Source organism: Epinephelus fuscoguttatus, linkage group LG8 (genome assembly GCF_011397635.1).
Source record: "Epinephelus fuscoguttatus linkage group LG8, E.fuscoguttatus.final_Chr_v1".
NCBI lineage: Eukaryota > Metazoa > Chordata > Actinopteri > Perciformes > Serranidae > Epinephelus > Epinephelus fuscoguttatus.
Window position 1 is genome coordinate 22,124,778 of NC_064759.1, and position 144,179 is coordinate 22,268,956.

A 144,179-nucleotide genomic window follows, 5' to 3' on the forward strand; every position below is an offset into this window, starting at 1 on the left:
GAATCACCATTCATCATGCTGCAGAACAGGTTTCTACTATTTGTTTTGTCTGTATGAGGTATGCTTCTCTCTGTGTCCTAATGGTATTTCCAAACTGGGATATCTATCATTTAAAAAAAAAGAAAAAGACACCTGCTTTAACAAAGGTACGGATGGTGTGCAACAAAACCTCAAAATGGATTAGCTCATATTTTACTGTACAGCTCATAACTCAGCCTTTGAAATTGTCCCTCCACTTTTTGCGAAGGCTACAGTTTGTATAAAGAATGAATACTTAAGAAAAATGCCCTTTTCTCACACCCTCTAAATCAATAGGACTTTATTGTGTCAGCACCAAGGTGATTGCTAATCTCCCGGTTGTGAATGTGAATTTATCAACACTTTGTTAGACTTGAATAAATTAAGGCCAATAAACACACACTCTAGTTACGACAGCTGAGTTGTAGCTCAGCCTTAAAGCCAAGGGAGTCAAAGAACACTGCTTGAGCTGTGCCCCCAGCACCACTTTAATGACACTGGGGTCACGGTTCCAGTTCACGTTCATGTGAGATGCACAAGGCTTTCCGCTAACTCCAGTGTATCCCATCTGTGTCATTATTAGACGCTTAGAGCAATGGAAGATGTTTGAAGAGCATGAAAGTCCAATGAGGGTAGATGTGAGTGAGGTGGATGGGTCCAACAAACACTGGGCTTTGACCCAGGAGAGTGGTGTTCAAGACCAACAAACAACCAGCTGCATTTGAGCAATTCAAAGCCAGGTGATTTAGCAAAATGCTGCTGCCTTCCCATGTGCGTTTGTGCCACCAAAAACAGGTGTGTATTAGCATCACAATGCTGCATTTCCAACTGCATTTGTGCTACTCAAAAGATAGGTGTTTTTTAGCAACCAGCACTGCCTTTCCAGTCGCATTTGTGCCACCAAAGCAAAGTGTTTTTTAGTGACACATTGCTAACTTTCCAACCGCATTTGTGCTATTCAAATGATGGGTGTTTTTTAGCGACACGCTTCTGCCTTTTCCTACCCTTATGCAAGTAGTCTTGTTGCCTAAACCTAACTGCCAACCCCTTCTGCATAAGGTCGCCCCTGGCATCATGTTACAGACACCTGGGCCTTCTGTCCAAGCAAAAGAATACAAGGAGTACAGATGTGATCATGCTATGTAGCTATGCTAACATGGCTACCACTTTGGTCCAGACTGAAATATCTCAACAACAACCCATTCAACATTGTATGTAGGGCCCATTTGGTCAGTAAATAAGCTGAAAAGTTGACCCTATATTGGATTGTCCATGGGTTCTTTAATGGCGCCATGCCAATTGCCCACATAGGTGGCTTTACTCAAGTGGGCCCAAGATAAGACCGCTCTTTTGGGCCCATACCCACTTGGTATCCAGGTAGCCGTAGCATAACCCATGTGGGTCCCACTTGGGTAAACCCACCAATGTGGACAACTGGCATGGGGCCATTATAGAACCCATGGACAATCCAATATAGGGTCAACTTTTCAGCTTATTTACCAACCAAATGGGGCCCAAATACACATGTTGACTGGGAATTAAATTGTTTGTCGACACTCATGGTCCCCAGGAAATGAATCCTACTTACTCTGGTGATCCCTTGACCTTTTCGTAGCAACATTGTCTGGTTAAAAATCTGGGTTTGTACAATATTTTGGTTTACAATATCATCCAAAAATCACATTCCCATCATCCTTTCCATGCTAACACACCAGATGCTAAACATAATACCTGCTAAACATAAGCATCATGTCATTGTGGGTATGTTCCAATGTTAGGATGAGAACAGCTAGCACGGATGTGAATCCTCAGTCATGTTGAGTCTTTTTCCATTGCCACATTTTGTAATTTTGCTGTCTTGGCAAGTGATGCAGCGATTCATGCTGTGAATAGAGGAAATCATAATTTCAAAGACAGCCTCATAAATGAGTCATATCAAGCTGAATGCCAGTTTGCAGTATATGTGTCAGCTTTATAAGAGGTCTAACAATCAACGCTTTGATATGTGATTTCTAAAGTCACCATAAGGCAACTTGAAACTCCCCACAAAGAAGCAAGATAATCACTGTCTGAGCTGCTGATGCATCATTGCACCACAACACCACAATGTTGCAAGAAGGAAGAGTCTAGTAAGAACATCATGATAGCCATCAGCCAACATATACATATATTCCTGAAGATAAAGTATTCATACATAGTGTAAATATGTGGGTACCATTTTGTTTCTATGTGCATTACTGCAGCTCAAAAGGAGCTCTCCTTTCCCTTTATATGCTCTTTCTTGGGAGATGTCTTAAGTACATGAGTAAAAGTCTATTCAGAGTATTTAAAATTTTAAAAGTATAACATTAAGCAATGTGTGTGCCACTCAGGATTTAAGAAGTCAATCTCTGGGTAATAAACATTGTGTGAACAAGGTCCCATGTCATACATATTGTACAAGGGGCAAATGGGTGTGCGACCGATATTTCTTGTGGCGTCAACCATTGATTTTAATCCACTCCACTTCAAAAAAAAAAAAAAGAAACACACATTATAAGCAACTGTTCTGCATTGTGAGATGTTTCAGATACTTTGTCCAACCTCCTGTCTGATCCTTTCTGGTGTAATTATTGAGAATGCCACAAGGTGGGACTGTTAGCAAAGACACTGAACAAGGATGTGGTTTGACTATTAGTCACACTAAGTGTAACTAATGACATCTTAGTTTCATAATATGAGTGGACATGATGGGATTCATGTGAAAAGTCAAGCCACTTGATTTCTCATTAGCTGGATAGTGCTATCTTAACAAATTGATTTCCTCCTCGGTTCCTCCTACCATCTGCATAGTGATGGGACTGGACAGCTGGAAGAAGACATTTACATAGTGGTCTCGAGACACTGAGACTTTACAGCCATACATCTTAATTCATACTAATTGAGATAGCTGCGGAGTGTGTGTATTTGTGTGTATCCGCAGTGTGAATGTGTGTATTCGAGTGCGCGTGCGTGCACATGCAGTAGGAGGGATGGTGATGTGATTTATAGAGAGAGCCCCTTTTAGAGGGACAGTACAGACATCGATCCATGCAGATATTACATCATTTATCTCTGCACATTGGCTATATCTGCTGTACTTATTGCTTGGCTCCCCTCCCTGTCAGCTGCGACATCCTTCCTTCGCTTCTCCTCTCCTCCCCATCACTTTCCCTCTGTCTCTCGTCCCCTCCCTGCCTTCCCTCCAATTTGTAATTTTCATTTTTTCCTTACCTGAAGCCCCTAATGAAAATCTTCCAACAGATCCCTTATAAAAAAGAAAGGAACACCAAATTCTTTCTGGGCCAGAAATAATTTTCCACTCCTGTCATGACTGAAGTGGATGTGGATTTATGGCAACAGAAATGTGAAATAACTCTAACTGGGGCTGTAAGTGCACTTCCTTGCATATAATTCCTCTTTAGCGGTCCCAAGAGGAAGGTGAGGACTTTTTAATAACTCCTTCCATTCACCTCCATCCTCATTAAGAGGTCTAGTTGAGTGAAAATGGGGGGGTGTTGAGAGGATTGATCTCAGCCGAGAGAAAGAAAAGTGAGGGGGCTGTACTTTTTCGAAGGAGTTGTTGGAAGCTCTCTCTCCAGAGCTCTGCTCCAGAATTTGACACATCAAGAAGCCTTTTATGGTGTCATTAGTGTAACTGTTCCACCGAGGACAAATGATTCTGCGGGTTAAGAGGAGTTAATCACCTGCCAATCAAACCTCATCAAGCCGCCTCTACGGATGAGGCTCTATACAAATCTCATCATATTTACGGAGCCTTCAATTAAGAAGAAACAGGCGAGGAGACGCATGCAGAGAGGAGCGAGCGACAGGGTGAGCAGAGGGCAAGCTGGGAGGGAAGGAAAGGAAGAAAGACAGAGATAGAGGAAGACAGAGACAGTAAGCAGAGCTGGACGACTCCTGTCTGACACTAAGCAGCAGAAACGTAATGTCTTAAAAGGCCATCGCAGTCAATAAAGTTCCTAATGTGCTTAAAGCAATTACTGTGTCCGGAGAGGAGCAGAGTGCATGCAGGATATTAACCTCAGTAACCCGCTCTATCTGGTCCATAATTAAATTATCCTCACATCCTCATTCTAATACAGACACACACACTTGAACACTCACACACACACTGATGCAAGCATACATTGATGCATGTTCACATTAAGTATTAGCTGAACCATATCCTGACCTGACAAGAGAAGAAAAACAAGAATAAAAGTGAATGTGAGAGATAGATGATGATGATGTGAGATGTCAGCGCTGATAACAGCACAAGTATTGTTTCAGCCTGAGGTTGATTGACATGTTATGATTTGGTCTTTTAGGTGGCATCTCAAACACACTGTAGATTTCCATGCACGCACTTGAGAACAAATGATCAACTCTCTGACTGTGTCAATGGTCTCTCCTTCTCTCTTTAAGAATTCTAGGGTGCAGTTTATTTCCAGAGTTCCATAGTTTTCTAAAATTTCCTAGAAAAGAACTGATGTGTAAGCATAAAGTCAAAGAGAGATTCCTGGAAAAGAATATGTCACTTAGTCCTACAAATACTGGGCAGACAGTGTTCAACTAGTCTCCAGAGAGTCGAGCAATTCAGTTAATCAATTCGACATGGATAGGTAAAATTACATTTCCAGTAGTAAATAAACAAGGAATGTATGTTTACTTAGGTTGAAACTGGGCATTTCTTTCAAGAAAATTCCTCTTAAATTTAGAAACTTGACACAAATCTAATGGGTGATTTTCTTAGAACTATGTGTCTCTGCAATGGACGAAGAGCAGCTGATGGGTGAAGCTGAAATGAAGAGTTATCTATATGATACCTCCTCATTTCACTACAAAAACCTAAATAATCTAGCAGCTGGCTGGGGGAACGTCGCCAGGGAGCTGAAAAGTTCTGATAATAAATAGAAACAGGGTGTCTGACAAAAGTTCAGCTCAAAAACCATAGTGCTGCATTCACTCACATCCTGTTAGGACATTTCAATAGAAAACAGTGCAATCAAACTGACTCCCTGCATTCATTTAGGACACGTGTCAGAGCAGAAAAAACAATACCAAATACAGTAATTCCTTCAAGTAACCTTTTTTTAAAGACAGTAACTGTATTCAGAATACCACTAATTCAAACTGTAACTGAATACAGCCACACATATTTTTTGTTTTAAATATGTAATCCCATTACTTACCCTGAGGACGAGCTGAATAGATGTTAATGGTTGAAGGTCAAAGGTCACTGTGACCGAACAAAACATATTTTGATTCAGTTTCATGTCTAATAGAATAAAATGATGAGGTAATGATTAAATTGTATATTATTATATTATTCCATATCCACAAGGTTAAAGGTCAACTTGACTGTGATGTCATAATGTTTTCTGGTCATTACTGAACACCACAACTGAGGAACAGAAAAGAAGACATTTGGTCCAAAACTGAATTTGTGACACTAATCCTGGGTGCCCATCTTGAGACTGTGCTGATAGCATAGATCCTCTGAGCTGTGAAGCATCCAGTAGCTCAGAGGTAGAGCGGGTCGTCCACCAATCAAAAGATCAGCGGTTCGATCCCGGGCTCCTCCAGGCTGCATGTCGAAGTATCCTTGAGCAAGATACTGAACCCCAAATTGCTCCTGATGGCTGTTCCATCGGTGTGTGAGTGTGTTAAAACTGAGCAGCAGGTGGCACCTTGTATGGTAGCCTTGGCCACCAGTGTATGAATGTGTGTGTGAATGGGTGAACGTGACTCGTAGTGTAAAAAGCGCTTTGAGTGGTCACTAGATGACTAGAAAGATGCTATACAAATGCAGGTCCATTTTAGAATTTGTAGCTTCTTTGCAACAGCATCCATATTTGAAGCCTTTCCTATCTATAGTCATGTCTACATGGCACTTTATGCTCTGTCCTGTTTCTCTAGTAGTCCTCCACAAGCCCATTGGTTTTGCTAATATTGAGCCTCAGGTGATTGTTGTTGTACCGTGTGATGGAGCGCTCTGAGTCCTCTGCACTCCACTGTCAAGATAGTCTCTAAGTAAAGCTTGTTTCTTGCTGTAAATTATTTAATGGAATCATAAATATCAATATAGCCCTTCTGGCCAATGTGACCTCCAGCATGCACTGGGGCAGTCTGCTGCTGAGTGTGAAGCGGTTGGGATGAGAGTCAGCGCCTCCAGATCAAAGGCCATTGTTCTCTGCTGGAATCCTGTGGGTTGCCCCCTCTGGTTTGGGAGAGAGTTAGTGCCCCAAGCGAGAGAGTTCAAGTATCTTGAAGACCAGTACGCTTGTTCATGAGTGAGGGTAGAATGGAGCGTGAGATGGATCGGCAGTTTGGTGCAGCGTCTGCAGTGATGCAGGCGTTGTGCCAGACCATCGTGGTGATGAGAGAGCTGAGCCAGAAGGCATAGCTTTTGATTTACTGGTCCATCTACGGCCCAGCTCTCACCTATGGTCAGGACCGAAAATCTGAGATCACAGATACAAGCAGCGGAAATGAGTTTCCTCTGTGGGGTGTCTGGGCTCAGCCTTAGAGATAGAGTGAGGAGCTCGGACTTCCGGAGAGAGCTTGGGGTAGAGCCGCTGCTCCTTCAAGTCGAAAGGGGTCATTTGAGGTGGTTCAGGCATCTGATCAGGATGCCTCCTCGGTGCCTCCGTTGAAGGTGTTCTGGGCACGTCCCACTGGTGGGAGGAAAGTGTTGCTGGGGAGAGGGACGTCTGGGGTGCTTTGCTCGGCCTGCTACCCCTGCAACTCGGCCTCAGATAAGCGGATGAAAATGGATGGATGGATGGACATATCAATATAGTGAAAACTTCAAAAGTCTGCACTACATACAGCATTTTATATCAGTAAAAACAGACATGGATTACATTGCAACTTGTCTGATTGGCCGAGGCGTACAGCTGCAAGGTGGTTAGTCTACTTATACTTCCCCGTGATTACAATTCCAGGAAAATAGCACGCAAATTAAATCATTCCATAATTTTTCTGCACTCTTCCACCTATTCATACCTCATTTTCATTTTCCTCTTTGCACTCATTGTTTACATAGGTCCTCTAATTGTGGCTGACATTTGGATCTGCTGCATGTTTCTTAAACTCCTCTACCTCTCTCCCTCTGCATTATGTGTATTCAAATTTAAATAGCTATGTCCAAGTAGTGTAACTAATAAGCTCTTCGAGTTGATTTAATGCTGTTTAATAGTTGTCATACAAAATGTTATTTGCAGAGCAAAAGAAAAATCTTGACACTGTGAATGCTTATTATTGCCACTAAAAATAAGTAACCACCCTTAAGCGTTATGCATGGGGCCCTGGTGAAGCTTTCCTCAGCATCTGGGGCGGCTTTTGTGGTTGGACTGGGCAGCGAGCTAATTTAGTATTTCTGGATGGTGCCTCTTTGGTTTGTTTTGCTATGTTTGTATTGTTAAAGGCCCAGGGTGTAGGATTTAGGGGGATATATTGGCAGAAATGAAATATAATAGGTATGTTTTCCTATATATCTTATAAGTATCTTTATTTTTTCGTTACCTCAGGACCTGTTTCCAACAAGCAGTATGGTACAGGTCGGTACGCTTTTTTCCCCGTTTCCACTGTGAATAGTTGTGGATGGTACCAATGGATCCGTTCCGTACCATCCCCGTTTTTGATCACCCCTCTGTTGGGGTACTTGGCACACTGATCTGGTACTACAAGGTCGGGCTGTGAACACTGCAGTCCGTTGACTGGTCAATAGAGGACGGTCAGTCTGCTCAGGGCTGAATTGCTGCCTGCAACATGCTAAACAGCATAAGAGTAAGATTGATTTGTAATGTGAAACTGCTTTCTTACATGTTTTTACCTTTTTGTATCACCCGGTACAGAAGATACCTCTGTAGTTAATGCAGCCCCTGGTAAAAAAAAACAAAAAAAAACACAAAAACATCCTGCACAAAAAACACTGAAGGAATTCTAACCTAGAGAAGTTAAAGCTCGTTGCAATCTTCAGTCCTCACTAATAAATCGCCCTCAAATCTTACACACTGTTCCTTTAAGTAATATTTTCTGACCTAGCCTTGGGAATTCTAAGCTGCTTCTTCAGATCAACGTAACACAGAGCTATCTGTTAAATAAGAATTGCGAGTCTGATGGTGCTTATGAATGTGTGTGGGTGTATGTGTGGGTGGGTATGGGTGCCTTTGTCTAGGTGTGCTTTGTTTACCATGCTGGGGAGGACACCATTGCTCTGGCAAGACGATACAGGAGGATAGGCTGTCTGGGAAAAAGGTGTAAGCCCATCAGCAGGCTGTCAACCACACTCTCACACACACATTTTCACACGTACACACACACACAAGAATAAAATACAGCCATCATACTAACTAATAGAGAGATGGAGATAGGGAAAATATTTTTGTCACTGGTCACTGCCAGTCTGCTGCATCCACCAGTATGAATTCATATTCAAGAAGCCATATACCCTTGTATACAGTATACAGTCACATGAACAGCAATTTGTCACTGTGTGGTGTTTAAGCTGTTGTGATGAACACTGTGTGAATATTATGAACTGGGTTAGTGCACTGAATTTAACCATATCAGCTGGTACAAACCCAGCAGGAACTACAGCTTAAACCATGTTACAGCAAGTAAGCACTTTTGGAAGATTCATACACATGTCCTTGAGGTATTTGAATAGCACATGTTAATGAATATTTAACGGTGAAAATAGTAACCTCTGAGCAGACTTGACTTTCACTGCATATTTAAGGACATATCTCACTGCGTTAACAGGAAGGAAATTATGATTTTTATCAGTAAATGCAAAACCGCATCTATGCTTCACTCTCTATAAGTGACAGCTCCTTCATGGCACTGATGAGAATTAAATAGGTGTTGAACGTTGTGGCATTAACAGCTTGTTGATGTCATTTACACAATGACTGCAATCGTCTCTGTGAGAATGTGATCTTTGGCACTATCAAGCCACCTCTCAACAGAAATAAAGACTTGTCTATCACAGAGGGCTCTCACTGATGATTGAAGTTGGTGACACCTGGCTATTGCAGCTTCATTCCTTTCTGCCTTATAAGGCCATTTTCAATAGAGATGTATTGTACATTTGACTCCAATGGAGTATCTCAGACTCATTCAGCCTAAGGATGCTTCATAGATGGATAAATGTGAAAATTGTGAGGTCTAAATAAAGAGCACAGGAAAGTCATGTGGCTCACAATATGCCCTTCAATAGAAGTGTGTATTTATAAGGACAATTAAAGCTGGAATGCAGGACTTCCTTTAACAAGGAGCTAATGAAATGCTGGTGAAGCCTTTTGCTGCCAGGTGAAGCTGTCTGTATTTTGCAGGAGTTTTGTCACAGTCTGTGGTGTCTTTCCTGCATTGCTGCACCAGACGTTATGCATTTTGCATCAACCTGAGGGGCTCGATGGAGCAGCAGTTAGGAGTGTGGGGGAAGCTATGTTGGAATATCCAAAAAGTTATAGAGTGGATATTACAGATAAAAAGGGGTTAAAGTGTCATGAATCAATTCAGGAAGGACCCAAATGCAGAAGACAAGGCAGGTTGAAGGTTAACCAAAACGTGAGCTTTAATGCTGATGGAAATTCCTCAAATTCCTCCTGATAGATCAAACTATGACGCCCTACCCCTCGAGCGTCAGATTTGGACGCTAAGGGACAGCCATTACATGTCTTGTGTCTTTTCAAAGTGAACGTCTGTTTTCATAGGAAATATACAGTTTCTGCCTGCAGACAATAAACTTACAATGTAGGTAAAAAATGACCACCACTTACTGTTCTTGTCTGGTATGCAAGCTGCTATTCAAATTGTTGAATATTTGCACATTTGATTTGATTGCAGTTACATCTTTGCACCACTTGATTGCACATATTTATTTTTATTTTGTATTATCGCTTTTATTCTATACTTCATCATGGGTCAGTTCAGAATTAAATGTTGTTTTGATTTGCTGTATGCCTGTGCATAACTGTAGAAATGACAAAAAAGCCTCTTGAATCTTGAATCTTGCATAAATTTAGGCAACAAAAGTATGGCTTAGAAAAACATCATGGTTCGGCTTAAAATAATTACAGTTGTCACTAATGCAGTGCAACTTCAGTGAAAGACCCAGTGCTACTAGTGTTGAATCCTACACACACTAAGACACTACATTGTTATTAGAATATTTTTTTAATTTATATGTTTATCGCTTTTTAAAGGCATAGGAAAAAACATAGGAAAAACAAAGCCAACAGGCACAGCACATCATATGTAACAGTGGCCTAGTCACAGTGATTAGTACAAGTAGTAATAGTAAAAATTAAGTATACAGAAAAGGAAACATGTACACAGCAATGTGCTTCATGTAAAAAATATTATTACATTAGCCTTCGCTCTGAAAGAATTTCAGTACAGGGTCCCAAATCATATCAAACACAGCACCTCTATCGTCATTATACAATCTCAGTCTCTCCAGATGTAATGAATTAAATTATATGTAGGAACACAGTCCATCTTCCACACTCATAAAATGAACTTCTCTGCAATCACCATTCCAAATAAAACAGACATTTTTTGATATTTGCCAGCAGAGGATAAGGAGCTGGTTGCTCCAATGATAGTACTGAATAACTTGATTGATTTTTGGTTTCACATGGGACATGAACAGCAGTCTCTCAGGTGAAAGTCCAGTGTTTGTTTCACCCATCCACCTCCCATCCCGCCCACCATATGCCGTCTTGCTGTTTATACTATGACAGTTGCTTTAGTGTCAAAATAATGCCACCGCCTGATGCGTCTCAAAACGCCACTAAAGGGTGTCGCTATTTGACAAGTTGGGAATGAGACTGTGTTGCACCTGCAGGCGTAAATCATAAGCACACGTTGACAGTGTTTATGTAGTTACTCTCACTGCCAGAGGGGGGAGACAAAAAGTCCCACACTCCATCTTTAAGTTAGACAGCAAACATGTATGTCCACAAGGATACTGAGCAAACACGAACGAGTAGAAATAAAATGATTTTTTTGTTTGTTTGTTTGCCCTGAGAAGTGCGTGTTAGTATTTCAGCGAAGGATAAAGCTACCGGACAGCTCAATACTGCATGTCTGTACTGCTAATATTCAATTTATTTGCTCTCACTGTGTGTTCACTCTCTATTTGTGGTCATGGATCATAGAAGGCCAGGGAGAACAAACAAAATTTTTTTAATATGAGGCGAAAATGCATGACCATAGCCTTCGGGTGGAGAAGGACAGCACGGTAGGGACCATTTGTATTTGTGTGTGTGTGTGTACATGTGTGCAAGACATAAAGAAAGGGACCATTTCTCTCAGAGCCAAAATGAGGTTGGGGAATTGGATAGAACACTTTCGTTCCCCCCAATGAAAGTGCCTCTCTCATATTTGCGGGAGGACATATGGGGTGTGAAGCAAAGCCATCGGATGGCGATGGGGGGAGAGGAATGCTCGCGAGCCTGAAGAGATGACAAGAAAAAAAAACCCCTGAAACCGAGTTAAGGGGGAATCAGTAGGGGAGATTGCCTGGGAAACCTCTGCTCTGGCACCACTGTAAACTTTAATGAAGAAACTTCCTGAGTCTCTCATATGGGGGACGGAGAGCCCCTGTTACAGCTTTCTAAACAAAATTCTGTCAAACGCTGATGGGCTGGAGTCTGGACAGCATGTTCTAACACCATGGAGCACAATATGTAGTGTCCACCTCACCTTACTCCATCACTGAGAATGTGCTGATACACTAGGCTCACACATGGGCAGAGGCACCCACAAAGCATGCACGCGCCTTTTACGCACGCACACACACAGCGAGAGATGCACACACAAGCAAGACAAGGTGGTAGACAGTCGGTGTGGAGATAGATGGGGGAGGTAAATAGGGGTGTCATGGCAGTGTGATGGAATGAGGCAGGGGAGAATTCATCCTGTGTTTCCTCTAGCCTCTGTCCCCCTGCTGACAGCATCCTGAAATAGGGCCCACTGTGTCTGTATATATATACCTATGTGTGTGTGTGTGTGTGTGTGTGTGTGTGTGTGAGAGAGAGAGAGAGAGAGAGAGAGAGAGAGAGAGAGAGCATTTCTTTTTTGTATGTGCTTCCTCCTTTTCTCTGTGTGAGTTTTTTTAACTTCTGTGTGTCTGTGTGTGTTTCTCCCTCTGTGTGTTGTGTACCTCCTCAGCTCTGGGAGCGGGATGAAAGCGGCGAATGTGGAGAAAGATAGAGATAACACCAGGGAATGTGCGAAAGAGGGAGAGAGAAAGAGCAAGAGAGAGAGAGAGAAATAGAGAGAAAGAGCCCTCTGGGGGAAAATGAAACATCCTTCCTGTTACGTTTTTTTTTTATGTTCAGGTCTGGTTTGAACTGGAATCCCACTGGGCCAGTGGTCAGTAAAGTGTTATTAGATCCCGCTGAGCATCTGTCTGTGTTCCGCACAGGTTGGCAATACCTGGGGGTAATCATTTAAAAACTGTTGCCACTAAAGGTACGAGAGACATAGCTGTAAACGTGTTAGGTATTTAATGTGTGTTTTCCCATTTCTGGCACCAGTGGGACAGGCTTGGGTCATTCAAATGGTTCCTCCGTGAAGAGACGAAAGGAAAAAAAACAAAACAAAGAAAACATCCTTTGGGTTTGGGAGAATGTTGCCACGGTGGCAATGCCACATATATGCAAATCTACCTTCTGCTACCTTTGAACAATGACTATGAAATATTGATTTAATTCTGCTCGGTTTTACCAATACTCATTAAAAATATAAATTTACAATCAGAGAAAAATTCACTTTCTCCTTCTTCTCCCTCCCACCTTTTTGGACCAAGATTAACCGTTGTGTTAAATTATTTCTGTTTGGCAGACATGACTCTGCCCTCTTGGGATATACCTACCAAAAAATGCCATCAATATGGCAGAAAAAGGCTTTAACAGTGCGGCTAAAAAATGCAAAAAGCACAAAAGCCTGCAGAAGAAAACTGGCTTGAAGCAACACTTTGGGAATGAATGAGAGATCATTTTGTTCCGCATATCTTAATACATATAAATATAGATTTCGGGTGCTTTGGCAACAGGTAGGTGCACATTAAAATAGCAGTTATGTGCATGGGTGGATTATAAGACAATGGGAACAGATATGCAAAAGGCACCATCACCTCTCCTACAGACAAGCAAAACACAGACTTGGTCATGGTTTTGCATCTCTTTGTTGTTGTTATCTTTCTGTGGTTCTGTGTCTCTCTGTGGCCATTTTGTGTCTCCTTGTGATCATGTTGTGTCTATCTGTGGTTGTTTGAGTGTATGTGTTGTTATTCTGTGTCTCTTTGAGGTCATTTTGTGTCTTTTTTTATGCGTTTATGCCTCTTTGTAGTTATTTTGTGCATCTCTTTGTGGTCTCTCTGTGTCTCTCTCTCTGTGGTAATTTTAAAGCTCCTCCTGGTCAGTGCGTGTTAATTTAAGGGTGTTTTCAGACCTAGAGTTGTCTTGCTTTGGTCTGAATCAGGGACTAATTTTGTTACAGAGTTGGTTTGTGTTCTCACAGCAGCAGATAAAATGCCTGTGTGACAAAGCTGCTCTTGATTGGTCGGAATTTCAATGCAGGAAAAATCCAGGAAGTAAACAAAACCTTACTAATGTCACAATGGAGGGATGACAACTCGAGTTGATTTTAGCGCTGCTCATCGTGGACTATATTGCTGTCATTGTTCATTTTAGTCAAACCATACAGTTTGAAAACGAGGCGCAGCTCCAACTAGAAAACAATGTTTTGATGCATTGGATGTGCTGAATGTGCATATTAAGGCAGTACAGGAGGAGGTGCACATTAATAATCCTCCAGGACTGTAACATGCTCATGTTTAACCCAAACAATGTGTCATGTGACTGCAGTTGGTTCAGATCGAGGTCGGAACACGTTCTCACCACAAACGAACAAACTTCTTTAAGAAGGTCTAGGTCCAGTTGTTTTGGTGCGCACCCGAGTCCAACTGCTGTGTACACATCTGCCCAAACCAACCACACTTAGAGGGCAAACAAACTTGAGTTTGATTGAACCCAACCAAACAGGACAGGTGTGAAAGCACCCCAAGTGACATTTTGCAGGCCTCCTGACCTTATATGCCACTGGGCCTCTGCCTGGTAAGCTCATTTGGTAATCCATCGAAGGTTATGTGTCCCAGCAGTACAGAGCAGTGCTGTTTAGCAAGTTTTTACACAGGCAACCTTTTGTTTAGTGCTTGCCCTCTTCAACCCATCTCGACCTGCCGGTTTTTGAGAGGCATGTTTGTCATTTTGCTGCTGTGTACTTTGTGAAGTAAAATGTGCCATTCACTCTGTTGTTGGAGCTGTGTGTACTTGTCTGCCCTTGTCACTAAGAAAAACAAAGCATTTTAAAGCTAGCCATCAGTGAAACAGTGCTAAGCAAGGCAGTGCTGTTATCCTTACTCGTTTAGTTCTACACTACCTTCCCTCTCTCTACTTTCAACTCTCTGTTTCTTACGTTTTTTCTTTCTTTTCCTCTTTTTCTGGCTCGGTCTGTCTGCCTTTGTCTCCTATAGTCTCTCCCTCTTTCTCTCCCAAGGGATAAGACCCTCCCAGTCTCCAGCTCACTGAAGCCTGTGTGGAGTAATTAGAATTAAAGTATTAGAGTTAAAAAGGAGGATTTGAGTCTGATTATGATGAAGGAAAAACTATAATCCAAATACTCCCTAGTGGGTTTTCTAAAATTTCAGTGCAATAGTCTTTCAAATACACAATATGCTTAACGGACAGACGAAACATTATTTGCTGCTAACCGTTTGAAGCCATGAAAATGTGTGTGTGTGTGTGTGTGTGTGTGTTTGCTTTAGCCGTGTGTGAACATGTATGGTGTCCACAGGTGTGTGTAAGGTGTGTGCGTATGTGAATGGGCCTCATCTATCTGCCTCACTCTTCGCGGTGAAGCTGACTTTTCCTCTCGATTAAAAATGAATGTCCCCCCTTCTGCTCTCTGTCTGTTTCCTCACTTCTGTCGCTTTTTCCCTGCTCCTGCTCCCTCTCTTTCTCACTGTTATCCGCTCTATATCCTCTCTATTTTCTTCAAACCATCTCTATATATCACCCCCCTCCCCACACCCACACACATGCACACATACCCTGACACTTTCTTTTCCCCCCTCGCTCCTCCTGGCTCTCTCCTCCCACCTCATTCTCTGCGACCCCCTCTCTTTCTGAACATATTTCATCAAAGGCCTCCTCACAGGTAACACTCACCCTGATCTCATTAACTGCTGCTAAGCGCAGAAGACTTGAAAGAACACACTGTCTCAAACACGCACACACACACAGAGGCACAGACACACACTGCTTGTATAACCCTAACGGTAGCATAGGACAAGAGAATCAAAGACAGGAACCTTCCAGAGGACTCATGTATAATTCTTAAACTGAGGATAGTTATAACGATCTGATGATTTCAGGCTACTGCACGGGCACCGAGATAGACTTTTTTATTGGCTCTGTGCGTGTGATTGTGTGTGTGTGTGTATGTGTTAAACCCCCTCACTCAGTCTCTGTCCTGTTAGTAGCTGTATTAACCTGGGGTCTCTCTGCTCTCCCGATCACTGTAACCCCATTAACTCCCATTAAGTCTCATTACTACCCTCGTGAGGATCGTTACCGCTTCCTTTATCTCATTTCCTAAACACCATGGTATGCATTCTGCGGATGTCTGCCTGGTGCAACACCGTTTTCTTGTCAGTAATTAGGAGCCGTTATGCGTTTCATTGGAGGCGGGACCAGGTGTGAATGGTGGTTTGCCAGTCAACGATTGACAGTAATTGAGCAATCCACTGCCTCCGAAACAGCAGCCCACACTGCCAAGGAAACTGTTTTTTTTGTGTGTGTTTTTAAAGGCCTGAAGGACTGTGTGAAAAACCTACCAGAGAGGGGGGCACTGGACTGACAGCCTGACATAGAGTCAACTATAATTATACATGACTGTCAGAGTGAAATATTCAGCAATGTGTGGTCACGGGGATGAATTATATATTCACTACCGTCAGGACTTCTGTTCCAGAGTGGGATTTGATGTTGTAAGGGCCAGGAGGGAGTGGGTCCTGGAGTAAAATGGAGAGAAGACAGAGAAAAGGGAGTAAGTGGAGTGATTAAAGACAAGAAGGGAGGGCAGATTAAATTAGACATGGAGGAAGTGAAGTTTTACTTCTACAGCTCACTGAAGTCTGTAATATCACCAGGTGCACGGGAGAGGATTGGGATTTGTCTATCACATATCACCATTTTTTAGGTGTAAATTTTCCGTATACATTCAATAGTTTTATTTTATTTCAGGTCATTTATAGTCACACATGGATGACTCAGTGAAATGTGATGATTTGTGCACATCCTCTGTGCAAACATGCTGAACAGGACATGCTACTTCCAGTTTATTTAGTTTTACTTCTTGTTTTAGTGTGTTTGGCAAGAGATGTTTTTTTTTATCTGAAATAAAAAAAGTGATTACAAGACTCGTGCAATTACAGAATAGCTCTGTTGTAATTGTTATCAGCAGTTGTGGTGTAATGCAAGGAGTACTACATCCTGAATGGCATATACAGAGCAAAGCCTGCAAAGCTAATTCGGGCAGACAATTCAAGGTGCGCTGCCACATTCGCATGTGACACACTCTACTAGCTGCAATATCCAACAGAGCCTTAGGAATAAGTCGGTGTATTCAAGCTGTCAAAAGCCGTGCTTACACTTGTGGTGTGCCGGTGCTGCTGCTTTATGGCTCAGTTTGCAACTGGTGCTGCCACAGTTACTGCTGCACTCCAGCATTTCATCAACAACTAGTGCCTGACCCACACATACCAGGTTTAACAAGGTAGAAATTCCTCTCAGGGGCTTTGAGATGTCTAGTAATAGTCATATGCTTACTGACACGTAGAGGATCCCATATAAAATACTGTAGCTGGTGTTTGGCTCTGTATCTAGTGTGGCTTTATGATTGTAAGCTAACTGTGAGCTTTAAAACCCTTGAAAACATGACTTATATCATATTATTTCACCATAACACCATCTTTTTTCACTTTAGTTATGATTTATTGAGCGCCAACACATACTCCAATCTGTTTTAGCAATACAGTATGTGTGTGTTTGATCATATTTGACTGACAGTGACTTAAAACGCCCAACAACTGCCACCGGATACTGTTGCTAAATGCTGCTAATTCCTGATTGGTGCACAGAAATTTGAGACATCACCTTTTTTTTTCAGCAATGCCCTGCCCACTTCAAACCAGTAGGAAAAAAACTACACAGAAATCTATCATGGGAAATAGCTAGATCCCATCCCTCATACCAAGAAGCTGAGGCAAAATTACATTTTTAGGGCCTTACAAATGTTTGCAGAGAGTGATGAGGTCAGAGCCATGGCTCAAAAATATCAACTCTGCAGATGTTCTTTGCATACAGTACGATGAATTAGTTTATGTGAGAGGACTGACATTCAGCTACAAGAGCTAAAAATACTCCCTTTAAAAATCATTTTTACCAAACATAAAAGCAAAGACAGAAGTATCATATATTTTAAATTTTTAGTTTAGAATGTTTAGTGTAGTGAGGTTATTTTTATTTCTAGTCTTAGTTTAAAGGCCCTTCACACCCACACTGTTTTCAGTGCCTGTGGCTGATGAGGCCTTCAGCTGGGTTTTGCTAGAGTTGAAAAGTGCAAGGAGCTGCTTGTGCAAGTGTGTTCCCGTTTTTTTTTAATGATGTCTTTAGTGTTACTTAGGAAACATGGGACCTTTCTGAATGAAATAAAAAATTAAACAGGCTTATGTCACGAATGCCATTTTGAAATATTTCTGCCACAGTTTCTGGAAAATCAGGTTTTGTCCATCATTTTGACATGACAGATGAGTCGAGGTACCACGATTCCCCTGGAGAGACTTTGGTTGATCCAAGCTGTAAAACTTCTGACGGTCACATAATATGGGAAAAAATGAATAGTTGTAGGCATCCAAAATTGCTCATTTCACTTTGCAACTCCAGTGATATCACCAAACTATACAGATATGTGCTAATAAGAACGACAATGGGATATATGCCCTCACAGTCGCAACAAAATTAACAGGAGACTGAGGCAGGTGTCACTCAAGCCTAGTCTGTACACCCACTCAGTCCAGAGGCATATGTGACAGCACCTGTGTGGGTGGACTATGGGTGTGTAGGCACTTAAAGGTTCTTGTTTTTAACACCTCCACATCATTTTAGTTTTACTGGAGACAGAATGGACAGTGACAACTGTAATATTTAGAGATGTTCTGGTACATTGTTTTCCATCCCAATGCCAATTCTGACACCTCAACTCGCATACTGAGTACCGATCTGATACCACTGTGTTGTAAAAACAAGAAAGAAAAAAAAAACATTAACAGCTGAACCCTATATGGATGTAAAATGATTGTTATGTTGTATGACATTGCTCGGGTAATTGTAAAACATGAACAAAAATGTACATAGAATAAATACCAGAGAACTGTCTTAAATCTTGTGTAAAATATTGCCAAACTGATGAAATTTTACTGACAGCTAACAAATGTTTTCCCCAGAAAAGTTGCGCTAGTCATGGGGAAAGTTACAGCATGTTGCCAAGGACAAAATGTGATGGAAAAATCTCATTGCAGCCTCATGACTCGCATTTCCTTGAGTGTGAAGTCAGTTTAAATTTCATCGCTGTTCACTCTAATGTTAGCAGGGTGTTTGTCTTTACCCTCTAGGCTACTATAGTTTAAAACACATTGTTTCGTCCCCGCCAGAGGTCTAGGGGAAGGGGGAGTAACACGGTGAAAAAAGAAAAAAGGCAAGCAAAACAAATCGCCAGTTCAAACGAAGTTTATTTAAAATGAAAACAGGAAATAGGACAATCATCGAAATATGAGCTCCAAAGGGTGGTTAGCGTTAGGAAAAGATGTCCAGGTGGGTGTGTTGTGTTGTGAGTGAGGAGTACGCAAGACTATACGTAGACCATAGGCTGTAAAAATAATGGATGTAGCTACCATGACGTCACCCATGGGTTTGTAAAGCCTCGAGTTCGGCATTTCAGCCATCGCCATCTTGGTTTTTTGGATACAGAATTGAACATAATTGTGCAAGTAGCTGGACACTATCACCCAGCCAATGTTTGTATGTGGGGCCCATGTGGGTAGTAAACAGGCTGGAAAATGGGCCCTATATGGGAATGTTCATGGGTTACATATTGACCCAATACCAATCGCCCACACTGGTGGGTTTACCCAAGTGGGCCTGAGATAACGTGCCCATTTTGGGCTCATGCCCACTTAGTACCTAGTGGTCCTAGCATAACAATGTGGGGCCCAATTGGGTGAAGCCATTGATGTGGGCAATTGGCATGAGGCCAATGTAGAAGCCATGGGCAATCCCATATAGGGCACATTTTTCAACCCATTTACTAACCACAAAGGCCCCACATACAAATGCTGGCCTGCCCTTAATTATCTGTAATTTTAAGCTTTCATAATATGTAAACAGGTTTTATGTAGACACTTATGTAAATATTTACTCCCATAGAATGAAAAGTTGGCCATTTTAACATGCGGGCCTACAGGGATTGACTGGCTTCTGCAGCCAATCTTAGTTTAGTTTAATCTTAGCTCTGGAGGTTGCCACTTGATTGCACAGTTGTGATTGTACATCTATGCTGCACAATGCAACTTGATGTGTAGGCTGCTGTTTTGGAGGAAAACTGTTGCCAAGTTTATTAATGAATTACTTAGTATTAGATCGGTGCACAGACTCACATACTTGCCAATGCCAGATCCAGCATTTTAAGCAGTATTGGAGGCATTTCTGACTCTGTTATTGCAACAACTGTAGTAATATTGCATACATCAGTATTACCACAGAACGACTGCTCGCTCATTCAGTCACAGGTTTTATAACCATTGTGATTAGAGCCCCCATAAAGCTGAGACCATGTCCTGATGCTGCTCTGAATTGTAAGAGACGGAAAGAGAGACAGGAAGATGTGCGTGTGCATCTGAGGGAAAGAGAAAGTGAGGTTATGCGTGTGTATGTGTGTGTGTGTGGAGTGAAGTGTGTTACAAGGAAAGATTGGATCTGACCCATTAACTTTACAGGCCACTCATTGAGCACCGGTGCAGCAGGGGTCAGTAGGGAGATTTCACTGTAAATCTCTGCAACGATCACGATGATAGACTGGAGAGGGAGAGGGGGGGAGGAGAGAGAGAGAGAGAGAGAAAAGCACAGCTTGCAACACAGTTCCTGACTCTGTCCAAAGCCAAGATAAGTTTCACTAAGGATATCATCTGCTGCCAACAAGCCAGCTGGACTTTATTTTCTTCTGTTACTCATTTAAACGCCCGACAAAAAAAAAGGGCTTTGACAGCTTAGCCATTTGCTGAGCAAATGATGAGTATATGTGGGCTGTTTTTCAGCCGGGCTCTCTCATGTTTCTGCCTTAAGAAAAGCTGTTTTTAGATATGGCCTTTCTGGCTGTGTCAGGTCACGGCCTGCAAACCGAAAACATAACCTCAAAAGGATAGCTAAGGGGGCTCATATGAGGACACTCTGTGCCTCAAGGAAGACACAAACAGCAGATGTGTCGTGTGGAGGAGGTGAAGTGAGAAGAGGAAAAAAGTCAGTGTACCAAACATCCTTCCTCAGACCGGGGTGTTTCTCGCTCTCCTTTTGCCCTGCGGCACAGCAGCTCCTTGGCTTGGTCACACCTCAGATCTAGCTACCTCTACCTCCTCTACACACCGAACCCCTGCAGTGGTGCAACCATTCTCTAGCAGCACTTCCAACACACGCAGCCCCTCTCTATGCCATTTCCCTCTTTCTTTTTGACATCGAATCACACTCTACAACAAATCTTTCCACTGTAGATTATTAATAATTCATCCCCCCGACCATGCTCTCCAATGAATAATTGCTATAGTTATTCATGTATGTGATAATCCATTACCTGGGGAGCATCTGCTGATAACCCCATCACTGCAGAAAACCTACATTACTCCTTCTTTCCTTCTCTTCAGCTCTCCAAGGTCTTTATTCCACCATGGTCACAGTTATACGTTTGTTAGAGCTGTTTGAAAAACAGTGCAGAAGCCACACTTTACCAAACACAACACTCTGCATTCAAAAATCAATCATTTTGATTATATAGTACAATGATCTAGAAAGCAGGATGTTACTCAGTGAGCCTCATTTCATGCACCAGAATTCATTAGCATAGACTTGTGGCTCTAATGCACACTGCGTTTTTGCTTAGACAATCAGATATTGCGCAGTGTAAAGCCAATCATGGTAATGGCTGTATGGCCTGGGAACACTGGACGGTCCAATCATCACCCTTGCCTGAGAGTGCCTTTTTCCAGGCTTGACATTTGATACATGATTGCTGCTTCCATTCAGTTTTGTTTTGATCGTCAGAGAGCCACCCACGCTGTTGGAGGCCGGATTGTTTGGTGTTGTTGCTCACAAGTACTTGACTGCAGCTCACTGAGGTCGAGGGCTGTTCTTCAGAGCCTGGGTCGTTACTGGTTGATCTTTGAGCTCGGCTTCAGAGGGCAAGGAACTCCAGGTCAGTCATAAGTGACCACTTGATATGGGAAAAAAGAAAACCTCACACCACAGTGTATAAACAATACGCTGACCTGCTGGATTTGCACTGAACTTTAAGACTTTCTCTATCCAGCATTCTTTTGTTTGTTTGTTCTTATTTACTGATGCAAAAACTCCTGATTTTTCTTTGTTTAACAAGCCTGACTCCCCCATCTCATGAGCATCACTTTACTTTAGGCTTTAGAATCTTGTGGGAGGAAGACTAAGCAAGTAATTGTTTACCAAACGGCAGATTAATTGCTGTTAAGGTCTCAGGCTAATTACTGCCCAAGAAACCAGATCAGCGACAAATTTCATTACATTATCTTGTGTGTGTGTGTGTGTGTGTGTGTGTGTGTGTGTTGGTGCGCGCTAGTAAAATACCATTATACTTGTGTCACACATAGACACCCACACACCCACACACACTCATACAAACACACAATGGCTACTTAGTGAAGCAGCAGAGCAGAGGGAGTAATTACAGTGTAGGACAGGTCACTAGGCCCGCGGTTCACCTCAACCCTGAACACTGGAGCTATTCTGGACCTCTGGGAAAATAAGAAGGGTTGCACTCAGAGGCCAACTTCAGTCACCAGGCTAAGAACATTAATTACTCATAGGGCCAACACAAGATTAGACTGTAATTGGTGGGTTTGCCTGCTCACATGAATCAGCGAGTGCCTCCACTGACCACCATATCAGTGACTGATTATAAGGATTGGGTTTTTTTCACTGTAAGTGCAGGGCAAATAACCCCCTGCTAATACAAATGTGTGTTATTTGTTTTGCATACATGTCAAAGTAATTACGCACTTGGTAGGGCATGTGAAATTTATGGCCATATAATGGAGATTATGCAGGGAAAAGAGGAGGGGGCTGGGAGCATTCCACCACGCTGTGTTTGCACACCATGACCTGGACTCAGCCCAAACAGTGTGTTTGTGGAAAGACCAGTGTTGCTGCTTCACAAGTGTAATAGGTAAACCATCAGCTAATCTTAGTCTTGTCTGAGCTGCACTTTAAGGTTCTGTGTGTAACTTTTCACCAGGATAAACCTTTGATCCTTGCCAAGGGGTGAACAGGTTGGGACATGACTCAAACACTGAGACTTGGGCTGACTTTTATGTTAAGGACTCGGACCATATTTTCCTAGAAAATCTAAAGGATGTGACATTATGCACATTCTTCAGTACTTTGCCTCTCCTCAGCTCAGCTACAGCAGTGACAGTGTACGACAGTAGCAAAGAAGCATCTTGGATGAGAGGTGAAACGTCTTCAAGAAACTCAAGCACGTCCAGTTCGCTATGATGTCCTACTGAGACCCTGTGTCCTCATATGAGGACGTAACATTTTGGGTTTACTTGACCTTGTACTTGATTCTACTTAACTTAGACCTGTTGTCCTCATTCGTGGACACTTTTTTGTGCATCCTAGTGGCAATAAGAGCACAATACATAAATTCATGTGAAAACAAGATGGCAACCATCTCTGCCAAGTCAGTCTGCAGCCGATCGACACAAAATTGGACAAGGTCGAAAACCTGATCACATTTAATGGTTGAAACTTGTTTATCTGTGATTAATAATGCTTGTAGCTTGATATGGCAACTAATTTGACCAATTTCAGCAACAGTAACAAGCTCAGACACTAATTAGGAAGTAGTTGTTTGAAGACATTAGGACTTTATTGTCATCTCTTTATTATCATTGACAATGAGTGCGTTTACATGGACAGTTTAATTCCCTTTTCTTTGGAATGAAAGTTCATTCCTATTAAAAGTAATCTTGTAAACACCTCATTCGGAATGAAAATGGCCAGTGTGATTGGGACATGGGCGCTTGAAAATTCAGTCCGACGTAAGGGGCTGGAATATTCTGTTTCTAATTCCGAATGAAAGAATTTCTCGCACGTGGATACACTCATTCCTCTTAAAGTTCATTCCGGTCTTTCTGCGCATGCTTGTTTCCTTGCCCTTGGCGCAATGATGTATATAGTGCGCACGCGACTCGTTGCATGAACCAGTTTCCATTCGCCACAGCACGGTCTTCTATCTCCCTTCTTCGACCTTCTACCACCCTTCTCCTCCTCAACAGACGAAGCATTAGCAGAACAAGGTTGTTGTCGTACTGCTGCTTCAAGAATATAAGCAAAACAAGCCCGAAAAAGGCACTAAGAACGGCGTCGTCAAGCATCTCGTTATCCGGAACGAGGACTACAGTGTTTTTTTTCGATAAACGTAAACATGTAACATCCGCCCCGCCCCCTATCCAATCAGAAACCTTCCCTGCCCCAAACCTTGCGCGGACCCGAATACAGGCCATTAAAAGGTGATTAAACTGATCTCCCGGTAAACCCTCATTCAGAATGAATATTTCCCATGTAAACTACCTGGAAAAACTTTAATTCTGAATGATTTCATTCAGATTTATTTCATTCCGAATGAGAAGCCATCATGTAACCGCACCCACTGCGTAGTTTTTTTTTTATACTTATTGGGTCCTACTGACCCCAAACAGTAGGGAAAAAATGCATGTCAAACAAAAGTTCAGGTCCCAGGAGGATATAGCACTTGAGATGACCATGCCCTGGATGACTGAGAATCTTCACCAACAACAGTAGCTAACGTTAGTCTGCTCATATTAACAAATGACCAACACCTACCACAACACAGGGTCCACACATGCTGTTTCAGTTATATACATTTTACGTCTGAGTGGATTTGTTAGTTGGCTAGTTCAGGATTTGTCAGTTGTCTCGCTTGCCAAATTACTTCCTCCGCTTATGTGCTACATGATACTAACTAATGCAGCGTAGACTAAGTGTTCCATATGCTTTTCACAATTAAGCACACATTAGTGAGCACTCCTCTGTTGTTCTGTCTGTTGAGCCAAACAAGAATGTTTGTGAGCTCATGTTAATGTGCTCATTCTTCGGGGGAATATCCACAAGAATCCACGAGTCTATACTTTAACTGATGTCTTTCTGACCAGTGGTATCTTAATTTGTAAGATCAGAGGTTCAAAGGTGTTCCATACAGAGGGAATGTAACATAAAGTCACAAAGCACAGGAAATATTACCTGATTACTTGTTTTAAATGAATCATAATCAATCATGTATCAAATCTGTGAAATCCTATCATGATTGCTCACAGGATGATGTGCAATCAACGTCTATATTGACAGACTTGCAGCTGCAGTTTAGGTTTGTAAATTTGTTGTATAATTGTCTCAATAAAGCTGAACAACAAACAAACAAACAAACAAAACACCTCAAAAACTTGCAGCTGCAGTCTCAGAGCACTATCAGACAGTCAGCGCCCAGTACTGATGTAAGAAAATGGCCATTTTAAAGCATTTCTTCAACAAAAGACAAAATATTTAATAGCTTGTGATAACATAATAATCATTTAATATAGACTACTGTACTGTGAGAGACCTAAATAACCTTGAACATGCATTTGGTATTGGAGCCTCCTTTCTTTCCATTGTCAAGTGCTTCATGCGTACCTAGCAAACTTACTGAAACCTCACAGGAACAAATGGTGCGGAGGTCTCTTGCTTGGTCGGAAATGAAGGAGGGGGAACTGGAGATGACACACAGTATTTTTCTCATAGCCTGGAAATATTTATTCAGCTATTGGCGAAAAATGGTAATCTATGTAACACTGTTAGTCTATGTAAGCCCTAATGCAACAACTGCTGTTGATTTAGCCAATAATATCAGATGTAACAGTTTAAAGTGCTTTCTACTAGCCAGAGGCAACACAGCCTAACCCTAACCTGAGATGATGTTAGCCAGCTAGCTGTAATTTAGCCTTTCATGTTTGCTCCTAGCGTCAGCTGATTCGGTAATTTGCAAATGGTAAGCTATGTGGTATTATGGGGCCAAGGGGTGAAATGAATTATAGAAACATTGCAGATAGTAACATTATGCTAAATAATGATTAACTTTTTTTCCAGCTTTGTATCAACATGATGACAGTCAGTCACAGTCAGTTGTGTGTTTGGCACCGTTTTGGCCGATGCTCATGTGCTTGCTCGTGGGCACTGAGTACAAGAACTGGAGCTCAAGCAAGAGGATGTTGACTACAGTTTGCTTAACAACATTAGAGAAGTGTCTCTAAAAACAAGGACTGTCTGAAAGCTATAAAACCTTAAATCAAGGACACTAGCTCTAGATTTAAGTTGTTTTCATCTGTTTGGTTTTATTCTGTGTAAATGCCTAAAACTCTTATAAGCTAATGCCTTTGAGCAACTGACATTTGATAAGCTACAATTTAAAGATCTTTGTCACACTGCCAGTCAAGGAGGGCCTGTTGCGGTTTTTAGATGTGCACTTCCTTTATGTCCTATAATTAACTGGAACTTTCACTCACTACTGTACCTTCCTCTGAGTGTTTCTTAATGTGTGATGTGTCATAGCAGCAATTTGGTAAAGCCAGAAAAACCAGACCGTAATGAATTAAGAGTTGCTTTCCAGTGTTGCTTAATCTGTCACAGATGATCCGCTGATTTCCCAGAAGCAGGCAGTACTTGAAACTTTCCAGCACAAACACACAGACACAGACTGACACAGAGTTTGTACAAAGAAAACATCAGACACTCATGCCAGCAGAAACACACACACCTCCCACCTTTGCTGTGGGGTTTCCCAGTTTAGACAGTCTTCATCCGGAGCCATGGGAGGGGATGGGCCAATACAAAATCTGACTCAAGCCCGAAAAATCTGTCAGTCTACAGAGTAATGAGTTAGAAGAGCAGACACTTGGGCTTGAGGGGCAGACAGTTGATTTGCTGACACTTTTTCCAGAAGCACCCAGAAGAGCTGTTACTTTGAAGACTATTATTTTGTTACATCTGCCTTGAATCCGGACACATCACACGTTTTGACAGAAAATCCGGTGGAGTGTTTTGTTCTGTCAAAACCACAGGAAATATCATCACTGTTTGTGTCAGACTGTGGCCATGTCGGCTGACAGACTGAGCAACGTGTCAAAGGAGGTGAAGCCAGAGAGCGTGTCGCTGTGTCCTTTGGGCACGGCAGCTGCCCCTGAGCGGGAGCTGCTGTGTATCTTTGGGACGGGGGATTTAGGGCGCACTCTGGGCCAGCGTCTGCTCCAGTCTGGCTACAGGGTGGTGTACGGCAGCCGCAGACCTCACAGCTGTGGCCCCTTGCCTCAGGGGGCTCAGGTACAACACACTGCATGATGTCTTCTCAAACTCTGAAACTTCTTTTGATGTTCTTTTGATGTTGTTGTTGTTATAGTCGACAGCTGATATGTTCACACGTGTGTTGTACGATGGTTCTGACACAACTCAAATAACTGTGTCAGTAAAAGTGCAAACATTGTGCTAAGAAAAAGAAAACGTTGTTATCAGACTTTGAAAGTTGACTGAGCTAAACAAGGTCACTGATAATGTGTGTGTTCATGTGTGTCTGCACGTGTTGCCTTGTTTTGTTTTCATGATTCATGCAATATGTGCTTAGCAAGTGAGCTATCAAAGAACACACAGAGCCTGTTATGAGAGAGCATGCTGCCACACTGAAGAGCCATGAATGACAGTCGTGTTTGTGTGTGTGTGTTGTGCAGGTGCTGAGCCACGAGGCAGCAGCCCAGTCAGCCGATCTGGTCTTTATTTGTATTCACAGAGTACACTATGACTTCCTGGAAACACTTGCACCTCAACTCAAGGGGAAGGTACCTTGTTGCACAGTCAGATGCCTTTGTGTAACATAGCAGCTGGTTAATTTCTAACTTTTCATCCACTCTGCTGATTTCATTGATTGTAAGGTGCTGGTGGACGTCAGCAACAACCTCAAGAAGAATCTATACCCAGAGGCCAATGCTGAGTATCTGCAGAGGTAAGAGGAAATCAGGCAATAATGTAATTACCGAAAAAACTAGGATCTCTCATGGATCATGTGGTTTGAATCAACAACGTCTGGTGGAACATGAAGGAAAACAGAGTTTGTTGTTTGTTGTCCAGGCTGATCCCTGGAGCTCATGTGGTGAAGGCTTTTAACACCTTGTCAGCCTGGGCCCTGCAGAACGGACCCTCAGATGCCAACAGACAGGTACTCTTAGTGTTTGTGATGTTTCCAATCTAATGTGTTAGTATTTTTTGGTGGGCAAAGTATATTTGACACTGTAACTAAAAAAAGTACTTAATTTGATTTTCTTCTTCTGCTATTTAGGATTTTTTTTTCAAATGGTAAATTATCTCATTTTAGAATTAAACTATTCAGCACTGCCTGTCAAATTCTTCTCCTACTGCAGAACTACAAGCATTTTACAATTCTCTGATGTGTTCACACAGTGGGGCGCTGACCAACAAGTTAAAAATAATAGTCTCTTTCAGAAAGGAAAACATTTCAGTCCAAACTATATTATTAACTCATTTTGAAGGTTTGATCAAACCAAATCCAAGTAAAAGAAGCCAAATCTGAGGAGTCAGCCTCATGTCTTTGCTGTGAATGCCATCTCTGATGTATCCTTGAATCAATTAACTCCACAGTCTCTCTTAGATCTAAGCTCTCCATCACATGCTTTGCTCTCTCGCTCTGTACTGCAAAGCTGCAGCATATGTGGGTTTTTCTGTTTCATTTTGATCTGGTTGTGCAATCCCAGAGGACAGTAAAAACCACACAGCGTGTGTGTGTGTGTGTGTGTGTGTGTGTGTTGTGAGGGGTGTATGTTTATATATTGGTATGTGGTACAATTGGAGCACAATCAGCAACATCACATAGGTGTTGACTGAGCATTGTTGTTAGTCTTTACCTGCATTCTCCAGCTAAATTTAGTATTTCATGCAAGAAGCCACAGCATCTCCAGCTACTTTTATGTTCAGTCCTCTGGAGTCAAAATACCCTTTCATCATTGCGTGCGCAAATGCATAAACATAAATGTGTAAATACGAAATAATGAAGACTTATGCTTCTCACATGGGGCATTTCAAGTGCTTTAAACAACTATTTTTCTTTCCTGGTTTCCAGGTGTACATGTGTGGAAACCGTGCCGAGGCAAAGCAGGCAGTAGCAGAGGTGGCCACCAAACTGGGCTTCGCTGTTGTGGATAGAGGGTCTCTGACTGCAGCCAAAGAGTTGGAGGACTTCCCACTACAGCTGTTCCCAGAGTGGAGGCTGCCACTGCGCATAGCCGTCGGTCTCACCGCCTTCTTCTTCGTCTATGTGGTCATGACAGATGTTGTCTATGCGTATGTTGACCAGGGGAAAGACATCTCCTTCAGAATCATGGTGTCGATGGCCAACAAGGTAAAACCTGTTTAAATGAGCATTTGTTCCTCTTTGAACGTAACTAATTTGACTCTGGGGTATCACAGTAACCACTTCTGTGTTTGTTTTCTACCTCTCAGGTGTTTCCCATTGTGTCTCTCACCATGTTGTCTCTGTGTTACGTGCCTGGTGTCATAGCTGCCTTCCTTCAGCTCTACAGAGGAACCAAATACAAGTCAGTAACAAGAGGGACTAACATTTAGTGCCTGCAAAGACAATTTCCAACATATTTTAAATATTGTAAACTATAAGTCAAAGTATTTTTGTTCCAGGCGTTTCCCTGACTGGTTGGACCGCTGGATGCTGTGCAGGAAACAGATGGGACTGGTAGCACTTGGCTTTGCTTTCTTACATGTGCTCTACACTCTCATTATCCCCATAAGGTATGTTACAGGTGCACACATCCCTACACTCCATTTAACATATCTGAAATATCCTATTTATTGTTAATTCTAACTAAAACAAATTGTGACATCGTTGAATGTGAAAGGACCCAAAACCGTAAATTTAACTACAGTCAGCTGCTACATTATAAACACCTGTCTAAATCGAATCTAATAGCAGCCCTGCAATAAATCCTACCCTCGTGGAAGTCTTAATATTTAGCTTGTACATTTAAAAAAACAAAAAACAAACTTAATGTTTGTCTTGGGTGCTGTGGTTTGTGCCGCTGAGAGATGTTTTTAATATTTAGTCTACCCTCATAGATATAAATTGGGTTACAAGGCTGTTGTATTAAGCTGTATTACTTTTAGTTAGGCGTACCTAATAATACAGCAACCAAGTGTGTGCTTTAATCAATGCAAAAACTGTAGGATCAATAAACTTACAGGGACTCCTGTTATAGAAAAGTGCCTTATATTGTTATATTATTATTATAGTGTCATAACACAGAGTGCTTTATGAGAGGGAAAGGCCTGATTTGTGGCCGCTTAAAAAGTATTATTTCTTGATAAGCTAGAAAAGAAGAAGCAAGCAAAAGAGTATGGACAGTAGAAATAAAGTTTGACAAGAGTTACTGAAAGAAAGAAAGAAAGAAAGGGTACTTCCACACCTGCCCTGTGTGGTTTGGTTCAATCAAACTCAAATTCATTTGTGCAAGTTCATTTGGGCAGGTGTGAACACAGCAATCACACTCAGGTGCACACCAAAACAACCGGTCTGGTCACAAACAAACTCTGGTGCAGTTTGTTTGTGGTGAGAACGTGTTCAGACCTCGATCTGAACCAACTGCAGTCACATTACACATTGTGAGCATGTTACAGTCCTGGAGGATTACTAATGTGCACCTCCTCCTGTACTGCCTTAATATGCACATTCAGCACATCCAATGCATCAACACATTGTTTTCTAGTTGGAGCCGCGCCTCGTTTTCAAACTGTATGGTTTGCCTAAAATGAACAATGACAGCAATATAGTCCACGATGAGCAGCGCTAAAATCAACCTGCGTAGTTGTCCCTCCATTGTGACATTAGAAAGTGTCACATTTATCTTGCAAGTGTACTCTTCTTCAACACTTTGTTTACTTACTGGATTTTCCCCGCATGAAAATTCTGACCAATCAAGAGCAGCTTTGTCACACAAGGCATTTGATCTGGTCCGCTTGTAAATGCTGCCGTGAGAACACGAACAAACTCGTAAAACTAGGCAATTATGCAACTTTGTAGCAAAATAAGTCCCTGATTCAGACCAAAGCAAGCAAAGTCTAGGTCTGAAAGCACCCTAAGGTGTTACTTGGTGGTTATTGTAGTGTTCTGGGCATCAGCCACCACCTCAGGAAACTAGGAAGATGACCAACACTGCACAAATGGCTATGATTTACTTTATTTACAGATGTTCCAGTCAATTAAATTGGGAAAAAACTCAGGGCACTTAAAATCCTGAAAAAAGCAGGACATGAGGCGAAGAAGTAAAATAAAAAAAAGAAAAGAAAAAGACAGAGAAACAGTGGCAGATGTGGATCAAAAACTTCTGTCCTCAATCTGGAGGAGCAGCGTCAACTCATTTCAAACATATAGGCTAAAGCGTTGTCTGAAACATGCCCTGAGTTGGATGCAATTACAGTGTGCTGTGACAACTTCCCCATATATTTAGCCACAACACCAATTCATTACAGTATTTCCAGTAGAAAATAGCTAGTGTGAACTAACATTGCCTAGTAATGTTTGCCTGACGGTGGTGCATCTATGTACAGAGTTGAAATATAAAAGAAATTTATACTCAAGCACATGTTTTCTTATTCTAATGACACCAGGAGTGTTTTTAAATAGTTTTAATTCTGGTAACAACCACCTTAGATACGAAACAATAATTAGGCCTGATGATTTTTTTCTCTAAATACCTTTGTCATTTTCTTCCCTAGACATTACGTGAGATTCAAGATTGCTGCTGGTACCATCGCACAGGTAAGACAGCCATGCAGCTGGAAAATAAGTGTGTTTATTAAATTCAAAGCTTTCCATTTGCATAAAAAGTACCTGTTTATTCACATTCAACCACATCATATGAGCCTGCATATTTCTGAAGTAGTTTATAAACATCTCTCTTTCTTGTCTGCTGTCTCTTTAAGATCAGGGAGAACCGAACGTCAGTGTTAGACACCACCTTGGCCTGGCGTACTGACTCTTACTTCTCTATTGGGATTCTGGGATTTGGCCTGTATGTCCTGTTGGGAATAACCTCTCTTCCCTCCGTCAGTAATGCTCTCAGCTGGAGAGAGTTCAGCTTCATACAGGTAGACACTGGCATGTTTGTCTGAGTCATATGGTATGTGGATATCTGGATGTGTTAGAATGTGTGAGCTTCAGTGTGTGTGTGTGCACATTCACAGTGACACATTGTGCACATGGAATACAGAACTCTACTTGGGTTGTGCAGGATGCTTTTCAACCCGTCAGAATTTGGCTGTGCCCATGCATCCTGTTTACACTAGCGGTCGCAGCTGGAATGTGAATTTTTTTTTAATATAGTTTCCAGTGGTGCTGGCTCTATGGTTTCCCAAGGAGTCTGTTCAACAGCTTTTCGCTTAAAGGCCAAGTGTATTGGATTTAGGGGGATAAATCGACAGAGATGTAATATGATATAATAAAGATGTTTTCTTTAGTGTGTAATCACCTGAAAATAAGATTAGTTGTTGTTGTTTTCATCACCTTAGAATGAGCGGTTTATATCTACAAAGGGAGTAGGTCCTCATCCATGGCAACACATTCTCCCTCATCACGTCATGGACTTTCTAGTCTGCACGTGACTGTTGTACGTTCACACAGGACGTGCAAGTTACCCTGGATGCGTGTCAAGTTCTGCCTGTTACATGCATTGTCTTCTTTCAAGATACACTTCCATTTTCACAGGAAATTTAACGTTTACACACAGTCTCTCTCAAAATAAAGGCACTATGTCGGTACAACACTGCAAATTGACATTTTTTCCCCTCGACAACAAACACATGTAGTTAGGTTTAGGCAACAAACACACGTGGTTAGGTTTAGTCAACAAAAGCATGTAGTTGGGTTTAGGCAACAAACACACGTGGTTAGGTTTATGCAACAAAAACACATGATTGGGTTTAGGCAACAAAAACACGTGGTTAGGTTTAGTCAACAAAAGCATGTAGTTGGGTTTAGGCAACAATAACAAATAGTTAGGTTTAGGCAACAAACACACGTGGTTGGGTTTAGGTAACAAAAACACGTGGTTGGGTTTAGGCAACAAAAACACGTGGTTAGGTTTAGTCAACAAAAGCATGTAGTTGGGTTTAGGCAACAAAAAAAACGTGGTTGGGTTTAGGCAACAATAACACGTGGTTGGGTTTAGGCAACAAAACCATGTGGTTAAGTTTAGGCAACAAAGACACGTGGTTGGGTTTAGGCAACAAACACACGTGGTTGGGTTTAGGCAACAAAAACACGTGATTGGGTTTAGGCAACAAAAACACGTGGTTGGGTTTAGGCAACAAAAACACGTGGTTAGGTTTAGTCAACAAAAGCATGTAGTTGGGTTTAGGCAACCAAAAAAACGTGGTTGGGTTTAGGCAACAATAACACGTGGTTGGGTTTGGGCAACAAAAGCAAGTGGCTGGGTTTAGGCAACAACAACACGTGGTTAGGTTTAGTCAACAAAAGCATGTAGTTGGGTTTAGGCAACAAAAAAAACGTGGTTGGGTTTAGGCAACAAAAGCAAGTGGCTTGGTTTAGGCAACAACAACACGTGGTTAGGTTTAGTCAACAAAAGCGTGTAGTTGGGTTTAGGCAACAAAAAAAACGTGGTTGGGTTTAGGCAACAATAACACGTGGTTGGGTTTAGGCAACAAAAGCATGTGGTTAAGTTTAGGCAACAAACACATGTGGTTGGGTTTAGGCAACAAAAACACATGATTGGGTTTAGGCAACAAAAACACGTGGTTGGGTTTAGTCAACAAAAGCATGTAGTTGGGTTTAGGCAACAAAAAAAATGTGGTTGGGTTTAGGCAACAATAACACGTGGTTGGGTTTAGGCAACAAAAGCATGTGGTTAAGTTTAGGCAACAAAAGCAAGTGGCTGGGTTTAGGCAACAACAACATGTGGTTGGGTTTAGGCAACAAAAGCACGTGGTTGGGTTTAAGCAACAAGAGCACGTGGTTGGGTTTAGGCAACAAAAGCATGTGGTTAGGTGTAGACAACAAAAGCACATGGTTAGGTTTAGGCAACAAAAGTACATGTCGCAATCACAGACCTCTCAGTCTTAACTTTTGTCCTTGTCCCGCCATGTTTCCCCCTTACACCACCATGCGCGATTAAACTATAATGGCAACCGTTGCATATCATGCTGACGTTAAAGGACGCCTCTTTCATGGGTTTTTGATTTTACAAGTCACTGCATAAGCGCCGGATTTTGATGACTTCGGAGTGAGACCGGGCTCTCCATGGAGATGGCCATGTTGCACTGCCATGTTTCTATGTTAGCCCAGAATATAGAAACCACTGGCTCTAGATGGCACCATTCATGTTTTCATATCTGCCACCATAGTTAGAAGCCCATCAGTGTTGAGCACGGTTGGAAACCACAGATTCTTTAATGTGAAACAACTTTATTCAGTGTTTTTAGCGCTTTAAATCACCAGGCCCATTTGTTTTAGAGAGGAAGAGACCTCTGCGGATAATTCAGCTACTGGTAAAAAACCTCCTGAATGTCTGGATCTTAAGTTATCAAACAAAAAGGGTGAGCACACATTAGCACGTGCTGGGCCAGCGGCCTATCTCTGATGATCCAAACTGAAAAAACAGTATAGTTGTGCTGCGGCTGGCTTGCAGAACATCTGATGATGGGGTGCACACTTAAACACACTGGATCCAGGGAGCTGTTTCAACATTTTATTGCAGACAGGGTAGCTGACGTTGTTGTCGGATTATTTTCTTTATAACAAAGAATATTTAAAAGGAAATGCTACCGCTCTGAATAATGTTACACAATAGTAAAAATGCAATTAATATTAACAAACTGGGTATCATTTAACTTACGTCATTAATGCATCTGCTAAGGTATCACTCTTTTTTCTTCTTTTAACAACAGTTTAAACTTAGGAATCTTAGAACAATAACACAAAACAATCTGTTAACTTTAAATAATACATACAGGATTAACAAAGAAAACATTATAAAACTGAAAAGTCCATATGCACTCACATGAGTCATCTCTCTGTTCTACCTGGCATGTTTAGAGGGGAAAAGAGAGTCACAGGCCTGAGGGGTGGAGTTTTATAGTTTTAGTTTTTATAATCTTGGGGGAATTTAACACAAGCAGTGTAGGAGAAACACTGATCTGTTATGTGAAACTACTTTATTCAGTGTTTTTATCGGTTTTGATGCCATGGTGCGTTTGTTTTGAAGGAAGAGACTTCTACAGATAATTCAGTTCCCAGTAAAAACATCCTGATCAGTGAAAACCGAAGGAATTCTAACTGGAAGAAGTTTTAGCTGGTTGCAACCTGCAATTTTCACCACTAAATGCCTCTAAATCCCCTGAAATCATAAGAACATGTCAGTGTTTGTGCCCATGTGTGTTTTTACAGGAATCATTAAATGTCAGATTGAAATATTTTCCAAGAAACCTAAAATGACAAAGATTCGTATTCTGATCATATCTTTATAAACTTCATCAGCCCACAAATTACATGTGTATCCACTGTCCACTTAGATTTACACTTACATGTTACACTCTCTTTAACAAAGTGAAAGCCTTCACAGCTTTTGTAGCCAACAGATTTGGCACAGGTAGCCCACAAACAGGAACATGAATGGCAGACAAGCCCATTTTACAGCCATTCCGATTATATTTTGCGAGCCAGCTCCTGATAAAATGAATACAAACAAGCTCATTGGGAAATATAATTTGGTACAACTGATTATCTCACCTCCACACTGTGGCCTTGAAAAGCTGCAAATGACAACCAGATTGATGATTCAGTTAACAGAGAGATACATGCTCACAATATTAAATAGGCTCAGTTGGTATCCACTCACAATGTGCCCGCTGGAGGTATTTTAAAGCGCATTATGAAATGCTCTGTGTAATGCCACTACAGTATTGCACCTGTTTATGCTCTGGGCTGCTGAGTTTCAGTTGGTGTGGAAATTTACAGAGAAGCTACTGGACCTTTAAAGTATGTGAATAGTGGCATAAAAACTGTTTGCAACAATATTCCATCATGTCCATGAGCCAAGATTCAAGCTATGACTGATGAGGACGATTCTGTGCTTCAGCCCCCAGATGGGAAACAGTGACATGGGCTGTTTCCAACTTCCTGTTGGAAGTAATCTGTTGAAACCGTGTTGGTAATATTTCCACCCTTCCCTTGCTAAATCTTGTGTTGATTGTTTTTACTCAGGACGGGCAGATGCAAATGTTTACCTTTTTTCCAACTTTGACCAATCGAAAATGAAATCAGCTTCACTACAGGGACCAGACTCATTCATAAATGTAACTGGGTCATGTCAAGCTCGTTTTCTCATTCCACATCCCTCCCCTTTACTCCAGCCCAAATTAGAGCAGTGCGTTAAATGTTAAGTTATTCATCAAATGTAATTTGGGGGGCATACATTATCCTTTTGCCACAGTCTTTAGATTCAGTTCATGTGTATGGCATAGATCTACATGCTTGAAAATGTGCAAGTGTGCATGTGTTTGCACATTCCCCATCTACAGCAGTCGAATTTTCTCTATGTACATATGTTGCACACAAGGTAGATTAGCATGCTAGAGTGTGTGCACATGTGTAGGTCAAAAGCTTGTCTCTGTAAAGGTCAGTCTATCACTTACTGGGCCTATTATACAGTTATTAGTTCTGTGTTTTTCTGTGAAACTGTAACTGCATGCAACCAAATCACCAGAATAAATGTTGGCATTGTACTGTATTGTTTCTGTAAACTACGGTTATGTAACACTTGTACGTTATCATGTAACAGATATGTTGAAACATTATGTTTCACAGATTTATGGCAGTCCAATCAGATTTGGCTGTTTAATACAATTATTTGAATATTTGTTCCTTTTTTCCGAAGGGAGTTTAAAAAGTCTGAACAGGGTTAAGGGGGACGTTCAGGGTGACAGTGACGTTCACGTAAATATAATATAGGCAACTAGTAAAGTAAGCTGGGTCGAAATTGTGCAACACTAGATATCAAGCAAAAGCGTATTGTATTAAGTTGCTGTTAGCTAAAATTCACCACTTCTAAGCCAACGTGTTCTCATCCGAACTCGTAGAATATCACTGCTTTGTCTGTGGACCTTCATGTCTACATATGATACACTAGGTTTCCTCTTATGTCTGCTGTTGTTTCTGGGCACAGTATCAGTTTACACTTGTTACATTCATTGCATCTTTTCAAAATACACTTAAGTTTTCACAGAAAATGTACAGTTTCTGCACCTTGGATGCAAACACTCAGTTTCCGAATAAATTTGGAAAAGCACCTACAAATTATTTTTGTTTATTTCCTTGTCCAACAAAAGCACGTAGTTAGGCGTAGAAAAAAAATGTATGCTTTGGCTCAACATTCACACGGGAAGCAAACAGCAGGCTCCCGAGCGAAAGTCCAGGGTTTGTTGGACCCATCCACCTCCCCTCCCATCCACCATAGAGTGATTTTCCAGCTCCTTACATTACGTTGTTAAAAGCAGCGTTACAAACTGTACTGTACTTTTTTCTGTACGACATCTATTGCACGTCTGTCTGTCCTGGAAGAGGGATCCCTCCTCAGTTGCTCTTCCTGAGGTTTCTACTGTTTTTTTTTCCCTGTTAAAGGGTTTTTTTGGGGGAGTTTTTCCTTATCCACTGTGAGGGTCCAAAGGACAGAGGGATGTCGTATGCTGTAAAGCCCTGTGAGGCAAATTGTGATTTGTGATATTGGGCTTTATAAATAAAATTGATTGATTGTAGAATCGACAAACTGCCGTCAACCGGTGTGTTTCAGAACACTGCAAAACATGCCTTTGTGCATTGGTATCTTAAGCAGAAGTCCACCAGCATAGTGTTTAATTGACGACTTTGGTTGGTGACCACTGCATCAACAACTGCTACCACCTGGTGTGTATTATACCACCACAGATCATTGACAAAGTGGTGGTATTTGATGAGTTAGGAATGAGAGCTTGACCAGGCAAAGCCTCTCTTCCTCCGGGCAGCTGCCTCCATCTCACTACCAAAGAGCAGCATGAAAGTGAGGAGGGCTCACTCTACAGCTAAATCTGGGGACTAAGACATCCCTAGAAGTCCAGTGACTGGCAAAAAAAGAACACAACTGCTCGTTTTGAAGAATCTCAGGGTCTCCGACTGATGATATCAGTCTTTGACTTTCAGGGGCCATCCTAGAACTGTTGGATATGATACGTATGAAACACACTAATGTATCTGTGGTTTTCAGAAACATACAATGCCACCATTATCTTCTGCTACTATCTTATCTACTGCTATGTGAATCTGCAAATGTCTTAACTTATCTTTCTCTCTCACAGTCCAAGCTGGGATACCTGACACTGTTCTTCTGTACCTTTCACACCTACCTGTACGGCTGGGACAAGTTCCTTCGTCCCTCTTACTACAAATGGTACACACCACCGGCCTATTTGCTTTCTCTGGTGGTGCCCTCCGTGTTGCTGGTGCTCAAGCTGCTCCTGCTTCTGCCCTGTGTGGACCGCACTCTCACTCGCATTCGACAGGGTTGGGAGAGGACTCATTCGGAGGACAGCAGTAAGAATGCACTGCTAACATAGAAACAACCGCAATGACAGAAACAAAAACAATGGGAAGGAAAAAAAATGCAGATGCAAAGACACCATGGTGACTTGCCCTCCAGGAGCTCTATCATTAGGTAACCCCGGCTCATTGTGTTAAATGACATGGATCCAAGACTGTACAATTGCACTTATTGTTCTGCCTTCGACAAAGTCAACAGAGACAAATGATTTAAACTCCTTTCAGTCTCTCTTTGTGTAATCATCTTGGAATTGCTCCCTTTATATAATACAATGGCACTGTGTAGGCTTTCATCAGTTATACAAATACCTTAGAGAATCATAGACACATGCATAAAAGCAGCCGTAGAACTTTTTAACTCCAGTGTTTCATAATTTTGCTATGTACTTTCAGTATTGTTACAGACTCTTAACTCCAAGGCGGGCGACTTTGTTGTACTTCTATTAAAATCAGCAGCAACAGTTTGACTTTGGTTTTTATGGCTCCAAGTTTCTCATCAACTTACAGTATATGGCGGCTTATATTTACTGGATTTATCTTGGATCATGCAAATTTTTGCATGTTTTGTTCTTCCTTATTCTTTTTCAATAAACTTAAATGTGACTGAACAGTATTGTCTTGTATCTCTTTCTCCCACCCATATACATCTCATGCTTCTGAAAGCTCAATCACACTCAAAGAGTTTTCCCCTGCTGACTTGACTGTGCTCTGTCTAGTCGTCTCGGTCTGATCCCTCTCCAGGGTTCATCCCTCCGGCTGATCTGATGCTGTTCTCCAGGAAACATTCGTTCTGAGCTGCAGGCTTCTCCCCAGTCACTACTGGATCTCATCACATCAGTGGAGAGAGGAGTGTGCAGACTCCTCCATCACTGAAGTCCTCTGCAGAGAGGATATAATATTTGGATGTGACAGAACAGATAGGCCCTTGATGTTGTGCCGCAGCAAGTCATTTTAGTTGATCGTAGTGGGAGTGAAGAAAGCATAGAACTGAAAACTGGTAGTTATAGTGACACACGATCAAGCATCCATCCACGCACACATGCAGTATGATGTCACATGGCACAGGGCACCCACACACACACACCTGTTGTGTAGGAAGATGAACACAAGTCAAACAAAAATATTCATCACATGGTTTTAATCAACTTAAAACAAACAAACGTAATATTCTAATGAATGGTTAGACTGCATTTTTTAAATCATGTTTAACAGATATTTCTCTCCATCCGGCAATAACAAGAGGGTTTGTCCGTGAGGGTGCGAAGCAATTTAAGGCCTGTACAGTAACATCAGACAACAGCCAACTCAGAGGGGCACAACAATGGAGGTTACTGGCAGATCTAAATCAGTGTCTATGCTTCCCATCTGAGATTGCCTCTACTAACTTCAGACCAGACCTCGTGCTTTGGTCCTTCTCACTGCACCTTGTCTACATCATTGAGCTCACTGTGCCCTGGGAGGATGCTGTGGAGGAGGCCTACAAGTGAAAGAGCCTTAAATACACCAAGCTGGCAGCTGACGCTGAGCAAGGTGACTGGAAAGCAAAGGTTTGCACAGTTGAAGTGGGTTGTAGAGGCTTCGTAGGCAAGTCAACTACCAGAAATGGGAATTCGAGGCCAAGCCCAGCATCAGGCCATCAAAGCCCTCTCTGGCGCAGCTGAACGGTCAAGCTAGTGGCTATGGATTAAGAGGAAAGATGCCACTTGGGCCCTGAAATATCACTAACACTACTAAAACCCCCACAGTCCACCCCCAACATGGCTCCAACTCCAACACACAATCGCAAATGTGTGCAACAACAACAACAACAACAACTGACCACCTCAATTAAAGTTAGATATGTTTTCCTCCTATTAGTTTCTTCTCTCTTCCATTATCGAAATGAGGAAGCAGGGGGAGGTAGAGTGTATGGCCCAGTCTGGCGGGAGAAAGTTCAGTCTGCACAGGCATCTCTCCTTCGCTCTGCCTTCCCTATGCTCCTTATGTTTCTATCTACCTTTGCTCTTTCCTACTTTTCTATCCATCTAACCTTTACCCTTTGGCTCCCACTCGAACCCCCAGACAACACTATTACTCCCACTCATAGTCTCAAGTATGTGTAACATCTCGTCCTACACTGAACTTCCTACTTACCGGTACTTAAATGTCTTGATAGAGAACCAGCTGTTATCAACTCTATATGCATAGTATTTTAGTGACACGAGTAACCCAAGAAAAACTGCACCTGTGGTACAGCTACCTGCACCTCCTTCTGCCCAAGCACTTCCCAAAGATACAACAACAAGCCTCAACTAAGAGACAACTATCTGCACAAACACACAATGGGTGCTAAGTAGGGCGACCCTCACAGTGGGGCCCATCTGGAGATTGCTGGGGATGTGAGCAGCCTGGGCACACTTGCCAGAACTATAATCTGTGGCTAGACCCCAACTAGACAGAAAAGGCTCAACATAGAGAGGCAGGACCAGAGAATCCGTGGGAGGGTCAGTTGCCAGTAATAATCTCTGGGGCTGATAAAGAAACTGTTTTGCAGGTTCAAATAGAAGGTGAGTCACCTCCAAATTTCTGAAAAATACAGGAAAAAAAATAATTTTCTCTTGGATAACATAAATAATTCTAATGACAGCTCCAGTCCGACTGTCACTGAGGGTGGTACTTTAATGATGCCAGTGCTGGTGTCCAATCAAGCACCTATTAATTTGTTAGGGCAAGATGCACTGTGTGAATTAAGATTCAAAATTTAGTATTCATCACAAGGAGTGTATGTTGATAGCTCTGTAATAGGTTTGAGAATCCAGTGCCGTTAGACCAGATGTGCCATAACATAACCATGAATATAGCTACTCTTCATTTGTGAAGTGTACAGACATGTGCAGTAGCATACAGTTATTGGATGTGTGGAAATGATGTTTTGTTAAATACTCCTGGACTTTGTATCCTGATACAAATGAAAGCAGCCATACAGGTAGGCCTAGTGTACAAAGGGGTAGGAGATGTATATTTGGATTTAATGAGGTCCCAAACAGCGTCCACAGGTCTAAAGGACAGTGTGCACCAGACTCGTGTATATTTAGATGATATAAGAGTACCTCTAGGAATTTCTAAGGAAATTAAAGCAAATAATGAAATAAGAGCTGGAATAGAGTCAATATTTCTTTGGGTCACACCAAATAAAAATGTTGCTTTGATTAACTATATCTATTATAACCAACAGCGATTCATTAATTTTACTAATGAAGCCCTCGGGACACTAGGAGAACAGCTCTAAGAAACATGTGGGATGGCCTGGGAGAACAGACAAGCCTTAGATTGGATATTAGCTGATAGGTGGAGTGTGTCAAATGTTTGGAGAACAATGCTGCACTTATATACTCAATAACACTTCACATGACGGAACATTTTCTTCAGCCATGTCTAAACTTAAAGAGCTCATTCATTCATTTTCCGTAGCTGCTTATGCTGTTAGGGGTCCCAGCTGACATTGGGCAAGAGGCGGGGTACACCCAGGACAGGCCACCAGACTATTGCAGGGCTGACACATAGAGACAGACAACTATTCACGCTCACATTCACACCTAAGGCCAATTTAGAGTCACCAATTGACCCAAGAAAGCCCACACTGACATGGGAGAACATGCAAACTCTGCAATGAAGGGCTCCTCCATCCCAAGGTATGAATCCCCCACCCTGGGTTTGAACCCTCTTGCTGTGAGGTGACAGTGCTAACCACTGTACCACTGTGCCGCCATTAAGGAAATGAAACAAGAAGTAGGAGATGATGCAGGCAAAACTGGAGCGTTATAGGATTGGTTGGAATTGAAACCTGGATTGTGGGGAGCAAGTTTGGCAAAGATAGAAATAATCACATTAATAGTTCTAGTTATATGTCTTTTGCTGGGTTGTTGCATCATACCCATTCTGAGAAATGTTCTCATGAGGAGTTTTGCAACACAGATGAATGTAGTGGCAACTACTAAAGGGACTATGTTTCAATTGGCTGAGATGGTAACTGGACAGCTGGATTTGTTCCCTATTCCAGATTATATAATGGACAACAGTTCAGTCACTGCTCTCATTGCGTCGTTTTCATAGTAAAAGCTGTAAAAAGTCACTGTACTCTACCTGCTCAGCAGCAAACAGCAGACACAGTTGGAAACTAGCTGGTGAAAACAGTGGAGCATTTAGCAGCTAAAGAGACAGATTTTTCTCTCAGCAGTTGGTGGAGACCAAAACAGAGCTACAAGAGAGAGAATACTGGACTGACGTTCATCCAGAGGACTCCTAAAGAATCATCATGCTCATCTCTAACTGCTGGTTGTGGAAATAAACAACTGTTTGACAACAACTTGGTTTGGATTGTAACTTGGATTGTGGGGAGCAATTTTGGCAAAGATAGAAATAACCACATTAATAGTTGGGGGTTGTGCATGGACAGCACATTAGACTGCTCATGAACTCTTTACCTTTTGAAACTACATGTAATATAATGTAATATGATAATGGATTATATTCTGTACGATATTTTATTGTGAGTTTTTGGCGTCATCATTTGATCAGTTAACGCAGATGTACTTGCATTCCTTATGGCTGATACTTTGAAGTTTCCACTGTTTTTGATATGCGGTTGTGGTGTTTTATGTATTCAACTAATTATCATATGTTAAGTTACCAAAGGATTGTATTTCTGACTTACGCTCACATTCATATGCACAATTAGATTTCATGTTTTGAATTACACATAACTGCACCATGCAGGCAAGCGCAAACTTTGAAGGTGTTTTGCTGTGCTTACATTTATAACTTTGTTTTTAATAACCCATGTTAACTATATAATCAGTTACAATCAATGCAAGCTAAGAACGTGGTCACCCATAGATAGAATTACAATGACAAATTTAGTGTAGGATATTAAGGGAGCCGTAGAGAAATTTCCCAACAGACAGCAAAAGCTAAATCAATGCTAAACCGGTGCTATACTTACGCTAAACCGATGCTAAACAAATGCTACATACATGCTAAACATATTCAAACAAATGTTAAGTGAAGAGGCTGAAAGTCTGTTGGGTTTTTGCCTTCACATGCATTGGCTGATGGTTTAACTGTTAAAATGATTAAATGCTTGATTGACTGATGGGGTCGGATAACCACCAGAGGGGGGGATATATAGTGTAAATGACCTGGGATAAACTGTTGTTGTGTGGGGTCCATGTCATTGGTCCGACAGCCCATTGGTCTGACATCCCATTAGTCCAACTGTCCACGGTGCAGAACGGCTCCCGGCGGGCGTATTTCTACCTTGACGGTGTGCCGCGACCGGCTCTGGGTCAGCTGGGAAAGACTTGAGGCGGAGCAAGCTCACGGCTTATGTGTTTGTCACTTTCTTTTTCATTTTAACCCACACCATGATCTTTTCCTAACCCTAACCAAGTGGTTTTTGGGCCTAAATCTAACCAGACCTTAACCACAGGGCATCATGATGATTTCGGAATGGACTTCGGAACAATAGGTTTAATATGGTCAGAACAATGGGATGTCGAACCAATGGGCTGTCGGACCAATGGGCAGTTCCCGTTGTGTGAATATATAGTGTGCGTGACCTGACATAAACTCTTATTGTCTTGACATGACTTCAGCAAAAATGGTCTTCGTGACTTCAATGAAATGATGTGGCAAGATGCCAACCAAATTTGTTTATGTAAGGAGAAGCAATTGTTCTCTGAGCTGGTTGTCTGAGTGGCAGGAAATAACACTTGGAATACTAAGTGTAGTACTGGGAAGTACCTACAGTACCTACTATGTTTGTTTGTCACACACTATAAATTGTCATGATGTACCAACTCTTTGGCTTTCTCGCAAGTAAACCCTCAAATGTCCAATCTTGTGTTTTGAGTCTCTTTATTCTACAACACAACAAGCTACAAGTCATTTTCAATGGAAGTCAGTGACATGAAGCTACAAACTGATGCCCAACACTTGTTGCTACAGACGGGGGTGACATTTACTTCAATTCAATTAAAAAGAACTCAATTTATCCTGAAGGAAATTCTTGTGCCAGAGAATGTTGAAAGTTACAGTAACACAAGAACAACCAGTGGGTTCCTCGGGTCAGGGTCACTGACTGGACCCAGTTTTAAAAACAGTCGAGTATTAATAATCTGGCAAAATAGTTAAATATAAAAGGAGCAAAAGCAAAAACATTGCCTTAGAGTAACAATGTGAGAAAGATAGGTACATGAGTTATTTAAAATGAACTGAAATGGTGGAAAAAAGCAGACTGCAAGGGCGACACGGTGTCACAGTGGTTAGCATTGTTGCCTCACAGCAAGAGGGTTCTTGGGGTTGAATGGTTGTCTGTCTCTATGTGTCAGCCCTGCGATAGTCTAGTGACCTGTCCAGGGTGTACCCACCTCTCATCCAACGTCAGCTGGGATAGGCTCCCAGCAGGATAAGTGGTTAAGGAAAATTAAGGAATGAATGAAAGCAGACTGATGAATGATTTTGAAAAAAAGTGATTATGCACAACATTGACAAGTGAAATGCTACAAATAAAAGTTGAGCTGGCCTCAACTTTTCTCAGCGCTTCAATGACGCTGTGAAGCGTCAACCAATCACATGTTTCTGTTACTCCCTGTGGTACAGTATTATTTAGTGAAGATGACGCTATGCTAGATTTCAGTGCAGTGGATACAATGGGGCAGCGAAATGTTATGTCAAAATGGGGCTCAGACAGTGATCAAAAACAGATATTTTTTGACTAAATACAAACTTTAGATTTGGTTCAGTCAAGGGGGCTTTGTAGCAGACACACACAAGCCAATGATGACACAATGAGCACTTGGGAAACACTTCAACAGCAACTCAGAGATAATGTAGCGGGCCACACTGTCGCTTTGTCACTCGTGGTGTGAACTTAGCACAAGACAATCCTGCAAAGGCAAGTTGTTTGATGCGTTAATTTAGACAGTCTCCCTATGTTGCAAACTCTACCTTTTACTTTTCGTTCTTTTCCAGTAAATTTAACTTTGAACTGACATAACAGAATAATGGGCTGGTAACAGCCAAAAGAGGCTTCTTGAGCGAACAGCTACACTTACCACAAGCCTGACAAGAGGATGTTCTGTTGCTTTGGTGATACAGAATCTACAGTACTCAGCTATTTGAGTTGGAACTGTTCCCTTCAAAAACAGAAAACATCCTCATGTCCAGCTTGAGGGAGTGGACGCTGTCCCCTGCAGCCCCCTTGAAGCCCACATCTGTGACTGTCACCAATATTTACAGTAGATATACATCACATGATCATGTATCTATTCTAGGTGTGTCTGTAGCTCTGACTTTAAGCCCTTTTTTAGCGACAATACAGCACCACAAGCAGACTGAAAAAATACAGAACTTGATCTTTCAACATTAGTGTGAATTCTGCCGAATCAACAAAAATCACTGGATGAAGCTTTTTACGAGATCCTGAGTCAGAAACAGCCCAGTAAACAGACTTTAATGAGGAAGCAGCAAGTGTGTGAAACTCATAATCTTATTCTGGCAGACTACAAGGTAAGATCATGGCATGATGTGCACAGGAAAAATAGAGAAATTAAAATTGACTTAATTAAATGCAAACTTTTGTTCTTTGCCACTTGTATCTGCATGATGCATCACAGCAGGCCAAGGCAAATAAATGACATTGAAAGTGTTAGTAGCAACATATTGAAGTTATTAGATAAACTTACATATTTTCAATGGTGGCATTTTGTCTTTCAGTTAGATGACGGTTCTGCTTCTCCTGATGATGCTGACAGCATGTGCTGCAAGTCCTCAAGGTAAAAAAAAATCTTTATCTTACAAGTGGATACCAAAAGGACTGTAGAGCATTTGTAAAATACGAATAGCAAACTGTATACACTTAAAACTGACATAAACATGGACTGTTTTTGCCATACCTTGAACAAAAATGAGTTCTCTTGTTTAAGGTTTAAGTCCAGCTTGTTAGCTGGAGAAGTGTAATGTCTGAGTGTGAGGGATAAATTACTACTACTACTACTACTACTACTACTACTACTACTACTACTACTACTAATAATAATAATGATAATGATAATAACATAGTGCTTTTCGGAGTCCTCAAAGACACTTCAATAGAGTAGGATAGTAGTTGTGGGTCTTGTTACCAAATAAAGTATTTAATGTGAACCCTGATTGTTTTTAGTCTTTCATCATAACTTAATGTGAGTATGTTTTTATTTAAAGGACATACATTTGCATGACTCAACACAGTCAAAAATACTGATGTTCATTCCTTTTTCAACCAGCAGTTATATGCAGAAGAAAACAATGAACATAACTTTGTGCAAAAAACAAAGACAATAAGTAAACTATAAAAAGCTAAATGGGATATCAAAAAGGGGGTGTTAACAACACTCTCTCTCTCTCTTTGCATTGGACTTGTTATCCTCCCTAAGTCCCACCACCGGATACAGACTGTCCAATCATAATGTACCATTAGACTGTGCTCCATCGACTCTAATGCAACCACTTCAGATTTCCTTCATTTTCAGGCTGGTTTTGTGGATTTGGAGCTAAATGTTGTGCCGGGGACACGTCATGTATTAATGATACTTGTTACCTGGAGAGTTTGGAAAAAGATATATGTTTCTTCCCTGTTGCAAAACCAAAATCGGACCCTGAAAAGTGTAGGGTTAGTGTGTGGGCTCCATGCTTATTCTGACAGCTTGTAGAACCATCACAAAGGGGCGGAATGGCTCTATTCTGGGGCCTCTCTGCCTTTCCTCTGGCCTACACAGAAAGCCTCTTCCACGTGGAAAGCCTGAGGCAGAGAGAGCACACCTCCCTGCCCTTCTATTCGCCTAAATGAGAAGTCTAAGGCAGGGAGAGCAGCAGCAAAGACCCCCCAGTAACAGAACAGAGCCAGCATCAATGACAAAGAGAAATTACACTGATAAGTCAGACACAGCATGAAAAGGAGGAGCTGGGGTGGAGGCAGGTTGCAAAGTGCAGGGGAAGCAGCAACAGTGGGTAGGCCAGGGCAGTTTAAATAGGGCGCCCTGGATGAGATTAGCCAATTGGCTGCATAGAAAGGAATCATGTGATCTATCAGCTGACTCCTTTCCATCAATCAGCTGATCCATCAGTTGATTGGGCTGTTTGAGATCAGCTGATGTAGCTGGAATGTGAGCTGAGCTTGACATTGTGTCCTGCCTGAACTAACGCTATGCTAATTTTTTGTAATACATGGATACATTATCTCCACTAATATTTTATTTCTCTCTATTTTTAGATCTGTCGGGTAAAATGTTCACCTTTCCACAACAAACCAACACAGCTCGTGTGCAACTGATGACAACAAGACAGCAGTTCAGTGCCGTCACAGTCTGTCTCAGGTAGACTTCACTGGTTTAAATGAATTAAGGAACCCACTGTATCTCTCACTGTGAAAGGGCAGCATGCACAATCACTTCTTTCCAATACCTACAGGTTCATCACTGACCTCAGCAGAGACCACATTCCTTTCTCTCTGGCCACACCCTCTGCTGACAATGACTTCCTGATCTTCAGGCATGCTGTAGAGGATGCCGTCAATGTATTTTAGAAACAAATTAGCAGCATTTACAGCGCAGGACTACAAGTTGAACATGTGGCACTCCATTTGTTCCACATGGGACTCTGCGTCTGGTCTGGTGCAGCTGTGGCTTGATGGAAAACCTTCGATGAGGAAATTCGTCAGCTCTGGAACAAACATCAGAGGATCCACTATAATCATCTTAGGACAGGTGCAGTTTTATTGCTAAGCGCTATTTAATCTCTTGAATTTCTAGATTTAAAACAATTATTGGGCAACATTCATGCTATTTATCTGCGATCACTACAGGAGCAGGATTCCCACGGTGGGGGGTTTGACTTGAAGCAGTCTTTCGTTGGCATGATATCTGACGTCAACATGTGGGACTACATCCTCTCTTCCTGTGAGATTCAGAAGTACATGGATGAACTCAGCTTCACTCCAGGAAATGTCCTCAAGTGGAGTGCGCTGGAGTACCAGATCACCGACAGAGTGCTGTTAGAAGATAAACAAAAAACAATGTCCTGTTATTAAACCATTTAAACAGAACTATCATTGAGTGTCTTATCTTGCAAAGTCAAACATCTGGTTTTCTGTCATTTACAGGATATCATTTAATCATGCCAACATTTTGTCATAAAGTCCCCCTCCATTTAAAAATGTGTTTTTCTTACTTTTATGTTCCCTTAAATAAATGCTCTTGACTATATTGTCTTGTATCTATGCAATGTTTGTCACAAGATAGGTGTTTTCATATTTCTCTGCTGAAGGGGGGCCATGTCTGTGCACTCCCCTAAAACCTGAGATTCAAACATATGCTGACATAGCAAGATTAGGTACATGACTAATTGGGTGCTGCAGGGATGACGTTTATTTGTAGGTCAATATGGATGTTAACATCACTCTGGTTCCCCCGACAAAAAAACAAAAAACAAACAAAACAATGGAAGATTTTGGGTGAAACTAGGCTCTGTGGCAAACAAGAGTTTATGATACACAAATACACCACAGTCTCATGACTTTGACATCGCCACAACAGTGAGGCCGTGACACCTTTTTTGGTGTGATAACATCTTGTCATCTCATTTAGCCCCTTGTTTGTAACCACCTCTTTTAAGACACAAACAAAACACACTCTTGAGCTTGCATTAACCACAGACCTTATTTAAGACATTTAACTTTGTCTAAATGAAGAAAGAATGGAACATCTGTGTTAGTCACGAGTGATCAACATTTAATCTATGTGCAGATTAATTGTTACATACAGATGAACAGCGCTTGCATGTGTAACAGGGATAGATGCATTCAAAACACAAAAACAACACACAGATAGTACAGAAAGTATGTAAGAAAAAGGACTGACACCATTATTTCATTCAGATGTAGTAAAAACAAGACAGTGATTCAGATTTTGTAACATGTACACCTACTTCGCTTCAGCTTTATGTACTTCATAATGATGTCCATTTGTAATACATAACAATGGCTATTTCAACATGAGGAAGAGCTTTCAGTCTAAAAGTTTCAGCTTCAGCTTCAGTTTTGCTTATTCAGTGAAAAACACCTTGGGTGCAATAATGCTTTTTTACATGACACTAATCTGAGTCCAGAAAATATAGAAGTAGATAAAGGAAGGAAACACAGAGGAGCAGAGAGATTTAAGGAAGCAGTGAGTGTACAAATCTCACAGTCCAACTGCTGATCACGACATCCAGACACAGATTTCAAGGTAAGACATGCAAAACTGCACAATATAGAAATATAAAATGCTTTTTTTTTTTTTTTTTTTTTTTACCTTTTCCAACCCGTATTGCTTATTGTTGCAGTCTGAGGTAACAAAGAGTACACAGAGTATCAGTAGCAGCTTAAAAATGTTGGATTCACTGGATCAGAAATGCAAACTGTTTCTCATGGTGTCTTTTTGTCTTTGTATTAGATGAAGTTTTTGCTGCTCTTGGTGATGCTGACAGCGTGTGATGCAAGTCCGCAAGGTAAAAAAAACATATATATATTCAAAAAACCCTTCTTCAACTGAGAGAGTTTGTTGCCATTTACCTTTGAGTGTTGTTTTCGTCATGCAATTCTATTTTGAAAATAGGACAGACTAAATAGGGCAAAATATGTTAAATAGCCTTACCTAAATGACCAGTGTTACACACGAGTAATTTTCAACAAACACGTTTCTACAGAATTACAAAGCTATCATACTGACGGAAAACAAACAAACAAAAAAAGCAGCATGTTTTAATGTTAAACTTGGTTGCCTCTATGATTTCATAACTTACTGAAGCTGTGTAATTCGGGACATTTTCTTGACTTGACACAGCTAGAACACTGGTGCTCATTCCTCTTTCACTCAGGAATTAACGACTTTATTTGTGAGGAATATAACCTTCAGGTGAACGTGTGCACAACAAATAGACACTGGACAAAGCAATAAGCAAAGCAAAAAGCTAAGTGGAGTAGGTAGGTGTAGAGATTTCGGGCGGGAAGCAAAGGGCAAGTCCCCCCTTATTATTTCAAACATGAAAGTAGCAGAGGACTTTTTTTTTTTTTTTGGACAAAATTAGAGACGTTTATACCCTACATTCATGTAAAAAAAAAAAAAGGCACAAATTGGTGCAAAGAAAAATGACTGAAAAGCAGGAAATTAAGTCTCTTGTGGAGAACCCCCAAACCCCTCTGTTTTATATATGAGCAAAATAACACTGAAATGCTTTTGCCCTTGCTTACATGTGTAAAAATAAAGCTCAAGAGCCAGTTGTTCATATGGTGCTGTATGTTCCTAAATTCCTGTAGTGACTTTCAGTATATGATAAATTCATCATATGCCATGTGTTACCCAGTTTGTAATAATAATTTTTAATAATGATAGAATTAATAATAATGTGTTAATCAACTTCACCAAATTGTAATCTATTTTCCCCCCTCTCTCTTCTCAGATCTGTCAGGTAAAATGTTCACCTTCCCGCAACAAACCAACACAGCGCGTGTGCAAATTACTACACCAATAAATGAGTTCAGTGCTGTAACTGTGTGTCACAGGTAACACTGAATTTTTCAAAATGCATTAAAACAACCCCCTGTATCGCTGACTGTGAAAATGATCATGCACGATAATGTCTTTGCAACGCTTACAGGTCCTTTACAGACCTCAAAAGAGACCACATCCTTTTCTCTCTGGCCACACCCACGAATTCCAATGCCTTCCTGATTTTCTGGGATGAAACGAACAAGGAGATCGAGCCCCACATCAAGGATAAAAAGTCAGAATATGGAGGGCAGGACTACAAGCCGAACATGTGGCACTCTGTTTGTACCACATGGGACTCTACAAGTGGACTGACACAGGTGTGGTTCGATGGACAACCAACGATCAGGAAATTCGTCAGCTCTGGAACAAGCATCAGAGGATCCATTATAATCATCTTAGGACAGGTACTGTTTTATCAATACACACCATAGCTAAAGACAAGTATCGTGCAGTTTACCTTTTATTTACTGTATCTCAAACCTCTGCAATCAACAGGAGCAGGATTCCCACGGTGGGGGGTTTGACTTGAAGCAGTCTTTCGTTGGTATGATGTCTGACGTCCACATGTGGGACTACGTCCTCTCCTCCTGTGAGATTCAGAAGTACATGGATGAACTCAACTTCACTCCAGGGAATGTCGTCAACTGGAGTGCGCTGGAGTACCAGATCACCGACAGAGTGCTGGTAGAAAATAAACAAATGACCTGTTACTAAACTTGAAAACAAAACTATCACCGTCTTATCGCTGTCTTGTGAAACTGAAATCTGGTTTTCTGTAATAAAAAGGCTATCATTTAATCATGCCAACATCTTGTCATAAATCATTTCTCATGAATAAAACAAGTGGTACTTAATATAATCCCTCTCTCCTCTGTTTTACATATGAGCATGTAAAAGATGTTAAAGAGCTGAAAATCAACTGGTTCTCCGTTTATAGGGTGTGTTCAGTGCAGTGACGTCATTGTCAAGTGCGGTTACACAAGCATGCAATATAGCATACAGTTTTACACTGAAACAAGAGTCCAAATAAACGCAGTCCACCCACCTTGGTGCAATGAACAAAAACACCAACAACATGTGCAACTACACAGAGCAGACCACCACCTAGTGAGAACTGCATTGTTACTGCATATGTCCCATACTACACAAATAATAATCTGAGAGAGCATGACAGGCTCTTGATGTTGTTGTGGTGTCAAGTTGTTTTATCTAAACTGAATGAAGAAAGTGAGGAACATCTTTAACAGTTGGTATGTGTTAGTCACAAGTGATCAACCTTTAATCTATGTTGCAGATCAACTGCTGTGTACAGATTACAGCTCATGCACAAAAACAACACGCACATAGTGAAGGAACTATTTAAGAAAATACTGTCCTGAGGATTGACACAGTTATTTTATTCCTGAAAACAAGACAAAAGTGTGAAAAACTGTGAGTATTTCATAACAATGTTCATTTGTAATACAGAACAATGACTCATTCAACACGAGGTGGGGCTTTTAGTCTAAATTTTGTTGATTCAGTGAAAAACACATTGTGTGTGATAACGTCTTTTTTGTTAACAACGGTTCTGATGCCAGAAAATACTGAAGTAGATAAGGGAAGGAAACACAGACACACAGAGGGAAATAGGGAAGCAGTGAGTCTACAAATCTCACAGCATATTTGTCTCTGATCACAGCATCCAGAAACAGATCTCAAGGTAAGACATGCAAAGCTGCAAAATGTTGGATTTTAAAAATGATTGTATTATGATATCAATGTTTTTTTATTTTTAGTGTTATTTTACCATTTCCATGTTTACTGTGACAGTCCAAGGTAAATAAGAATAAATTAATTTGTAGTTTTTGGCAGACAGAGTATGAGTCGCAGCTCAAAGTGTTGGATTCACTGGCTCAGAAACACAAAAAGCGCTTTTCATTTTTGTGTCCTTGTATTAGATGAAGTTTTTGCTGCTGTTGGTGATGCTGACAGCGTGTGATGCAAGTCCACAAGGTAAAAAAAAAAAAAAAAAAAAAAAAAAAAAAAAAAAAATATATATATATATATATATATATATATATATATATCCTTATCTAACTAAGAGAGTTTGGAGCAGTCTGCTGCCATTTACCTTTAGCTTTTCCTACACACAGGTCATGCAATACTCTTCAAGGCACAAGACAAGTCTTTTCCTTATTCATGAAACAAACATGAGGTTTTGCAGTAGCCTATATTAATGCCAGACTTTCAAACTGGGCAAAATATATCAAATATCTTTACCTAAATTGCCAGTGCTGTCTCTTGGCATATGCAGTACCTATTGTATTAGTCATAATAATTATATTCTTTTCCATTTTCACATACTTTTTGCATGCATCTTAGTTAAGATGTTTCTAAATGACAAGGATTAACAAATGTAACATGCCAACAAAAAAGTAAACAGCAGAGTGTTATGTTTCAATATCAACCTCGGACATTTTTATGATTTCATATTTCATAACTGATTGTGCATTTGTTTAATTCCGGACACTGGTGCTCATTACACTTTGAATATGGAACTAATTACCATTTGCAAAGGGAAATGACCTACATTTGAATTTGTGCACAATTAATAGATTCTGAACAAAACAATAAGCAAACCAAAAAATGCTTTGTGTCTCTCTTTGTATAAGGTTTGTGGCTGACATATGAGCAATTATTTCCTCCCTCAAAGTTAGTCAGGTTTTAGCTTCACCGTATTGTTATGTTCATTGTAATCTATACTAAAAAACAAAACTCCCTCTCACTTCTCAGATCTGTCGGGTAAAATGTTTACCTTCCCACAACAAACCAAAACTGCTCGTGTAAGACTAACAGCATCAAGACAGGATTTCACTACTTTAACCGTGTGTCACAGGTAACACTTAATGTGCAAAGTGCATAAAACAACCCACTGCATCTGACTGTGAAATGCATCATGCATGATTATAACTTTGCAACACTTACAGGTCCTTTACAGACCTCAAAAGAGACCACACTTTCTTCTCTATGTCCACACCTGCGACTTCCAATGCCTTCCTGATGATCTGGGATGACGCAAACAAGGAGATGGAGCCTCATATCTGGGATAAAAAGGCAGAATATAGAGGGCAGGACTACAAGCCGAACATGTGGCACTCCATTTGTACCACATGGGACTCTGCGTCTGGTCTGGTGCAGCTGTGGCTTGATGGAAAACCTTCGATGAGGAAATTTGTCAACTCTGGAACAAGCATCAGAGGATCCACTATAATCATCTTAGGACAGGTACAGTTGGATTAACACGCACCACAGTTAAAGATCTTTAAACAAATCCTGTATATCCTAATGTTGTCTCTGGTGTAGACATTTTGTTACAAGTATTGTGCAGTTTACCTTTTATTTACTGTATATCAAACCTCTGCAATCTACAGGAGCAAGATTCCCATGGTGGGGGATTTGACTTGATGCAGTCTTTCGTTGGCATGATGTCTGATGTCCACATGTGGGACTACGTCCTCTCCTCCTGTGAGATCCAGAAGTACATGGATGAACTCAGCTTCACTCCAGGGAATGTCCTCAACTGGAGTGCGCTGGAGTATGAGATCATCGACAGAGTGCTGTTAGAAGATAAGCGAAAACTAATGACCTGTTAGCTTATGACGATACCATCTATATTTTAGAGAGTAATCGACATCTAAGGTATAACTAAAGTTCAATGAATATTTTTCAACATGACCTACTTTCTCTCAAAGCCAGAAACCAAAGAAGTAAGACATGTAATGTCATGGCATAAAGTCTGTGGCTGCTCCACAGGCAATGAATGGGAGACTGATTTGTGGACCCACAGAATGAGCTTTGTTCTACTGTATTGTTCTCAGTTTTGAAACAGAAGATGTACCTTTATACTCACCTAGAATATCCACAACAGCTCCCCCAAATTATTATATATGGAGCAGATCTAGATTTTATACCCTATGACATCGCAAATTTGAGTTTTAGCTCTCTAGTTTTTTGATTTGGAGTGAGTTGTTCATCTTTGCTAATATTTTTGGACTGTCTTCGACCAACGTACCCTCATAAAATGGTTCCTATGATGTCCTACAGAAATGCACACGCAGCAGTTCGTATGATATCCTACAAATTTAGTGCCCAGTGACTGATGGTACATCTTTAACGTACAGTTATGTAATAACTCAGAGTTACAGAGGTTAGGTTAAGGCAAGTAAAGTTACTGTGGTTAGGTTAAGAATACCGAATGTAGCTAGTGCTGACAAGAGCATTGTTTACATGTTGCCATGACAACACCGGAAGTCATATGTGAGATCCCTTTATAATAGTTGAGTGGTTTTCTTGTGCTGTTCTGGGGGACTCTGTTTGCTGTCGAGCTGGAGTTACTATTGTGTTGTCTTTGTTAAATTCATAATAATAAATATGTTTTCTTTGTAAATCACATGACCATGACCCGGAAGTTAATGCAGAGAGAAAAGACGGGCGGAAACTGAAGGTGACTGAAATGCCAAATGTAAACAGTGGACTTTTATGCTCCCTTCTATGATCCTACAGCTGGTCTCCCAGGCGAACACTTTTTCATGGTGTTCCATGATACTTCTACGAGCAATTAATGTAAACATGGACATCAGTATGAAGCGTGGACTCTTCCATGACCAGTGTAGATACAATGAAACATGTTGAGGACATACCTTAAAATGTTGCAAAGTTCACTTAAAGTCCCCAGGCTTCCAAATATGCGTCTCTTTACAACACCACTCAGGGCTGCTTCCTTGTTTACTCCTGTCATCACAATGTTCTCGTGATTGCAGCCTTTCAAAATACAAGGGATATGTATGAATTTGGGTGAATTACTTTTCATAGGAAATCATACAAACAGTTAATAAGAGCAGCTTGCTTAGACTATGAGAATAGTGTGAATGAATTTTGAAAATTCCACTGAAAGTTTCACTTTTCTAAGATGGAAACGGGAATTGCGAGTCCAATGGATTTAGGAACCACAATGTGACATTCAGCAGTGTTTTACAACATGCAGTTCTTAATTAAATGTCAGTCTGCAGTCTGTGTATGCATTGATTATGCTCACTAACATTATTTCTGATATATTTTCATTTCCCTATAGCTTGGAATAAAAAGTGCATCAAATCACATTATTGTGATAATCAGACACAGAATCATCCCTCTACATCTAAGCCTGTGGATCTGACAGCTTGATTTTTTTTAACGTCATGCCCCCTACTGGACAAACTTTGATGAATGCACCTTTAATTGAGATTTGATTTTTCTATGAATTGCACTGATCTTGGCACCTGTCTGCATTTTTCTGACACTGAAATAAACAATGTCTTGATTCAATGGGACAGCAATACTTTGTAGTTACTCATCTATATGTGAATGGGCCTGTGCTTAAAGTATTGGCAGAGAGCTAAAGTTTCTCTGTGTTTCATCACTTCTCAGAGTTCTTTGATAGTAAATCACACACACACACAATCCCACGTGGACTTTTGTTCATGCGATTCATTCTGTTCAGACAAATGCTGGCAGTCTCTTAATGAGTAAAACTACGAGTCTGTCCCATGGATCCACATTCATCATGAAAAGAACTACACTGGTACAGTAATTAACATTTTTGGGCACACATATATAACTTACATTTTGTCCCCAGAAAGGCTACCAGCTCATGAACCTCCAACAGTTCACACTTGTCGCTTGTTGGAAGGATGAATCTCATGAGAAGAAACTGACCCGCAGAGAATCTGAGCCTTTCTGCATATCTTCAAATCTTTAGCAAAAGTGAATAGAGCATCAAGCACCTCCACAATAAATAGGGCTGAACTATATATTATATATACTATATATATTATTATATACTAGATATTCCTACTAAATCAATTAAGCATTGTGTGCTGTGTGAAAACTCATAAGAAGCTCTTGTGTTAAGCAGGTTCCTGATGAAATGTAGGGCAACATTAGTTTGCAATTAACTATAGTTAATTCCTCTTCAGCTTGAGTGTTGTATCTCTACAGGCATTGTCAGTGGCTTTTAGCTTATTGCAAAAAATCTATTTCCCTTAACAAGTCTGAAGTGAGCTGTAAAACTTTGTCAGTAAATTAACCATCCAAATTAATTAAAACTGACACATAAAGTATTATATATATTACATTTTATTAAAAAAAATCATCCACAGTAAACAATATCTAAAACAAAGTATGAAAGAGCCTCTACATTTCACAGCCCAATCCTGAGTGTGTTTTTACCCACATTTTATCTGTTCACATATGTGCTTGGACGCACTATAGCTGGTGCAAGGAAACACCAAATCTGGGTCTTACATTACCCAAAGTGAAACACGACAAAGCGCCTTATTTAAACAGTATATAACCATATATAGCCCTTATTGGTCTAAAGTGTATTTAGGGCATGTCTAACTTCACTCTACTAGTTAAATGTGGCATAATCTGGGTGTAATGGGGTTGTATTTAGTCCCCTAATTAATCATAAGTTTGTTTTGGCCTTATCATGAATTCAACCAATGAGAGTGTTGTCTCCCTGTCCCTTTAAAAAACAGGTGTGCCTCTACCTGGTTTGCTGCTATTTACATGGCATATTCTGCAAATTAGAGGACTGTGCAGTTTTCTGCTGTGAGTAAGTCAGTCACTGATGTAATGAAGCTCAGCATAAGTTGGTAAGTTCAATCAGGAAGACTTTGTTTGTGCTCATCCATTCACAGTTCTCTCCCTCCCACTCCTTCCTCTAGTCAGCTGATTATGGGTGTTCACTCCTCTAGTTATCAAATTCTCTCCCTCCCACTCCCACTGCTTCCTATAATCAGCAGACCATGGGTGTTCACTCTACAAGTAATCCAATCAAACTTCGCCAAGATCAGCCAATCAGGATACTACTGCAAAATTGTAAATCTGCTTTCTCCTCTGCTGCTGTGAGTCATCATTTGCGCCCTCCTCCACCCCGTTCACCTCCAGCCATCTTATCCAGATTCCATGACGAGCTCAACAAAGGCTCATTCCTCTACCCATCCAGATCATTAGCACTTCTCCACATCTTCATCTCATCTTCACCACCTGTACCACCACCAGTGTCTAGACCCCGGGGAGGTTCCCTCTTTGACTATGGATTCCTCACCCTCCTTAAATCATACCGTCTTGATGGAGTCCAATCACCAAAGACTTTTCACATTTTTCATTCTTATGTGCACATTAAAAATATTCTTCTTACTACAAAACAAGTCTCTCCTGATTAAACTGTTGCTGCTTCCAAAGAATGACAGAGCTGCTGTTCCACCCTCAGCTGAGAGACAGTGCAGAAATACAGTGTAGAGTGTAGATCCAACATTTCACATCTTACTCCGTGAATGACGGATGTATTTCAACCAAACTAGAGTTGGTGATTTTTGGAACAGTGGACTAACCAGCCATGATGGTTTAAGTAGGGGTGATCCCGAATAGTCAATGATTTGGTGATTCGATTTGGAGAAGTCTGATTTGACTGCCAGTCTCGCCATCGAATCGTCGCAAAATGTGGTTATGAAACAAGACCGTACCATTCTGACTATATGGGGGTGCTCACTGCTGCTGAACATCTTGATTTGACATAGAATGTATTTGTTTTCTAGTAATTCATGATATATAGCCTATTTTGATACAAACATCAGCCTAATTTCTGTTAATAAAAAATTGAAAATGACACGTGCATTTAATCAGTAGGCATAATCTTGATAGACTCTGATTTTTTATTTATTTATTATCACTAGTCTGTCTGACCAGAAGGGGGGAGGGGCGGGTGAGTGCGGCCGAGAGTGCGGCCGGGAGTGAGGATTTCAGTTTATTTGTCACCTAATGCTGTGTTTTGGCCAACAAAGTCATACTGTTTGGCTGTGGTGGTGATATGCAGCCTCCAGGCACTAGTGAAATAAATAAATAACAACAACAATAAACAATTTTGAAAAAAATGGACACATGTTCCTTTAATTTTGTGTCCTCTTATTTCTTACTCTACCTGTTTTACTCCCATAATCCCCTCGCAGCAGGCCCTGTATATCTCACGTGTCGCAGGGGGATTTTCTCGGTTAGTTCTCTCTGCTTGACAACATATTACCCAAAGGATAAGTCTCATGGCCTCTATTGCAGTGTCATCCTACCTCCATCTGCCCGCTGCGTTGTCATTTATCATATGCACAGTAATACAGAAGCAGCCTTTGGCACTTCTTGGGCTCCCTCCACAATGGTTGATTAACATACAAACTAAGAATAGGCGATGATGTAAACAATGATTAAAGAAATCCTAACATTATTGCAAAAAAAGGAAATAAAAAATAAAATAAAATAAATAAAAAGGGAATACTACATAACACGTACGCAAACAGGAAGGTAGTAAATGCACACACTACCATTGATATATTTAAAAAGGCATTAACGGCACGTAAATACAATAATAAAAAGGCAAAGTCAGAATATTTCAGTCAGTGTCAAGCAATAAACTCAAGAATTCGACATTCCATGACCTGCAGATGAAGCCGTCCTTAGTTGTATGGGACCAGATGCAGGCACATCATGATCACGACAGCTGGGGCTCGATCATCCTGCTTGCTCTATTCTACACCACTGATTGAAGAGGTCCTTGCTATGGCAGCTCCATCCTGACGGTGTGCTGGGCCATTTTCTCAACCCATCTGCTGTTTTACAGTTGCCACATTTTCACATTGACTGCTGTTCAGTGTTACTGACACACCACTTGGTTCTGGTAATCACGGTCCCCAGTCGTAATCACTTTAATGTATTTTGATCTATCTTTCACTATTATATCCATCACAGATTCACGATTCTACGTTGTCATCCATGACTCAGTGCTCAGAATGTGCCTCAGTCCATGTTATGTAGAATAGTCCATCGCGCAGCCTCCTCTTAAATCAAGTTTCTGGTCCCTTATTTCTTGCTAAGTCATTCATATAGTTGGCAGTGGACTTTTGTGGTCTTCTCATCTGCTACCTCTCAAGTCTTGGTCATTGTTTGTCCTATTGCCCACCTTCATATTTGATGGAGTCACAGTCATGCATCAGTCATTTGCCATTTCTGTTTGGTTGCCACATCGCTATTTGTACTATATATGCTTGCTTTTCAGACCTCTTTTCCTTGCACTCGTTAATATGATTCCAATTCTGTCTGCCTCAATTCAGTTTGGCTTGCTGTCATTTGTCGCATGTTCCCACAACACCCATGGTCTACGTGATCTCATGCCATATGCACAGTCATCCATGGTCCTCTAACTACATTCTGCATGCACTAACACCGGCTTGTCTGTTAACTGCTCACCTTTATCACTTTAAAATCCACAATCATGCATCACCCATGATTATGTCCTCTTGGTTATCTTATCAAAATTTCTGTCTTGCTGATTTATTATCTGCTGGTCTTGGGACCTATTCTCCTCTCGTTTATTAAAGTTCATAAATAAACATAATTCTATTGGTTCAATTCTTTTTTACCTTGCTTGCATTTATCATGCTTCTCACTCATTTACATGGTCTTTCCGGACCTCATGCAAATGCACACTCACGGTATGCAGGACCTCATGCTGTATGCACAAACACCATGGTCTCCAGGACCTCATGCAATTGCTCTATCATGATCTGTGGTACCTCATGCTGTATGCTCTAACACCCATGGTCTTCGGGACCTCACGCAAATGCTCCATCATGGTCTGTGGGACCTCATGCTGTATACACCAACACCCAAGGTCTTCGGGACCGCCCTCTGAATGCTCATACGTGGTCCACGGCACCCCATGCAACACTTTTTGTTGGTTGCGTGACCATTAATTTCTGTTTGTCATGTGGACTTAATTTCTGTTTGGTCATCGGACCATTTTAAATAAGTTGGTCTTCTGACCTTAGCTTCTGTTCGGTCTATGACCTTTTACTTTTGTTGGTCTTTTCTGACCTTTTGTTTTGTTCTATACATGGTCTTTAGGACCCCAGTCTGTGCACCCAAGGTCTAGAGGACCTTATACTTATACACAGTAATTTATTTTCGCTCATCGGACCAGCATTTCTGTTTGTCAGTGATAACTTAAATTTCTGTTTGGTTGCCGGACCTTATTTTACTAGTTGGTCTTATGACCTTAGTTTTTGTTCAGTCTACGACCTTTTATTTATGTTTGGTCCTCACTGAGCTTTTATTATGTTCTACATATAGGCCCAGGTCACTAGGAACTTGCACCAGTCACGGTAATTTCAGTTTGGTCATCAGACCCTTAATTTCTGTTGCTGTCATGCTGAAAATTGCTGACTGTAATTTATGTTTGGTCTCCGGACCTTAATGTTTTGTTTTTTTAACATTTTATTGCAGTTGGTCTTATGACCTTTTATTTCACTTGGTCCCTGTTGACCTTTTATTATGTTCAACATATAGACACCCACGGTATGCAGACCCTTGCACTTTTAAGCCTTCCTTTCTGGCATATCACTATTATTTCTGTTGTCACAGCTTACTTCATCTGTGGCTTTTATATTATTTGGCAGTTAGACCTCTACACATTGCCTTACTGCTTTCCTTTTCAACACTTATTTCGCATCTATCATCATCTACTAGTTAGTGGCTCCCTAGCTGTCATTCCAGACATATTCCTACCACACATTTCTCATCAGAGTTGTACTATGTCATTCAGGACTTTTTCTGTGTTCATCCTTTCACATTTCTTTCCATCCCACTCCCAATGCTTCCTCTAATCAGCTGATTATGGGTGGTCACTCTTGTAGTTATCAAATTCTCTCCATCCCACTTCCACTGCTTCCTCTAATCAGCTGACTATATCCAATCAAACTTTGCTAGCAATCTCTCTCAGCCAATCAGGATGCCACTGCAAAATTTTAAATCTGCTCTCTTTTCTGCTGCTGTCAGCCATCATTTTAGGCAGAATCTTCAAGCCCTCCTCCACCCCGATCAGCTTCAGCCATTGTATCCAGAGTCCAGGACAAGCTCTACAAAGGCTCATTCCTCTACTCATCAGCGCTAATCCATTTTCCTCTCATCTCATCTCTTCATCACCTCTACCACCACATCTAGACTCTGGGGAGGTTCCCTCTTTGTCTATGGATTCATCAACCACCAAGTCTATTGCACACTGGTAGAGAAGGTTTTACAGTATTATTATCCTTGCATTAACCCTCACCATTTTGTATTGTGTATATTTGTCTTTGTATTAGATGGCATTGTTGCTCCTACTGGTGATGCTGACAGCATGTGCTGCTCTTCCTCAAGGTAAAAAAAAACAACTTTTAATTTCACATTGTGAAAAGCAAAATGAAGGAAAATGAATGATCACAAGACAGATAACATGCAAATGTATCTGTCTAACAGGAGACTGATATCTTTTGATTTTTGTTACCTCTGTGTGAACTTTAAGGGTTTTTTTTACTGTCAAAGGATGAAACAAACATGACCTTTATATTAATAACAACTAGTCCATAACCATTGAGTGCACAGTTGCCCATGTACAGTTTCACATGGTGTGTGTTTGGGATACAGCTCATAGAAAATTGCAGATTAAATAGTCAACTGAACCCATTAAGAAGAGCAATGTATTCAGACAAGAGTTTTTGTGAATTTGATAGTACGATTGCTTTATTGAAAGTACAGTAGTACCATTGCCAGTAGTGGGATAGTTAGTGGGCTAAAACTGTACATTAGTAGTTGAGGTAGCACGTTGAAAGGTCTTATGTTAAAGTGTTCATATGTTGTATTGACTTAAAAGTGGGACGCACTGGTAGTTCACATGGGAAAGGTGCGGCTAGCCCTTGTTGCAGCAGCATGCCATACCATGACTGAAAATTAGAAAAAAAACAACAATATTTGGCCACAGGGGGAGCCACTGTGATCGGTCGCATTTTAGCCATTTTTAAGCATTTTTCTGTTGTTATAGCGCCACCCAGTTGCTAATTAGAGTTACATTTCTCCAGTCACCTTGAGGCTTCCTGTTCTACATATCTACCAAGTTTAGTAAAAATCGATATGGCGGTTCGGCCTAGATAAGAAATTAGCTCTCTAGCACCCCCATTTTGTTTGATGGGGTCAATAATGGAGGGGTCCCCTCAGATTATGTGTGGTCATATGCCTGGTGAAACCCTTGAGATGTTATACACCTTTATGTGATGAGCCACATCCTCCGCAATATTCATTGCCTCATAGAAGCTCAGTTTTAGTAAGTTTTCCAACTTTTCCCAAGAGGGAACTTTAGATATTGGTCCCTAGATTATGTTCACCGAGTTTCATGCAGATCGGTCAAACTTCCTAGGAAGAGATCGATCGAAGTGTTTTTCAAAAAATTCAAAATGGCGGAAAATCTATATAACCGGAAGTTATGGGTTCTTGAGGCAAATTTGTTCCTCATGAGGAGAGGCATCTCTGTGCAAAGTTTCATGTCTCTATGACATGGGGCATGAGATATGCCCATTCAAAGTTTGCAATTTCAATCGGTTGCTATAGCGCCCCCCTTTGGCCAATTCATGTAATTTTGCTTCATTCACATCCTCCCATGACCCTCTACCACTGTGCCAAATTTCACATGGATTGACCAAGTCAGTGAAGAGAAAAACGTGGAACAGACACACAGACACCCACAGAGAGTTTTCGTCATTATATAGTAAGATGTCAAATATATAGGCCAAGTGAATTACCAATTTTGTCCATAGACATATTCATTTAAAGATTACAATACAGAACAAAAGCATAATCTTGAATATGTATGGAGACAATTACTTGGTCAGTTTGCAGTCAGGATAAATAAACAAGTCCAAGGTACAGTAGGGCGAGGGGAGACAAACTTGCCAACTTTGAAGAGATCTTGAAACGCCACTTTGTGCTGAAAACATTTTCAGCTCATCTACATGTGCAGCCAAAATCAGATCTTATGCCAACACGAGCACAACACTATGTTAAGTGAGGGTTGACTATACAATTAACAAGCTTACAACGCGTACGGTGATGAAAGCACAACCCTCACCAGCAACATTCAGTGTCCAGTTGATACGCTCCCACAAATGGGCTTTTCCGTCTTTGTGGTGATAGTTTCTGACTGATATCATACAGCTCAGGATAGACAGTAGCACCTTTGACACTGATTGGACAACGTCCTCTTTTTTTTTTTGCTTTTCGGCATACTCAACGCTCATTGGTGTATTGCTGTTGGCTCTAGCTGTTAGACTTAAGTACTGTACACCTGGTCAAGCTCATATGACGTCATCAGTTTTTTGCGTCCTTCAGAGTGACAAATCATTCCAGCATTGAAATGAAAGTGATTGAACCCAAATGCAGCACACTGAGACAGGCAGACAGTTGGTAATGACCTTTGTTGCTCACACAAATAGGCAACAGCTCTGGGGTCTTTGGGTTTAGCTTGCTTGTAGTTTCAGCAGCGAGTGAGTGACCCGAGAGCAGGCACTTGAGCAGTCTGAGAGTTGGGGACTGTACCGTGAGTGCAGGTGGGTTTCTCTTGAGGCTGGTAGTGGAGTGAAGACTGAAGTAACTTGCTGAACGAGGAGAGCTGAGGTAAGCAGGATTGGTGTAGCACCGTGCAGCCACAGAGCTGAGCAGACGAGAACCAGGAAGGGAGCAGGCAGGACTCAGAGTCGGAGACAGAAGGCTGAGGTGATTACCAGGACAACAAGCACAAGCAGGGTCGGTACTGGGAAATCAAGCCAAGAGTGAGTGCTGGAATGTCTTGCATGAAGTTGAAGAACAATCTGGCAAAGAGTGTGTGTGCTGGAGAGGCTTAAATACCAGGCAGATAGGCTGATGAGCTGCAGCTGTGGAGGCAGGTGAGAGGGGTTGTCTTGATGAGGGGGGGGCGTGGCTGGCTAGCAGGGTGCAGGTGAATGGAAATTTACCAGGAGCAGGTGAGGGAGAGAAGCAGACTGTGACATGCACAATATATGCCAGAATACATACCTGCTACACAAATTGCATACAGGTCACAAGGAATCTGATAAGGGCAGACAGCAGCTGAGGGCAGGTAGTGCAGAGGGCAAAGTTCATCTTTGCTGTGCTTGTGTTGTGGTTCTCCAGATGGCAGCATATACTGTCATACAAGTTTCAGACCTGCTACCACAGTTCATCTAGTGATTTTATTAGTTTATTACCGGAAGCCTTTATAATTTGCTTTTCACATTCTGATTTTAAATTTCTCTCTTTTTTATAGATCTGTCAGGTAAAATGTTCACCTTCCCACAACAAACCAACTCAGCTCAGGTGAGGCTGGTATTATCAGGACTGGATCTGAGTGCTTTAACAGTCTGTCTCACGTAGTATTGGACATGTAAAACTAATAAAACAACCCATTGTATCTCTGAAAGTAAAAATCATCATGTATGATAATGTCTTTTTCATGCCTACAGGTATTTTACAGACCTTGGTAGGGATTACAGTTTTTTCTCTTTGGCCACACCCTCTGCTAACAATGCACTTCTGATTTACAAGGAGGCTGCAAGCGATAGGATTAATCTCGTGATCAGGAATAGTGGTGCAGACTTCAGAGGGCAGGACTACAGACTGAACACATGGCACTCAGTTTGTGCCACATGGGATTCTGCGTCTGGTGTAGGGCAGATGTGGTTAGATGGAAAGCCCTCAAGTAGGAAATTCATCAGCTCTGGATCCGACATCAGCGGGCCCATCATAATTGTTTTGGGACAGGTACAGTTTTTAATCAATATACTTAAAAGTGCTGTATGTAATTCTGGAGAGAGACAGTTAATTATTCAGTCTTATTGCCAAGTTTTCAAATACAGATGCTTTGGTTTGGTAGTCGGACCAAGCAACCAACCCAAAGTGCTGATGTCTGACATATCAGCAATCAACTATCTTTCTCCAGAGTTACATACAGCTCCTTTACTGGAATGGGTTGACATTATGGGAAATATATTAATTATCTTTTTCACTATTACTATGTGTTCAAAGGATACACCAGAAAAAATACAGTATTATATAAAAGAGATGTCTCTCTTATCTCAATGTCTGCAAATTCACAGGAGCAGGATTCCCATGGCGGAGGCTTTGACATTAATCAGTCTTTTGTTGGCATGCTGTCTGACGTCCACATGTGGGACCACACCCTTTCCCAATGCCACATCCAGAATTACGCGGATTATCTGACCTTCACCCCGGGAAATTTGCTCAACTGGAGGAAACTGGAGTTCCTGACTAAAGGAAGAGTGATGATAGAAGATAAACAAGAGTCCTACTGTTAAACTTTTCAGGTTAAACAAAAAAAAATCCTCCTAACTCCAAAGATTGTTTATCATGTTTTAAAAAGCTGTTGTTAATATTATTATCTTTTGCTATATTTGTTCATCATATTATTGCAAAGAATTCTTTCTTTCTTTTTCTTTTTTTCATGTACTTACTGTACAATCATAAACCCAACCAAAGCTAACTTTCCAAAGTGAATTTGTGATTATGAAATTAAAACCAACCGAAAACCGATGAAATCAAAGTTCAAATTGTATTGCATCAGTATGTGCTATTTTCCCAAAGAATATTATTTGTATAGATATTACACATTGTGTGTGCTCCTCAGTAGTAGCTTGTGAGTACTGTATATGTCTTCTCTTTTGATCGCTCCACATTCTGTATTCTTCATTTCAGTTGTCTCCCAATGGTCTCAGTTGTGTTGTATTTAAAGCAAGATCAAACAAGTTTTGAAGTAAAGTTGTATTGTGTTTAATAACGACTGTAGCTCAACAATGAAATGTAACAAAGGATACTGTAAATAAAAAAGTGAATATCATGTAAACACTCTAATTTTGTATTGTGACGAAGCTGCTCAAAGCCTAATTTTGTATGGTTAGTGTACCCAGTAAGAGTATAACCCTTTTAAGAGTCTTTATTTAATATTTTACATTTCCAAATTACCAGAATCTGAAGCCATATATTGCATGCAAGGAAGGAGACAAGAAGAAAACACACTGCTGTGAATCATCGACAAGTACCAGATAATTACATGTAACTACTACATATAAGTACTTGGGTTTTGAGCTTCAGCAGTTCGGGCGCAATGCATCCTTGTACATGTAGGCACTGAAATGACGGCTGTGCAAGAAGGAAACTGTCGTCAATGCAGCACGCACTGAGGAATTTATTGCTTCAGCTGATGGGATATCTGCTTAAAACGTGCCAAACTTCTCATTTAATGTTTACCAGGTTCACTATCTTAGTTAAGCATGTCAGCAAGCTGTTCAAGAAGGTGGAGAGTTGTCCTTGACTATATAATAAATAACCACAAAAATAATACACACTATGTTGATGGTTATCTTGAGGATGTGAAATGATGAATAAATGTAATAAAAAGATAAACGCAGATGTACACGTGAGCGGTCTGTCCTTGTTGTTTGACGAAGTAAGATAAGGCTGTACTGTCAGAGGAGTTCAGGTAATCTTGTCCGGACTGTCTGTGCCAAATTTCATGGCAATCTATCCATGTCATTTCACTCAAAACCACTAATATGAACCTGCTTGTGGCACTACAGTAGGCATAAAGTCAAGGGGTCATGGGACCCACAAATACTAACTGACCAACAGAATTTGCCATTTATACAGGAACGCCAATACCATGGTTAAAAAACACCTGCTTCCATTATTAAATGTAATTGTGTTGTTTACAGTTCTGACTTATCTTGTTTGTTTTTAATTTTGCATTGTGACTAAGCAGCTCAAAGTCTATTTTGATATGTTTTATAAGCCTTATAAGACAGTTTTAGGAGCCCTTAGTTAATATTCCACATTTCCAAATTACTGGAATCTGAAGCCATATATTGTACAAGGAAGGAGACAAGTGAAAAACACACAGCTAATAACTGAAATGAGGAAGCAGCGAAAGTATAAAACTCACAGTCCCATACACTGTTGCACACAACATTCTGACACAGGACTCAAGGTAAGACCAACACATGACTGGAAAATAGAGGAATTTAACATGACTGCAACATGTTTCCCTCTTCTACCTGTACTCTATATTGTAGCAGACCAATTAAAGAAACAGAAAACTTCTTGCAGTCTATTACACACTGGTAGAGAAGGTTTTACAGTATTATTATCCTTGCATTAACCCTCAGCATTTTGTATTGTGTGTGTTTGTCTTTGTATTAGATGGCATTGTTGCTCCTACTGGTGATGCTGACAGCATGTGCTGCTCTTCCTCAAGGTAAAAAAACAAACAAAACTTTTTATTTTCACATTGTGAAAAGCAAAATGAACCATCGCAAGACAGCTACATGCAAATGTGTCTGCCTTACAGGAGCCTGATAATCTTTGATTTTGTTACCTCTTTGTACACTCCTGAGTATTTTAAGTTTGTTTTTTTTTTACTGTAACAGGATGAAACAAACATGACCTTTATATTAATAGCAACAATGTCAAATATTTAGCTCAAGTCAATTACCAATTTTGTCCATAGACATAATCCTTTTTTAAATTAATTTAGGGATATCAATACAGAACAAAAGTATAATATTAAATATCTATGAAGACAATTACTTGGTCAGTTTGCAGCCTTACCTTCAGTAACAAGTCAGCAGTCAGAATAAGTAAATAAGTCCAAGGTAGGGCGAGGGGAGACAGACTTGCCAACTTTGAAGAAATCTTGAAATGCCACCTTGTGCTGAAAACATTTTCAGCTCATCTACATGTGCGGCCAAAATCAAATCTTATGCCAACATGAGCACTTCATGTTATTTTCACTCTGCATATACCTGGATACCTAGGATTGCAATTTTATGGTGTCATTTTATTCTTACATAGCCTATCATTCCAAGTTCAATTACTATGTGCTGATTCTCAGTGACTGATGTCAATGTCAGCTGACTGTCAAGAAGGAATGATGGAGAAGTCTGGACATGCAGAGGCACAAGGACAGCTTACTTTACCAACCTAAATGACAAGCAAGCTAGCTTTCAAATTCATTCGTAATGTTAGTCTAACATTAACTTTGTCCACTCCACTTCAGTTCATTTACCTTTGCAAAGAAGTTCAAAGACTGTTCCTCATGTATGGAAACAGTCACTTGAGTGAGAATGGGGTATGAGTGGGATAAAATCAAGGTCAAAAGTGTTGCTCTCGATTTGCATATCCTGGCTACTGCCTCTAAAAACGACATTAAATATTTCTCAATCATCCCCGATTGCAAAAATTAGTTTTCTGGGTGGGTGAAGACAAGAGGGGAAGAATCCTGTGCTGTGAGTGGTGAATCTCTTATTTTGCTTTTTGGCATACTCAATGCTTGTTGGTGTATTGCTGCTACTTCCTGCTTTAAGACTTTGGTACTGTACACCTGGTCAAACTCACAAGCCATCAATAGCTTTTTGCTTCCTTCAAGGTGACAAATCATTCCAGCACATATGCCAGAATGCATATCTGCTACACAAATTGCATACAGGTCACAAGGAACATGATAAGGGCAGACAGCAGCTGAGGGCAGGTAGTGCAGAGGGCAAAGTTCATCTTTGCTGTGCTTGTGTTGTGGTTCTACAGATGGCAACATACACTGTCATACAAGTTTCAGACCTGCTACCACAGTTCATCTAGTGATTTTATTAGTTTATTACCAGAAACTTTAAGAATTTACCTATCACATTCTGATTTTAAATTTCTCTCTTTTTTATAGATATGTCAGGTAAAATGTTCACCTTCCCACAACAAACCAACTCAGCTCAGGTGAGGCTGACAACATCAAGACAGTATCTGAGGGATGTGACCGTCTGTCTCAGGTAGTGCTGAATATGCAAATTAATGAAACGACCCACTGTATCTCTGAAAGTGAAAATCATCATGTATGATAATGTCTTTTTCATGCCTACAGGTATTTTACAGACCTCGGTAGAGATTACAGTCTTTTCTCTTTGGCCACACCCTCTGCTGACAATGCACTTCTGATTTACAAGTGGGCTGCAAGCGATCAGATTCATCTCGCGATCAGGAATAGTGCTGCAGACTTCAGAGGGCAGGACTACAGACTGAACACATGGCACTCAGTTTGTGCCACATGGGATTCTGCGTCTGGTGTAGGGCAGATGTGGTTAGATGGAAAGCCCTCAAGTAGGAAATTCATCAGCTCTGGATCCGACATCAGCGGGCCCATCATAATTGTTTTGGGACAGGTACAGTTTTTAATCAATATACTTAAAAGTGCTGTATGTAATTCTGGAGAGAGACAGTTAATTATTCAGTCTTATTGCCAAGTTGTCTGATACACAGGCTTTGGTTTGGTAGTCGGACCAAGCCCAAAGTGCTGATGTCTCCTTTACAGGAATGGGTTGACATTATGGGAAATATATTAATTATCTTTTTCACTATTACTATGTGTTCAAAGAATACACCAGAAAAAATACAGTATTATATAAAACAGCTGTCTCTCTTATCTCAATGTCTGCAAATTCACAGGAGCAGGATTCCCATGGCGGAGGCTTTGACATTAATCAGTCTTTTGTTGGCATGCTGTCCGACGTCCACATGTGGGACCACACCCTTTCCCAATGCCAGATCCAGGACTATGCGGATTATCTGAACTTCACCCCGGGAAATTTGCTCAACTGGAGGACACTGGAGTTCCAGACTGTAGGGAGGGTGCTGATAGAAGATAAACAAGAGCCCTACTGTTAAACTTTTCAGGTTAAAAAAATCAATGAAAATAATTTTTTAAAAAAAAAAACAACAACTCCTCCTTACTCCTAAAGATTGTTTATCTTTTATAAAAAAAAAATCTGTTGTTGATATTATTATCTTGTGCTTTATTTGTTCATCATATTATTGCAAAAGAATGACTTTTCTTTTTCTTTTTTTCATGTACTTACTGTACAATCATAAACCCAACCAAAGCTAATTTTGCGAGATGAATTTGTGATTGTGAAATTAAAACCGACCATACTGTAGATGAAAACAAGTTCAAATTATATTGTATTATGTTATTTTTTTCAAAGAATATTATTTTTATAGATATTTCACATTGTGTGTGCCTCTCGGCAGTAGCTAGGAGTACTGTATATACCAAAAAGCCAAAACATTAAAACCAGTGGTGGGTGAAGTGAGTAACATTGATCATTTTGGTACAATGCAATGTTCTGCTGGGAGACCTTTTTGTCATGGCATTCATCTGGATGCCACTTGATGCCCTCAACCCACCCAAACAATGCTGTGGGCTAAGCTCTTTAGCTCTTTCTCACATTCCTTGGGCCATTCCTGAGCAGTTTCTGGAGTGCAGCATGGTGCATTTTCTTGCTGGGGGGTCACTGCCATCTGGGAAGTGCTGCTGCCATAAGGAGTGAAACTTGACCTGCAGAGGTGTTTGGGTGGGTGAAGCCCATTAAGTGGCATCCTCATGAATTTCTGGACAAAAAGTTCCCCAGGAGAACATTGTATTGTAACAAAATGATCAACGTTACATTTAATGTTTTGGCTGATCGGTGTATGCCTCCTCTTTTGATTGCTCCACATTCTCTATTCTTCATTTCACTTGTCTTCCAATGGTCTTAATAGTGTTGTATTTAAAGTTTTGAAGTGAAGTTGTAAAGTTGTATTGTGTTTAATGTAGCTCAACAATGAAATGTAAAAAAGAACACTGTAAATAATAAAGTGAATATTATGTAAACACTAATTTTGTATTGTGATGAAGCAGCTCAAAGTCTAATTTTATAAGTTTAGTTTACCTTATAAGACAGTTTTAAGAGTCCTTAGTCAATATTTTACATTTCCAAATTACTGGAAACTGAGTGCACCCAAAAAGCACCTGAGTGGACACCATCCCTTTATTTCTAGCGCCATCTAATGTGACCCTCCAACATTGCAGCTTCAGTTACATTGTGTATTGTGTAATACCCCAGAGCTCCTGTTGGGTGAGAGAGCGTGTCCCATTCCTCATTGAACAGCTTTGACTGCGCGGCCCATAGAGCAGGCAGAGTAGAGACTTCCGCTGGCTGAGCCAGCTACTTCCAGTCGAGCAAGCATGCTGGTAAAATTACGGTTTGGCTGCTATGTAAATAGGCTTCAAAGCCCTGCCACTTCCTGAGGGCCTGGAACTATAGATTGTACGTCTGCATTTTCGTATGCAGCCACCACACCAAATGTTAGCTGACCTAAAGATTAACATCCCAGTAGTTAAAAAAGTCATTTCACAGGGATTGTGAACTATAGATTGCACTTCTGCATTTTCATATGCTGCTGCCACGGACACAAAGAGAAGAGCTAGACATAACTATAATCAAAAGGTACAACTAGGCAGAGCTGATCAAATATAAACATACATTCTGTTACTGCAGCCTATTGTATTACTTTTTGGTTGTTCTATGACATTTTGTCGACAACAAGTGGTTGCCATACTGTTTCCTGTATTGTAAGAACAGAGGCTGAAAATACTGAGATCAAACGGTTAAACAAAGCAGTGTTGATCACATCTGAATCAAAACTCTGTTAAGATATCACTAGTGATGGCTACAGTAGTCTTGAGTCTTCCTAACTAGGCTAGCTATGGGCTCTAAATCCAAAAAGGGAAAAGTCTCAGGGGAAAAAAGAAAATTTAGTAGTGTGTGGACAAATTTGTTTGCTTTCATCGACAATGCTGCAAAATTAAAGTACCAAATAATCACATGTAACTACTACATATAAGTACTTGGGTTTTGAGCTTCAGTAGTTCGGGCGCAATGCATCCTTGTACATGTAGGCACTGAAATGACGGCTGTGCAAGAAGGAAACTGCCGTCAATGCAGCACGCACTGAGGAATTTATTGCTTCAGCTGATGGGATATCTGCTTAAAACGTGCCAAACTTCTCATTTAATGTTTATCATGTTCACTATCTTACTTAAGCATGTCAGCAAGCTGTTCAAGAAGGTGGAGAGTTGTCCTTGACTATATAATAAATAACCACAAAAATAATACACACTATGTTGATGGTTATCTTGAGGATGTGAAACGATGAATAAATATAATAAAAAGATAAATGTAGACGTACACGTGAGCGGTCTGTCCTTGTTGTTTGAGGAAGTGAGATAAGGCTGTACTGTCAGAGGAGTTAAGATAATCTTGTCCGGACTGCCAAATTTCGTGGCAATCTATCCATATCATTTCACTCAAAACCACTAATATGAACCTGCTTGTGGCACTACAGTAGGCATAAAGTCAAGGGGTCATGGGACCCACAAATACTGACTGACCAACAGAATTTGCCATTTATACAGGAACGCCAATACCATGGTTAAAAAACACCTGCTTCCATTATTAAATGTAATTGTGTTGTTTACGGTTCTGACTTATCTTGTTTGTTTTTCATTTTGCATTGTGACTAAGCAGCTCAAAGTCTATTTTGATAAGTTTTATAAGCCTAATAAGACAGTTTTAGGAGCCCTTAGTTAATATTCCACATTTCCAAATTACTGGAATCTGAAGCCATATATTGTACAAGGAAGGAGACAAGTGAAAAACACACAGCTAATAACTGAAATGAGGAAGCAGCGAAAGTATAAAACTCGCAGTCCCATACACTGTTGCACACAACATTCTGACACAGGACTCAAGGTAAGATCAACACGACTGGAAAATAGAGGAATTTAACATGACTGCACTATATACAAACATGTGCCCCTCTTCTACCTGTACTCTATATTGTAGCAGACCAATTAAAGAAACAGAAAACTTCTTGCAGTCTATTACACACTGGTAGAGAAGGTTTTACAGTATTATTATCCTTGCATTAACCCTCACCATTTTGTATTGTGTGTATTTGTCTTTGTATTAGATGGCATTGTTGCTCCTACTGGTGATGCTGACAGCATGTGCTGCTCTTCCTCAAGGTAAAAAAAACCCCTTTTAATTTTACATTGTGAAAAGCAAAATGAAGGAAAATGAATGATCACAAGACAGATACGCACATATGTATTGCCATTTGTTGGTGTCATTTTATCTTTTTTATTTCACTTGCCAATACATAAACATTGCTCTGAAATTACATATCATTCCAAGTTCAGTTGTGCTGATCCTCAATGACTGGTGTCAATATCAGCTGACTGTCCAGAAGGATTGAGACAGTCAGAGGCATGGTCATTTCTCTTTCTAGGAATTTTTGTAGTGCGTGCATTCCCTTTTTTAGCCAGATATGCCATTATGTAATAGCCTGTGGAAAGTCGCGTTAAGAACATGTGTCCGCATCTTGTTTTTCTAATTCAGAAAAGCAGTTGCAGGGCACTGGAGAATGTATCTTCCCAATGCTTTATAAAGTGCTCGCAGTGCTTTTTTCAGTAATGTACTACATGTGGGTATGTTTCTATAACAGCAATATCTTGACACGAATGTTAGCTAGATAACCTTACGCTATATTAAGTGAGGGTTGATTATACAGTTAACAACAAGCTTACAAGGTGTGCAGTGATAAAAGCACAACTCTTACCAGCAGCAACATTCAGTGTCCAGCCGATGTGTTTCGTGGTGATAGTTTCTGACTGATATCATACAGCTCAGGATAGACAGTAGCCAAAGGAGCAGCAGTGACAAGACCAGTGCCTTTCTACAAAGTGCAGAAGCTGCACTTTTTCTTGAGGTAGCTGGATGCTGTTGCTTATGTTCTGTCCTCACTGGGAACAATTGTAAGATGCTGTGGCTAAAAAAACACCTATGTGAATCCTGGCAATTACCATATGTGACACAAGGACAGCTTACTTTACCAACTTAAATGACAAGCAGGCTAGCTTTCAAATTCATTGGTAATGTTAGGCTACCGTTAACTCAAAGTTTCTTTATGCTTCTCCGTACACTCTGCAGTTGCTGTGTGCCGATCATAGTTCTGCGTCCTGTTGGTCTATGCCGCTATGCAATTCCCCGCCAAAGTGCTTGGGGGTGCGGTGTTCTTTTATATACCTACCTAGACTCTGTGGTGTCTCTGGTCGTTGCTCATTCATTGTTTGTTCATCTTCCGGCTTTGCTCTAGTCACAGTGAAGATGGCGGCCGAGAGAGAAAGACTGTTGCTGGAGCTCGAAATGATTGACATTGAACAATAAATGCTCTTATTACAAATGTTAAGACGAAGAGAGGCAACTGCGCCGATGGTCTGTACGCCAGTTGAATGGCTCAACCAGTTGATCACAATAGAGACTTTTGAAAATGGTGGTGTTGTGGTACTGCAGCAGGAAGTGAAACCTTGTGAAATGCTGGAAATGATGTAGTTTGAAGGACCAATCATAGATCTTGCGGTCTGCATTGGGTCTATATTGTCTTGATGCGCGGTTGCAAATTTTTTGGAGGTGCACGTCGCGTCTCAATCATCCCCGATTGCAAATATTTGTTTTCGTGGGTGGGTGAAGGCAAGAGGGGAAGTATCTTGGCACTGTGATTGGACAACGGCCTCTTCTTTTTTTTGTTTTTCGGCATACAGGCTGGCCGGTCTGCAATTAATTTTCTATGAGAAGTGGCGAATCACAAGGAACATGATAAGGGCAGAGGGGCCGGTAGTGCAGAGGGCAAAGTTCATCTTTGCTGTGCTTGTGTTGTGATTCTCCAGATGGCAACATATACTCAACATGTTTCAGACCTGCTACCACAATTCATCCAGTGATTTTCTGATTTTGAATTTCTCTCTTTTTTATAGATCTATCAGGTAAAATGTTCACCTTCCCACAACAGAGCATCTCAGCTCAGGTGAGGCTGACAACATCAAGACAGTATCTGAGGGATGTGACCGTCTGTCTCAGGTAGTGCTGAATATGCAAATTAACAAAACAACCCATTGTATCTCTATCTCTATAGTAACAATTACCATGTATGATAATGTCTTTTTAATGCCTACAGGTATTTTACAGACCTCCGTAGAGATTACAGTCTTTTCTCTTTGGCCACACCCTCTGCTTCCAATGAATTTCTGATTTTCAAGACGGGTGCAAGCGATAGGATTGATCTCTATATCAGGAATAGTGCTGCAGACTTCGTAGGGCAGGACAACAATCTGAACACATGGCACTCAGTTTGTGCCACATGGGATTCTGCATCTGGACTGGGGCAGCTGTGGTTAGATGGAAAGCCCTCAAGTAGGAAATTCATCAGCTCTGGATCCGACATCAGCGGGCCCATCATAATTGTTTTAGGACAGGTACAGTTTTTAATCAATATACTTAAAAGTGATGTGTGTAATTCTGGAGAGAGACAGTTAATTATTCAGTCTTATTGCCAAGTTGTCTGATATACAGGCTCTGGTTTGCTAGTCGGACCAAGCAACCAACCCAAAGTGCTGAGGGTTGACATTATGGGAAATATATTAATTATCTTTTTCACTATTACTATGTGTTCAAAGAATACACCAGAAAAAAATACAGTATTATATAAAACAGCTGTCTCTCTTATCTCAATGTCTGCAAATTCACAGGAGCAGGATTCCCATGGCGGAGGCTTTGACATTAATCAGTCTTTTGTTGGCATGCTGTCTGACGTCCACATGTGGGACTACACCCTTTCCCCATGCATGATCAAGCGGTATATGGATAAACTGAACTTCACCGCGGGAAATTTGCTCAACTGGGGGAAACTGGAGTTCCAGACTGTAGGGAGGGTGCTGATAGAAAATAAACAAGAGTCCAACTGTTAAACTTTTCAGGTTAAACAAAAAAGTGAAATTAAAAAAAAAAAAAAAGAAGAAAAAAACTCCTAAAGATTGTTTATCTTTTTCTAAAGATCTGTTGTTGATATTATTATCTTTTGCAGTATTTGTTCATCATATTATTGCAAAAGAGTGACTTTTCTCTTTTTTTATGTACTTAATGTGCAATCATAAATCCATCCATACTGTAGAGGAAAACAAAGTTCAATTACATCAGTTTATGTTATTTTTTCCAAAGAACATTATTTCTATAGGGGCGGCACGGTGGTGTGGTGGTTAGCACTCTCACCTCACAGCAAGAGGGTTGCCGGTTCGATCCCGGGCGTGGGAGCCCTTCTGTGCGGAGTTTGCATGTTCTCCCCGTGTCAGCGTGGGTTCTCTCCGGGCACTCCGGCTTCCTCCCACAGTCCAAAGACATGCAGACTGGGGACTAGGTTAATTGGTGACTTTAAATTGTCCGTAGGTGTGAATGTGAGCGTGAATGGTTGTTTGTCTCTATGTGTCAGCCCTGCGATAGTCTGGCGACCTGTCCAGGGTGTACCCTGCCTCTCGCCCGATGTAGCTGGGATAGGCTCCAAGTTTTGAAGTAAAGTTGTATTGTGTTTAATAACTTCTGTAGATCAACAATGAAATGTAAAAAAGAACACTGTAAATAATAAAGTGAATATCATGTAAACGCTCTAATTTTGTATTGTGATGAAGCTGCTCAAAGTCTAATTTTATAAGTTCAGTATACCTTATAAGACAGTTTTAAGAGTCCTTAATTAATATTTTACATTTCCAAATTACTGGAATCTGAAGCCATATATTGCATGCAAGGAAGGAGACAAGAGAAAACACACCACTGTGAATCGCAATAAGGAAGCAGTGAAAGTATAACACTCGCAGACACTGTTGCACATAACAGCCTGAAACAAGAATCAAGGTGAGATCAACTCATGAATTAACTGCATTATATACAAACATTGTAGCAGACCAATTTAAGAAACAGCAAACTGCTTGCAGTTTATTACAGACTGGTGGTGAAAGTATTGTTACAGTTTTACTGTCCTTGCATTAACTCTCAATATTGTGTATGGTGTGTATTTGTCTTTGTTTTAGATGGCATTGTTGCTCCTACTGGTGATGCTGACAGCATGTGCTGCTGTTAATCAAGGTGAAAGATGTGATTTTAATTTAACAAAGGCAAAAGCTAAATGAAACATCACAAGACAGATTGTTTCCTGACAAACGATACCGGCTTATATGACATCATGCATACTTGATACAAAAACTGTGTACAGGTTGGCAGGTCTGCAATTCTTTTTCTATACAAGTTGCAAATGCCTCACGAGGAACACAACAAGGCAGACAGCAGCTGTGGTCAGGTAGGGCAGAGGGCAAAGTTCATCTTAGCTGCAGTGGCTGTGTGGCTCTGTCCAGAAGTATATTCAACATGTTTCAGACTTGTTACTACAATTAATCTAGTGATTTGATTTTCAGCTTCAGCTTATGTCTTCTCAAAACCTCTTTTTAAGAAATATTCAGATGTCTGTCCACTGAATATATCTTCTCTAATTCATTCATCTCTTTTTTATAGATCTTTCAGATAAAGTGTTCACCTTCCCACAACAAACCAACTCAGCTCATGTGAGGCTGGTATTATCAGCACTGAATCTGAGTGCTTTAACAGTCTGTCTCAGGTAGTATTGGACATGTAAAACTAATGAAACAACCCATTGTATCTCTGAGAGTAAAAATCATCATGTATGATAATGTCTTTTTCATGCCTACAGGTTTTTTACAGACCTCGGTAGAGAATACAGTCTTTTCTCTTTGGCCACACCCTCTGCTGACAATGCACTTCTGATTTACAAGGAGGCTGCAAATGATGTGATAAGTCTCTAGATCAGGAATTATCATGACGACTTTAGAGGGCAGGACTACAGACTGAACACGTGGTACTCAGTTCGTGCCACATGGGATTCTGCATCTGGACTAGGGCAGATGTGGTTAGATGGAAAGCCCTCAAGCAGGAAATTCATCAGCTCTGGATCCAACATCAGCGGGCCCATCATAATTGTTTTGGGACAGGTACAGTTTTTAATCAATATACTTAAAAGTGCTGTATGTAATTCTGGAGAGAGATAGTTAATTATTGAGTCTCATTCCTAGCTTGTCAAATACCAGGTCAACAGTATTGGAAATACACTGATAAGGTGATCAACACCAGTCTCATGTCAGCATGGTAAATATGTAGCAAGGGTTGGCCGCCTGTTAGCTTAGCTTAACACAAAGACTGGACAAAGGAAAGATACTCACTCTACCTGCACCTCTAAATGTCAGTAATTAACACCTTGTTATTTGTTTAGTCTATACAAACGTGTAAAAACATTACTCGTCTTTTAAGAATGGTTATGTGCAGGTCTGTTTCCCAGCCAGGAGCAGTAACTTCTCTGTCTTCTCATTTCTGCCGACTTCCTGGCAACTGCTGCTGGCCAAGAAATACTCTGGCACACAACTCCTTAGAAAACAGCTAACTATTTTTGTTTGTTTTTTGTTTGTTTGTTTTGGTTTTTATCTTAGAATTTTGGTATTAATATGTACTAGTCTATACCCATTGAGTGCACAGTTGCCCATGTACAGTTTCACATGGTGTGTGTTTGGGATACAGCTCATAGAAAATTGCAGATTAAATAGTCAACTGAACCCATTAAGAAAAGCAATGTATTCAGACAAGAGTTTTTGTGAATTTGATAGTATGATTGCTTTATTGAAAGTACAGTAGTACCATTGCCAGTAGTGGGATAGTTAGTGGGCTAAAACTGTACATTAGTAGTTGAGGTAGCACGTTGAAAGGTCTTATGTTAAAGTGTTCATATGTTGTATTGACTTAAAAGTGGGACGCACTGGTAGTTCACATGGGAAAGGTGCGGCTAGCCCTTGTTGCAGCAGCATGCCATACCATGACTGAAAATTAGAAAAAAACCCAACAATATTCGGCCACAGGGGGAGCCACTGTGATCGGTCGCATTTTAGCCATTTTTAAGCATTTTTCTGTTGTTATAGCACCACCCAGTTGCTAATTAGAGTTACATTTCTCCAGTCACCTTGAGGCTTCCTGTTCTACATATCTACCAAGTTTAGTAAAAAGCGATATGGCAGTTCGGCCTAGATAAGAAATTAGCTCTCTAGCACCCCCATTTTGTTTGATGGGGTCAATAATGGAGGGGTCCCCTCAGATTATGTGTGGTCATATGCCTGGTGAAACCCTTGAGATGTTATACACCTTTATGTGATGAGCCACATCCTCCGCAATATTCATTGCCTCATAGAAGCTCAGTTTTAGTAAGTTTTCCAACTTTTGCCAAGAGAGAACTTTAGATATTGGTCCCTAGATTATGTTCACCGAGTTTCATGCAGATCGGTCAAACTTTCTAGGAAGAGATCGATCAAAGTGTTTTTCAAAAAATTCAAAATGGCGGAAAATCTATATAACCGGAAGTTATGGGTTCTTGGGGCAAATTTGTTCCTCGTGAGGAGAGGCATCTCAAAGTTTCATGTCTCTACGACATACGGGGCATGAGATATGCCCATTCAAAGTTTGCAATTTCAATCGGTTGCTATAGCGCCCCCCTTTGGCCAATTGATATAATATTGCTTCATTCACATCCTCCCATGACCCTCTACCACTGTGCCAAATTTCACATGGATTGACCGAGTCAGTGAACAGAAAAACGTGGAACAGTCACACCCACACACACATCCACAGACAGACAGAGTTTTCGTCATTATATCGTATGATATTGCTTTGGACAAAGGCTTTTTTTTCACACAGATAGGCTCAGATTGTTAGTATAATTATCCGACAACATAACGAAAAGGAGAAATGAACGTCTGTGTTTACCTTTAGCTGGATTCGGGCATTGTTCCTCTGCCTGTTGCTGCTCCCTCTCTCTCCTCGTCCACTCTTCAATTTCAAATTACACATCTGTAATGTGCATTTGCCTGCTCTCTATAACAACATTGTATTGTATTGTTCACAAGGAAGTAACGCAAATCCATGACTGAAACTCACATAGACGAGGAATGAGGTAACAGGGAGGATATAAAACTCACACCTGTTCACTGTTGTGCAAAACATCATGACACAGGCCTGAAGGTAAGCTCACAACATGATGTCCAATGCAAAATAGAGTAAATTGAGGTGACTGAACTTTTTCTATCTGCTGTATGTTGCATCATGTAGGAACACAACAGGATCAACAGGATCTGATTTATTATATGTGTCTGTATTTGTCTTTGTGTCAGATGGTGTTTTTGCTTCTCCTGGTGATGCTGACGGCATGTGCTGCAATGCCTCAAGGTAAAATATATACATAAATATTCTTTATTTGACAGAAGGAATGCAAAAGGGAATTTTGCAATAAGCTTATGCATGTACATGTACATGTACAGTTTTCCACAAAAAAAACAAACAATTTTTCAAAATTAACAGAATGAAAACAGTTGCATGGGCTAATTGCAACTCGTGAAAACCTATGACAGGTATGTCTAAATTACTAACGTTGCGTACATCTGTCATTCTTGTTCTTTTTAATCATAAGTTTGTTTTGCACTGCACAGGGTATTTAGATTTGTGTGTGTGTGTGTGTGTGTGTGTGTGTGTGTGTGTGTGTGTGTGTGTGTTATAATATGTTCTGCGTATCTGTGTTCATTTGTTGCATTCACAGACTCGACATCAAAGCATATGTGATATTTCCACTTTCATCAAAAAATTCATTATTCTGTTTGCGGGAGGAAACAACCCACCTTTAGATCTAAACAGAAAAATGGATTTTGTTAATCATACATGTTGACTCAGCTTCATGAAAACTTCACAACATTTATAAATCTCAAATGATGAAGGGGCCACACCATGGCAAGCGGTGCTCACATGTTTCCCATTTGATTTCAGGCATCAGTGGTTCATATGCTTCTGTATGTTCCTACAGTACATGAACATTTAGCATTTTTCTTTCTTCTTCTTTTTCTTTTTGGTAGATCTGTCTGGTAAAATGTTGACCTTCCCGGAGCAAACCAACACAGCAAATGTGAGACTGATAACATCAGCAGAGAATTTCAGTGCTGTAACTGTCTGTCTCAGGTAGTGTTTAAAGTGCAAAATGCAAATGCATGCAAGAACTCACTATAACTCTGACTATAAAAGTATTACATTTGATTTCTTTGTTTTTTCTTTCAATTCCTGCAGATCATTTACAGACCTCAGCAGAGCCCATGCACTTTTCTCTCTGGCCACATCATCTGTTCACAATGCCTTCCTGATATTTAAGGATGTTGAAGTGATTGAGCTCTATGTCCAGGATAGAAGGGCCAGTTTTGCAGCAGATGACTACAAGCTGAACATGTGGCAATCTGTTTGTTCTACATGGGACTACACATCTGGTCTGGTGCAGCTGTGGTCATAGACTGCGGAACTGGGAGGGCCAGGGGGGCCATGGCCCGGGTAACTTTTGTACTCTGACATAGAGGGCTACATTGGGATTGGGTCCCAGGGGTCCCCATTAAACAGTAGAAGAAGAAGATGTAGCCTAGCGACAGGATGTCAACACAGGAACTTGGTGCACATGCATGAGCATTTCCACTCCATATTTATTTATTTATTATTTATTTGCCGCTTGCTCCAGCTGTCTGTCTGCCTTTATTTCATTAAAAACCAAATGAAAACAACAAAATAGGAGCGCTATTCCTGACCAGTGCCTCAAAAGACATGCATACCAGGGAAACAAAACAAACAACCCCATGAATCTCTTTATTAATAGCCTATAAAATGACGTGTTTTCTCCTGTGGGATGGGAGAAGACACAAAATCAATGCATCTCTATTATTGTGCGGGCATAAATTCTCTGAGTTTTGCGGGAGTGGGCGGGTGTGGGCGGGAGTGGACATACATGTTGCGGTTGCGGGCGGTAATGGTCAGAAATTCAGCGTTCTGGTTACTTTTCAGTAACTGTACAGCTGCGCTTGTTTTGTTGTTGGGCGTGTGTGTGTGTGTGTGTGTGTGTGTGTGTGCAGCTCTGCACATCAGTCTGATATGAGTGCTGACTTGTGATGATAATGAATATGATGTTGATTTAGATTCAAGGCAGCAAGATGAGTTGTGGTTGTGGTTGTGGACTGGATGTACTTTGTTGTTTGCTATAGTTTCATCTGTGTGTTTATGTGTAAATAGGCTTGGCCTGTTGTTTGTGAATGTTAGAGTGGGATCAGAGGGGTTAATCTAAGCAAACATGTGTTCGTGTTCATGCGTGTACTGTAGATGTGACTGTGTGGCGTCGGAATAAAAAAAGTGCTCTGCAACGTTATTTAATACATCAGTAATATTGTCTGTTTCAATGCATATGCCCCCCCACCCCCTCCGCGTGACTTGAAATTATGGCCCCCCCTTGTTCAGATGCGTTCCACGGTCCATGGCTGTGGTTAGATGGAAAGCCCTCAATTAGGAAATTCATTGGTGGATCAAGAATCGGTACACCCATTATCATCCTCGGACAGGTAATTCATGAACATTACGGTTATAATTCCAGAAATGTCTGTAGACTAGGGTTGGGAATCTCTAGGCACCTCGCGATTCGATTCAATTCCAATTCAGAGGGCAACGATTTCGATTATAAAACGATTCTCGATTATAAAACAAGCCAATAAGAAAATTTACACTAGATATTGAAAAACATTTTTGTAATAAAGCTGGGAATACATATCCAGTGCATACAAACTGTAGGCCTATTACTTACTGTGGTTGAGATGACTACACTCCACCAGTCTCCTCTGGTCCATCCTCCTCATCCACAAATCTCAACGAGACTCTTCTGTCCCTCGTCAACCTCCTCGACATTTCTCCTCCAGTATTTACAAAACTATAACTAACTATATCTATGTATGAACTATAAAAACACAAACTATTGCAAAAAAGATGAACGATGGCAAAACTACCAACTATGGTGAAAACACAACGAAAACACGGCAAAAGACACTCAAAAACACACTACAAAAAAACTCAAAATCGCTCCAAAAAAACACAAAAATACTATTATTTACAACACTAAATATTATTTACAAAGAAAACGTCACCCAAACTCCACTAAAACTCACCAAAACTCAGCTAAAACACTCCAGCTTGCACTCTCCTCGTCAGCTGTCACTCTCCTCCTGCTGTGCCCACTTCTTCCCCTCCTCCACAGGTAATGACGTCACTACCGTAATGTATATCACTGGAAAGCTCCGCTTCTCAGCTTTCAGAATCCGTTGGAATTACGTCGATAGCGTGAATGGTCGAGGAGTTACAGTAATTTGAAAAATAAATATAAAAATAAAATTAAAATCAATTATGAGTTTTCCAAATCAATGCTTGCATTGTTCAAGACGCATGCATCTAAAAGTCGATTTTTTTCCCCCCACCCCTACTGTAGACTGTTGAATTTTGATTCATTGACATCAGAACACAAACTGTACAGCACAAAAATGTTTTTGTCACAATTCTTGTAATCACCAGAAAGATTCCCCTGGTGGGGGATTTGATGCTGATCAGTCCTTCGTTGGCATGATGTCTGATGTCCACATGTGGGACTACGCCCTTTCAACCTGTGAGATCAAGCGCTACGTGGAATATCTGAACTTCACCCCGGGGAATGTGCTCAACTGGAGGGCGTTGGAGTTTGTCACCAGTGGAAGAGTGCTGATAGAAGATCAACAAATGGCCTGTATGATGTAGCCACAGTACAGCAAGACCTCAAGTAATACTCCATACAAGGTCTTTTCTTTTGAGTATAACACGCTAACACACTGTAGACGTAAACAGTGGCTTTAAAAAGTTTGTGACTCAGTCTTAGGGAATTGTGGTGGCTTTAATCAGCTTGAAAAAAAAAAAAACCTACCCTGTTTTACAAACTACAATCCTTATTTCTGATGCCAATCTTCACTGTAACTGTGCAATTGTTGTATGTAATCATGTGACCTTTGTGATACATCTTCGGTCTGTCATGTCTGTGATGTTCTTCATGACAGCTCATTAAAAATGGCACATTTTGCAGTTCCTGTCTCATGTCCGTCATTCTGACATAAATCATTTGATAATATTTAGCACATCAGTGGAAGGCAGGGGTGCTCTGGACCTTTTGGGGCCCCTTGATAACTGCTCAACAAGCCTTGATGCAACACATTTCTTTTCATCTATATGTTTTAGAGGCCCAATCCAGCTTTGGGTCCCAGAGGTGCTACAAGAGGGCTACTTTAACATTACATCTTTCTGCTTTAGCCTATAGGCAATTAGAACGTAAGCCTATGAAGGCACTGGTACTGCCTTCGGTTGCTGCATCAGTGTCTTTAAAGAAATCATTTCCACAGGGGATTGGGGTGGAGGCGTCATCATTACTGTTTAAAATCCTATTTTTGTCTGCACCACTTTTATTGTTTAAAGTTGATTTTCAATGATTTTTTGATCTTGAACTCTGAAAAAAAAACAATTTATGCAAATTATGAATGAGCAGTGTTGGGAACGTTACTTTAAAAAAGTAATTAGTTGTAGTTACTAGTTTCCCCAAAAAGTAACTGAGTTAGTAACTGAGTTACTACACTATAAAAGTAACTAATTACCAGGAAAAGTAACTATAGCATTACTTTTTTATAAAATACTCAAATATGTCAAATTGCTTGGACCCCTCCTTAATGGAACTGTATGTAATGAAACTCAACATTGAATATGTTAAATGAGTGAAACTGGCACTTAATAGAATAAAACATTGTACACTTGTCTGCACTAGTTAATGAACCTCCATTAATTGTGCAATTTAAATGCGTAAAGTTTCACTGACTGACTGTCACCTGCGTGTATGCGGAGAAGGAGAGGGGCAGAGGGAGCAGAGCTGTGGAAACATCCTGCAGTCTGACATGCCCACACAGCTACCCTGCTTGTGTGCTTGTGAATACCCGCCCTACTCTGCCTCTGATTGGTTTATGATGAAATTTTACTCTTCCTAAGCCAATCATCACTTATGCAGTTGTCTCTCCTCTGCCCTCACCAAAGAAAACAAACTTCAGAGCTCCACTGAGAAGGAGCTTGCTTGGGTGAAAGCCGCTGCAGTGAACTCAAGTAAGGTCGAGTAACGGCGCATTTTATTGTGAGTAACAGTAACTGCGTTATAACGGGGGAGACAGTAACTTTTTTGGTTACTTGTTACTGAAAAAAGTAGCGCCGTTAGTAACACCGTTTATTTATAACACTGGTATTCCCATCACTGTGAGTATTAGAAGTTTTTCCTTTTAAATGGACACTCAACAAAAATATAAACGCAAAATTATTGTTTTTGCTCTCAATTGTCATGAATTGTAATAAAAGATCTAATACTTTCTCCTTGCACAAAAAGCTTAGTTCTCTTAAACTGCCAACAATTTATGAACCATACACCAGACAGTTGTGGTACATCAAGACTGTAATTAAATAAACAGCATCATCTTTTATTTAAACTTGTTTGCTGATTATTTATTTGTTGTTATGTTATTATTATTTTCATTATTTCTTTTTCATCTCTTTACTTTATCCTGTTGACACAATTAATCTGTTGTCATTTTTTCTATCGTTGCCTGTAAGGTGACTTTAAATGTGTCTGGAAATGATTGTCATTATTTTTTAAGATATTTTTAGGGCATTTTTGCCTTGAATTGATAGGAAAGCTCAGAGTGAAGGGGGGAGAGAGAGAGGGGATGACATGCAGCAAAGGGCCACAGGTTGGAATCGAACCCGAGCCACTGCGGCAACAGCCTTGTACATGGGGCGCCTGCTCTATCCACTAAGCCACAGACGCCCCAAAAGCTGGTTCCAAAATATGCAGTTTGATCACACAACACAGTTGCCACAGGTGTTATAAGTTATGTTAACCGAAGATTTTGTGAATAATAAACTGGATGTAATGTAAACACTTTGTTTCTGAAATGAATGATTTGATTTTCCGTAAAAGCTGGACTTACTGCTACAAAAAGCACAAGCTATTCTGTAAGTGGTTATCTTAAATGAAATATGATTTTGGTAATAATCTAGCTTTAAAGGTTTCTTGCCAAAAATTAGTTGAAAAGATTGCTGCCACTTTAACGTCTGTACAATACACAAAGTTGCAGCCAGTTAGCTTAGCATAGCTTAGCATCACGACTGAAAACAGGGAAAAACAGCTAGCCTATCCTCTAAGGACCACTAATTTGTACATTGTGTCGTACTTGTTTTATACACACAAAAACAGATTTGTGAGATATTATTTCTTTGCGGGGCACAGCCATTTAATTTAGTCCTGGCCTAAATTTTGGCAAGAAAGAGAGTAAATGTAGGCTAAGGCTACTAATGCTTTAAAATAACAGAGAAGTGCAGAAGTGAGTCCTGCTCATCCAATGAGTTATTTATTTGAGCGTGTAAAGAAAAACTAATAATAAATACCAGTAGAAAAAAATATAAATCAAATGACACATAGATGTCCCTTAATTTATTGTTTTCTTTTGGTTTGCATGTATTTTTAAGCTGCTGTGCTTTAAACTCTCTGAAGTTTGAACATTTGCACAGACTGTCTCACTGGGGATGAAAGCTTCTCGCCAACCAATGCAGGGACTTCCACAGTTAATTAGCCAATTACGTAACACTGTGAGTTGCGTGAGCGCTCAGAATAAGCCTCTTGTGTTAAGCTAGCTGGTTCCAGATGTGATGCAGGGCATCTATGAGCCATTAGCTCATTTGTGTTCAGCATGACTCATGACAATCTTCACTGTCAGTGGCTATAGTGAGTGCCCATTTTTGCTTTAGGCTGCAACAAGTGTGCCTGTTAAAGTTGCACTATGTGTTGTTGATGGTTGTAATTGATTAGGTATTAATATTATTTACTTGTCAACATTTTTTTTATTGTGTCTACCTGTGTAGGCCTACCTATTGTGGCTACTCCTTTTTTCAACCAAAACATCAATGTACATCGGTTTCACATTAAAGAGATACTTTGCTGATTTCAACCAAATGAACTGTAGACTTGTCTCCATCTTACGACAGCCCTGTTCTCCCTGCTCATCTCTCAGCACAGACTTCCTCTGGCTTTAAGGCTGTTGCTCAAACTAAACATGGATATATAAAGAGAACTGGATACAGCATTGGAGGCGGGGCCCAGTTCATTCATATCAAAATTGCTCAGTGGCGCATGAAGCCAAAAAGGTTCAACTAACAGGTATAAAAGTACCTGGATGATCGGCACTGCTTTCACACTGTGTGCAAGGAAGTTACAAAGACAAGTCATAGCATCATATTGCATCATCATTGGGGTACAACACATGCAAAGTGAAATCTGATCTGCACTTGCCATAGCTCAATATCTGGCGCACTTTAATAGAACATGGGGATGATTAATTTGTTTCACTGCAGTGTCCACAGTTGGCCTTAGGTTGGAATATATTTTATGCGAAAATGAAGAATCACAACTCTTGAAAACGTTCTCATTAAAATAAACCATAAGCCAGTGCTTTCTTTTTGACAGTTGTCTATTGTATATCAGCTGCCACCCAACAGAGTGAACTCAAGTAGGCTAAAAAGAGTGCACCCAGAGAACACCTGAGCGGACACCACCCCTTTATTTCTATCACCATCTAGTGTAACCCTCCAACATTGCAGCTTCAGTTACATTGTGTATGTGTAATACCCCATAGCTCCTGTTGGGTGAGAGAGCGTGTCCCGTTCCTCACTGAACAGCTTTGACTGCGCGGCCCATAGAGCAGGCAGAGTAGAGACTTCCGCTGGCTGAGCCAGCTACTTCCAGTCGAGCACTTCACTAACTTAAAAGGGGGGAAAATCATTCAATCGTGCTTTCTTTCCAAATGTTAGCCGACCAAATGATAAACATCCCAATAGTGAAACAAGTCATTTCGCAGGGGCTGTGACGCTCCAAAAAAATGAAGCAGACAAACTAGTCATGAGTTGTTCATTTCAGCAGGAGGAATGTCACCTAACATGGTCAAGTGTAAATGTGGGGCAAGCTTCATTCAGAAAATGTTACCAAATAGTAAGAACGAGACACACCACAGAGCTTCAGGTCCTACGGTCTGTCTTGTAATTTCACCGGCTGTGACGCCCCACAGGGCATCACATGCCGGTGAAATTATGGTTTGGCCGCTATGTAAATAGGCTTCAAAGCCCAGCAACTTCCTGAGGCCCTGACCTAAAGATTAACATCCCAGTAGTTAAAAAAGTCATTTCACAGGGATTGTGATGCTCAAAAAAATGTATCCACTGATTTACAGATGTCTCTTTCACCATGTAAATCAATGGGAGAAAGTCTTTTTGGCCCATAGGGCATCACGTGCTGGTAAAATTAAATGGTAAAACCCAGCCACTTCCTGAAGGCCTGGAACTATAGATTGTACTTCTGCATTTTCATATGCCGCCACCAAGGACACAAAGAGAAAAGGCAGACATAATTGCGTTCAAAAGGTAAAACTAGGCAGAGCTGACCAAATATAAACCTAGATTCTGTTATGGCAGCCTATTGTATTACTTTTTGGTAGTTATATGATCATTTGTAAACAAGAAGTGGTTGCCATACTGTTTCCTGTATTGTAAGAACAGAGGCTGAAAGAACTAAGATCAAACCAAAGCAGTGCTGATCAGACATGAACAAATTTCTGTTACTGCGTTGCCTGCATTGTAAATCAGATTGTTTGTTACAGCCTGCTACCATGTTGTTACTGCAGAGAAACGTCAGGAGCAGTGCATTCTGGTAGTCGTAGGTTTTCCACCTCTTGAGCAAAAACGAATGCCACCACCCTTTTCCTCTGTTGTCACGGTTCATGTAGCAGCACCAGTTTCAGAAGTGTGTGCATGTACAGTATAGACAGCCACGTTTTAAGACCACCTTTCCAGCAGTGACATATTTCTTTCATGTCTATATACAGTCTCACTGATTGTCCTGACCTTACTTTAGATGCAAGAAGAACTGGATTCTGGATGGTGTTACTATAACAATATCAATGAGTTTTAATATAGGATACCAAAAACCTTTAAAAACTCAAGGGTACACTTTACAGATAAAATCCTGGGTGTATTTTTCACGCAACTTGGCTCACGATATGTGTCCTCACCCTCAATTTCAGTTGTTTGTTTATGCTCATATTAAAGTAAGCCTTCATGGTTGGACTCGTATAATCGTATTATGGGTCTCAGGGTTGCCTAGTTGTGTGAAATTAAACATGAGTGCAAATGATGAATGTAAGCTAGCTTGTTTCACAGCTTTTCTGTACGTTGCTACATCTTAATTCTTTCCTAGGGCCATATTATAATACCCTATCTAATTTATATATCAGCGTGCACGCACACACACACACACACACACACACACACACACACACACACACACAGAGCAGGAAATAGGCTAAAATCAACAGCAGTCCTTTGGTAATAGGAGAACAATACAATGTGAGAGGGTGTAAGGGTTTGCAGATTGTGTGTGCAGATAATGCTGTTAGATGCTAGATAACAGGATGCCTCTGACTAAATGTTCTGCTTTCGGCAAAAAAGGAGCTGCATATTTCTCTTGTAGCGTCATGGCGACAGCTGTTCCATCCTCCTCCCTTTCCTCCTCTGCATCTCGATCATCTGATTAATCTCAGCATTGTGAATACTAACCTCTCCTGTTCCTCCACACCTGCCATGCTGCACCTGCCCACAAGTTGTCCCTACTGAGTCCGAGTCACACGTGTACGCAGCTGCTCCTCGTGTGCTGCCTGCTGCACTATATGAACAGAGTGTCCAAGATGTACATGCACAGTTTATGCGCTGTGTTTGGTGTTTCTGAAAATAGGTCAAAATCTTGATTGTCTCTTAAAAGTTTAGCCTGTAATTACAATAAAGTGACACCTAAGTGAGATCTGTGCTTTCTGAATCGTGGTTACGTGTAGCGTAATCCCACTGGCATGTGTCTTTGCTTATTTGCTTCCCTCCCAGTCAAAGCTGGGCCATCTGACAATGAGCTTTATGCAAGAACCAATCAGATTTGTTCTTAGGTGGCATGCATGACTGATTTACACCAATATAAGGCATTGTACTTAGGATTTTCCCTTCAGTTCAACCAAAGTTCACAAGTGGTGCAGATCTATTGTAGGGGAAAAAAACTCTTTATTGACCTGATATCTTGATGTATTTATCTGAATCAATTTGGATTTTTAATACAATATCAATATAGCTAAAGTAAAACATTTAACAAAAATGAACTTGATGCATAATTAATATTCTGGTCACCATATCATCATCATCATGTCTTGTCAATTCACTGGCCATTTTCCGAAATTTATTTAAACATATAATTTCTATATGCATATTTCAGCACACCACCTTTTTAGGAAGATTCACCGAAAGCTCTTCACTTCAAGTTCTTTATGCAGGTCACTGTCCAGCATCATCCTGTGGTGCGTCTCGTTCTTACTGTTTGGTAACATTTTCTGAATGAAGCTTGCCCCACATTTGCACTTGACCATGTTAGGTGACATTCCTCCTGCTGAAATAAACAACTCATGACTAGTTTATCCGACTCAGAGAGTTTGGTAAATCTGGCTCACTTATCTGGGCCACATGCCAGCTCTCCTGGTGCCTTCTGTATGCTGTACTAAACAATAGCAGTTGTTTGTTTTTTTTTTTCATCGGATATAAAAACCGTTTGAAACCTTAGAATGTAACAATCGGTAAATGATCTCCAACATTAACTTCAGTGTGATTGAAGAGTGTTTATTTCTCTCTCTCTCTTGTCCACCAACTACATCTCATCATGTCTGAAAGCTCAGTCAAACTCAGAGAGATTTTTCCCCGCTGACTTGACTGTGCTGTGTCTAGTCGTCTCGGTCTGATCCCTCTCCAGGGTTCATCCCTCCGGCTGATCTGCCATTCTCCAGGAAACATCCGCTCTGAGCTGCAGGCTTCTCCCCAGTCACTACTGGATCTCATCACATCAGCGGAGAGAGGCGCACGCAGACTCCTCCATCACTGAAGTCCTCTGCAGAGAGGATATAATATTTGGATGTGACAGCACAGATTGACTGTTGTGATGTTAATGTTCTGCTGCAGCAAGTCATTTAGCTGATCGAGAGCGTGGAACAACACACGCTTTAGTAAAGCAACCAATCAAAATGTTAATAAATCCACTAAAAACAATGGCGTCTGTCCGTCTTATATAAAACCTGATGGCACAACCCTGTCTCCTGGAAATTACATTTGTATGTTTCTATGTAAATAGCTTTTAATTATGTTGATGTGGCATTGCAGTTGCTGCCTTTCACATAACTAAACACTAAATTTATGTACCTTCAGAAGACAGGTGGTTGTTGAGGATGGCTAGTGGACAAGTGCAGGACCTTGACAGCAGAACATCAGGTTCACATGCAGACTCCTGTTTTAGGTTTAGGCAACAAGACATTTTGGTCAAGGTTTGGGAAACAGCATTTATTATAGTTAAATGACTAAAAAAAAAAAGCAATAAAAAATAATGCTGTAGTCACTACAAGTGGATACTGTATTGCAAGATTTTATTCTGATGACTGAAATACGTTGTCAGTAAACATGTTGGTGATGCATTCAGTATCAACATTTTTGCATCATGCCAGATACAGTAATTTGCAACATTTCCTTGTTAACAGAAAACGTAAATTTGCTCAACATTTCCCTCAAATATATTTCCTGTTTCAAATTAGCTCTATATCTAGAGACAGGGCTGGATGCCATGCTCCTGTAGCTTATTGACTCAGTGTTGCTCGATACATCAAACCAAATTAAAGTTTCTACAATACAACAGTTTGAAAATATGTCCGATGTCCTTAAAACTCAACCTGATGATTAATTGCTGGGGTGCACTACTGATCCCCACAAATACCTGATTATTATTTACAGCAGCACGTGTTTGTCATTTCAATGAGCCGCATGCAGTCGGTTGTTTACCAGTACTGTACATATGAAAAACACAGTAAAAATAAAACACTTTGTATAATGCTGTGACCTATTTTCTGAATGACAGGTATCAATTGTGACTGCAGCCAAATGCCCTTTTGATGATTGATTTTTTGAGAACAAGAGAACAAAGGGTGCGGGCCTATTTTAATCCTGGGCTTCGTGAGGTAAAGGCGTGATATGTGTGTGTTTGTATCTTTTGTGTAATCTGTCACTGCTTTGTTTTATTTACTTATTTCCATTTGTATTAATTTAATTGCCATTATTACATTTGTTAAATGTCCCCTTTACTTTTTCATAATAACTACAGAGGTACAGCTGGATGTGTGTGATTGTGGTACATTTATTAAAACAGCATTAAAGGGGAACTAATGTTTATTTCAACCTGGGCCCTATTTCCCGATCTACTTTTGTCTAAATGAATGATAGGATGTCCAATATTTGACATTTCTCCACTACGAAGCTAGGGCTGACCTGCCTGCAGCCCCTGAGCGTGCACTATATTAAATAATAGGGCACTCAGACAGCGTCAAACAACGTCAAAATACGTCCACTAACACTGCGTTTTTTTCACACAGATAGATTGTTAGTATAATTATCTGACAACATAACAGAAAGGAGAAATGAACGTCTGTGTTTACCTTTAGTTGGATTCTGACATGTTCCTCTGCCTGTTGCTGCTCCCTCTCTCTCTCTTTGTGTGCTCTTCAATTTCAGTGAGCTCTGCATCCGTGTATGTCCGTGTACTCCGTGTTCACATAAATACAGGTCGTCATCAAATTCAAATGGCTCATCCAGATCCAGCTGGTCAAAATCGGGTAAAAATTCAGCCATGACCACTCCAAACAGAGTAACTCCTCATGTTTGTAAGGTCACTCCAGAGGTAACTTCCTGCACCAACTCAAATCTCGTGACACGTGAGATTTCAGAGCCAGACTTTCACTCTCTGAGTGAGTGTTTTGACTTACTGTTTTGACTTACTACAAATATGTGCGAATTTTTACCCAATTTTGACCAACTGGATCTGGATGAGCCATTTGAATTTGATGACCACCCGTATTTATTTGAACCAGAGTACACGGAGGCAGAGCTCATAGAAACTGAAGAGTGGACGAGGAGAGGGAGGGAGCAGCAACAGGCAGAGGAACATGTCCGAATCCAGCAAAATGAAAACACAGATGTTCATTTCTCCTTTCCGTTATGTTGTCAGATAATTATACTAACAACCCGAGCCTATCTGTGTGAAAAAAATGCACTTTTAGAGGACATATTTTGATGTTGTTTGACGCTGTCTGAGTGCCCTATTATTTAATATAGCGTGCACTCACGGGCTGCAGGCAGGTCAGCCCTAGCTTCTTACTGGAGAAATGTCAAATATTGAACATGCTATCACTCATTTAGACAAAAGTAGATCGGGACATAGGGCCCAGGTTGAAAAAAAACATTAGTTCCCCTTTAAAAGCCTGTACTGTGCATTTGCCTGCTCTCTATAATAACATTGTATTGTTTTGTAAACGGGAAGTGTTCACAAGGAAGTAACGCAAATCCATGACTGAAACGCTCATAGACGAGGAATGAGGAAACAGGGAGGGTATAAAACTCACACCTGTTACTGTTGTGCAAAACATCCTGACACAGGCCTGAAGGTAAGCTCACAACATGATGTCCAATGCAAAATAGAGTAAAATGAGGCGACTGAACTTTTTCTATCTGCTGTATGTTGCATCATGTAGGAACACAGCAGGATCTGATTTATTATATGTGTCTGTATTTGTCTTTGTGTCAGATGGCGTTTTTGCTTCTCCTGGTGATGCTGACGGCATGTGCTGCAATGCCTCAAGGTAAAATATATACATAAATATTCTTTATTTGACAGAGGGAATGCAAAAGGGAATTTTGCAATAAGCTTATGCATGTACATGTACATGTACAGTTTTCCACAAAAAAAACAAACAATTTTTCAAAATTAACAGAATGAAAACAGTTGCATGGGCTAATTGCAACTCGTAAAAATTTATGACAGGTATGTCTAAATTACTAACGTTGCGTACATCTGTCATTCTTGTTCTTTTTAATCATAAGTTTGTTTCGTACTGCACAGGGTATTTAGATTTGTGTGTGTGTGTGTGTGTGTGTGTGTGTGTGTGTGTGTGTGTGTGTGTTATAATATGTTCTGCGTATCTGTGTTCATTTGTTGCATTCACAGACTCGACATCAAAGCATATGTGATATTTCCACTTTCATCAAAAAATTCATTATTCTGTTTGCGGGAGGAAACAACCCACCTTTAGATCTAAACAGAAAAACGGATTTTGTTAACCATACATGTTGACTCAGCTTCATGAAAACTTCACAACATTTATAAATCTCAAATGATGAAGGGGCCACACCATGGCGTGCGGTGCTCACATGTTTCCCATTTGATTTCAGGCATCAGTGGTTCATATGCTTCTGTATGTTCCTACAGTACATGAACATTTAGCATTTTTCTTTCTTCTTCTTTTTCTTTTTGGTAGATCTGTCTGGTAAAATGTTGACCTTCCCGGAGCAAACCAACACGGCAAATGTGAGACTGATAACATCAGCACAGAATTTCAGTGCTGTAACTGTCTGTCTCAGGTAGTGTTTAAAGTGCAAAATGCAAATGCATGCAAGAACTCACTATAACTCTGACTATAAAAGTATTATATATGATTTCTTTGTTTTTTCTTTCAATTCCTGCAGATCATTTACAGACCTCAGCAGAGCCCATGCACTTTTCTCTCTGGCCACATCATCTGTTCACAATGCCTTCCTGATATTTAAGGATGTTGAAGTGATTGAGCTCTATGTCCAGGATAGAAGGGCCAATTTTGCAGCAGATGACTACAAGCTGAACATGTGGCAATCTGTTTGTTCTACATGGGACTACACATCTGGTCTGGTGCAGCTGTGGTTAGATGGAAAGCCCACAATTAGGAAATTCATTGGTGGATCAAGAATCGGTACACCCATTATCATCCTCGGACAGGTAATTCATGAACATTACAGTTTATATAATTCCAGAAATGTCTGTAGACTGTTGAATTTTGATTCCTTTGACATCAGAACACAAATTGTACAGCACAAAAATGTTTTTGTCACAACTCTTGTAATCACCACAGGAGCAAGATTCCCCTGGTGGGGGATTTGATGCTGATCAGTCCTTCGTTGGCATGATGTCTGATGTCCACATGTGGGACTACGCCCTTTCAACCTGCGAGATCAAGCGCTACGTGGAATATCTGAACTTCACCCCGGGGAATGTGCTCAACTGGAGGGCGTTGGAGTTTGTCACCAGTGGAAGAGTGCTGATAGAAGATCAACAAATGACCTGTATGATGTAGCCACAGTACAGCAAGACCTCAAGTAATACTCCATACAAGGTCTTTTCTTTTGAGTATAACACGCTAACACACTGTAGACGTAAACAGTGGTTTTAAAAAGTTTGTGACTCAGTCTTAGGGAATTGCGGTGGCTTTAATCAGCTTGAAATTAAAAAAAAAAACGACCCAGTTTTACAAATTACAATCCTTATTTCTGATGCCAATCTTCACTGTAACTGTGCAATTGTTGTATGTAATCATGTGACCTTTGTGATACATCTTCGGTCTGTCATGTCTGTGATGTTCTTCATGACAGCTCATTAAAAATGGCACATTTTGCAGTTCCTGTCTCATGTCCGTCATTCTGACATAAATCATTTGATAATATTTAGCACATCAGTGGAAGGCAGGGGTGCTCTGGACCTTTTGGGGCCCCTTGATAACTGCTCAACAAGCCTTGATGCAACACATTTCTTTTCATCTCTATATGTTTTAGAGGCCCAATCCAGCTTTGGGTCCCAGAGTTGCTACAAGAGGGCTACTTTAACATTACATCTTTCAGCTTTAGCCTATAGGCAATTAGAACGTAAGCCTATGAAAGCACTGGTACTGCCTTCGGTTGCTGCATCAGTGTCTTTAAAGGAATCATTTCCATTTAAAATCCTTTTTTTTGTCTGCACCACTTTTATTGTTTGAAGTTGATTTTCATTGATTTTTGATCTTGAACTCTGGAAAAAAAACAATTTAAGCAAATTATGAATGAGTATTATAAGTTTTTCCTTTTAAATGGACACTCAACAAAAACATAAATGCAAAATTATTGTTTTTGCTCTTAACTGTCATGAGATGTAATAAAAGATCTAATACTTTCTCCTTGCACAAAAGGCTTAAATTGTGTTTAAATTTTGTGCACTTTGCCAACTGATTTATAAACCATACACCAGACAGTTGTGGTACATCAAGACTGTGATTAAATAAACAGCATCATCTTTTATTTAAACTTGTTTGCTGATTATTTATTTGTTGTTATGTTATTATTGTTTTCATTATTTCTTTTTCATGTTACTTTATCCTGTTGACTCAATTAATCTGTTGTTATTTTTTCTATCGTTGCCTGTAAGGTGACTTTAAATGTGTCTGGAAAGGTGCCTATGAATAAAATGTATTGTTATTATGATTATCATTATTAAACAGATTTACTTGCCGTTGTCACAATCAGTAAATAATAACCTGAACAACCTGGAAGTGGAGGTCCTGGGCTGGTGTGGTTACGCAGGATCTGCAGTTACGAGGACGCTTGGATGTATTGCCAAATTCTTGGAATCAACATTGGAGACGGCTTATTGTCGTGAAATAAACATTCAGTTCACAGGCAGCAGCTCTAGTGAACATACCTGCACACAATATGCCAATGGCAAGCTCCCTCAAAACATGGGGCATCTGTAGCATTGTGTTGTGTAGAGTGGCCTTTAATTGTGACCATCCCAAGGCACACCTGTGTAGTAATGATGCTGTGTAAAAAGCATCTTGATATGCCACACCTGTCAGATGCAGTGATTATGGATTAATCCATAAAACAAAATCTGAGGGAGCTAAGCCTTTTGTGTATGGAACAAATACGATCATATATTATATATTATACAACAGTTAGTTGTAGGGAGATCATGACAGTGAGTGGGCACAGGTATGATGTTGTTTTAACGTAGCCTATGTGTAAAGTTAGTCTTCTAATTAGGAGTCGGGCCCTAAAATATACCTTTTGTCTTGCCGGTCTGAGAGCTTGATAAAAAGCTACTGGAAGCCATCCGTGGAGAGCAGGAAACGATGGAGCAACATACTATCAGATCAGAAGGCAGAGTCGGCTGTGCCTGTGTAGCGACAGTCCACCATGCAGTCACCAGAGACTGCAACGGCAAAGGCAACGGTGACAGCGGAGTCCTGAGGGAACTATTTTTGTTGGCGGAAGACAAATAAAATGCTTAAATTATCTATTTTGTCCTCATTTTTCAACATTTCTTAATCAGCCTTGCTTATTTAACTGTTGAACTGTTGTATAAAAGCAATATCACACTCGAGCTCGTGATGTTATACTCGTATATCATCACGGCTGTGATTGTCTTCGGCATGAGGCCGCAGGCCGAGTGCCTATGACCAAATCACAGCCGTGACGATATACAAAATATTTTATACAAAAGGTTCAACAGTTAAATAAGCAAGGCTGATTAAGAAATGTTGCAAAATGAGGACAAAATAGATAATTTAAGCATTTTATTTGTCTTCCGCCAACAAAAATAGTTCCCTCAGGACTCCGCTGTCACCGTTGCTATGTAACGCAGACATGGTGCGCCAGGCACTTACTCTTTATACACATTTATCTGCACATTTCCATTAATTGTGCAGCCGGTGAAATAAGTCTGTGGTGACTGCATGGTGGACTGTCGCTTCACAGGCACAGCCGACTCTGCCTTCTGATCTGACAGTATGTTGCTTTTCTCCAAGTCATTGAGCTCCGCTGATGAAACACTGACAAACCTGGATGTGTGCTCAGATGGATTCATCTGCAGGTCTCCAGGTAACGAGTATCATTAATACACGATGTGCCCCAGGCACAACATTTAGCTCCAAATCCACAAACCCAGCCTGAAAATGAAGGAAATCTGAAACGACTGCATTAGAGTCAATGGAGCACAGTTGTGCTGGCCAGATGCCACTTTATGAATGGCCAGTCTGCATCAGGGGGCGGGACTTAGCAAAGGGTCAATTAAAAGTCCCCCCAATCTTTATATTATTATTTTTTTTATTACACAAGGGTTTTTCGTGTCTGTGTCAGATCTTATTTTCATTTTTTCCATGTTTGCCAAACACGCATTTATTTTACTTCTTCTTGCCTTTTTTTTTTCATATGTCAAAATGGTCTCATTCACAAACACTCAGTAATCCTCCTACGTAAGACAAGCAAGACCAGAAACCTGCTCTTTGAGAGGCCTTTTTATTATTTAAAAATGTTTAAAATAATTCATTGTTGCTTTCAAGGATGCAGTTTCCTCATTTCATAGTCGTAGTCAGTTTATTTGCCATTTGCAGTAAAATAGCACATTGGAAAACAATTGCGAGAGATTCACATTTAAGACATAAGGGACCATAAGACAAACATTTAAATGAATAAATAATACAAACAGGTAGGTACATAATGGACAATGCCTCCAGAGATACACCCACATCATCTAAAAGATTACAAGAAATTTAAAAGTACTGCCAAGTTTGGAACAAGGAACAAGGAACAAGGAACTACATATCAAGTCTGCAGATTTGGGTAGTGCCTTGGCATTCATCGTGATGTGTTTTGTATTGTTCAATTCATTAGAAAGAAACCCCACCTTTCTTCATTTCCTTATTTGCTAGACTAAGTTTCCTGCTCTAAGTGAATTGCAGCATATGCTCAAACTATATGGCCCTAGCGATGCTGCAGGCTACTTGCAAACCTCCAGGGTTTTTCCACAATAAATTAGGCAGCACGATAGGAGCTGTAGCAGTAACACTACTCACCTTAAATGCCCCTCTTTTGACACTCCTTCTGAATCAATTAAGCACTATGTGCTGCGTGAGAACTTGGTAAAAGCCCCTTGTGGTATGCTAGCTGCTCACTGATGTAATAGAGGGCAATTTTTACCTCAACAGACGGAGAGATTGAGAGTTGGGGCATATTGTAAAAGTTCAATTCAGTGGACAATGAGGAACACTGTCGCCTCGGATGCCATTTGCCCCCTTGATGTCCAGGGCCACAGTGCATGTACCCCATGCTGTGTTGAGTTATATAGTGTTAAGTGCAATCCTGAGGCGTTACAGAGTTGGTCTTTCTGATCTGTATGAAAAAAACTGTGTGTCAAGAATTACCATATAGGTAAAGACTTTTATTTAATCTATTTCAGGTAGCAGTTTTTCTTTTAACCTGGAGAACACATAATTCAAGGTTCACAGAAGGCAGAATTTTTTAATTCAAAAATCAATCTAACAATGGATTAAATAAAATCCATGGACCATAGATTAAATGGTAAAAACTTCTGTCAAAACAGTTTATTTGTGTTTAAATAATGTTTTACAGTTGTAAAAAATGTGTCTGCTCAGCCTTGGATTTCTCTGAATGAAAACACTATTGTTACAAATCATCAAGACAAAAACAAACCTATTAAGTTTCTTTTGAGATATGTTATCAGGTTTACTTGACAGAAAAAGATGAATACAATATTGCGATTGGTGTTCAAAACCGAAATCTGAGACAATAAAGAAAAAGCCTTGGGCATGATTAATATACATCTTGATTTATTAGAATTTCATTTGAGTTTTTTTTCAACTACACAAACTCTACAGAATTAGACAAGAAACATCAAGTAAATGACAAGATCATTTTGTTACAAAAGCAAATGTACAAGTTATGCCCAAACTTTGGCATAGAACAAGGCAGCATGTCATTTCATTAAACACCTTTCATTAAACATCCAAGTGAATCCTGGTGAGCTCTTCATAATCTCTCTTTACTCGCACTCTCACTGTGTCGCTGTTTATACAATATCACCTGACCTTCTGGCAGTGCACATGTGAGTTTTCCCTCACAGATTTACCACTTTAATATCAAAGAATATCCACGATTGGCACATGCCAGTCCTAACAATGACCCCCTTGCCCTAATCCCTCGAAGACATGCCCGCATGACGAGTACTAGCCAGTCACTGCGTGGATGTAAATAGCCAAATAGCTGCAGAGGGACTGTTCTCACCTGGGTGCGAATAGACACACTGTTTATTTTAGGCCCATATAGAAGTGTGCCTTCATGGCTGGACACAGGGGTTGCCTATAGGTGTGTGAAAATAAACATGGGTGGAAGGCTAGCTTGTTTCACAGCTTTTTTTGTACATTGCTGCATCTTAATTCTTTCCCAGGGTGATGTTGAAATACTTATCTCATTTATACATCGGCACACACAGCAGGAAATAGGCTAAACTCAACAGCAGTTCTTTGGTAATGGGAGAACAATACACTGTGAGAGGGTGTAAGGGATTGCAGATTGTGTGTGCAGATAATGCTGTTAGATGCTAGATAACAGGATGCCTCTGACTAAATGTTCCGCTTTGGGCAAAAAAGGCGCTGCATATTTCTCTTCTAGCACCAGACTCTGTCATGGCGACAGCTGCTCCATCCTCCTCCCTTCCCTCCTCTGCATCTCGATCATCTGATTAGTGTTGTACATACTAAGGTATCATGTTCCACACCTGCCGTTCTGCACCACCAGCCGTCACTATTGACTTTGCCACCTCTGCTCATCACCTGATCAAATCGCCTGCCTACCCAGCTGCTTCTTATCTGCTATCAGCGTATACAGAGGGCAGCTCATAGACTGTCTACGTTGCCTTCATTATACAGCCTATATTCCGCTCTGCCTCCTTGTACATGCTCTGATTATCTACCTGCTTTAGCCCTCTGTAACCCTGTTTTAGATCTAGAAAAGACTGTTTTTGTAACACCTGTTCTTCTTCCTGAGCCTGCATTTGGCTTCCAAATCTGCGCTCCACTGTGGTGTTGGCACCATGTATACGTGCACCTATGTGTGCACGTGTGTAGACTCTGCAGGTGGTAATATAATTAGCTTAACCTTACTCTCCTTTGCACTGTGTATGTGCATCTGCAGTGTGTTAGGGTACACGTTTGCACGCCCTTAAGAGGCAGGCAGGTTTGGGCAGCACAGTATTTGTGTTAGAAAACAGGGAGATCAATAACATCCTGAAAAGAGAGCGACCTCAGGGATACAATTGCACAACTTGAAGGGAGAGGAGAGAGGGAAGCGGAAACTGTTGCCTATGTTTATCAAAACAATGGATGTCAGCGGGGGATATCAATCTATTTTTCACCACATTCTGTGAGAAAGCAAAATCTGTTTTTTTTTTTTTTTGTCAAAGCTCAAAGGAAATAGACATTAAAAACATTTATATCCACGGAGACCTGTCCATTTGGCTGAAATAAACTATACTTTTTTGTTTTGTTTGGCTATTGCACAATTGAGAGTAGGCAGTGCCGACTGATCAAAGGACACAATCACACACCAACTGAGCATGGACAAAATTATGTTTTCTGAAGTATAACTTATTCTACATACCAACTTTAATATAAAGACATGTTTTCCAAACAGATGACACTTCAGAAAATTAATAGCTTGTGCTTTATTTGCTAAATGAAAACATATTGTAAATCATTTGCCAACGTTATGACTGTACACAAATTACAAATGTGTTTACTATGGAGTACTATTTACCCCCCCCCCCCCCCCAACAATAATGAGTGAAACTCAATAATCAGCAACCCTGATGACTTCAGAGGTCAGAGTTCACAGGTTGGTGGCCTTACCCATCTCCTCCTTCGGCTGGGTCCTCTCCCAGCCTTGACGAATGCGGGTTAGGCTTCGATCCACGCAGGGGAGAAGGATCAACGCCTTGAGCACCAGCACCACAGAAGGCACAATCAGACAGAGCATGTAGCCAGGTGGAGTGTACCATTTGTAGGTAGAGGGACGAAGGAATTTGTTCCAGCCGTAAATGTAGCCATGTGTCGTGCATATGATCAGGGTCAGGTGGCCCAGTTTAGACTGAGAAAAAAGAACACATCACATATAATGGAAATATTTAAAGAATAGGAAGATATTTAAAGGTCCAGTGTGTAGCATATAGTGACATCTAGTGGTAAGGTTACAGACTGCAACCAAGTGAAACTTTGACCGTGTGCCAAGCATGTAGGAGAACCGCAGTGGCTGATACGAAAACATGAACTGCCCTACCTATTTGTCTGTGGCGTAGAACAACATCGCAGACTATAAATGGCTCATTGTTAAATAACAAAAACACAACAATTCGTATTTTCAGGTGATTATACACTAATAAACAACCTAACTATAAATAAGCTATTATATACCATTTCTGTCAATAGATGCCTCTAAATCCGACACTCTGGTCCTTTAAGGAAATATGCTTATCTGCTTTCTTGTCTGTGGTTTTCATACAGACAAGAGATATATGTTAATTAGTGAGCTTTAGAGGAGCTGGTACAGTAGGTATATTTTGTGTCCAGGTTAGTTGTTTTCTCCAGTTGTCAGTCTTAATGCTAAGCTAAGCTAACCAGCTCCATATTTAAGGAGCATCCATAGATATTAATCTTCTCATCTAGTCCGTATTTTCTTATGTGTTGTGCATCCGTCATTTAATAAAAATTGTTAAGCACAGAACTGCATACTGAGTCCAGTGTGTCTTATTATTTTATTCATTGTGAAAATTTGCAGTACAAGAAAAAATGGAAAGACACTTTTGCCCCCTTGCTTCTCTCCACTGGAGGTACACTCCTGACTGTCACCACTCTCTGCCTGCATCGAGCATGTGGCGCCGCAGCTACCTGAGCTGTGCAACGATTAAATTGCACTCATTGCTGTTGTGTATTTCTGGATAGGCTAACGCGGGAACTGCCCATTGGTTCGACTGCCGATTGGTTCGACATCCCATTGTTCCAACCATATTAAACTCATTGTTCCGAAGTCCGTTCCGAAATCATCATGATGCCCTGTGGTTAAGGTCTGGTTAGGTTTAGGCACAAAAAACACTTGGTCAGGGTTGGGAAGAGATCATGGTGTGGTTTAAAATGAAAAAGAAAGTGACAAACACATAAGCTGTGAGCCTGCTCCGCCTCAAGCCGGTTGCAGCGCACCATACGCCCGCCGCGAGCCGTTCAGCACCGCTGACAGTCAGACTAATGGATTGTCAAACCAATGGGCTGTCGAACCAATGACATGGACCCGGCTAACGCTACCTTCTCTTTGTTTTGTGGAAGATTTCAAGGAGGACACAGCTCTCATATAATTCCACTTATTTTTCTTGCTGGCCACCTATCCACTTCTGCCCTGTTCCTCTCTCATGTGGCAGATGTTTTTTGTCCCACAGGTTACGCCACATTTTCTTTATTGCCTCTTGGACTAACAACGCAGAAAACTAAACCTGTTCTGAAAACATTACTGACAGCGGAAAATTTTTGAGTTGGTGAGGAAACAAGATTGACCCAACGTGAACTCGTATTTATTTTTAAATGTGCGACAATTTCAGAGTGAAAGTTCTTAACCCTCAAGAAAGCAAATAAGCATTTTTTTTCTACAACATTACACTGTTCCTTCAAGAGTTTCACTCTGCCATGACGCACTGACTGATATACACAAATAACATTATTACTTGCTAACATCTGTTTTTCTTACAGAAATTGGTTAAATTAAAAATCCAATACAACTGATATTATTTATAGAAAGCTGTCACACACTGAGCCTTTCAGTGGTATTTTTCTGACAGATGAATGTCTGACTCTTTTCTTTGCTTGTGGAGCCCACAAGTGTTACAATAAGCTAAAAATTCAAATTGTTTCACAGCCGTTCCAGAGTAATTGGTTTTGTAGCACCAGTGGCCTTTGAGGCTTGGTTATTGTTAATTACTTGGATAATGTGCTTTCATTTACATTTTTAGCATTTGGCTGCCGATATTTTCATCCACAGTGACTTAGAGTAAACAGCACAATGAGGAAACATTCATATTAATGTAGTGCAGTAATGAACGCTGCCCCTATAATGATAATCAGGGATCTTATTTAACCCATTTAGAACAGCAAATCCTTCTTCTGTGCACGTTAACATTCAATAATTTTCATGCCTCTGTTGACAACCCCTGAAATAAAACAGTTTATGTAAATTGATACCTGTAATTATATATTTTTCCACAACTCTCCTCGCCAGATCATACGGCTTATCTTGACCTAGACCTCTATCGTGGAATCTCATTCCCTGCTTGAGGTCTACCTATGGATCTGACCTTTACTCAAATGGACCTGTGACCTGTATTAACAATCTCCTCCCTGCGGATTATACCAGGTATCATAATTCTATTTAATGAATAACTTAACATTTAAGATCCTGGGCTGGAGTCAGCCAGGCTTTCACTCTGTGTGCCTGTGTTAGGCAGTTAGCTAACTAGGCTCCGGGGATATGACTGCCAGTGACATATTGCTTCTACAACACTTTAATAACTCGGATGAAAACTTGGAAACTCCAAATATAGATTACCACGGCCCTAAAAGACGTTTTTTACTGATAGTAAGCACATGACTGATAACGTCTGTAGGCCTTAGGGTGAACTCAAACACACACACACACACACACACACACACACACACTGTAAGTCTAACACATGCACATAAAGGACTGTACATTTCCAGCTGCGCTCTGACCTGAATGAAGCTGAACTCTCTCCAGCTGAGAGAGCCTCCCACAGAGGGCAGGGATGTTAGTCCTAGCAGGACATAAAGAAAGAAGCCCAGGATTCCCAGCACGTAGAATGAGTCCTGTGCCCATGCCTCGGTGTTATCAAAGTAAAACGGAGTGGTTTTATTGTTCTTCATCTAAGGGAGACACAAAGAGAAAGACAGTGTTGTAAAAAAAAAAAAAAAAAAAGGTTAGCTTTGTGTCGTGATTCTCTATGTGCAGGATTGTAGAAACACTGCAAGGCTTGAACCAGTCTGCTGTACAATACCTCATCTACCACAAGCGTGATGAGCTTGTGTCTGACAGCATAGCGGGTAGGAGTGATGAATGTATAGATGGCATGGAGAAAAGCATAGCCCAGTGCAATCAGACCCATCTGCTTCCTGCACAGCATCCAGCGGTCCAGCCAATCAGGGAAACGCCTGGAACATGCAAATATGAGCTGGGCCTCCAAAAATGTTACACCTTTTTACACCAAATTGCACAGGTAGTGGACATTTTTGATGTCTGACCTGTACTTGGTTCCTCTGTAGAGCTGTAAGAAGGCAGCTATGACACCAGGCAGGTAACACAGCGACAACATGATGAGAGACACAATGGGAAACACCTGAAAAGTGGGGGATGAACAAAGAATCCTTTAAAGTGACCACAAAACACCATCGAGAGAGGACGCTAGACCAAAGGGGGACACATCTTTACCTTGTTGCCCAGGGACACCGTGATCCTGAAGGAGATGTCTTTCCCCTGCTCAACATACCCGTAGATGACATCTCTGATGAGGAGATAGAAGAAGAAGAAGGCAGTGAGGCCAACGGCCACACATAGCGGCAGCCTCCACTCTTGGAACAGCCGTAGGGGGAAGTCCTCCAGCTCTCTGGCTGCAGACAGAGACCCTTTATCCAGAACAGTGAGGCCCAGCTTAGTGGCCATCTCTGCTACTGCCCGCTTTGCTTCTGCACTGTTCCCACACAGGTACACCTGGAGCATGAAGCAGTGGGTTATTTATTTATTTATTTAAAAAAAAGGGCTGCTATAGTCATGGGTTGTTTCAAAAGTAAGGCTGGTGATGTTCTTATTTTTTTTTGTTGTGAACAAATACCATGAAATGACCAAGACCAACAAGTTAGCCCATCTCTCATAACGTTTCAATTTATTGACACTGTCTGTGCCACTCAGCCCCAAGCCCACTGGATCCATTCATTCATTCATTCATTCATTCATTCATTTCCCACAGCCCAGTGACATGCAGGTTAATTGGTGACTCCAAATTGGCCGTAGGTGTGAATGTGAGTGTGAATGTTGTCTGTCTCTATGTGTCAGCCCTGTGATAGTCTGGCAACCTGACCCAAAGTCAGCTGGGATAGGCTCCAGCACACCTGCAACCCCTAACAGGATAAGTGGTTACAGAAAATGAATGAATTAATGTTAAATACATTTTTCCCAAAGATGGTTTCTGGTTTCTTTTTTTTTTTTTTTTTTGGATACATTTGGTTTTAATTGGTCATTTGATGCCGTAAAATGGGGTGTGACATCATGACTGACAGCTTCGTGTGCCAATCATTGGTGTGTATGGGCGGGAACTCAATTCTGTAACTCTGCTGTGCAGACTATGGCTTCATATTACTTCACAGGGGTGAGACAGTAGTGCCTGTACCTGGGATATTTTGGCATAATTCTTCTACAGTGGGAGGAAGTGGAGACATGTCATCCATCTTTATACACAGTCTATGGTCTCAAGTTGCCAATCAAAGCTGTAAACAATGAGCAGCTCACAGAAGAGGAAGTCTTGACACGGATATCCACTGGCTGCACTGCATCTCAAAACTGTAGGCTGTTGCCTTCAGAAGAAAGAATATGAAAAGTTTCGGCATGTGCGAGTGGGTCTTATTATATCTTTGCAATTATAAAAATCATCAGTAATTTCAAAAAACAAGCGCATATTTTCTACCAAAATGCCTCAGAATAACAATAGAAATAGAAATGTTTTCCTCTTGCTGCATTCTGCTCAGCTTTTGTTTTTTAGTTGCTAATAATTACTCTATGATTATTGTGAGATGACTCACCAGCCCTGTTTGGAATATAAAGCGCATGACTACACCGAGTGTACCTACAGCGTCTGTCTACAGAATTACGCTTCTTCTGTTGATCACCACTGTGCTGTTTCAGTAATCTTGAGATGAAGCCCCTGGAAGTGTGTGTGACTGTGTAAAGACACATGCATACTATATGCTGCTCAATATGTAATCCCATTTCTAGATCTTCACTGTGCTGAAGGTTATTACCACACTCACAGCTCTGTGATAAGACGATTAAGTTGTTTGTAAAAGGGGGAAAAAATGAATCATACAAAGAGAGAGACTGAGAAAGCAAGTGAGCGCTAGAGAGAGAGAAAGAGAGGGAGCAGTTTGACAGGCATATAGTGGAGTCAGTGGGATTGAGCAGTTTTCCCCCAGGTGTGTGTATAAGTGGACCGGGCAGCCAGCCATGTCTCCCTACATTACTGCACCAGTAACAGCAGGGGACGGCCGACAGACTAAATCTCCATCTGAATGTAAATGTGACAGAGCCACAGCCCCGCTGTGGATCTAATCAAATTGCTGGCCGAGGAATAGCACACACTTACAAGCATGTGCGTGTGAATATATACTGTACCTACACATGCACTGATAAAGACACACACGTTCAAACACTCCTGTTCTCTCACAGCTACCTGTTTTCAAAGAAAATAGAGCACTGCAGTGGTATCAGTGTGTGTGTGTATGTGTGTGTGTGTAAGGGGTGGTTGTTTGTGTTGAAGAGGATTCGAGGCAGATTCAGGTTTGGTCTCCAGAGGTTCCAACATGTTTGTGTTTCTCTTTGTAGCTGTGAAACGGAAGCTGCAATAAACAGTGGTCTTTCAACTTTGTAACATCATTAAGCGTGTTTGTTTGTTTGTGTGTTTATACAAGCACTGTCCTCATTTCCTCGTGCGTTGTTATGGAAAGACGGCAAAATCAATCATCCACAGCAACACAAATGAAATCAATTCCCTTCCTAAATTCTGCGTGGTGCATGGTGAAGCGTTCATATCCTATTATTAACAAGTCTGAGAGCCACTTATCCCATTGTATTCCAGGAAATGTTGAAAGCTGTTATTGTTGCCTGGTTTGAAGTCAAATATGTCTCATCACGAAAAGCTCAAGTTGGTAATCTCCCCTCCTGTTTCTGCTCTGTCTTTGTATCTTTACTCCAGTCAACCAAAGCCCTCCTTAAGGCCCGGAAGCTTCCTGGCTCTGTTTCGTCTTGATCCCACTGACATCTTTTAACAGATTCCTGACTTCCACTCCTTTCTCACCTGTTTTCCTGCCAGAAGTCCATTCTGCAGGGCCCAGGCAGACAGTGTGTTAAAGCCTTTCACCACAGCAGCTCCAGGGACCAGTCTGAGGAACACACAGCAAGGACTTAAGTTGCTTTTGTTTCTATCTACAAATACACAGACAAGGAAAGAAGGGCCACAGAATGGTGAGAATCAATGTTTCCACTTGAACTGAATAGACACACAGCAGGCCATCCTGCCAAGGGAGCTGCAACCCCGCAATTTTTTGTCATTTCTTTTGGATTCAGTTGAGAGTTTTGATGTCTCATGCTCTAAGTGGGTTTTAGGAGCACTTTCCCCAAAAGACAGCCAGCATTTGAAAAAAAAGTGGCACCTACTGTTGCAAAATGATTGTTGACATTAAACCCAGAAATGAAAAGTTTGCTTCGTTGTTTTTTTTTTTATTATCGGATCATGACTGGAATAAAACATTATATTCACGAGAATGGAAGTGTTTACATGCACAGTATATTTATCAAGGAGATATCCTGCGTTCCTTCTCCACACTCTCACAAGAATCTGTTACCTCTGCAGGTAGGCGGCGTTGGTTTCTGGGTACATGTCTTTCTTCAGGTTGTTACTGAGGTCCACCAGCACCTTGTAATCAGACCATAATCAACCCATTGAGCGAAGGAAACAAAAGAAAAAAGGAGTTTAATCAGTTTAATTAACTCTTATCTTGCCTCATACATATTCCTATACAATAAAGATAGAGCTGAGTTATTCAGAAATTATGATAAAGATGTGAACAGAGCTGATTATCTTCCTTCATGAGTCTAGAAAATGCTGATCGCACAGTGACAAGAGTAATACCTTGCAAACTACAGTGTTGCTGTAATCACAATACTTTTTTGTGTAATGGAGTAAAATGGAGTACATTACAAATATGTTTTTTCTATTTTGATTCATTTTACAGTTCAAGTATGCCTCATCTGCTTTTTTTTTTTTTTTTTTTTTTTTAAATCAGCTTTGGCTCAGGAGGAAGAAGGGGTCGTCTACTAATCTGAAGATTGCCGGTTCAATCCCTCCTCCTCCAGTCCACATATCATAGTACCCTTGGGCGAGATACTGAACCCCAAATTGCTCCTGAAGGCTATGCCATCGGTGTGTGAGTGCCTGTGAATGTTTTAAAACTGAGTAGCAGCTGGCACCTTGCGTAGTAGCCTCAGCCACAGCTATAGCAGTGTCTGTGTGAATGGGTGAATGTGACATGTAGTTGGAAATCACTGGACTAGAAAGGCCTTATACAAGTGCAAGTCCATTTGCCATTTATGAATATTTTTGATTTTTATTTAATGATATTTACTCTTTTTCCACCTCTAAATACCGCTTTGTTTTTGTAGTGATGAAATGTTTAAATCTTGGTATTCACATGTAAAGCACGTCTTGAAATCAGCCCAGTCACCAGAATAAAATAATGGCATTGAACATTTTTGCAAACCATCTTATTAACATTTCTAAAGTGACGTTCAGATTACATGTATATGAGCCAAGTATCTCATCAAGAGGAGATGGATGGTGGATGGCGGACAGCAGCAGATCACCATCTGAGACCAACAAACATCAAAAAAAAGGAATTTTGTAACAACAGGTCAGGATATTTTCAGCCATGTTTGTGGCGACCAAACCCGATATTTTAAGCCAAAACTTGATGTTTTCTAAGCCTAACCAAGTGCTTAAACCTAACCACAGTGTTGTAACAGCATAAAATGACAATTGAAATGTAAAGTTATGCATGAAATGCACAAATATAACACAGGCCTATCAGTGGTTTGCAGAAACATTTAATCCCAAAATTCATTCTGGTGATTGGGTTCATTAAATCTGAGTTTTATTGATCGTCTCTTGAGCTACATTCTTTGTGTTTAACCCCTTCATTCTGTGTTCAAGATGTATTTAAAGTAAAAACAACGTAAAGCTGGTGCTCATTTTATGACAATCAAGGAGCGAAGTGTAATCCATGTAATCTATTTACAGCTAACAGCCCAAAGACTGGCTGTGTAAAGAGTCTCATGTAATACTATATGTTGCAATGCGGTACACAGAAACCAGAACAGTTACTGAGGAATGTGTAAAGAATAAAGCTGAAATGAAATGAACATTAATTAATAGTTTACAAGTTTCAGAAACTCTGAATCATGGATTAAATTGTGGCTAATGATAATTTACCTGAGAGAAAATATAATGTTAGATTCAACACATTAGTCCCTGACTATAAATCTGCATACTGATCACTTGGTTCCAAACCTGGTGGTCGGGACCCTTTGAAAGCATCACAGGATCATTTTGAGGGGTCTCAAGATGACTATATGTGGAAGTCATGGATAAATGTATAGTATACTAAGACAGGTTTATATTTTGTAAGATAGATATTTGGTAATTAATATTATATATTTACATGGGTTATTTTTGTGTGGCAAAGTTAAATGGTAATAAAACCCACTCCCTTTTGGGATGTGCAGATCAAAAAACTATACACTGACAATTACTTTTAAATTATGCTTTTCTTAATTTGTAAATATTATTTTCTTTCTGTCCATCTGCTTGTTTGTATTCATGTCTTTTATTTACATGTTCGAATTAAATTACAAATATCAATATATATCAAATATTAAACTGGATACTTGCACCTCCTCAGACCTCTAAAGATTAATTAGATGAAAGAGTCTGACAGAATATAATTATTCTTTGCTGACAATTCAACAGTAAATGTTTTAAGGATCACTGACTTACTTGATCTGTATCAGGTGATAACACCTAACCAAAAATGTTTCAGTGCTTCTTTATTATACTGCACACATATTAGTAACTATTTTTCTGCCCATAGTTCATTACTGTGCGTCATTACTCAGAGAGCATCATTATCACTCCATGATTACCTTACACTTACTTCAGTTTTATAACTTATTAAACAAGTGGGCACTAAAATAACAACTGATATGTACGTAATAACACAGTGCTGGTTAATTATTGTTGACATGCCACTTATCACCTGATTCAGAGGTTACTGGGAGCATATGTAGATTGTCAATTTGAAGATTCACAGATGTGGAGGAAATATATTCTCGTACAGTGTCCTAATTTAAATAGCTAATACATCCTGATTTGTTCCCTGTTAAACGCCAAGGATTATGTGTGCCTTATTGTTACAGATTCTGACACTGACTCTTAGTTACCTTTCCCGCAAGATGTGGTGCCATTGTCTCCAGGAATTCATAATGTTCTCTGTGAACACAAACAAAGATCAGACTGGCTGACTGGGCTGCTGCTACATGACTCATCACCTGTTAAAAAAGAAAACCACACACATGTGTTTGAGCTGCATACACACACCTTTTTGTACATTTTGACAGACTGAAAGTGCTGTGTCATGCCATGTGTTGTACCTGAGCTCCCTGCGGCAAGGGGCCACAGCTGTGAGGTCTGCGGCTGCCGTACACCACCCTGTAGCCGGACTGGAGCAGACGCAGGCCCAGAGAGCGCCCCAAGTCCCCCGTCCCAAAGATACACAGCATCTCCGGCGCAGGGGCAGCTGCTGCGCCCAGAGGATGCAGCGACACACTCTCCGGCTTCATCATCTCCGGTGTGCCATTCGCCTCCGTCATGTTCACACTCTGAGTTTGTTTGGTCACTGTTCCCAGCTGTGTAGTTATATTGCTGTGGAATCTGACCTTTGAGCGTGCACAACAACATGGGATTCTGATCATTGTAAGAGTGGGTGTGTGTTTGTGTGGGGGGTCAGGGTGAATTTATTTATCTGTTTATTACACCTAGAATCACATTTATAGGAGCGTGTGAGCATGCGTCATGCCATATGATTCTGTATTTGTCACTCTGAGTTGTCATCGCTCCACTCAACAATATGTAAGTGTATTACTTTCTTTTTATTACTGCACGTGCATTCCAGAGATTGATTGATACGGCAGGACTTTAAACTGTATATTGCTTGTATGGGGAACCGTCTGTGCTCTGCGGATGTAACTATAACCTCACATTCACACTTTTTAACATTTTATCACTTCTTAGAAACATAGGCCTCCTTAAAGGCAGTATCTAGTTCAGCCAGAATTTGACTTTCACATTTGACAGAAAAAAAAATCTTATTCTGCTGCTTTCCAGGGCTGCCTTATTCTATTTCTTCTGTTTCCACACTAGACATGGTGCCATGTGGGAGATCCTGGCCCACAGATTCATTATCATTTCAAAACCCACTGTTCCAACCAAACGACTGGGAAGAGAATTTGTGCAAATTTAGTGTTCATGTCCCCATGGCTAAAACATCTGCAAAGTTGTGACACGAACAGACTCAACAGAGCAGAAATGAAGCTTGGCACATATGTAAGTGTTCTGTGTGTGGCTGCTTTACTTTGTATGAATGCACGGCTTTGCTTGCAAGTGCTCGTCGTGTGTGTGTGTGCATGTATGCATGTGTGTGTGTGTGCTGAAATGGGTCAGGATGAGCTGAATAGAGTCTCAGCTGTGATCCCCACCACCTGGGGAGTTGGCTCTGCAGACCGGGTGACTACCTGGCTTTAGAAATGACACACAGCATCACATCAACTTTACTGACTATTTGCACAAAAATACGCACCTCACCATAAAAGCAGCCTCATTGAAATCACAATGTGCATATAGATAGCCAGTGATATTTATGGCAGACAAGCAGCACGTTACCCCAGGAGCTTTTACAGTCAAGTCCATAACTAAAGCATTAATGTCTACCTTGGGGGATATCGCAGCAAAATGAGAAATCATTTTATGCCTAACCTTTAAGGCATCCATTCACTTGTAGCACTGTTAGAATAGACCTGATAGCAGATCCACTCCGATGACTCATTTACTTGCTCTGCCTGCGGGACATCTCTCTTTTCTTCTCCTCTTCCCTCTCTCTCTCTGCCTAGAAGTCACTCTCTCTCCTACAGTGCCTGCCTTTTTATTTCTTTGTTTGCTCTCTATGCTCCCTCACTCCATCCCCTAGTGCTCCCTCACCTCTCTTTTCCAATCTGTCTCTAAATTAACAACTATTGAATTCATTGAGTCAATTCAAGTGAAGCTGGCTGTAATGATTTCCACTGTCTGCCTGTTTAATAGTACAGGGTAAACTAAAAGAAGCCTCTTTGGTCTCAAGGTTACCAAACCTCCCTCTCCTCCACACACAGAAACACAGAGGTTGAACACCTTTAAGGACACTTGTCCCTTCACTGGTGGCTTGCTCCAACTAAGTCATGTTTGATGTAACGGCACCTGTTGTTATTGGCAGTAACAACAAGTGAGTTTTAATAATACAGGTTCCAGAGTGACATGAATTGACGCATGTGCCAACCACTGGGGCAGCAAACACGCCTTGAGAGGCTCATCTGTCAAAGACGCAACTTCAGTGCACCAAAACAAAGTGTTGGCTGACAGGATTCATTCCTCATTCCTCACATTGTTTTAATTGAAGAAGACAACAGGAGACAGTCAACATTGTCCTCTGACACCCGCTTTTGCGTCACATCCAGTATGTGCTTGCATCTCTTCCTGTAAATCCCCTGGGCACAAGTATGCAATTTGAATCCCTTACCAGACTTTGCCAGGAACAATTAAAAGTTTACAGAATGCGGATACACTAAATGTCTGCTGCTAAAAAAGTGACAGCTATAAATAGCAACAAATAGTGACATTTTTAAACTTACATAAATCTGATTTTTGAGCACTTAGGGAGCACAACAAGCTCTAAATTTCTATATTGTTACCATATGTAAAGATACAACAAATGCCAGCTTAATATTCACTCTCCTTCAGCTTTGTTTTGCCCTTCACCAGTTCCCAAAGGAAATATCTGGGTCTTTATCAGCTATATGCTTCACCGTGCTCAGCAGCTGGATGATGACTTTGGGTACCACTTGATGCTAGAAGTGGGTTTTCAGGATAACATAAAATAAAATAAAAAGCTCCCTTCAACGCCTGGTTACAACAGTGTTGCAAATGGATAGTCTAAACCAAAATAGAAAACTTTGGAGCAACAAAACCAAAACAAGTTAAAAGGTGTTAAAATGTTCCCTACTGTTAGATGACCCTGCAGACAGTTGGTAATGACTTTTATTGCTGAGAACTGAACAAGGGATGCAGGACTGGTGTTGCACCATGCAGCCACAGAGCCGAGCAGACGGGAACCGGGAAGGGGGCAGGCAGGAATCAGAGTCACAGACAGAAGACTGAGGTAATTACCAGGGCAGAGACGACGGGAGCAGGTCAGGGACAAACAGGGTCAGAACCGGGGAATCAAGCCAAAAGCGAATACTGGAATGGTCTCGCATGACGTCAAAGAACAATCTGGCAGTGAGTGTGTGGAGAGCAGGAGTCTTTATACTGAGCCAGTCAGTGATTGAAAGCAGGTGAGTGGAGTTGGGCTGATGAGGTGGCAGGCTGAGTTGAGCAGGTGAGCAGAGTTGCCTTGATGATGGGTGTGGCTGGCAGTCAGAGCGCAGGTTAATAGAAATTTACCAGGAGGAGGTGAGGGAGAGAGGCCGACTGTGACATAAATGGCCATTGGAGAGTACCAGCAATGGACACACAAACTAATGGTCACATTTTTAACACTTGATTAAACTTTGTGAAGCAATCGCAATCATGCACCAAAAGGTCAGGTTTAGGTATCAAAACTGGGTAGTTAATTATTTGTTATGTAAGTTAAAAGAGTGCTCCACCTGCAAGATCAATATTTGTATATCATAACTCACGGCATGTTATGTTGAAATCGGGAAGAAAACTTGACTGGATAAATGAGACTTGGATTATACTGCACGAATTGTGTGAGAGTTCATAAAAGGGTGTTTTGATATAGTTTTGCTGTTGTGTAATTTGGTCCCTGCTTACTTCAGTTTATGAGGAATGTTAGCTTTTTCGGATTCTCCGCTCACTGTGGAGGTATGCAAGAAAAACAAAGTATTCTTTCTGAATTCAGGGTAACAAGCAGAGAGTCACTGATATACAAATGTTAAGTCTGCGGGTGAAGTATTCTTTTAAGTGATGTTAGTATGTGGCATATACAATGTCAGTTAAGTACGATACAAACTGAAAATATTTCAGTGTTGACTTTTGGTTTCACATGGGACACAAACAGCGGTCTTCTGGGTGAAAGTCCTGTGTTTGTTTGACTATCTGTTCACCTTAACCTCACCCCATGCTTACATTGTCAGTCTTTATGCTTCGTCACCTGATTTGCTCCTTGGCTTCCCTCATAATTACTAAAGCCAACGGATGTCACCACCTGACAATAAATGTAAGTAGTGGTTGTAATAAACAGAGGGACTTTATTGCTGTTTCTTTGGTGAGGGCGGTAAATGTCAACCCCAAATGTGGCCATAATCTGAGTCAAACAAACTTTGATTGGTGGAGCTTGTTGAGGGCGGTGCACTGGGACAAGGTGTTGCCTGAGGGGGTAAATTCAGAAGAAAACATTTAGTAGTTCTCCTGTTGGACAAGCTGTCCCTAATCAGCTATCATCCAAAATTAGTCCGAAAACACACTCATGCACACACACTTATACATACACACCTCATCAAGACCTGAGTCCTTGAAGGTTTCAAGTCCAGAGAGGATTAGAAAGTATGTGAGTGTTTTGTGCTTATCCGAAAACATCTTGCGACATTTAACAACGATTTGCTCTGGGACATGTTTACATCAAACACATGCTGAAACATCACTTTATAAATGTCAGGGTAGAGTTGCATATTACGGCACACGTTAGAAGCCTGCAGTGCGTTACTGAAAAGAACATGCAATGTTGCAATGGTGTCCATTAAATATTTACTCTGCAAGTTTACCTGACAAAAAAAAAAAAAAAAAAAATCTCATCTGCAACTCTCACTGACAACACAGCGCTGCATGCACTGCAAGAGTGAGCCGCTGTGGTGCTGAGGTTCAATTCCCAAAGGGGGATTATTTGGAAGTTTCCAGCTGCTTCCAGCTGTCAGAAGGCACATGAATGATATGAGGCACAGTTACTAAAGACAGTTTAGAGTTACAGCGAGCTTATTGTATGTAGTTCCATGCTGCTACAATGGACAAGGAAAAGCCTGAAGGATAGATGAGTTCTGAGGGATTTCTGTTATATGATGGCTACTACTGTGATGCATTAGGTATGAGGTTCAGATTGAGGTTCTGGCTGAGCTCGTGTTTTGAGGTTGTTGAAAAAGCAGACAGAGGGAAAGGTAGGAAGGCACAGTGATAGATACTGTATATACAATGAGACACGAAGACAGAAACAGAGAGAATAGAAGAGAGAGTGGGACACAGAAAGAGAGACAAAAGGAGAGATGCAACTTAGGAATGCTGAAATTGTGCCTCAGTAGAACAAAGAAGCTTGTTAGAAACACAGTTTCCCACAAGTATTCCCAGAAATACTCTATAAATATTCCATTACCAGCTTTCCAGACAGACACGCCTGGGATGTTCATTATGAAACACTTAGAACAGGTTTAAGGAGAATCAGAAACAGTTTGGATGAAAGTGTAACCTATTTCTGCAGATGTTTGTCTTTGATGAAATTGCTGCTTTAGAGCTGATGAGATACATTTATAGTTTATATGCCTATGTTGTCTGTGCACATGCGTTTCTCAGTGTTCTGGGATTTGTTTCATTTCTGTGGGTTTCCTTGTGTCATTGTCTTTGCTTGCTCAGTGGAAATAAACTGTATATGTGTGTTAGTTTATACTCAATGTTACATGATCACCATCTCCAGAGCAGGCCTACATACCATATAGAAACATCTCCGAACTCAGAAAGCCTCATCCTCTATCTCTGCTTTAACAGGATGAGCATTGACTGCATGTTTGAACTTCAGAATCTTATCTGGCAAGCCAAGCAGCAGAAATCAGAGGCAGGGCGGAGCTGCATGAAACTGCAGATTTAGAGATTTTCTTCTTACGTCCGACACACATCGCTGCCGAATTATGTGGCCTTGCTTATTTCAGAATTCAGTCTTTTCAACAACACAGGGGACTGACGCTTTGAAAATATCTCCACAAAGACAAGGCTTGCATGGGATTGTCTTATCCTCTTCTTGGAAAGCAAGCCTCCACCATCTTTTTGCCTTATCTAACTTCTTCTTTCCTCCCCTTCCACTCCACGTCACTCTTTGTGTGATCTAAGATAGATGAAACTGAACAGAGTCATTCTGCTTGCCATGCTGTGAGTGTTGAGATGAAAATCTCTGATGTATCTGTGTCATTCTATATAATCATATCTTTGACGAACAGCTGTGGTCTGCAAATAGCATGCATCCACGCAGCTCTTCCCCCGTGGCTGCAGGGAAATCGGCAGCCCATTATAAGGCTGAAATAGGCCTAAAGAATTTTTCGCCTCATCTCCTCAGCCTTACCTCCAGTCGAGTGAAAGAGCTGACAAGGTAGGAAAAAGCTGACACAGAAGTCTAATTCTATAAGGATGAAAACCTCATACTCATCAGAGGTGCAATTTCCCTGCTCTGTATTTTTACAGCAGGAAGGGTGAGGGGAGGTAAGAGCGGCTAGGCAGCATGCGAAATGCACAAACTTAATGAGCGGTATGGTAATTAATGGTGATGAGGTAAATTATTGTTTCTATGTACATTTTCACACCAAATCTATAGTTAACAAGGAGGAAAAATTCTCCTAACAAGGGAGGATGCCATTTGTTTCTCATTCCTCTTCGTACTGCCTTCTGGGATATAATGGCACAATGACTCATATTGGTGAAAAATAATTACGAGCCTGCAGCAGGCCTCTTAGATCAGTAGCATGGTTACAAAGTTTAATTGAGGCCTTGTCTGTCGTGGCGGTTGTCTCTCCGCCTGTCTCTCTGTCTTGTATGTATATGTATTTACTGGTTTGTGGCGGGTTCCGCCATGCCCACTTTAAGGCAATTTAAATTGCCTTCACACACACATTCACAAAAAAATATGCATAATTTAATCCTGCAATAACAACCTTAATGTTTACTGTTCACTCTCTATGAACAGTATAGATGAGGGGTTTAAACCTGCAGTCTTTCTAATGACCAGCAGGGGCGAATCCACCAGTCTGTGTCTAAATGACCTTATTTCTCAGTTGATTTATTACTTCAATAAGCATTTTCCTAATGAGTTTATGGTCTCAATCGTTAGTTGCAAGTCTTCGTCAGTACAGTATGACATTTATTTTGTAAATTATGCTCCCATTTAGAGCACAATACATGACAAAGCAGGGTATGCTTTAAGCTTGGCTACCTTGTGATTGACAAGTTGTTGTCACGCCAGTATCCTCAGGCTCTGGCTCCACAGCTCCACCCTCTTGTCTTCATGTGATCACTTCAGGCTCCAAATAAACAAGTTGATCACAGCCAAAATGTCAAACTCATTCCCAGGGTGTAAATTCCATGCCTCAGTTGTCCCGCATGTGATATCAACACTGAAGGCACCAACTCCAATGTAAACCCATCTGCGGCAGTACTTGACACTGAGAGCAACTGATATAGTATAAAGAGCGAGAAAGTCCACCTAGAGCAGAAGGCAGGGGAGGTGGATGGGTCAAACAAAACTGGACTTTCATCCCAGAGACCACATACAGTTGTACACTCATTGTGCACTCATGTCATCACGTGTGTGAAGATGTTGACCATGTTCTATCACACAGTAGTGGCCAGTGCACTTTTTTATGCTGCAGTGTGCTGGGGAAGGAACTTGACGGACAACAACAGCAAGCGATTGGACAAGCTGGTTAAAAAAGCTGGCTCAGTGCTCGGCAGGAGACTGGACCCACTAAGAGCAGTGGTGGAGAGGGGCACGTTGAACAGACTGAAAGCAAAATGGACAATAGCAGACACCCTCTCCACAGCCTCCCGGAGCGACAGAGGAGCAGCTGCAGCAGTCGGATCATCTCGTTTCAGAAGATCCTTTGTCCCCACGGCAATAAGACTGTTTAATACCAACACACCACACCTTAGCCACAACTGGACTGGACTGTGGAATGTGCAGTTCTAATTAACTTTCATCTAATTTTTTATTTCTGTTTATGCATTAACTTATTTTAGTTTATGTCTATTTTAATACCACTGTGTTGTTGTTGGTGAGAGGGAGTGTGGTTGTTGTTTTTTATGAGCTGCTGGACAGTTGAATTTCCCATCTATCTATTAACATAATGCTACATTACAATCATACTTATTTTAACCCAAAACATTATCTTTTTTCTACACCTTACAAAGTAGTTTTGTTGCCTAAACCTTACTGCAACTGTTACACCACTCAGACGACCACGACGAGGTGTAGAAAGAGTTCACTATTTATTCTTCACTGGCAGGGCAGAGGAAACATGCAAGTCACGAGCACCGGGCACACACATACACTCCGACATATCGGGGCTCCGTCTAACAACTGAAAAAAACTCTGCTTATTCTACTACTTCACTAGTAGTCATTCACCATGTACTATTTAGCTCTGCCCCCTGCTGGCGAAAGTAATTATAGCTTCTTACAGAAAAGAACTAGAAATAAATGCCTATTGCTGAATGAAATGTTACCTCAAATAATAGGGAATGCACTATACAAAAAAATTATTTTTTTCCCAAGTGCTACAATCCTCCCCTGCTAAATAAATGTTGTCCTCAACATTAGCATTCATTAACAGTACAATTCTGGCTATAGAATATAATACCAGTATTCAAATCATAACTACAACATTAATGGTAACTAGGTCCAACATGTCACATAATGGCAATAGCTTTCTTCTGAAAGTTAGAAAGAAGTAAAAGGCTGTAAGTGCATTTTAACAGGTTTTACCCTCAAAGTACATTACTACTGTACACTATGTGATCTCATCACACTCTACTCTTAAATAACACTACAGTGTCTAAACCTCTTAACAGTTGTCACAGTAGTATAGTACTGTCTTAATGCTTTGAAACAAAATTTGTCACTTCGCTATACAACTCCATGGAGACTTCTGACTTATATCGACAAACATATAACAAATTTCCATTTACATAAATTCAATGCCATAACTTAATCCAAACTGTCTGGATTATGACTGGAACCTTTTTTTGTTACATAACCTATATGAATAACATTCTGGAAAAAAATATAATCAACACTTTTTTTCCCCTTTGTTTAAACCAGATGAGTGTTTACAACAACAATTGAATCACAGTAGGCTATTCACATTGCACTCATAAGTTTTTTCTTTTTTTCAGTCCTTATTGTCACATGATGTCCGTAATGGACAGTAACCACTCAGTTCACAAACAGTCCATGTTACTGTGTCCATTCTTCCCAGAATAATCTATGACAGTAGTGACCCTTTAACCGTTTTTCAATAGTATCCTGTGGGAACAAGGGTAGGATAAACCAGGTGTGTTCCACACATCTGTGGAGGTGGCCAAGGCACATTGTATTGTCCACATACTGGCGCCAGCGTATTAACATACAGTGGGTTAGTGTAAAGCCCTACCACACGATGAGTAGGTTGGCCTAATGAGTCATATGTCAATGTTTCTTTAGGTCGTCTTTCTCTCTGTGACCTACGTGGCTGTGTGTCAGAAGGCTCTGGTTCTCGATTGCTGGGCAGGTCTGCAGATTGAACAGTTTGTGTAACATCTGGAGCATCATGTCCAGCTGTGACATTTCCAGTAGCATCATCGTCCAAAAGCATTTGAGTTGGAGTCCCAATCCTGAACTCCTCGACTTCAGCCTCACGTTCAGGCTGAGGTGCTGTTTCAGCAGTGACAGGAGGTGCAACATTTTGTTCTCTAGGCTGGTGGTGATGATGCCTCAGTCTGTGAGCCCAGTAATGTTCCTCCTCATCTGAACTCTCTGATGTTTCATCATGTCTATTCTCATTGTGTCTCTTTCTTTGTTGAACATCAGGGTTTTGTCCTCCTACAGTGCTTTGAGGTGGTTCCTGAAGTGGCAAGGCATTACATGGCATCAACATGTTACGATGAAGGATTCTGCCTCTCCCTGCGCCACGTTCAGGTTTTACCTCATACACTGGGCTGTCTTTCCCTTTATGTGAAATGACAATGTGTATTTGATCCTCCCAATATGAGCGCAATTTTCCTGGTCCCACGCGCTCTGTCATATTTCTTACAAGGACTCTGTCACCTGGGGAAAGGACTGGACTTTGTCTCTTTTGGTCATAATATGTTTTTCCTCTTGCTGTGGTCTTTTTGATGGTTTTGGACGCAATGTCATATGCTTCCTTCATTTGCTGCTGCCATTTTTGAGCATATTCCTGGTGTGAGTTACATCCTTTCTCCTCATTTATTCCAAAGATCAAATCAATTGGCAAACGGGGATTTCTACCAAAAAGCAAGTAGAAAGGAGAATATCCTGTTGCCTCACTGGTTGTGCAGTTGTAAGCATGTACAACTTTACTCACATAGTCACTCCACTTTTCCTTTTTCTCTTCATCCAAGGTCCGCAGCATGGATAGCAAAGTACGATTAAATCTTTCAGCTGGGTTCCCTTGTGGATGATAGGGAGTTGTTTTTGAGTTGGTCATGCCAGTGTATTTTTGCAGCCGTCTGAACAACTGATTCTCAAATTCTTTGCCTTGATCGTGGTGTATTTTAGCAGGAAAACCAAATTTGAGAGAAAAATCATTAAAGATTTTTTCTGCTGCCGTTTTGCCTGATATGTTGCGGGTTGGGTAGGCTTGAGCAAACTTAGCGAAGTTGTCAATAATCACTAAAATATACTCATACCCTCCCCTGCTTTTTTCAAGGTGAAGATAGTCTATAGAAATCATTTCGAATGGTGCTGTTGCAGGTACATGGCACATTGGGGCTCTGCTATGCATGGTAGGTTTCTTCTGAATGTTACATTTACAAACTTTGGTTACGAAAAAGTCAATATCTTTCTGCATCCCAGGCCAATAAAATCTCTGCCTAGCAAGGTGTAAAGCTCTTTGTACTTTTCTGGAAGCACAATTTGAATACATGTTGCTGTTTTGTGCTTCAACAGACCATCTTGAGAAACATACAGTCTTTTCCATTCAGGTAGCAGTTGCTTTGTGTTTGCTGTGTCCATGTTCATGACTCTCCTGTCTGGTTTTTCCCCAGATGTTTTCAGCTGAAGTACTTGGGATATGGCAGGATCTTGCAACTGTGCTTGTAGTAACTCTTGTTGTGTTACTTTTATGTCTGGCTGATCATGTGCAGCTAATTCCTGAACACATGGATTGCAGGTAATGGCTGAGACCCATTCCACTTCATGTTTGTTTTGTGTTTCAACAGCGCTGAATATTGCACTCAAAACTTCAGGTGTGTACTGCTCTGTGCACTCACTCATATAAGAGTCCATACTCACAGGCGAGACAGGAAATCTGCATCTGTGTTTGTTCTTCCTGGGTATTTCAGTGTTAAGTTGAAGTCAGCAAGCTCAGACACCCAGCGATGTCCGGTCGCATTCAGTTTGGCTGTGCTCAAGACATAAGTAACAGGGTTGTTATCACTGTATACTGTTACAGAAGGAGCATAAAACAAATAGTCTCTAAACCTGTCTGTGACAGCCCATTTGAGCGCTAGAAACTCAAGCTTCCCTGAATGTAAACGGTAGTTTTTTTCTGCTGGTGTCAATGTTCGTGAGCCGTACCCAATAACTCTAAGTCTGCCTTCCTGCCTCTGGTACAAGACTGCTCCCAGTCCTTGTTCTGAAGCATCAATGTGAAGAATGAAGGGACCCTCAAACCCTGGATACGCCATCACAGGTGGGTTAGTCAAGACATCAACTAGATAGTTCAGAGCTTTCTGATGAGTATCATTCCACACTATTTCCTGGTGTGGGGGGAGTTGTCCCGCCCCAGCTGACCGGGTGGTGGGCTTTGACTCAGTACTTGGGGTTACATCTGTTGAGAGTAGGTCATAGAGACATTTTGCATGACGAGAGAAATCCTGCACATAGCTTCGATAGTACCCCAGAAAACCCAGAAGTTTACGCAGCTCTTTAATGTTTGTGGGGGGTTTTGTCTTTAGTGCTTGTACAGCTGCTATTTCTTTGTCATCCATCTTGTAACCTTCTGCTGAGATCACTTTGCCAACATAGCGTACCTCATTTTTGAACAGGTCACATTTGTCTGGTCTCAGCTTAATTCCCCAATCTTGTTGTCGTTTGAGGACAGCTCTCACATCCTTAACATGCTGTGTGAATGTCTTACTGTAGACTAAAACATTGTCTAAGTATGGAATGCATATTTTGTCTCTTAGGCCCTCAAGGCTCTCTTCCATACTACGTTGGAAAGCTGATGGTGCATTTGTGAGTCCAAATGGAATTCTGTTCCATTCATACAGCCCCCATGGGGTAGTGAAGGCTGTGAATTTCTTTGAGTCCTCACTAACACTCCCTTGGTGATAAGCTTTGCCTTGGTCCAGTACGCTGAACCAAGCATTTCCACCAAGACCATCAAGTATCTCCTGTATGCGTGGTATGGGGTGCCTATCTGGGACTGTCTTTTTGTTAAGCCCCCTGTAGTCAATACAGAGTCTTAGGCTCCCGTCTCTCTTTCTCACGCAAACCACTGCAGCTGCATATGGGGAGGTGGATTTGCGGATGAAGTCTCTGTTTAACAAGTCCTGGATGTGGTTTTTGACCTCATCATACAATGGGCGAGGTATGGCATTGTATGTTTTGGCTACTGGGACCTCATCAGTTAGCTTAATGTCCATTTTTAAGTTTTTGATGAAGCCAACATCATCTTTGTGTCTGGCAAATGCTCCTGATTCTTCCCTGAGCATTTGTTTGACCACCGCCTGTTGTTCGATGGTCAAGTGGTCCAGGTTGACAGGTGGATCAAAATGTTTGTCTTGGGGATCACCTTCAGACGATCCCTTGGTAGAGCATGATGGGGTCTGAGAACTTTCTGCAACCACAGAGTTAACCATGTGCCCCTCTGGGTGCACCAGGTAACAGTCTGTTATTCTCTGAATGCTCCCTATCACAGTTTTACTTGGCATAGTGATATCATGTTGCAAGGTGTTTCTCACATAAATATTAACTTTACGCGAGGAGCAAGAAACATTTATGAGTTGACAGGTGATTTTGAGTCCTTCGTCCAATGACAAGTTCTCCTCTGGTTCAAAGAGCATTCCAGTTTTCACTTTGAGGTCTGTTTGGACAGGGCAGGTAATACACTTTATTTGTCCCCCTGGAACTACAACGGGTGTGCGTCCTGTTCGGACAAGGTAAGTAACATTCTCATTTGTAGCCCCCTGAATGACGTTTAGCAAAGCTTCTGCCTTTCCTGATCCTAGTTTCAGTGAATTTCTGAGCAAGGCTATGCTTTCACTAGGCTGAACCTGGTTCTCTCCATTTATTAGCATTTCCTCAATGGCATTAAACCCTATGATGGGCCTCTGCAGTATGTCCCTGCTCACTAGTATTGGAACTAGTATTTCATCAGACCTTGTCTGTTTGGATTTTGGATCACACAGACTGAAACTAACTGGGACCCAGCCCTGAAAGGGGATTTCTGTGCCGTTTGCAGCTCTTAAGTCCAGCAGTTCATCATCACTTAACAGGTCACTGATTGGACGGATTCTTGCATCAGGCAAGTTTTGGGACTTCCATGTCTCACTCATAATGGACACTTGGGCTCCCGTGTCCCACAAGGCTTGAGTCTTAACACTGTTCATTTTGCACCAGACAAGACACTTTTTGCCTACTAGCTGTGCCACTTGCTTGTGTTTTGGACCAGGATTGTTTGAGTGAGAGGGGTTGTCTCTTTTGAGTTTCACATTTGACTTTGAAGGTGTTGAGGAGTGATGAATGGGCTGTTTTTTCATCTTCCCCTTCACTGTGTACAAGTTTACAGGCTGTGTTTGAGGATTTGGCTTTGAGTCATTTTGGGACTTTAACTCTGAGGTCATGGCACGTCCCTCTGTCACAACCTCTTCATGTTTCCCGACGACTTCTGACTGCCTCCTGCTCTGCACCCTCTTGCCCAATGTGTGTCACTGCCGCACTTAAAACAATGGTTGCAGTCCTTTTTGTCTTGCTGACATGCTACACATTGTCTCTTTGGTCTCTTAAAAGCATTGACTTGTGCTTTGGTTTGGTCATTATCAACAGTTTTTCTCCCCCGCTGGACAGTTTGCACAAGGGATGCTACTTGACCTGTGAGCTCCCTAATTGCAACATTGCTCTCCTCCATTTTTGTAAATAGGGAGTTATCTTTAATCGGTTTGTTAGGTTTAGCAGAGACTTGGGATGTTGAAGGGTCATTTTCATCACCACTTCTCTCAACTGTACTCACGCTTGCCCTGTGAGTTGCTTTAGTTGTAGCTTTAATCTTTTGAGCCCTTTCATTTTCGTTGTATTGGGCAATCTGCATTTTGTGCAGAAGCAGCTCATCACTACTATTCTCATCCTGAAGATACATCCTCATCTCTGTTCTTATGTTATCATTTGACAAGCCTGTCATAATGGACTGAGAACATTGGCTATGAACAAGCACTTTGTTATACTTCAGGCCAGACTGGGCACGTTCAGATGCAAACAGGACCTTTTGGCGCAGATCAAGGACTCGCACTAGAAAGTCAAGTGCACTTTCACCAGGCCCCTGTACAGCTTTTGTCAGTTGTTGGTACAGTACAGTTGCATCCTTTTCTGCATAGTGGGCTCTTAAGATTTGTCTGAGAGTGGCCAGGGTGAGCTCGATTTTCCCCTCTAAATAGCTCCTCAGTTTCAAGCCAGGATTTACAGCACGTATCACAGCTTCCATGATTTCCACTTCTGGATAGCCTTTCCTTAAACCACTTTCGATCTGGTGTTCAAGGCTGCTGAAGCTCAGAGTGTCTTTTGAGGTTGACTCACCAATATGTCCGTTTATCCTGAAGTCCTTTCTGAAGCCACTGGAAGGCCAACAGTTGTTGCTAATGGAGTCTCTGCCTCTGCTTGGAGTTCCCTCATCCCGCGCCGTTTCCCGGATGACCTGTGTCTCCGGCGATGGCGAGGGTGGTGTGATGTCTCCCTGCTGTCGTCCAGACACCGGTTGAGCTGGGCGCGCCGTCTCCTCGTCCTCGTCGGCAGCAGGTGAAGAGAAGAATGGCGCCGCTCCTGCGTCGTCGGTCTCCGCTGGGTTCTCCCGCAGAGCGTCGAGTGCGTCGTTCAATTCCAGAAGCACAGACATGCCCTCGTCTTCCCTCTCCAAAAACTCCTCACATTCACAAAACTTTACTATGTGCTTAACCAACGCACGGCGAGTCTTGTCTTTAATGTCCTCAGAGTCTTTTCCAGCAATTTTACAATACTCACAGACTCGGTGCAATTGTTTCACATTCAGTCCAAACAATTTAGTTTCTATTTCCAGCAGAAACTCTTCTCGGTGCTCCGACATCTTGCATCAAACGTTTTAACACGCCAACACTTGGAAAAACAACAAACGAGACGGTGTCGCTCTAGCTATACTTCAACTGTTACCTGTAGCTAGCTTTAGCTCACTTAGTTGACTGGCTGTTCGCGCACATGTCCGACTTTACCCTGTTTCTCCGGAGTTGAAAAAGTCCTCTGCCGTGAAGTAATATCCGTCTTTATCTCGGTGGAACCTCCAAATTGTTACACCACTCAGACGACCACGACGAGGTGTAGAAAGAGTTCACTATTTATTCTTCACTGGCAGGGCAGAGGAAACATGCAAGTCACGAGCACCGGGCACACACATACACTCCGACATATCGAGGCTCCGTCTAACAACTGAAAAAAAACTCTGCTTATTCTACTACTTCACTAGTAGTCATTCACCACGTACTATTTAGCTCTGCCCCCTGCTGGCGAAAGTAATTATAGCTTCTTACAGAAAAGAACTAGAAATAAATGCCTATTGCTGAATGAAATGTTACCTCAAATAATAGGGAATGCACTATACAAAAAAAAATATTTTTTTCCCAAGTGCTACACAACCATTTCACAACATTACCCACGTGTTACTGGGTGTCTCAGCTTGTGACCTGTGCATTACCATGAGATAAGAACAATAACGGGTGTGACAATGCGTCAGTATTTGATGACCTAGGATGAGAATGGTTTGTTAACAGTAATCCAAAAGCGAGTGGATGACATCACGGTGGCTACATCCATTTCTTTTATACAGTATATGATTAAGATACTGCTCATTCATACAGGACATCTCATGCTGGATTATATAATATGTGTTTAAATTTGGGAAACACGGGGTAACGGCATTTAGCACTGACCATAGTGACCACAGGTGTCACTTAATTAACCAGGACTTAAAACTTCAGGATTACAACTTTAAACTGTACAGCATATTAACAATTAATAGCACTTTAGTTGTAATGTTCAAACACTTAAAAACTTATAGAGGATGTTTTATTAGAATGTGGCAGCCAAAGTTTATTAAATCTGAATTCAGTGCAGTTACTGGAGCAAAGAATGATGGCTTTGCCTGGAACTGCCATTTCTGCAATTTACCTTTGGTTTTAAGAATACATGAAGTAATATGAATATATGAAAAATGCATGTGAGCATCAGTTCAGAATGTGGGTTGTTTTATATGAGTAACTGTCAGTTTGGCGTTGATAATATTAGAGCAGAAATCTCTCTCCTTGTGCCCATAAAACTGTTTTGTGGTGATTTTTAACACACCACAATAAAGTTAACTTTACAGATGGTGGTGACCTGCTTTTTCGGCTTGTGGTGTGGTTATTTGGTGCTACCGCGGTTTGAATACAAATCAAACTAAGAGATTAACCACATGGAATTTGAATAAGCCTCTTGAGATATGTTGAGTATAAAAATGTATTTGTTCATCAGTTTGTCTGTGTTTCTTTTATTTTTTACTGACAGTGCATACGTGTGTCTCTCCGCCTGCCTGTTTATCTGTCTGTTAGTTTGTCTGTGCGCCTGGCCACCCGTCTATCTCTGTGTTGCCAGTGGATGTAGTAATTCAGGGAAAAACATGATTTCCAGGGATTTGCTTTGAATTGAAGTGTATTGTGATGTTAATGTAAGAGCTTTGTTAAATTTCTCTATAATTGCAAAAGGGGGCATTCTCAGTATTTCAGAACCTTCCTGTGTTTCCGTGTCTCGTGCTTCCCTGGAGAAAATACAACCATACATACTCTCAGCACTGATAAGACACACCAGTTTCTCGTGCATTTTGCTGTCTCATGTGGGGCTTTTAATGGAGAAAGAGAATTATTCATTGTCTTTTGTTAGGTCTGTAAAACCGTACTTCTGTTTGCCATTCTATGTGATTCTATTATGTTCTATTGTGCTGAGCATTCCTGCGCTTTCATTCAACATTGTGTTTCCAAATAGCAGATGGTTTGCTAGCAGCGATAAGAAACAGACATTTAGCAGATAAATGAATAAATAAAAATGATGATTCGGTGTAATATCTAATATTCATACTGCCAAGCTGCCATAAAAGACACAACTGTGTTTTCTTCACTTCTTTTTTCTCTCAGTGTGTGTGTGTGTGTGTGAGAGAGAGATTCTGTCATTGTGAAGCATTTTACCTGCTGTGCATTAACTTTAATGGAAAGTATGGCTATAAATAATTGGTATTTGATGAGTGCATTAGTGTATAATGCTTGAACTGTAAATCAGTTGTGATACAGTATAGGTGGACATGCATTTGTCACATTCTAACTTTTTTAATTAGCAGGGACATTCAAATGGTCAGACCTGTGATAGCTACTTGAGAAACAACTGTTTAACATAGAGCTGGCTTTCAGTGTTGTGTGTGTGTGAGACGTGTGTGTGTGTGCATGAATGTAAGGGAGAGAGACAGAAGGAGAAAGAGACTATGCGAGCGTATGTCCTTGTCGCTCAGGAAAATAGATTTTGAGAGAAGCACAAATAATTAATGACTTGCGGCAATCACATATTAGAGAATTCAAGCATGAATGATGTGTGTAGATGTGTGTGTGTGTGTGTGTGTGTGTGTGTGAGAGAGAGACGGGGTGTGTGTTATGAGGCAGCGTCCTTGCTCAGAAGCTGTGTGAAAAATGCAGTGCATGCAAACCTGAAATGGCAGGTGTCGGCAAGAACAGGTGAAAATCATACACTGGATGATGCATTGTGCCTCTGTGTGTGTGTGTGTGTGCGTGTGTGTGTGTGTGTGTGTGTGTGTGTGTGAGGGAGAGGGAGAGACTTACACAGAAAGAGGGACTCTACGGCACACAGGAAAAATATTTGACAAAGGTTGGCATGAAACTTGTTGTACACACTAGTTTACATTAGATTCTGTTCCCTCCAATGTGCAAATGACTCTGCTAAAATATTCCATTTGATGAAACTGACCCCATTTAGAAGGGCACAGATGGAAAAGGAGCGGAGAGGGAGACATGCAGTTCAAATCTGCATCAGCTGCAGTTTCCATGTGCGCATGAAAGTGTGCGAGACAGAGAGACAGGGAGTGAGGAGGCAAGACAGTCTGTACAGTATGTGTAGGTTAATTGCTGTGTGACCATGCTGAGAGCAGCGAACTCTAACCTGTCAAGGGTCAGGCATGGCCTTCTCTGATTGGCTTGCAGAGGAGAAAATGTATAATTACTCTGGATACCCTTGCTGATGACCTTCATATTCAGTGAAACACATTGGAGGCACACATGAACAGACACAGGCACAAACACAGTCTATTCACAGGGACGCAGTTCAGTTGGGCACATTTTTTTCATAAGAAAAGTAGAATTACTGCCTGAGGTTGTATTTTTCCACGAACAAGTCAAGTTGCAGTTACAGTTTACAGCCAAGTCTGTTAAAACATGGATGCTTCACATGCATCTTTCCCCAACAGCACAGAAGATCTACACAATCAGCACAGTTTCAAGGTGAGCACCCAAGACTAGTGTCACCAATTCAGTATCCAACCAAATGTCTCCCTTCTGTTCCTGAGATATGATGTTGAATAATGACCAGAAAGGTGTTTTTGCAGAACATCATGATGTCACAGTGAAGCTGACCTTTCAACCTTTGGGATCTAAAACACTATCACTTCATCATTATATCCTATTAGGCATTTGTGTGAAATTTTGTAATGATTAGCATTAGACTTCTTGAGTTAAGGCCAAAAACTTAGATGTCAGAGTGACCTTCACCTTTGACTTTTAAGCACTAAATTCTGATCAGTTTTGAGTCTAAATGGACGTTTGTGCTAAAATGTAGGCAACTCCCTAAAAGCCTTTTGAGATATTGTGTTCATGAGAATGAGACAGTGTTAGTGACCTCAACCCTTGACCATCAAATTCTAATCAGTGCATTGTTGAGTCCAAATGAACATTTGTGCCAAATCTAAAGAAAGTGACCTTTCGCTAAGCCCTGCCCCACAGTAATGGTCCCACAGGCTGTTGGAGTAAGCATGGAGCCCACACTGTAACTAACTGCTCTCTCTGAAGAAATATTGTCATGAATTATCATGTAAAAAATGAAGCAGTGATTCCAGAAAGAAGCAGACAGAGGGGTCTACAGTCTGTGTTTGAAGGTTATATCCAGGATGTCAAACTGACTCAGCAGCAACAACAGGTTAAAAAGACAAAGATAGTTAGAAGCTAAAGCCAAACTATAGGCTACAGATCACAGTGTGAAAGTGAACCACCACATCACTGCTGATCGCCACAGAAGACAATGAATATAAAGGGAAACTTTGCTGATATTGAACCAGCTGTGTGACATCACAGTGTGTGCAGATGAATGGTGTTTGTCTTCACCACCAAGTCAAACGTCCATCTGCACACACTGCGATGACACACAGCTGGTTGAATATCAGCAAAGTTTCCCTGCTTCCCTTCACTTGTTCCTGTACAGCAGGGTCAGTCTTTTTTCACTGTTATAATCATTAAAAAGCAAAAGCAGCATATGTATACATTCAGTAGGCTGTATCTTCAGTAGCTAGCTAGCTAACCCTACACTTTTCAGGGTTTGATTTTGGTTTTGGAACAGGGAAGAAACGTATATCTGTTTCCAACCTCTCCAGGTAACGAGTATCATTAATACACGACGTGCCCCAGGCACAACATTTAGCTCCAAATCCACAAACCCAGCCTGAAAATGAAGAAAATCTGAAACGACTACATTAGAGTCAATGGAGCACAGCTGTGTTGTTGTCGGACCCTGGTCTGAGTTGCCTGATGCTACGTTATGATTGGCCAGTTTGCGTCCAGGGGCGGGACTTTGCCAAGGGTCAATTACCTTGTTGTGTCTTTGAGATATCACATTCACCGGAATGAGATGGATGCAAGGTCACATTGACCTTGAAGTTTTGACCTTTGATTAACAAAATCTAATCAGTCCATCACTGAGTCCAATGTTTGTGCCAAATTTGCACTAATTTCCTCGAGTATTCTTGAGTAATCGTGTTCACATGGATGGGACAGACAGACAGACAGACAGACATGCGTAGGGATGGACAGACAACCAGAAAACACAATGCCTCTGGCCACAGCTATCGCCAGCACAGAGGCATAAAAACTGAAAAGAAGAACAGTGACAGTGTGCTTCCTTTCTCTGGAGATGTTTTTAATCTAGCAACAGGATAGCTCCTGACTTTAGACTCAGAGAAGAGGGGAAAAACACTAGAATAGCTAACGCTCTAGCTTTAAAATGCCAAATTATCACATGCTATATGGGGTGTTCACACACACCATAGTTGTCTCTATACTGCCGCTGCGAACAAAATGATAGAATATAACCCATCGTGCCAACAAACTTCATGGGTGAATGCGTACCTGTGTGTGACAGGGATCACTTTGTATAATGTTTCCCCCAGAACATGTGGTTCTCCATGAGTGTGTTTGTCAGTGTGTGTGTGTGTGTGTGTGTGTGTGTGTGTGTGTGTGTGTGTGTTACTGAGTGCAATAATCCCTCTGGCTTTGCCCATGTCACGTATCCTGTCAGGTAGCCGTGGAGATTCAAAGAAAGAGCCAACGGAACGTCTTTGTGTCAGCAGAAGAGTGTAATTAGTCTCTGACTTCCTGAGCTATAGATTGACATTTAAGTGTCATTCCCACTCCTTTGTCTTGGTGTGTGTGTCACTGCACAAATGTGTGCATTCACTGTTTGTGCCAGTATTTAGAACTATCACTCCTATTGGTTTTACACAATGCCGTACACACACAAACACACACACTGTACAAAAGCCTCCAGATATGATTCTCCCTCATCATGTCTGAGGCTGGTCATAATCTTACTTGACAAGTTATGACAGAAACTATGACATGATATCATATCATCTTGTCTGGCAGACCCCTAGCAGAGACAGCCCGACTGCACTCAATACTAAATGGATGAGGAAATGTACATAATGCAGTGTATCTTTTGCTATTGTACGGTGATGGTTCGTATTGAGCTGAGTTGTATTGTGCTGCATCATATTGTATTGTATGCTAATGTTACGTATTGTGTGTGGTAATGCACTGTGGCTTTTAGAGGATCGTTTTGTATTGTGTTGTATTTCATTGTGTATGTCCAGAGGCTAATTTACCCGAGTGCAGCTGACATGTCCTGGGGACTGTCTGTAAATGTTAATGTTGGAGAGACTCAATAGTCCTTTTTATAGGGTTGCGCGCTTTCTCTTATAATGTGTGGGTATGTGTGTGTGTGTGTGTGTGTGTGTGTGTGTGTGTGTGTGTGTGTGTGCCTTTCTGAGCGTTAATGCCACGGAGAAATGTGTGAAAGCTGTCAGAGAACATCAGGTTCCTAAAATAGACACTCCCCATGGGAAAAGAAGGGGGAGAGAGAGGGAGATTGTAGAGTAGGTTTTCACATTTGTGAGACAAAAAGCCCAGATTCTAGGACAGTGACAATGATTAATTATAGATTAGAGATTACAGTAAACAGGCAAGCACGTAGTAGAGCAATGCACACACACACACACGCACACACACACGCACACAGATACTCACACGTCGAGAAACACAATGCCTTGTGGAGTTTCTGAAAAGCCTCTTGTCATGGTGCACTAGAGGAAGGCCAAATGCTAAACAGACAGCAGCTTAAGAAGTCTGAAAATGAATCATTACAAAGTAGTCAAAACACTGAAATAAAGAGTGAGGTAATAGAAACCCTCTATAAAAGAGGTGTGGAAGAGTTTGAGTTGAGTTTCACTATTTAACCAAGAACCCAGGAGGACTCACATTACTTCTACCTAAACACATGCACTAAGGATTTGATTTAAATCTTTTCCAGACACTATCACTTTAATGCAGCCTGTTCTCACTCCCACAGCATCAACATACACAGCCTGGGCAGTGTCACAGACATCACTGTAATGAAGCCAGAGGCATTGCTCAGGGTCAGGATCAGGCACCCTGGACTTTCCACGAACTCCAATGTAAACTCATCCACATCATTATTAGATGCTTAGAGCAATTGAATTAGTTCAAAGACCATGAAAGTCTACTCAGGGTGGATAGGAAGAGGTGGATGGGTTCAACAAACCCCAGACCATGACCCAGGACAGCAGTGTTCAAGACCAGCAAACAACAAATTGAACATAGCGTTCAAGCAGGACACAATGTCAAGCTCAGTGCACATCCCAGCTACATCTGCTGATCTCAAACAGCCAATCAACTGATGGAGCAGTTGATTGATGGAAGAGAGTCAGCTGATAGATCACATGATTCCTTTCTACACAGCCATTTGGCCAATCTCCTTCAGGGCGCCCTATTTAAAGTGCATTGGCCTGCCTAATGTTGCAGCTTCCTCTGCAAGCTGCTTTGTAACCGGCCTCTACCCCAGCTCCTCCTTTTCATTTCCTTTTCATTTGTCATTGATGCTGGATCTGTTCTGTTCCCTGGGGGTCTTTGCTGCTGCTCTCCCTGCCATAGGCTTTCCACGTAGGCGCATGGAAGGGCAGGGAGGTGTGCTTTCTCTGCCTTAGGATTTCCACGTAGGTGCATGGAAAGGTGAGGAGGCGTGCTCTCTCCATCTTAGGCTTTCTGTGTAGGCCTAGGAAAGGCAAAGAGGTCCCAGAACAGAGCCATACCCCCAAATATAACACTGCAAATGGAAAATTAAGTTTTCTTTGACTAAAGTGATCTTGACGAAACATCAGTTGCGGCATTAGTGGCACTCAAAGCCAGGTATTTTTCCGAGATATTAACACACTGCTTTTCCAGCCATATTTTGTAGCACTTTAAGCTGTTTCTTTTAGCAACTTCCACAATCTTTTTCCAACTATAACCAAGCAGTTTTGTTGCCTAAACCTAACTGCCAAACACTTTTGTGTCAATATATAATGCAAAAGGCTGCCCATTGCATCACAGGGGCTCCTGCCCAAGCACCAAAATATGATGAGTAGGGATAAGATCATGTTGTTTAATTAGAAAGATTGGAATATATGACATGAAACCAGATTTTTGTCTATGGTTCATTACCCATACAAATTTGGTTATTAACATTAATACTATAAAATGTAGAAGGGCTGCCCCTTGACAGTCAGAGATTCGATTTGTCAGTCAGGCACCCCTCAGGCAACTGAGATTGCTTCAAGTTAAACAGTCTTTTGTTGTTGTTGTTTTGTTTTGTATTTTTTGCAGGGGGTTGCTGTACATTGTACTGGGGACGTTTTGTTTTGGAGATTTTGCTGCGGAGTGAGTGCTCTTACATTTCATGGTATTCTTTGGTACAGGAGGACACCCAGGCAGCGGCACAAAGGATAAAGTTTGCACCGTAAAGCCTCGAAATAACAATATCTTCTCTATTTTATTTGGATGTGAATATACAGCTCACAGCAACTTAATACGACACAGTCTCCGGCTTTTGTTTGATATCTAGAGTCTGGAAAAATGCACATATCTGATTCATTGTTAGCGCTGTTAGCTCGTTTACCATATTACAAGAATGCCTGTTGTACTGAACATCCCACAGAGTCAGTCCAAATGTAAGAAATGTGTAAGAAAAACAATTGTCGTACTTGCGAAATAAACCTTCGACTCTGATTCAGCTGATATCATCCTGTGATAGGTATAGCTCCAAAATGTAGAAAGTTGAATATTGACATACAGGACCTGATGGGGTACAGGGATTTGAAAGATTTGCAATTCTAACAAAAATAAAATTTTCTTGAAGGAATATTCCAAAGGTTTTTGCAAACAATATATTCTTTCTGATCATTTTCAAATGTGTGATGTTCAGTTTAAATTTTTTTCCTACCATTCAAAGCAGATAACTGTTTCTATTTTATGAAAATCAATTAGCAGACTTGTGAAAACTGCTCTGAGTTGTGTAATCTTGTCTGCATGATATTCATTATTCATTGCCAAAAAGGCCCGCACACTGACAAAAATTAGAAGAGGCTTTTCAGATGCAGAAATATTCAATTTATTACACGAACAAATGGTCACAAAAATGTGAAAAAGTGGATGTTCCAGTTTTAGGAACATAGATGGCATAACTCACAGACATTGAGAGAAATTCTGTTGTCACGGTGTGGTCGTGCATTGCAGACTTTTAAAATCCTGTCTGCTTATAAACTGCAATAACAAGCACTGACAGCGCGACTTTGTTTAAAAAAAAATTATTGTGAAATTAATGTTCTCATTGATTTTCATATTATACAAATGATGAAAAGAAAAATGCTTTTCAAAAATGGCAGGGAAACAGATCAAAAATTTAAAAATTTAAAAAACAACCTTGTGATCCTTTAAGGCGATCTGCTTCAACAGACCTTATCAAGGCAGGTCTTCTTTTACAGAGGCACTGTGAATAAGCTGCAGTGGCTCCCGGGTCAAGGTAAATATCAAACCATTGAGAGTGATTCATGGTATGATGACACATTTCGTAATGCTTTCCTTCGATGTATCCTTGCAACAGAGATTCAGTTATCTATAGATTATATTTTGAAGGTACATTCAACATTCTTCACATCCTTCTGATGTTTTTGTTCTTTTTTTTTTTCTTTTCTTGTTCTCCATGCTGGCATTTCCCCTTTATTCTCACATCTGACTAATGCTTTCTCCCTATGGGGAAAAAAAGCACATTAGGTCATGTTACTATCTCTCTCTACAATGAATTTTAATGCCCTACAGTGAGTATATAGTGTGCAGGAGAGTGATTGGGAAGGTATAGGGGGAGATGGGGGAGAGACAAGAGTTTAAGAGACTCTTTTAAGATGACAGAGAGAGATGGATTCTCTATTGCAATATTAGACATAATACGTGTAGTGAGAGAGAGAGAGAGAGGACTCAATCATCAAATCATCATACACTTCTGGCAGGCAGCTGATGAGGGAATGTAAGCCCCTGCTATCTATGCTTTTCCATACCAACCCTCTGCTTTCTATACAGGAGTGGTGGATAATTAAAAGATAGGCTGATAGCAAGGGAGAGCAAGAGGGCCATTGTGACCTCATCTCTGTTCTCCCGACTCTGACATAATTAAAATAGAGACTTTATGAAATCATTCACCAGGATTCATCCAACTGCAGAGTTTTTTTTTTTTTTTGGTTCTCTTTTCAACCACTTCACTCCATCAACAAAAACCATTTTCAGACGTAATGACTCTGCTTAACAACACAGAAAAGAGGACCTGTTAAAGACACGGGATGTTTTATGGGTGCAATCACGGGAGCCGTTTAATTGCTTCGGGCTGAGAATAGAGAGGTTCACTGTGTTATCGTGGTCTCAATATAACCAAAGCAAACTCCTCGGGGGAGTAGTTACAGCAGTTATTTATTGTGCTGCTGTAATTATGGCTACTATAATTTGTATTTCTCTTACTTTCAAGCAGATAATGTGCATGTTTGCATGTTACTCTAGAAAAGAGTTGGGTTAAAGGTGATCGCAGGCTGGCATTAAATCGTGTAAATAATGTTCTTTGTCTGTTTGGAGTTTTTAAAAAATGACCAGGTTGTTATGGGGTTACTCAGGGTTCACTTTCAATATTTCTCTCTTGACTGCTGTGTTGTCATGGTGCAGAAAGGTCTGTTGGGTTGTTGTTGTTTTTTTCAGGTGGGTTTTTTTCTATAAGATGCTCCATTAAAGTCTCTTTTGTGTTTGTGCCTCTGCAATCCAAAGAGCATTATTGGAACAATCAGACTTCTTTGCATTGCCAGAGCAGCGAGAAATAGAGAAAGTCAGTTATCATTTAAACGCACTCTATTACAAAGTATGTCAACAAAGCTTCGACTGGACTGATCAAGAGAGAAATTACACACTAAATTTATGGGAGACAAATTCACAATTTACAATTGCAAATTATATATTACAAGAGGAGGCACTGGTGCGTTCATAACACAAGAAATACAAGTCAACGTAAGGTTTACACTCAGACTCAATGAGGATCAAATTGGGGAAGGGGCGACCTTGCAGAATGGATTCAGTAAGGCAGACTGTTGACTGGCTGCCACATTACATTCAATTTTAGGGGCATTCAGATGGAAACTGACCTCACCAGAAAAAACACAGCATTGTTTGTTTGTTCAAATGTCGTGCAAATAATGCCTTTTTTTGTCTCTGAGAAGCAGAAGCAGAAGTAGTGTATGATTGTTGCAATGCTGTAAAAACCTCTTGGAAACAAGTCTGGGTGGATGATCATGCATGAAGCCCAGTTCAGACCAAAGATTTGTAGACCATTTTAGGACGTTGCAGAGGATAGTTGCAGGGTATAAACTGACCATCCGAGCTTGGCTTAAGCCTTAAACTGATGGTGTCACCTGCAACTCCGCAAATCGCCGGCAGCTGGTCACTATCCTCATTCATATTTTAAGAAGCTACAAATTATATTCAGCCACAAAATAAGCTGGAAAGCTGCAAACAGAGCGGAGGTACAGAGAGTTGTTGCATAGAGATGATACACCATCTCATCTGGTTGCATTGGTGTGAACCAGCAGGTTTATAAAATGTTGCAGAATGGCACATTGCAAGTAGTTGCATGTTTCAACTCGTCTTGTTGCAAATCTTTGGTCTGAACTGGGCTTAAAATGTGTCAGACTTTGACAACGGGGGTTGTGTCTTGCATCGCGTCATCTATCAACTATCAGTGTTGGCATCTTTTAACCATTATCACCATATTTACCTTATCTTAACTTAAATATCAAGTAGGCACACTTTTTATGTCGATGTGGAGCATGTGGTATGACTGAGAGCTCCAGAACAGCAGCTAAATGGACACTGAGATGAGATGAGTACGGGGGAAAAAGGAAATTTAAAAATCAGCACTTCCTAGACAAACTGCAAACTCAATCTGCTGATGAAGATCAGCTGATACGACTGAAAGCAGAGGCAGAACCAGTGGTTGTAAACATTCGGGACTCAGCCCAAAGAAAGGGGCTTCCAGGTACAGATTTTTACCCCATTTACAGCAGCTACTGTATATGCACTATTTTTCAAGCCATTTGAGATCATAGTGTGCCTAAAAATCTGTACATCATTTGGGAAAAACATGATTGTTGGCAGGGGAAAAATAATCCTGTAGAGCCTACATCTTATTTCTATCTAACTGTTCTCCTACTGTCTTCATCATTCTGAAACCACAACACAACACATGGTGAGAGTGACTAGTTTTCAATCCTGACACTTAAACTGAAAAAATAAACTGATGTTACTATTTTTAAGTGACATACTCTAACGTAAACAGCATTACTTATCTCAAAGCCTATTTTTGTTATGCTTTGCCAGAGTAAAGTTCACAGAATGAATTTTGAGCTGACAAGTCTGCTACATTTAAATTGCTGCCATAATAAACTGGGCTGCTCTAATTGCAAAGCAAGGATCCTCAACAATGCCAAGTAAATGTGGTCTTCAATACTCTGAACTGAATATTACGCCAATAGAAGAACCTTTAAGGAATCATATTAGATTGCTTTCTGGAATAGCACAGATTCAGGGCTTTTGAGAAAACGCTCAGGACTGATGCCCCAGAAGCCGAAGTTCAAAGTCACGGATGGGCCAGAAACCACATTAGTATACAGTAGAAAGCATGGAGGCCAGTGAAAGTGGAACAGTGGTTACTTGCTTATTATATCTCTTATTCTGTCTCTCTCTCTCTGTCTCTCAAACTCTCCGCTGTCTAAATTTGGAACAATATGCAAGTGCTGCTTGGACAGAGACGGACAGTAATTTGTGGTGGCCTGTCATTTCATCTTGTAGGCAAAGGAGCTAAAATTAGCCTGTCCACTTGGGTGTCACATTTCCATCACTGCCAATCGAAGCCGATCAGAGCTGGAGCCAATAAATACCCGTGACTACTGCAGAGTCATTTGACTAAATAAATATATAAGTAAATAAATAAGCCAGATGTTCGGAGTGTTAGTGATTTTTTTTTTGTGCAGTGGGAAGGGGGCTAAAGTGAACCTTGAGGTGAGGCTGTTAAGTGATTTTAGCCAAGTAATTTCAGTTGTTTTAAACTGAACAAAACTTAAGTGGATGCCTTTAATGCCCTGGGTCATTTTGGACAGCACATTCACAACAGCCTATTTTATTGTTTATGTGTGAGTACTTGTTTAGATTCACAGTATTTCACAATCATTTCAGGTAAAACTTGTCCTGTAAAGCATTTTATTTATCTAAGTGTTGGGTAAAATAAGTGCACCTACAACAGCTTTAACCATGAGAACAGATTGAGTTCTCTATTGCTTTCTTCCTCTAAACCCATTGACCACCCCTGGTCACCTCACTAGCCTCTCCTCAGCCTCAGAGATAGACAGATCAATTTTGTCTGAAACTCAGCTCTCCCCGTGTCTTTTTGAGTACCTTCATAGCTCCTCTTCCTCTTCCTGTCATTCTGCTACCATTCCCAGTGTACCCCCGTTGTAATCCCTCTCTGTCTCTCCAACTCTCATTCGCTCACTCTACTTATTTTTCACTCTCTTTCAATGCACAGCCTCTGCTACCCTGAGGGTGTGTGTGTGTGTGTGTGTGTGTGTGTAAGGAAGAGAGGGAGGGAGAGAGAGAGAGAGAGAGAGAGAGAGAGAGAGAGAGAGAGAGATTTTCTAAATCCCAGGTAAGAGCAGAGCTTTTCTGTGGGAGAATTTCATTTCAACACCTCTCATCTTGCACAGAGAGCAGGAGGATAGGAGTCTCCCAGTTATGAATCCAATAACCATTGTGTGTGTGTGTGTGTGTGTGTGTGTGTGTGTGTGTGTGTGTGTGTGTGTGTGTGGGCTAGACTGTGGTCTGTTTATAGGATTGGAGGTTACTCCCATAAACTGAAACTGAAGGTCAAAGACAGAAAGAAAGACAGAGTCAGGTATGGAGAGCGAAAAGGAGTGGGGGATGTTTGCGTGTGGCGTTTTCATGACCGTGTGGTCGTGTGTGTGTGTGCTGTGGTTGTGGATGAGGATGAGGTGGTCAAAGAGAGAGTGTGCAGGAGGGGGCAAAGTCAAGGTGGCATCATGACCACACAAGCACATACTCACTGTCTATATGTTAATAGGCCTGTATTGACATATAAGCAAGCATGCTTTTACACACACATACACACACAGACACACACACACAGACACATGCACACACATATGCATGCTGCAGCTGAGTGGTAAAGAGTGTATTGAGTTAGAGAGCTGAGGTCAGCTCTAAATCATTACAGGTCACCATGGCAGGCCTGGCTACCAGATTAGATTAAAGTCTGGCTGATAGACCCAGCCAAGCACATTAAAACACACATACACACACAGACACACAAACTTGTGCATGGAATAAACACAAGAGTGGATACCCCAGCACATTAATCACAGAGAGCCTGGATGTAATGTTCTGTGATGTAGCTTTGGTTCCTTGCACAGAAGGAGAGGCAGCTCTCTGACCCCTGAACAGTAAACAGCCACACAACAGATAAAAGCAGCAACAGTCCCAGTGGAACAGACTGTTGGGAAACCAGCCTATTAGGAAGTTGAAGAGACTGATTAGATTAAAGCAGGCGGAGACGGGTCACTGTGCTGGTCCTCTGGCTCCAGAAACTCTCACCACCAGGACAACATGTCCATTGATACTGGCCTGAGTTTAATTCTCTGGGAAATACATCTCTTTTGTTGAGATTAAAAGGTGTTAGTGTGTGTGTGTGCGAGTGTGTGTGTGTGTGTGTGTGTGTGCAGTTGGATGGAAGAGAGGACAAAATGAATAGAGGAGCAGCTGCTGTTTATCTGCATGGTATCTCTGCTTTCAAGCACAAGAACAACACTATAAAGCTCCCTCGGTGGGCTATACGTTACTGCAAGCAAAGACAGGCTTTATATCCCGTTCCATGCGTCGCTTGCACTTCTCTCTCAACAAGAGTGAAAGATGGGAGATCTCCCCTTGCCCTGTCTCCCCCTCTCCTCCCCTCCTCTCTATCTCTTTCTGCCCCAGCAGCACGTCTATCTCTCTCTCTGATAGGTGATGTATGTCTGACCTTCAGTGTTGAATTTGCCATTTGCTGCCAAGTGGATCTTTAACTGCTTCCATGATTCACATGACCTCACTTCCTCTGACCCTGCTAGGCACCGCTCGACGTGGCTGGCAGCCAAGAGCAGAGGGGCACCGAGCCAGGCCAGATAAGGGCTTCTCCAAATCAGCTTGGATCGCTATGATAGTTCTCCTCTCTTCTCCTCTCCTCCACGTTTACTGATGTAGGGCGGCGGGGCCTCTGCTCTCTCTAACACCATATTTAATCTTAACTGTCATTGCTTTGAAGTACAATAACTGTAGATGAGAGGACTCTTGAGTGTGCTCCTGTGTTTGACTAAAATTGGCTGAGCACAGTGTGTTTCCTATTGTCCTCCGGGATGAACCACAGACCCCATCAACAGACCTTATCTATTATTTACACAACACCGCTGATATTCCAATAAATAAGCTAACTGCCATTGCCAAACAACTTTCCACTGTCACAAACAAGAGGAAACACATTCATATGCTTTCTGGCACTCAGACGCAGCGGTATCTTTTGATCCAGTCAATAGCATTCTGAATCAGGCTTCACAATGACAAACAAATACGGGGTAGAGAGTGGTAAAAGTTCACGGCACGCATGCTTCGAAACAGGAAAAAAAGAAGGAGAGACATGCACAAAACAGGCCAGAAAACTGACGCCCACATGTCTAATCACGCACTTCAGACTGATGTCATTCAGTCTGGGCAACGTGTTGTGTATTCCTGTATTGGTGCTAACTCTGAGGGCCATTACTTTCATCTGCAGCAGAATATATGCTGATTAGCTTCCAGGGAGCAAGCCAAGAGAGGGGAGAGGGCTGCAGAGGGGAGAGGGCTGCAGAGGGGAGAGGGGGCAAAAGAGGGAGGAGGAGGAGGAGGAGGGAGAGGATTTTAAGATATGTGAAATGAATAGCTAGAAGTGCATAAAAACGACATCTCGAATCTGTACCCCACCGGAATGTAGCAGCAGAGGGAGTTTGAGCAAATGCATGCAAATACAGATACAAACATGCACAGGGAGACTAAAAGAGAAATGTACACACACTCTTGTAAACACACACTTTCTCCGCATATCTAGGTTGCCGTCTCATTAATAGTGTTGGCGCAGCAGCGCACCTTAATGATCCCTATCTTTCCCGCTGAAACTGCCTTTGACACCATTTCACTTTAACTGCAGGGCCAGCAGGGTTCAGGTCAGGACAGAGCATACCTCATGCACTATCCATATATCAAAGACATATCAGAAGCCTTTACCAGAGAGTGACTAATTGACCACCACCCAGGAGATCAAGTCCAAATCCAAAGCCAGGTTGTCAGCTCTGACAGGCTCAAGTCTGGCCCTCATCCCATATTTTACCCTGAGCTCCTCTGTGTTTTATGCTGAACAGAGTCATATTGAGAGCTGAGGCCACTCCACTCCTATTCTTCTGTCTCAATAGACCCTTCCGACCAGATTTGACCAGCTTCTTATTCCCTATTCCCTCTCCCTATGCAGTGAGCCTGCACCTCCACTGTTCAACCATGAAACCATAACTAAATATAAATCATCCTTTCTCTTACTCTGTCATTGTGATAGCCCTTCCACACTCTCTCATTTGTTCTCTTTATTTTTCCCTCCGTCCCCCCCTCTCTCTCTTATATTCTCTCTTTCTTGCTCTCCACCTTACACAAACACAACTCTAATAAATTGTGGCACTGGTAATTACATAGAACCCACCGGTAAATTTCACTTCCATTTACATTTAGATTACAGAATATTTCATTCCTATCAATCTGCAGCGCAAGACCAATGTGTGCATGGCTTCACCCATATGCAGACACAACTGTTCGTGGCATTTTTATATTCTCACTGGCGCATGTGTGGACACACGCGGGATGAACGCACATATGCTCACTCTTAAATAAACACAAATTGCGAGCGCATGGGAGACCACACACACGAAGGTGAGTAGATGCACACACATGGCACACAGTCATGGTCACACACGTTGAGCAATAAATCTCAGTGTTCACCAGCACACATGGAGAAGTGCACAGACTGCATTAGGGAGGTAAATCCTAATTTCACTGTCCACATATGTGCAAACATATGTGCTCACTCATCTGCTCGTTGCTGATAGTATTTTAAAGTCAAATGATGGCTCTGGGATGTTTATGGATTGAATTCTGTGTTGAAAGAAGAGACACAATTTACCTTGAACTGTGCATTATTAATCTGGTGAAAGAAATCAGCCTCAGCCACCCTCTCGGTAAAGAATCTTTTTTTTTTTTTTGTAAGAAAATTGATCTGTCTCCACACTTTAGAAATTCTTTGTATACTATTTCCACATGGTGAGCCTTTGGAGGGAACATACGCCTGTCCCATATGCAGACACACCACACACACACACTTTATTTTCACACACACAAACTACCCACTTCTGGATCATAATACATTCAGACGCAATCTCAT

At 41.0% G+C, this 144,179-nt stretch overlaps 7 protein-coding genes and 2 pseudogenes across 10 annotated transcripts; 8 read left to right on the plus strand and 1 right to left on the minus strand.

Annotated features, from left to right (window-relative positions):
• The first annotated feature begins 26,336 nt into the window (after positions 1–26,336).
• Positions 26,337–38,800, plus strand: LOC125893389 (metalloreductase STEAP4-like). The gene is made up of 10 exons (XM_049584030.1): positions 26,337–26,852; positions 27,254–27,361; positions 27,455–27,525; positions 27,651–27,738; positions 28,657–28,935; positions 29,037–29,131; positions 29,229–29,339; positions 31,320–31,362; positions 31,527–31,691; positions 37,947–38,800. Exons 1-10 carry the CDS (start codon positions 26,628–26,630, stop codon positions 38,202–38,204), a joined length of 1,443 nt encoding a protein of 480 aa, XP_049439987.1. The 5' UTR covers positions 26,337–26,627; the 3' UTR covers positions 38,205–38,800.
• Positions 38,801–45,676: 6,876 nt separating this feature from the next.
• On the plus strand, positions 45,677–48,467 carry LOC125892714 (mucosal pentraxin-like; annotated as a pseudogene).
• Positions 48,468–49,361: 894 nt separating this feature from the next.
• LOC125892716 (C-reactive protein-like) lies at positions 49,362–51,590 on the plus strand. Its single transcript, XM_049582878.1, has 5 exons — positions 49,362–49,487; positions 49,695–49,749; positions 50,701–50,803; positions 50,899–51,196; positions 51,288–51,590. Exons 2-5 carry the CDS (start codon positions 49,695–49,697, stop codon positions 51,504–51,506), a joined length of 675 nt encoding a protein of 224 aa, XP_049438835.1. The 5' UTR covers positions 49,362–49,487; the 3' UTR covers positions 51,507–51,590.
• Positions 51,591–52,388: 798 nt separating this feature from the next.
• LOC125892715 (C-reactive protein-like) lies at positions 52,389–56,138 on the plus strand. Its single transcript, XM_049582877.1, has 5 exons — positions 52,389–52,494; positions 52,733–52,787; positions 53,568–53,670; positions 53,762–54,059; positions 54,206–56,138. Exons 2-5 carry the CDS (start codon positions 52,733–52,735, stop codon positions 54,425–54,427), a joined length of 678 nt encoding a protein of 225 aa, XP_049438834.1. The 5' UTR covers positions 52,389–52,494; the 3' UTR covers positions 54,428–56,138.
• A 4,511-nt stretch (positions 56,139–60,649) lies between these two features.
• Positions 60,650–71,436, plus strand: LOC125892718 (mucosal pentraxin-like). The gene is made up of 4 exons (XM_049582881.1): positions 60,650–62,057; positions 69,451–69,553; positions 69,646–69,943; positions 70,227–71,436. Exons 1-4 carry the CDS (start codon positions 62,003–62,005, stop codon positions 70,443–70,445), a joined length of 675 nt encoding a protein of 224 aa, XP_049438838.1. The 5' UTR covers positions 60,650–62,002; the 3' UTR covers positions 70,446–71,436.
• On the plus strand, positions 67,715–77,100 carry LOC125892717 (mucosal pentraxin-like). Of its 2 annotated transcripts, none has more exons than XM_049582880.1 (5): positions 67,715–67,725; positions 73,572–73,626; positions 75,415–75,517; positions 75,615–75,912; positions 76,186–77,100. In XM_049582880.1, the coding sequence occupies exons 2-5, from the start codon at positions 73,572–73,574 to the stop codon at positions 76,402–76,404; spliced, it is 675 nt and encodes a 224-aa protein (XP_049438837.1). In that variant the 5' UTR covers positions 67,715–67,725; the 3' UTR covers positions 76,405–77,100. The 2 variants fall into 2 exon arrangements, with proteins under 2 accessions (XP_049438837.1, XP_049438836.1); XM_049582879.1 differs by lacking the exon at positions 67,715–67,725 and adding an exon at positions 73,319–73,351.
• A 417-nt stretch (positions 77,101–77,517) lies between these two features.
• On the plus strand, positions 77,518–84,484 carry LOC125892719 (C-reactive protein-like; annotated as a pseudogene).
• On the plus strand, positions 80,548–96,083 carry LOC125892713 (C-reactive protein-like). Of its 3 annotated transcripts, none has more exons than XM_049582874.1 (5): positions 80,548–80,557; positions 94,185–94,239; positions 94,915–95,017; positions 95,123–95,408; positions 95,542–96,083. In XM_049582874.1, exons 2-5 carry the CDS (start codon positions 94,185–94,187, stop codon positions 95,761–95,763), a joined length of 666 nt encoding a protein of 221 aa, XP_049438831.1. In that variant the 5' UTR covers positions 80,548–80,557; the 3' UTR covers positions 95,764–96,083. The 3 variants fall into 3 exon arrangements, with proteins under 3 accessions (XP_049438831.1, XP_049438832.1, XP_049438830.1); XM_049582873.1 differs by lacking the exon at positions 80,548–80,557 and adding an exon at positions 93,958–94,044; XM_049582875.1 differs by lacking the exons at positions 80,548–80,557; positions 94,185–94,239 and adding an exon at positions 80,711–80,761.
• Positions 96,084–102,118: 6,035 nt separating this feature from the next.
• Positions 102,119–112,023, minus strand: LOC125893474 (metalloreductase STEAP4-like). Its single transcript, XM_049584179.1, has 9 exons — positions 111,815–112,023; positions 111,605–111,712; positions 108,955–109,025; positions 108,408–108,492; positions 105,773–106,051; positions 105,586–105,680; positions 105,342–105,495; positions 105,040–105,210; positions 102,119–102,376 (listed from the first exon to the last, which is right to left on the minus strand). The coding sequence occupies exons 1-9, from the start codon at positions 112,004–112,006 to the stop codon at positions 102,119–102,121; spliced, it is 1,413 nt and encodes a 470-aa protein (XP_049440136.1). The 5' UTR covers positions 112,007–112,023.
• Positions 112,024–144,179: the final 32,156 nt, after the last annotated feature.

What these genes read in the sequence shown, in the direction of transcription:
- LOC125893474 (XM_049584179.1), bottom strand. Translation starts at nt 112,006, where the DNA reads ATGATGAAGCCGGAGAGTGTGTCGCTGCATCCTCTGGGCGCAGCAGCT. An exon ending in CGGTGTCCCTGGGCAACAAG is followed by an intron (nt 105,681 to 105,772) that starts GTAAAGATGTGT and finishes CCCACTTTTCAG; the next exon opens with GTGTTTCCCATTGTGTCTCT. An exon ending in TACAGAGGAACCAAGTACAG is followed by an intron (nt 105,496 to 105,585) that starts GTCAGACATCAA and finishes TGCATGTTCCAG; the next exon opens with GCGTTTCCCTGATTGGCTGG.
- LOC125892716 (XM_049582878.1), top strand. Translation starts at nt 49,695, where the DNA reads ATGAAGTTTTTGCTGCTCTTGGTGATGCTGACAGCGTGTGATGCAAGT. An exon ending in GTGTGATGCAAGTCCGCAAG is followed by an intron (nt 49,750 to 50,700) that starts GTAAAAAAAACA and finishes CTCTCTTCTCAG; the next exon opens with ATCTGTCAGGTAAAATGTTC. An exon ending in GCTGTAACTGTGTGTCACAG is followed by an intron (nt 50,804 to 50,898) that starts GTAACACTGAAT and finishes CAACGCTTACAG; the next exon opens with GTCCTTTACAGACCTCAAAA.
- LOC125892713 (XM_049582873.1), top strand. Translation starts at nt 93,973, where the DNA reads ATGAGGAAACAGGGAGGGTATAAAACTCACACCTGTTACTGTTGTGCA. An exon ending in ATGTGCTGCAATGCCTCAAG is followed by an intron (nt 94,240 to 94,914) that starts GTAAAATATATA and finishes TCTTTTTGGTAG; the next exon opens with ATCTGTCTGGTAAAATGTTG. An exon ending in CCATTATCATCCTCGGACAG is followed by an intron (nt 95,409 to 95,541) that starts GTAATTCATGAA and finishes TAATCACCACAG; the next exon opens with GAGCAAGATTCCCCTGGTGG.
- LOC125893389 (XM_049584030.1), top strand. Translation starts at nt 26,628, where the DNA reads ATGTCGGCTGACAGACTGAGCAACGTGTCAAAGGAGGTGAAGCCAGAG. An exon ending in ACTCTCATTATCCCCATAAG is followed by an intron (nt 29,340 to 31,319) that starts GTATGTTACAGG and finishes TTTCTTCCCTAG; the next exon opens with ACATTACGTGAGATTCAAGA. An exon ending in CTGCTGGTACCATCGCACAG is followed by an intron (nt 31,363 to 31,526) that starts GTAAGACAGCCA and finishes TGTCTCTTTAAG; the next exon opens with ATCAGGGAGAACCGAACGTC.
- LOC125892717 (XM_049582880.1), top strand. Translation starts at nt 73,572, where the DNA reads ATGGCATTGTTGCTCCTACTGGTGATGCTGACAGCATGTGCTGCTCTT. An exon ending in GATGTGACCGTCTGTCTCAG is followed by an intron (nt 75,518 to 75,614) that starts GTAGTGCTGAAT and finishes TAATGCCTACAG; the next exon opens with GTATTTTACAGACCTCCGTA. An exon ending in TCATAATTGTTTTAGGACAG is followed by an intron (nt 75,913 to 76,185) that starts GTACAGTTTTTA and finishes GCAAATTCACAG; the next exon opens with GAGCAGGATTCCCATGGCGG.
- LOC125892718 (XM_049582881.1), top strand. Translation starts at nt 62,003, where the DNA reads ATGGCATTGTTGCTCCTACTGGTGATGCTGACAGCATGTGCTGCTCTT. An exon ending in ATGTGCTGCTCTTCCTCAAG is followed by an intron (nt 62,058 to 69,450) that starts GTAAAAAAAAAC and finishes TCTTTTTTATAG; the next exon opens with ATATGTCAGGTAAAATGTTC. An exon ending in GATGTGACCGTCTGTCTCAG is followed by an intron (nt 69,554 to 69,645) that starts GTAGTGCTGAAT and finishes TCATGCCTACAG; the next exon opens with GTATTTTACAGACCTCGGTA.
- LOC125892715 (XM_049582877.1), top strand. Translation starts at nt 52,733, where the DNA reads ATGAAGTTTTTGCTGCTGTTGGTGATGCTGACAGCGTGTGATGCAAGT. An exon ending in GTGTGATGCAAGTCCACAAG is followed by an intron (nt 52,788 to 53,567) that starts GTAAAAAAAAAA and finishes CTCACTTCTCAG; the next exon opens with ATCTGTCGGGTAAAATGTTT. An exon ending in ACTTTAACCGTGTGTCACAG is followed by an intron (nt 53,671 to 53,761) that starts GTAACACTTAAT and finishes CAACACTTACAG; the next exon opens with GTCCTTTACAGACCTCAAAA.